This window comes from Haematobia irritans, chromosome 4 (assembly GCF_050003625.1).
Source record: "Haematobia irritans isolate KBUSLIRL chromosome 4, ASM5000362v1, whole genome shotgun sequence".
NCBI classification, from domain to species: domain Eukaryota; kingdom Metazoa; phylum Arthropoda; class Insecta; order Diptera; family Muscidae; genus Haematobia; species Haematobia irritans.
In genome coordinates this window covers 44,033,086-44,177,264 of record NC_134400.1, presented here as the reverse complement: position 1 = coordinate 44,177,264, position 144,179 = coordinate 44,033,086, and the positions used below count along the sequence as shown (strand labels likewise).

Below are 144,179 nucleotides of genomic sequence, written 5' to 3'. Positions count from 1 at the left end.
TAAAGTATATATATTTTGATCAGGGAGAAATTCTAACACGATATAGCCATGTCCGTCTGTCTCTCTGGATGTCTGTTGTAATCAAGCTACAGCCTTCAATAATAAAGTTATCTTGCTTAAATTTTGCACAAACTCGTTTTTTGTCACCAAGCAGATCAAGTTCGAAGATGGGCTATATCGGTCCATGTTTTGGTAGCCCCCATATAAACCGACCCCCCGATTTGGGGCCTTGAGCTTATAAAAATCGTAGTTTCTTTCCAATTTGCATGAAATTGGAAGTCTAGAGGTATTTTAGGACCACAAAGAGGTTTGCCAAAAATGGTGAGTATCGGTTCATGTTTTGGTATAACAGGTTGGCTGATAAGTCCCCGGTTTAACAAAGAAAAACACATTTTTTTTTGTCAAAATTCGTTTTTATTATTCAACATAGTTCCCTTCAAGAGCGATACAACGATTATAACGACCTTCCAATTTTTTGATACCATTTTGGTAGTACTCCTTCGGTTTTGCCTCAAAATATGCCTCAGTTTCGGCGATCACCTCTTCATTGCAGCCAAATTTTTTCCCTACGAGCATCCTTATGAGGTCTGAGAACAAGAAAAAGTCGCTGGGGGCAAGATCTGGTGAATACGGTGGGTGGGGAAGCAATTCGAAGACCAATTCATGAATTTTTGCCATCGTTCTCAATGACTTGTGGCACGGTGCGTTGTCTTGGTGGAACAACACTTTTTATACCCTCCACCATAGGATGGGGGTATATTAACTTTGTCATTCCGTTTGTAACACATCGAAATATTGCTCTAAGACCCCATAAAGTATATATATTCTGGGTCGTGGTGAAATTCTGAGTCGATCTAAGCATGTCCGTCCGTCTGTTCGGCTGTCCGTCCGTCTGTGGAAATCACGCTAACTTCCGAACGAAACTAGCTATCGACTTGAAACTTGGCACAAGTAGTTGTTATTGATGTAGGTCGGATGGTATTGAAAATGGGCCATATCGGCCCACGTTTACGTATAGCCCCCATATAAAGCGATCCCCAAATTTGGCTTGCGGAGCTTTCCGGAGCAGCAAAATTCATCCGATCCGGTTGAAATTTGGTACGTGGTCTAAGTATACGGTCTCTAACAACCATGCAAAAATTGGTCCATATCGGTCCATAATTATATATAGCCCCCATATAAACCGATCCCCAGATTTGACCTCCGGAGCCTCTTGGAGGGGCAAAATTCATCCGATCCGGTTGAAATTTGGTACCTGATGTTAGTATATGGTCTCTAACAACCATGCAAAAATTGGTCCATATCGGTCCATAAATATATATAGCTCCCATATAAACCGATCCCCAGATTTGACCTCCGGAGCCTCTTGGAGGAGCAAACTTCATCCTACCCGATTGAAATTTGGTACGTGGTGTTAGTATATGGTCTCTAACAACCATGCAAAAACTGGTCCATATCGGTCCATAATTATATATAGCTCCCATATAAACCGATCCCCAGATTTGACCTCCGGAGCCTCTTGGAGGGGCAAAATTCATCCGATCCGTTTGAAATTGGGTACCTGATGTTAGTATACGGTCTCTAACAAGCATGCAAAAATTGGTCCATATCGGTCCATAAATATATATAGCTCCCATATAAACCGATCCCCAGATTTTAACTCTGGAGCCTCTTGGATGAGCAAAATTCATCCGATCCAATTGAAATTTAGTGCGTGGTGTTAGTATATGGTCTCTAACAACCATGCAAAAATTGGTCCATATCGGTCCATAATTATATATAGCTTCCATATAAACCGATCCCCAGATTTGACCTCCGGAGCCTCTTGGAGGAGCAAAAGTCATCCGATGCGGTTGAAATTTGGTACATTTCGTTAGTATATGGCCTCTAACAGCCATGTAAAAATTGTCAAATTTTATTACTATAGAAAGTTTTGTCAAAATTTCATTTCTATAGAAAGTTTTGTAAAAAGTTTATTTCTATAGCAATGTTTGTCAACATTTTATTTCCATAGAAAATTTTGTCAAAATTTTATTTCTATAGAAAATTTTGTAAAAAATTTATTTCTGTAGAAAATTTTGTCAACATTTTATTTCTATAGACAATTTTGTCAACATTTTATTTCTATAGAACATTTTGTCAACATTTTATTTCTATAGAAAATTTTGTCAACATTTTATTTCTATAGAAAATTTTGTCAAGTTTTTATTTCTATAGACAATTTTGTCAAAATTTTATTTCTATAGAAAATTTTGTCAAACTGAATTATATACGTATTTAATCGGCCTTTTTTTTTTGTTTAATATATACCCCTTATGGACTAACTTACAATTTAGAAGACAGTGTTAAAAAGTTTTACGATACCTTGCCATCGGCAAGTGTTATCGCAACCCAAGTAATTCGATTGTGGATGACAGCCTTTAGTAGAAGTTCCTACGCAATCCATGGTGGAGGGTACATAAGATTCGGCCTAGCCGAACTTACGGCCGTATATACTTGTTTCTTCTTCATATGGGGCCGTTTTGCCGCGATTTCGACCTTCAAACGCTCCAATAACGCCATATAATAGTCACTGTTGATGGTTTTTCCCTTCTCAAGATAATCGATAAAACTTATTCCATGCCCATCCCAAAAAACAGAGGCCAATACTTTGCCAGCGGACATTTGAGTCTTTCCGCGCTTCGGTTCACCGGTCGCTGTCCACTCAGCCAACTGTCGATTGGACACAGGAGTGTAGTGATGGAGCCATGTTTCATCCATTGTCACATATCGACGGAAAAACTCGGGTGTATTACGAGCTGCAAACACCGCTCAGAATCATCAACACGTTGTTGGTTTTGGTCAAATGTGAGCTCGCGCGGCACCCATTTTGCACAGAGCTTCCGCATATCCAAATATTGATGAATGATATGACCAACACGTTCCTATGATATCTTTAAGGCCTCTGCTATCTCGATCAACTTCATTTTACGGTCATTCAAAATCATTTTGTGGATGTTTTTGATGTTCTCGTCGGTAACCACCTCTTTCGGGCGTCCACTGCGTTCACCGTCCTCCGTGCTCATTTCACCACGCTTGAATTTCACATACCAATCAATTATTGTTGATTTCCCTGGGGCAGAGTCCGGAAACTCATTATCAAGCCAAGTTTTTGCTTCCACCTTATTTTTACCCTTCAGAAAACAGTATTTTATTAAAACACGAAATTCCTTTTTTCCATTTTTTTCACAATAACAAAAGTTACTTCACAAAAGACGCTGTATCTCACAAACTAATTGACTTACAAACGTACTATATAAAAATAATATGCATTTAATACTAGCGACGCCATCTATGTGTCAGACCGGGGACTTATCAGCCAACCTGTTAGCCCCCATATAGACCGATTTCTAGATTTTATTTCTTGGGATTATAGAAACCGTAGTTTCTATCCAATTTGCCAGAAATTGGAAATCTAGAGGTATTTTAGGACCACAAATACTTGTGCCAAAAATGGCGAGTATAGGTCCATGTTTTGGTATAGCCCCCATATAGACCGATCTCCAAATTTTATTTATTGGGATTATAGAAACCGTAGTTTCTATCCAATTTGCCAGAAATTGAAAATCTAGAGGTATTTTAGGACCACAAATACTTGTGCCAAAAATGGCGAGTATCAGACCATGTTTTGATATAGCCCCCATATAGACCGATCTCCCGATTTTATTTCTTGGGCTTATAGAAACCGTAGTTTTTATCCAATTTGCATGAAATTCGAAATCTAGAATTATTTTAGGACCATAAAGAGGTGTACCGAAAATGGCGAGTATCGGTCCATGTTTTAGTATAGCCCCCATAAGACCGATCTCCTGATTTCACTCATTGGGTTTCTGGAAACCGTAGTTTTTATCCGATTTGCGTGAAATTTTAAATATACTGGTATTTTAGACTCTCAAACACGTGTATCGGATTTAGTTTTTATCGTCCATTTAGCAAGGCCTCCATATTGACCGATTTCACTTTTTGAGGGTATAGAAGGCGCACTGATCATGAAAATTGCTTGAAACTCAATGTTAAATTTCCAGATTTTACTTCTCGTAATCATTTAAATAATTGGGGTTAAAATCTAGATTTTAGATTTCAAATCAAGGCGTTATTTTATCATTTTCTTGCACACTTACAAGAGATGTTAATGATTCATCTACAACTCAAACAAAAATGATTCTTATAAATCCAGAATCTGATATAGTCTTCATAGGTAAAATCTTTAAATTTATCTTCGGGAAGTGTACAAGTTGAACTGCCCTGCTTGGGAGAATATCTGTCATCAAACCCCCTGAAATTTCAAAGGAAACTATAATATTTGATTCATGGTGGTGGGTATTTAAGATTTAGCCCGGCCGAACTTACTGCTGTATATAAAGGGTGATTTGTTAAGAGCTTGATAACTTTTTAAAAAAAAAAAACGCCTAAAATTTGCAAAATCTCATCGGTTCTTTATTTGAAACGTTAGATTGGTCCATGACATTTACTTTTTGAAGATAATTTCATTTAAATGTTGACCGCGGCTGCGTCTTAGGTGGTCCATTCGGAAAGTCCAATTTTGGGCAACTTTTTCGAGCATTTCGGCCGGAATAGCCCGAATTTCTTCGGAAATGTTGTCTTCCAAAGCTGGAATAGTTGCTGGCTTATTTCTGTAGACTTTAGACTTGACGTAGCCCCACAAAAAATAGTCTAAAGGCGTCAAATCGCATGATCTTGGTGGCCAACTTACCGGTCCATTTCTTGAGATGAATTGTTCTCCGAAGTTTTCCCTCAAAATGGCCATAGAATCGCGAGCTGTGTGGCATGTAGCGCCATCTTGTTGAAACCACATGTCAACCAAGTTCAGTTCTTCCATTTTTGGCAACCAAAAGTTTGTTAGCATCGAACGATAGCGATCGCCATTCACCGTAACGTTGCGTCCAACAGCATCTTTGAAAAAATACGGTCCAATGATTCCACCAGCGTACAAACCACACCAAACAGTGCATTTTTCGGGATGCATGGGCAGTTCTTGAACGGCTTCTGGTTGCTCTTCACTCCAAATGCGGCAATTTTGCTTATTTACGTAGCCATTCAACCAGAAATGCGCCTCATCGCTGAACAAAATTTGTCGATAAAAAAGCGGATTTTCTGCCAACTTTTCTAGGTAATAAAATTCAATGATTTGCAAGCGTTGCTCGTTAGTAAGTCTATTCATGATGAAATGTCAAAGCATACTGAGCATCTTTCTCTTTGACACCATGTCTGAAATCCCACGTGATCTGTCAAATACTAATGCATGAAAATCCTAACCTCAAAAGAATCACCCTTTACTTGTTACATTTGCGCCTGTCGCAAAATTGTAAACGTCACATACGGGTCGTAAATGTAGAAAAAGTAACAAATGTCAAAATACTTGGACCGCGTCAACACACTTAAAAAAAGTTTACTTGGATCCAAAGATTTTGACCTTCCTTTAAAGATTAATAAGGAATTTTTTTGCGACCTATCTCGCTTTAAATCTAGGATCTATAAAATTAAAATAAGGATACAGATCTCATTTATCAAATTTTCATTCTCTCTTCACGGTTTATAAATAAAGTTACTCACGTACAAACACACGCAGAGAAGGAATATGATCACCTCAAACATGTTTCAAAAGCAAAATGTTATTTTTGTATGGTGACCATGTAACATGTTTGTCACTAAAATGTTATTTTCTCGTCAAATATAACCTGCTTGCCGAAATCAGATACATGATTTCCGAGACAATAACATGGCTGCGAAAACCATGTTATATGATCACCACCCAAAAATAACATTTTGCTCTTAAAACATGTTTGTGGTGATCATATTCCCTCTCTGGGTGCAAATGCCAGTTTAAAAATCCAAATTATAACGGATACTTCCAAGTAAAAAGATATTTTCTTCATTCCAAAAAAACTTTAAACCAAAGATGCTAAATCCTCAAAATAAGTCTTAGTCTATATTGGAAGCGTTTTTATCTTAAATCTAAAGTTTCAATATTTCAGTTAATTTAAGGACAATTTCTTTACATCAAAAATTTGTTTCTTTACTTTAAGCAAAATTAGCCTTAGTTCAAAGACATGCAACTTTAACGGAGGAATGCACAAAAAAATGTTGAAGCAAAGATAAACTTTATCTTAATGAAAATTTAATTATTTTAAAGACATTTGTCCTTAGTAATTTGTAAATTGCGCATCCTAAATTTAAGGTTACGTAATCTTTAATATTGCGTAAATATTTTTTTCAGTGCATCTTTCGTTATCTATCTCCGTCGCCATATTTATATTCTCTCTCGCTCTCTCTGGCATTTCTAAACATATATATCTTTGTACGAAATTTCTAAATGAATATATGTTTGCATAATATGTTCTAACATATTTTAATATGTGATAATATGTTATACTAGTTTATGAACATTATATGCTTGCGCTTAAAAAAATTATGAGCTAAACATTTGAGTTCCAGACATGACTAAGTCACTTAAAAAACAAGACTACGTCCCTCAAAAACAGTGATCGAACATTTTTATAACCTCCACCATAGGATGGGGGTATATTAACTTTGTCATTCCGTTTGTAACACATCGAAATATTGCTCTAAGACCCCATAAAGTATATATATTCTGGGTCGTGGTGAAATTCTGAGTCGATCTGAGCATGTCCGTCCCTCCGTCCGTCTGTTGAAATCACGCTAACTTCCGAACGAAACAAGCTATCGACTTGAAACTTGGCACAAGTAGTTGTTATTGATGTAGGTCGGATGGTATTGAAAATGGGCCATATCGGTCCACTTTTACGTATAGCCCCTATATAAACGGACCCCCAAATTTGGCTTACGATTGCTCTAAGAGAAGCAAATTTCATCCGATCCGGCTGAAATTTGGTACATGGTGTTAGTATATGGTCTCTAACAACCATGCAAAAATTGGTCCATATCGGTCCACTTTTACGTATAGCCCCCATATAAACGGACCCCCAAATTTGGCTTGCGATTGCTCTAAAAGAAGCAAATTTCTTCCGATCAGGCTGAAATTTGGTACATGGTGTCAGTATATGGTCTCTAACAACCATGCAAAAATTGGTCCATATCGGTCCACTTTTACGTATAGCCCCTATATAAACCGACTCCCAAATTTGGCTTGCGATTGCTCTAAGAGAAGCAAATTTCATCCGATCCGGCTGAAATTTGGTACATGATGGTAATATATTGTGGTTTGCGGATCCTCTAAGAGAAGCAAATTTCATCCGATCCGGCTGAAATTTGGTACATGGTATTAGTATATAGTCTCTAAGAACCATTCAAAAATTGGTCCATATCAGTCCATAATTATATATAGCCCCTATATAAACCGATCCCCAGATTTGAACTTCGGAGCCACTTGTACGAGCAAAATTCATCCGATCCGGTTGAAATTTGCAACGTGGTGTTATTATATGGCCGCTAATAACCATGCCAAAATTGGTCCACATCGGTCTATATATAGCCGATCCCCAGTCACACAAAAATTGGTCCATATCGGTTCATAATCATGCTTGCCACTCGAGCAAAAATAATCTAGCAAAATTTTATTTCTATAGAAAATTTTGTCGAATTTTTATTCCTATAGAAAATTTTGTCAAATTTTATTTCTATAGAAAATTTTGGCAAAATTTTATTTTGTCAAAATTTTATTTCTATAGAAAATTTTGGCAAAATTTTATTTCTGTAGAAAATGTTGTCAAAATTTTAATTCTATAGAGAATGTTTGTAAAATTTTAAATCTTTTGAAAATTTTGTAAAAATTTTATTTCTATAGAATATTTTGTCAAAATGTTATTTCTATAGAAAATTTTGTTAAAATCGTATTTCTATAGAAAATTTTGTCCAAATTTTACTTCTATAGAAAATGTTGTCAAAATTTTATTTTGTCAAAATTTTATTTCTATAGAAAATTTTGTCAAACTTACTTATATACGTATTTAATCGGCCATTTTAAGTTTAATATGTACCACGTATGGACTACGTGGTATATATTACGGTATTAGGAAGTTTTAAGATACCTTGTCATCGGCAAAAGTTACAACAACCCAAGTAATTCGATTGTGGATGACAGTCTTCAGTAGAAGTTTCTACGCAATCCACGGTGGAGGGTACATAAGCTTCGGCCTGGCCGAACTTACGGCCGTATATACTTGTTTTTAACTAAATTTATTTTTTAATTAAAAATTTATTTCAAACAATAAATTTTTTAATCAAACTAAAAACACTAAGTCAGTTAAGAAAGTAATTGAAAATAATTGCCTTTTTATTGAAAAAAATTGAGTTTTGCATTCAACATCAATTAAATTTTTAATTAAATCAATTAAATCAATTATGAATCAGATTTTTTTTTTGTGTGTTCTCTACACACAAACAGAAGGTTGGTAGAAACAGAAGGTTAATATGAATCTACCGTATCCTCATGTACGATATTAGTCCTATGGATTCATTAACCTGAATATGATCCAGTTCAGGTGATAAAAGCTTCCAATAGCTCGTTAAAAAAGAAAGGTAGCTTATGGGCTCCGACTTGGATAATAAACATCAACCACATTTAGGAAGTAGGTATCGGTCGAGTAGTTTCCGTTCCCTATTACGAAGATTCAATGCTACTGCCCAAGTTGTAGTCAAATTTTTAGCTTCTCTCGCACTCCTGTTCATTCCAAATTTCGCATCAGACAACCAGTCAGTCATTGGTATATTTATTTTTAAGATTTTAAATAATTTTCATTTCTAAATTATTTTCACTAGAAATTCAATCCATCTTTTCCATATAAATGGCTGTCACATTAGCCCAGAGTGCTGGCAGTATGTCTCTGGGCAATAGTAAAAGCTGTCGATTATGTGTAAATCGATACGAAGGTGAATCTAAAAGCCTCTATGATGAACACGGTCGACCCAATGCTCTCCATGAGATTATCGTCAAATATTTTCATCCTACGGTAAGGAGAATTTCAATGGTGTTAATTAATTGTAGGACAGTGTATATGCACAGAAATGACCACAGCAACGTTAAATAGCTATGTCTTGATTTGTGGGCGGAAATTGGTATAGGATAATAAAAAAAATAATCCATCCAATTGAAAATTTAATTGATTCTATAATAATTTTTTTTTCGAACCTTTTTTAAGTTTTTTTACGAAATTTGGAAGGTGCTTTTTCAAGTTAGATTTTTATTAAACTAACAATTATTTCATCTTCATTTCATTGAAGATGAATACTTCAAATAGACAGTGTATGGGAGTAAACAGCTTTACCTACTATAGAAAAATGTTTTTGCCTATTTTCAGGCGGTATAAATGTCCGCTCAAAAACACAAGCAAAAATTGTTGAAAATACAATATTGAACACATAAATTTGATTATATGTTGAAGCATCCATAAGAAACGGTGATCGAGATCCGGGTTCAAAATTTACAAAGAATATTAGAATACCGAAGACAAATGGTAGCATAAAAATGTAAAATGCATGGTATATGTTGAAAAAAAGTGACACTAAATTCCTACTTCGAGTTATCTGCTAATTACTTGAAATTAAAGTAAAAACATTTTGATTAGAGAAAATTCATAAACACTGCTTTAAATTGTGTTTCATTAGATTTAAGGCACGAATGTGTGAAATTTGCGTCCCTCCGCAAATTTTGCTTAAAGTAACGACAAATATTTTTGCCATAAAGAAATCAAACCATCGACAAAGTCATCACACGGTGCACGAAAGTAACTATGCGGTGTTGTTGCCCATTGCGAAGCGCCGTCTTGAGATGTCAACCTTACTCCCCAAAATGACTAAGGCGCAAAAGTCTAACGAATGATGGCCAATCGAAGGGCTACATTTCTAGCAGACCTCTGTGGCAAGTAAACCCGATCATTTTGTTTGTTCGCAAACTGCTCAACTTGAAATGGCTTCTCATAGGGGGAAACCCAAATCCGGTAACTGTGTTTCCAGTCTAATTATATTTATGTATCACCGAACTTTTGCACATATTGGAACCACGGTTGTCACTCGAGCCAAAAATTATCTACCAAAATTTGGAAAAAAAAATTTCCAAAAAAACTAAAAATCGAAAAAAATCTTTATATTGCAAATATAAAATTTTCTAAAGAAATTTGACATTTTCTATAAGAATAAAACATATAAAATCCCTATATTCTATAGGAATAAAACCTATAGCAAACTGTCAAAATTTTATTTCTCTAGAAAATGTTGTCAAAATTTTATTTCTCTAGGAAATGTTGCCAAAATTTAATTTTTATAGAAAATTTTGCCAGATTTTATTTCTATAGAAAATTTTGACAAAATTTTATTTCTATAGAAAATTTTGGAAAAATTTTATTTCTATAGAAAAGTGTAGCTTAACCAACAGAGGAATGTATGCTTGTCAAATTTATTTGGACAAAGCCCTATAGACTGCAAGATGGTTGGATGGACGCTCGTTTCGGAATTACCACATTCCTCATCAGCGTCCGCTACTTGCAGCAAATCTATCAACCAATTATCAGAATAAATTCGGGTAATTCACTCAACCCAAAGTGAACTACACTTGAACCTCCCGAAAAAAGGTTTGATAGTCGGCTACTGCCTAAACATGGTTTTAAGCTGAAATCAAAAACAAACAAACAAATTATTTCTATAGAAAATTTTTACAAAATTTTATTTCTATAGAAAATTTTGACAAAATTTTATTTCTATAGAACATTTTGAAAAATTTTATTTCTATAAAAAATTTTGACAAAATTTTATTTCTATAGAAAAGTTTGTCAAAATTTTATTTCTATCGAAAATTTTGTCAAAATTTTATTTCTATCGAAAATTTTGTCAAAATTTTATTTCTATCGAAAATTTTTTCAAAATTTTATTTCTATAGAAAATTTTGTCAAAATTTTATTTCTATAGAAAATTTTGTCAAAATTTTATTTCTATAGAAAATTTTGTCAAAATTTTATTTCTATAGAAAATTTTGTCAAAATTTTATTTCTGTAGAAAATTTTGTCAAAATATTATTTGTATAGAAAATTTTGTCAAAATATTATTTGTATAGAAAATTTTGTCAAAATATTATTTGTATAGAAAATTTTGTCAAAATATTATTTGTATAGAAAATTTTGTGAACATTTTTATTTGTTCTGTAGAAAATTTTGTCAAAATTTAATGACCAGTAGAAAAACAGACAGCGGGGAAAATGTAAAGTACAATAGATAGTTTGATTTTATTTTGTGAATTTTGTAATTAAATTTTGTACAATTTTGTAATTTGTAGCCTTGAAAACGGTTCTGACGAAGTCAACCGAACTATCGGAAAATAAAAACAAGAAACCAACAATTTCAAGTTTAATTTATAGACCTATAGCCGAGATTATGAGATAAAAAATCATCAAAATTTTATTTCTATAGAAAATTTTGTCAAAACGTTTAAACTTATAGAATTCCTATATTCTATAGGAATAAAATCTATAGAAAAGTTTGTAAAATTTTATTTCTATAGAAAAATTTCTCAAAATTTTATTTCTACAGAAAATTTTCTCCAAATTTTATTTCTATAGAAAAATTTTGTCAAAATTTTATTTCTATAGAAAATTTTCTTCAAATTTTATTTCTTAGAAAATTTTGTCAAAATTTTATTTCTGTAGAAAATTTTCTCCAAATTTTATTTCTACAGAAAATTTTCTCCAAATTTTATTTCTATAGAAAATTTTGTCAAAATTTTTATTTCTATAGAAAATTTTGTCAAAATTTTATTTCTATAGAAAATTTGTCAAAATTTTTATTTCTATAGAAATTTTATTTTTATAGAAAATTTTCTTCATATTTTATTTCTTAGATAATTTTGTCAAAATTTTATTTCTATAGGAAAATTGGAACTTCAATGGCTTTAGTCCAAGCTCTTTTTTTCACAACGGACTGAATAGTCGTCTACTGTCCACATATGTATTTAGCAATTTTTCCATCAGAATATCTACTATGACCGGAGAGGCTGGTGATCTCATGGATAAACCTTTTTTCTTCCTATATATTTTTCTGAAACTAATACATACAAAAAATGATCTCAAGATTGAATATTAAATTTTCTATTTAATAAAAGAAAGATAGAATAAAATCAAAATTTCTAAAAATGTATTTTAAAGAAGTCGCTTCTTTGGCTCGGAATCAATACCAAAATTCTTAAGGGGGCAGGTCAACATTTTTGGATCTAAGTACACTTTTTTTTGGGCGTGGTCATGATTTAGCGCCAATGATTTTTTTCTTTACTTTTTTCCACAAAACATAATTTTCTCGAATATCCCTGAAGCAACAATGCTATATTTTTCTCGTATCAATGAGTGGAGTTCGTTTTTAACCCTTAAATGCACACTGTATCTCTTAAGATACAACCAGAAAAAAATTCGTAAGTCTTAAAATTTTGACCGAATTCTATGAAATCAAGTTTGTTGCACTTAATATATCATTGCGCTATTTCTGAAAATATGTTTTCCGGAAAATTTGTTGTATTTCTAAAAATCAAATTTTGTACAAAAACTCACAAAACAAAAAAAAAAAAAAAAAAACTACAAATTGGGAGTTAAATAATATTTACCAGAGATGAAAGTAATGTTGTTAAAAAAGATGTGTAGTGTAAACAATCTCTATTTCTATGCTCAAATTGTTTATTTGTAAATTAAAACTTAATTTAATTCGCACCGTATTTCTTAAGATACAAGCACTATTTTTCAAAAAAAAACATAATTTTTTATACCCTCCACCATAGGGGATATATTAACTTTGTCATTCCGTTTGTAACACATCGAAATATTGCTCTGAGACCGCATAAAGTATATACATTCTGGGTCGTGGTGAAATTCTGAGCCGATCTAAGCATGTCTGTCCGTCCGTCTGTTGAAACCACGCTAACTTCCGAACGAAACAAGCTATCGACTTAAAACTTGGCATAAGTAGTTGCTATTGATGTAGGTCGGATGGTATTGCCCCCATATAAACGGACCCAAAGTTTTGGCTTGCGGAGCCTCTACGAGAAGCATATTGCATCATATCTGGCTAAAATTTGGTACATGGTGTTAGTATATGGTCTCTAACAACCATGCAAAAATTGTTCCATATCGGTTCATAATTATATATAGCCCCCATATAAATCGATCCCCAGATTTGACCTCCGGAACCTCTGGGAGGAGCAAAATTCATCACATTCGGTTGAAATTTGATTCATAGCACTAGTATATGGCCACTAACAGTCATGCAACAATTGGTCCATATCGGTCTATAGTTATATATAGCCGATCTCCAATCACACAAAGATTGGTCCATATCGCCAAAAATAATCTACCAAAATTTATTTCTATAGAAAATTTTATCAAAATTATATTTCTATAGAAAACTTTGTCAAACTGAATTATATACGTATTTAATCGGCCTGTTGGTGACGGGGGTATAATAAGTTTGTCATTCCGTTTGTAACACATCGAAATATCGATTTCCGACTATATAAAGTATATATATTCTTGATCAGGGAGAAATTCTAAGACGATATAACGATGTCCGCCTGTCTGTTGTAATCACGCTACAGTCTTCAATAACGAAGCAATCGTGCTGAAATTTTGCACAAACTCGTCTTTTGTCTGCAGGCAGGTCAAGTTCGAAGATGGGCTATATCGGTCCTGGTTTTGATATAGTCCCCATATAAATCAACCTCCCGATTTGGGGTCTTGGCTTATAGAAACCGCAGTTTTTATTCAATTTACTTGAAATTGGAAATCTAGAGGTATTGTAGGACCACAAATACGTGGTCTAAAAATTGTGAGTATCGGTCCATATTTTGGTATAGCCCCCATATAGACCGATCTCCCGATTTTACTTCTTGGGCTTATAGAAATTGGAAATGGAGAGGTACTTTCGAACCGTAAAGAGGTGTGCCAAAAATGGTGAGTATCGGTCCATGTTTTGGTATAGCCCCCATATAGACCGATATCCCGATTTTACTTCTTGGGCTTCTAAATCCGAAGTTTTTATCCAATTTGCCTGAAATTGGAAATCTAGAGGTATTTTCGGGCCATAAAGTTGTGTGACGAAAACGGTGAGTATCGGTCCATATTTTAGTATAGCCCCCATAAGAACGATCTCCCGATTTAACTTCTTGGGTTTCTAGAAACCGTAGTTTTTATCCGATTTGCCTGAAATTGTAAATATTCTGGTATTTTAGGCTCACAAAATCGTGTATCGGATTAAGTTTTTATCAGTCCTTTTGGTAATGCCTCCATATATACCGACTTCACTTCTTGAGGGTATAGAAGGCGCAATGATCATGAAAATTGCATGAAACTCAATGTAAAATTTCCAGATTTTACTTCTCGGGTGAAAATCTACAAATTTAAGTTTTCAAATCAAGACGTTATTTTATACTTTTCTTGCACATTTACAAGAGATGTTAATGATTCCTCTAAAACTCAAACAAAAATGGTTCTTATAAATCCAGAATCTGATATAGTCCTCATAGGTGAAATCTTTAAATTTATCTTCGGGAAGTGTCCTCAAGTCCTCAAGCCCTCCTGAAATTTCAAAGGAAACCCTAATATTCGGTTCATGGTGGTGGGTATTTAAATTTCGGCCCGGCCGAACTTGCTGCTGTATATACTTGTTTTTGTTTAATATATACCCCGTGTGGACTAACTTACAATTTAGAAGACGGTATTAAGAAGTTTTAAGATACCTTGCCATCGGCAAGTGTTACCGACACCCAAGTAATTCTATTGTGGATGACAGTCTTTAGTAGATGTTTCTATGCAATCCATGGTGGAGGGTACATTAGATTCGGCCTGGCCGAACTTACGGCCGTATATACTTGTTTATTTTTAAAATGTGGTATGCATATATTCTTTATTTATCATTTTACATATTATATATTTTTTTTCGGAGGAATCGGATACCTTGTGCATTTAAGGGTTAAGGTCTATACTTCGTATAGACGAATCGTTATGATGTGCCACTTGTTGATATTCTAATAAGCCTCAAATACTTATGAATGTAGTACGAAATACTGAAGAGATTGAGGAAGGGTTTTTGGGTATTTGTCAGTCAGTTTTGAAGAACATTGTAAACTAATAAATGACTTACTTACTTTGGTAAAAACTTAAATTTATTTGAGGCGCCTTTATAATTGTCTACGTGGTTCTTTTCTGTGTTATACACTGTTCTCTCCAAAGAAATAAAGTTCTGAGGTTTTCATTTTTTTTTTCATTTAATACAAAAAATTCATTGATTCAATTTTTATCTTAATCAGGACCTTAATTGAATCATTTGAAATTAAGAAAATAAATGAAAATCTACTTTTGCAATGAATTTATATGTTTTTGCGATTCCTATAAAAAATACTTCAATTTATAGGTTTTGGATATTTACAAATACAAACAATTTACGGGTATATGTCGACCGTGTTGGCGTCATATTTGGAAATTTTGTAATTTTCAAAAATCTGTACATGAGGCCCAACTTCGACTCGATCAGCAGGAATTACAAACTCAAACACCACCATTAGCTACGGAAGAATGTGCAAATACTTCATTTAATGATCTTTTGGTAATAGAGGGCCAGAATAGTTCAGTTTGTATAGCACCAGCAAAGAGAAATGCCCGCAAACAAGTCTTTATGGCAAAAGGAGAATTGTCTCAACTAAATTCGGAGAAAACTTTGGATGAACTAATGGAGGAAGAGTTTATTACCATACTTCCAGTAAAACAGGAAAATTCCGAGTCGGCAAATACGATCATAGTTCCAAGTGACGAGAAAGGTAACAACAATGAAATTGCGAGGAATCCTGTGAATTTTGGTATATCTGGTAGCAATGCTGCAATTGCTATTAAAAGCGAGTGTGGATCAGAGGATGTCGTCCCAAATGAGGTCAGCAATAGCTCCCAAGAATTACCCACAATCTCAGCCGTATATAGTGTTGACCAAGAATTATATTCCGCACAAAACACCCCAGAGGAAAATAGTAATCCCGACGATGAGGAGCCCATCAACTCGACCTCCGATCCAAACCCAATTGTCAGGCAATGTAATGTATGTGACAAATACACGAGAAGCTTAAAAACTCTACAACGCCACCGCATTTTATGTCATTCCAAGGATGTATTTTCCGAACGAGGTGGAGCCACTTGTAAATCATGCCGACAAGTCTTCAAAACCCCGGAGGGCCTTCATAATCATGTTGTTCTAAAACATGGTCTGGTCATGTACAAATTCCACTGTCAAATGTGTGATAAACTTTTCAATGAATCTGATCCCTATGAGCAGCATATGAAACAAATGCATATCAAAAACATTAAGCAAAAGCATAGAAAATCCCAAGATTCTTGGAGTGATGAAATGTCCAGTAAAGCAAAAATTCCCAAGATCGCCAACACCAGTCTGTTTGCTTGTACTCGTTGCCCTGAAACATTTCCTTCTTTGGCAAAACTGGATGAGCATCAAATTAAACATCCACCAGATGAAGATGAACCTATGAATCCATATTTATAAATAATTGATTAAGACACCGTAAAATAGGTTAAAAGCATTGAATAAACTTTTGAAAATGTCAAATCAAATGCTATCATAATACAATGATGTCCGTTATATGGTATAAAGTGTACATTTAACAATAAACTGTTTTTTGTCTTAAAGAAGAAATATATACGAAATCTTCAGAGTTGACTTCATTTATTTTGTTTTGGATTTTATATGGAATGGGAATGTCTCTAACTTGTATCCAGAATCAAAAGGTCGATTTTTATTGTAAAAATAGTTTTTTTAATCGATTTTCCATTATCGATAAAAAATAGGTTAAAATGTAAATGTTCCCCCCATTAAATCGAAAGCTCAAAATGCTTAATATCGATTTCTCGATTAATCAATGTCTTCAGTGGTTTATTTATTTAAAATTGGGGTTTTTATTAATCGATTAATCGATAAATATAAAATGTTTAGAGTTGACACCATGTTTTGCTTGGAATTTTGTTGAATGGGAACTTCTACAACTTGTACCCAGATTCAAAATGTCGATTTTTATTATAGAAATGGTAATTGAACTAATAGTTTTGCCATACATTTTTCTTCGATAAAGAATCGATTTTGCCCTTTTATTTATTGAAAAGCTTAAATGCTTAATAGATACTAGATAATTTTTAGACCATCCGACTTCATGACTAATCAATTTCTTTAGTATATAATTTTTCCATTAATTTTTTTTATCGATAAAAAACTTTACCAAAATATCGATTATTAAATTTTTATACCCTCCACCATAGGATGGGGGTATATTAACTTTGTCATTCCGTTTGTAACACATCGAAATATTGCTCTACGACCCCATAAAGTATATATATTCTGGGTCGTGGTGAAATTCTGAGTCGATCTGAGCATGTCCGTCCGTCTGTTAAAATCACGCTAACTTCCGAACGAAACAAGCTATCGACTTGAAACTTGGCACAAGTAGTTGTTATTGACGTAGGTCGAATGGTATTGCAAATGGGCCATATCGGTCCACTCTTACGTATAGCCCCCATATAAACAGACCCCCAAATTTGGCTTGCGAATCCTCTAAGAGAAGCAAATTTCATCCGATCCGGCTGAAATTTGGTACATGGTGTTAATACACGCAAAGAAAAAAAAAACGTTTGGAAAACGTGTACCCGAAACGTTTTTCTTTTGTTAGAGTTTTTTGAATTGCTTCGAAAAGTATACACTTTTATCACCAAACAAATTCGTTTGTTACAAAATTTTTATTTTTTCAATAAAAAAAGTTATTTTTGAACCAGCAACACAGTTCATTTCGTTTATATCAAACACTGTTCTTTTCTGACTTTAGGTCTTTAATAAGACACATTTTACAGTTCATAGTAAAAATTTAATATAGCAGAATGTAATGTTGAACATTTTTTCGGAATCTGCCGACCATATCTGGAATATATGTAAAAAAAAAAAACTTTGGTCGAAGCAGGGATCGAACCCACGACCCTTGGCATGCAAGTCGGACGTAGCAACCACTGCTCCACGGTGCCCAACTAAATGTATTTTTCTGTTAAATAAACTTTGTTTAATCGGCTCGTGGGCGCCGCAGGCTATGCTATATAAATATAACTTATATGGGTAATTGTCTATTGATGACAATAACGGCTACATAGCTCAGTGGATAGTGTGTTGGCTTACAAATTGCATGGTCCGCGGTTCGATTCTCCATCCAGGCGAAAGGTAAAAAAAAATTTTAAAAATTTATAAAATCGTATAATAAATTAGTTTGTCTAAAATTTCGTTTGGGGCGAAAGAATTATTTTTTTGCGTGTATATAGTTTCTAACAACCATGCAGAAATTGGTCCACATCGGTGCACATCGGTCCATAATTATATATAGCCCCCATATAAACCGATCACCAGATTTGACCTCCGGAGTAGAGGTGTGCGCGTGAGTGAAATTTCATTCATACTCACGCACATTCACGAAGCAAAAAGTTTGTTCACGCACGCTCACGCACGACATGTTTGGTAGCCACTCACACTCACGCACGACATGTTTGGTAGCCACTCACACTCTCGCACGTTCACGAAATGTAAACCGGTACTCACGCACGCTCACGCACGAACTACTTTTAAAGACTCACGCTCACGCACGACTCACGACAATTAACGTGACTCACGACAAATTCACGAGACTCGCGACAAATTCACGAGACTCACGACATTTTCCAACCGGGAAAGAGGAAAGGTAACAAAATTAATAAATAGAATATAGTTTGACAGAATTCAGTTATCATATCAGAAAGAATTAAATCTTGATTTTTTTCGTTAGCGTGATTTTGCAGAAATTTTATTCACGCACATTCACGAACCGATTTTATTTCTCACGCACGCTCACGCACGACATATTATTTTTAGTCCCATTCACGCACATTCACGAAAGTTTCTTCAGATTTTCTTCACAAGTCACGTGATTCGCGCGTGAATCACGCGTGTCACTACAGTTTCGTGTCACGCGCACACCTCTACTCCGGAGCTTTTTGGAAGTTGTAGACGGCTCAATTTTCTTTAATTTGAGTAGTAGTAGGATCAAATAGGTCAAAGAAGACGAAAGATATGCTCAAAAGAAAGATATGCAAAAATTTGTATCTCGAAAACCAATCGACAGAATATGTTTTAAAACTCATTGTCGTGTTTAGTAGGTCAAAATCAATGAGAAAAATTATGCTAGAACCAATTCACAAAACGACTGTTGGCTAGTGTGTTTGACAACCATGCCAAAAGTGGTCCATATCAGTCCATAATCATATATAGCCCCCATATAAACCGATCCCGAGATTTGGTTTTGGAGCCACTTGGAGGAGCAAATTTCATCCGAGTCAGTTGAAATTTGGTACATTGTGCTAGTATATGGCCGTTAACAACCATGCCTAACTAGGTCCATATCGGTCTATAGTTGTATATAGCCCTCAGATAAATCGATCCCCAATCACACAAAATTTGGTCCATATCAAGTTCATAATTGTATATAGCCCTCATATAAGCGACCCCCATATTTCAATTCTGACTCTCTACGCACCGTACAAAAGTCCATATCGATTCGTAATTATTTGTAGACTTACCTATACATACCATTTTTGTCTAATATATACCACGTATGGACTAACTAACAATTTATAAAACGATGTTGAAAAAGTTTTAAGATACCACAACTCAATTAATTCGATTGTGGATGATAGTCTTTCGTAGAAGTTTCTACGCAATCCATGGTGGAGGATACATAAGATTCGGCCTGGCCGAACTTACGGCCGTGTTTACTAGTTTATCATTAAATCTAAAGCTCGAAATGCTTAATAGACCTTTGCTGAATAATAAATTTTCCGATAAGTTAATTTTTAGACCAATCGATTTTTCGACTAGTTAATTTCTTTAGTGTTTTATGTATTGTTTCGAATTTTGTTGAATGGGAAGTGGCGATTTTACAAGGAAAATGTGGGTATTTTGTGCATTTTGCTAAAATCGGAAAAAATATATATGGGAGCTATATCTAAGTCTGAAGAGATTTCAACCAAATTTGGTATGCATAGTTAAAATGTTAAATTTACTCCTTGTTTAAAATTTCACCTATATCGTATACATTTTTGAGCTCTGGGATCAAATGAGTATAAATCGGGCGAAGATATATATGGGAGCTATACCTAAAACTCAACCGATTTCAACCAAATTTGGCTTGAAAATCCAGAAATGAATAATAAATTGTTCGATAAGTTAGTTTTTAGACCAATCGATTTCTCGACTAATCATTTCCTTTAGTGGTTTATTTATTTCAAATCAGGTGTTTAATTAATCGATTCATCGATAAATAAAACAATTGACTGTTTTTATACCCTCCATCATAGGATGGGGGTATATTAACTTTGTCATTCCGTTTGTAACACATCGAAATATTGCTCTAAGACCCCATAAAGTATATATATTCTGGGTCATGGTGAAATTCTGAGTCGATCTAAGCATGTCCGTCCGTCCGTCCGTCTGTTGAAATCACGCTAACTTCCGAACGAAACAAGCTATCGACTTGAAACTTGGCACAAGTAGTTGTTATCGATGTAGGTCGGATGGTATTGAAAATGGGCCATATCGGTCCACTTTTACGTATAGCCCCCATATAAACCGATCCCCAGATTTGGCTTGTGGAGCCTCTAAGAGAAGCATATTTCATCCGATCCGGCTGAAATTTGGTACATGGTGTTGGTATATGGTCTCTAACAATCATGCAAAAATTGGTCCATATCGGTCCATAATTATATATAGCCCCCATATAAACCGATCTCCAGATTTGGCTTGCGAGGCCTCAAAGAGAAGCAAATTGCATCCGATCCGGCTGAAATTTGGTACATGGTATTGGTATATGGTCTCTAGCAACCGTGCAAAATTTGGTCCATATCGGTCCATAATTATATATAGCCCCCATATAAAACGTTCTCCAGATTTGACCTCCGGAGCGTCTTGGAGGAGCAAAATTCATCCGATCCGGTTCAAATTAGGAACGTGGTGTTAGTATATGGTCGCTAACAACCATACCAAAATTGGTCCAATCACACAAAAATTGGGCCATATCTACAGCAAAAAATAATCTACCAAAATTTTATTTCTATAGAAAATTTTGTCAAAATTTTATTTCTAGAGAAAATTTTGTTAAAATTTTATTCGGTTCATAATAAAATTTTCATCATTGTCAAAATTTTATTTCTATAGAAAATTTTGTTCAAATTTTATTCGGTTCATAATCATGGTTGCCACTCGAGCCAAAAATAATCTACCAAGATTTTATTTCTATAGAAAATTTTGTCAAAAGTTTATTTCTATAGAAAATTTTGTTAAAATTTTATTTCTGTAGACATTTTTGTCAAAATTTTCTTTCTATAGAAAATTTTGTGAAAATTTTTATTTCTATAGAAAATTTTGTGAAAATTTTATTTCTATAGAAAATTTTGTTAAAATTTTATTTCTGTAGAAAATTTTGTCAAAATTTTATGTCTACTTTGTCAAACTGAATTATATACGTATTGGATCGATCTTTTTTGATTTAATATATACCACGTATGGACTTACATACAATTTAGAAGATGGTGTTAGGAGGTTTTAAGATACCTTGCCATCGGCAAGCGTTACCGCAACTTAAGTAATTCGATTCTGGATGGCAGTGTTTAGAAGAAGTTTCTACGCAATCCATGATGGATTGCGTAGAAATCCATAATGGCCGAACTTATGGCCGTATATACTTGTTTTTTTTTTTTTAATTTTATTGAATGAGACACCTACAACTTGTATATGGAACCAAAAAGTCGATTATTATTGTATCTGGGTTTTTAACTAATTGATTTTTATTTTTATTTATTTTTTTATTTGCTTTCCCATGCACAAGACCACGGAAGTCTCATATTCCAGCATGGGAACTTTAAGACCATCATGTACAATTAAATAAATATTATGTAATTACAATGTAAGTTTAACTTAATTTATTTAATCAAAATAAATCTATAAGCAAAATAACATTAATATATTAAATTGAAAGAAGTTTAGAATTTGAACAATATAAAAATCACAGACTGAAAAATATTAAGATTTAAATTTGAAGATGGTAAAAAGATGAAAAAAATTTAAACTAAAATTTATAATAACAGTTAAAGGAAAAAAATATTAAAATTTAAATTTTAAAATAATAGCAAATAGAAGAAAAAAAGTTAAAATAAATTTTTTTAATGATGTTATGTTAATTTTATTTATCGACTTTTTGTTTTTTCTCGATTTAATCGAAAAGTAATAGATCGTTGTTGAATAATAAATTCTCCGATGAGGTAATTTCTAGACCAACCGACTTTTTGACTTATCGTGTTCTTTAGTTGTAGATTTATATGAAAGTGGGGTTTTTACTAAACCACACCCAGCTGGTCCCACCAAATACACGGCATAAGCTTTCTTCCATTCCTCGTCAATGTTGAGACATGACTCTGTGGTTAGATTTTTGTTTTTTGCTTGGTGTAGTAGATCCACTTTTCATCACCAATATCGATGCGATCCAATAAAAATATTCTTTAGTTACCTTTCAGTTAGATTTTTCGATTATTATTTCAATCGATTTTTCAGGTTATTGTGTAAAACCAATATGATCAGATGATAATTCGTTTAACAAATGATTTTTCGATAAATCGATTTTCCAACAAACCAACAAATAGATTTTTCCACTAACCGATTTTTCATCTAATCGATTTTTAATCTAATCGATTTCGCAACTAATCGATTTTTCGACTAATTGATTTTACCACTAAGAGATTTTTAAATAAATTGAATGTGTTTTAAGAAATCGACTTTTCAATAAATCGGTGTCGCCTTTTGGAAGAAATATATTATTTATTGATTTTTATACTCACTTGATATTAAAATCTTTTTGAATCCACACTTTTACTACAATACAACTATCAGAATTATTTATTGTTCAACATATTTCTTTCTGGTGCGATACGGATAGGAACTGGGTACTAAAAGTTTGTCTCAGACTGTTTCATAAGCAGTTGTCTATTGGGTAGTCCTACTAAGTTGTTCCAGAACGTGCCCTTTCGGATGAGTCTAAGTCGTGTCTTAAAGTGTAAATTTTCCCAGTCATACCCATGTTAAAGTGACCGGTCCTTTCCATACGCTTGGACCAGAACTGTGACTGATCCATACACACCAGGGACTAACCCTGTACCGGTCCTGGGGTTGATCCATTTCCTGTAGGGTAGTCAAACGACATTCCACTTAGTTGTAAAGTCCTTTCTTTGAGCGCAAATAAACCCTCAGAATCACCTCCTGAGTCGATCTAGCGCTTGGTGTCCGTCCGTCCGTCCGTCCGTCTGTCCATGTATTTGTTGTTCACAGGATTCCGGTCGCAATTATTAACCGATTTTGATGAAATTTGGTACAGAGAGGTTTTTGGGCACAAGGACGAACGCTATTGAATTTGGAAGAAATCGGATCAAATTTAGATATAGCTCCCATATATATGTATCGCCCGATTTCGACAAATGGGGTCACTTTGCGCTTTTTTTCAAACGGATCGTCACCAAATTTGGCAAAAGGTAATCTTTTCCATCGCCCTTCAAGTCTACAACATTTCATTCAAATCTGTTCAGATTTAGATATAGCTCTCATATATATGTATCGCCCGATTTTCCCAAATTTGGCCGCAAAACCTTTATTTATCAACCGATCTTACTCAAAGTTGGCTAAATATAATTTTCTATAGCACTAACTATATGTGCAAAAAATCATCGAAATCGGTTCAGATTTAGCTGTAGCTCCCATATATATGTACCGCCCGATTTTTTTAAATTTGGCCATAAAACCCTTATTTATCAACCGATCTTACCCAAATTTGGCTAAATGTAGTCTTCTATAGCACTAACTATATGTGCAAAAAATCATCGAAATCGGTTCAGATTTATATATAGCTCCCATATATATGTATAGCCCGATTTTCCCAAATTTGGCCATAGAACCCTTATTTATTAACCGATCTTACTAAAAGTTACCTAGATCCAGTCCTCTATAGTACTAACTATATGTGCAAAATTTCATCGAAATCGGTTCAGATGTAGATATAGCTCCCATATATGTATCACCCGATTTTGAAAAATTCGCCCCTAATAACCTTATGTTTGACCATACAGACCTCATTTCTTAACTGATCTTACTCCAATCTTGCACAAGGTAACCTTTTGTGGTATTAATCAAACCCGCAAAATATTATGCAAATTGGTTCAGATTTAGATATAGCTTCCATATATATGCATCGCTCGATTTTCCCAAATTTGGCCATAGTACTCTTATTTATTAACCAATGTTACTCAAATTTCAAATTTTGATGTACTAGCCGATCGTACTTATACCTACTTGTAGCTCTTACATAAGAATATTGCTCGATTTTTACAAATTTGTATTTATTACCCACACTAATTTAACGATTTTCTCTTTTTTAATAATGGGCTCAATATTAGTGGCATACTAACTCCGTAGGTGCAATAGCAACACAGCCAGTGTTGCTAGATGTAGGGGAAATTCCCTATATGTAGGGTTTTTTCTAATATTTAGCGTCTTGTAGGGACGTAGGGCCACAATGTAGGACATTTTCACTCAACACAATTTGTAATAATTTTTCATTTTGGTGGCCCTACAGGAGGAGATTAGAAGCCGGCAAGGCTTGATCTTTAACAATGTGTGGTAAACTTTATTCCTGTAGAAAATTTTGTCAACATTTTATTTCTATAGAACATTTTGTCAAAATTGTATTTCTATAGAAATTGTTGTCAAAATATTATTTCTATAAAAAATTTTCTCAAAATTTTATTTCTATAAAATATATTGTCAAAATTTTATTTCTATAGAAAAATTTCTCACAAAAATTTGTTTATAAAAACTTTTTCCAAAATTTTATTTTTATAGAGATTTAACAAAAAAGATTGCTAATTTGGGTAGAATTCTACCAACTATGGCAACCATGGTGGTAATACAAATTTATATTCTAAGTTATATACGTTGCATATTCATGTTTTCAAATAAAAAAGTACTTAGAACCATTTTGTTAGTAGGGAAAATTGTTTGGGAATGTATGGGATAGTAGGGAACTGTTTTTTCCTTGTAGGGTAAACCGAACATTTTCCCTGGCAACATTGACTACGAGCGGTTTATCTCCCAGACCTATATGTTACCCCACAAATGCTTATGATTTCTAATTCTGTAATGGTGGTTTAGGGTATGATATAGTCGGCCCCGCCCGACTTTCTACTTTACTTACTTGTTATATACATTTTTTATTTACACAATTTTTTAGAACAACGCTAAAATACATGAGGTTGAAGATGTGAAAGTTGTAGTGAAATTATTACTTTTGACTTGCGAAAAACTATATATTAAGCTCCGGAATATACCACATTTCAAAAAAACACTACTTTGCGCGAATAGCTCAAAAATTACTTAACTTTATCACAATGCAGCTTGACAACCCACCAAAAAAGAGCTTCCAAAAAAGTAGTTTGGATCCCCAATCTGTGATCCGGAAGTAGTGCAAACTTGGATCATCTCCAATGAATTTTACATGGGCTTGTCATAGGACGGAAGTACTCCCTTATTGGATCCTTTGCATTGCTTTAGAAGTTGTGCCCTGGAAGTTAATTTGAATGAAGAAATTTAAAAAGCGAAAAACATTTTTTTTTCAACCAATTTCTTTTTTTTACCATATTTTTTATTACACTATTATTTTCCTTACAATTACAATTTGAAAAACTTTTTCGCTCCGTCCAGGGGTTGAACCTGGGTTTGATGGCACCATAACAGAACGTATTAGCACACTCAGCCACAAACGCCATTGAACATAAAGCATCGAAAGGTTAATTCAAATGTTTGTGATATGATCGTAATACGACACCAAGGAATAACATTCTAATTGCTTCTCGAGATGTTCTTTATTAGTATGAACGAAAAAATAAGATACGCAGGTTCAAATCTCACCAGCGGCAATTTTTTTATCAAATATTTTTCTAAAAAAATATTTTTTTATGTTATGCATCGTTTTTATTTTTTATTTTCGGCATATATTTTCGTATAAATATATTTTTTGCTATTAAAAATCAACTAACAAATTACAAATTCTCGTAATTTGCAAAACCTTCTCAAAAGAACTTCCATGGAAGCGAAAAGGTCAAACGGCATAGGTTCAAATCCCAGCGGGGATGCAATTTATTTTTTGTTTATTATTATTTGTTTACTTTTTTATTAATTTTCTATTTTTTTTGCAAAATTTAATTGTTAAATTGTCCACAAGGACTGCAGCGGAAGTAGAAAAAAAGCATTGGGGGATCCCAAGATGCGCCTTAGAAGAAATGTTTGAGGACTTGTCCAAAAGGACTGCATCGGGAGTGGAAAAAAATCATTGGGGGATCCCATGATGCGCTTTAGAAGAAATGTTTGAGGACTTGTCCAAAAGGACTGCATCGGAAGTTGAAAAAAATCGATAGGGGATTCTGGGATGGGCTTTAAAAGAAATGTTTGTGGAACAACTTCAAATTTTTTTTTGCTGGGAAGTAAACAACATATGACTTTGAAATTTTCAGAACTGATGTAGAATTTTATATACTTTAAACGAATACGAAGTATATTTCAAAAAAACAAAATTTCATTTTTCAATTAATCTCCATTTTTCGCGATGGTCAAAACCCGGTTTTCACGATTAACCGAAAATGCCAATTTTTTCATTATCCGGTCTCGGTTTCTGTAACTGAAACCGGTTAATCGGTTATCCGGTGCCAGTTTTGGAGCTATATATAATTATGGACCGATATCGACTAATTTTTGCATATACTAACATAACGTAGCGAATTTCAACCAGATTGTATAAAATTTGCTCTTCCAAGAGGCTCGGTAAGGCAAATCTGGGGATCAGTTTATATGAGGACTATATATACCGATATGGACAATGTTTTGCAAGATTTTTAGAGGATATATATCAGCTACCGATTTTCAACCGGATTGGATGAAATTTGTTTTTCCAGGAGGCTCCCTAAGGCAAATATGCGTAAAAGTGGTCTGATATGTCCCATTTGGAATACCATCCGACCTACATGAATGACAATAACTTGGGGTAAAATTTCAGCCGATATCTTGCTTCGTTCAGATGTTATACCTCCACCATCCTATGTTGGTGGTATAAAAATAATAGATTTTGTCAACTAGTCGATTTTCAATAAATCAATTTTAAAAAAAACGGATTTTATAACAGCGATTTATTGCAAAATCGTTTCAACAAATAAATTTTCAAATTTTCAAAAATTTCCGTCTTTATTAAGATTTTTCTGTTTATTCATTCAATAATTATGAAAGCGTTTTTGGTTACCTTTTTTTGAAGATCGTGAATCGGGTGCTAAGTGTCTCTCATTATCCTTATATCTTCTATAAACCTAAACGATGCCTAGAAAAATTTAACCAAATGATTCTTTCAAATATTGTTTTTTTTTGCTATTCCTCCTTCTTCTTTTTCTTGTGAAGTTCAAAAACTATGAGCCGGGAATCGGGAAAAATATGCCGCATATGCATTGACAAATGCAACGATAGCAAAAGTCTTTATGATGAAAGTGGTCGGACCAATGAATTATATGATCTCATCTGCAATTATTTGCATCCAACGGTAAGTCCATAGACCCATACTAATGGCCCATCTCACCCATTTGGGACTGAATGGAAGTGCAACATGTCATCATTTTGTTTGGAACATTTCAGACGTTGAACCTGCTCGAAGCTAGACATCTAACGGTTATGTGTATGCAATGTTGGCAACACCTTTGGGATTATGATAAATTCCGAGAATCAATACAAAAGGCCCAATTGAAACTCAAGGAGGGAGAAAGTGATGTGGTCGTTCAACTTCAAACAAATGTTTCAATTAAAGAGGAAATAAAAGAGCCGGGAAATGATAAAAACGATCTAAGTCAACCCAAATTGGAAATAATTGATATAGGCGAAGAGGAGGATAGTGATTGCAGTTCAGATGAAGCTGAAGTGTCCTGGGAAAATAATCAACACAGTGTGTCTTCAGATTTGCTGGACAAGGATAATGGCTACGGCCGAAATAAAAGACAATACCAAAAAATCAATGATATTTTGGCCATGGTTATGCCCATTATAAAATGTCCCCTATGCTCGGATACCTTTTTCAAATTGTCTCCGCTGGAATCGCATTTCTCCGAGAAACATCCCAATGAGGAATTTCATATTCTATGCTGTTCTCGAAAGCTAACCAAACGTGTCCATATAAAGGAGCACATGCTGCGTCACAAAGATCCCAACACTTACAAATGCAACTATTGTACCAAGGTCTATGATACGAAGAAAAGCTTGCGTAGACATACGGCCTCTAGGCATCCAGATACTCAAGTTATGAAATATGCTTGTAAACTGTGTGACAAAAGATCAAAGACTAAGGGAGGCATGATCTTGCATTATAGGAGTTTGCATAATGTCCAACCACCATCAGAATTGGAAAATGAAGAGGAGAAAGGTTTGACGCCCAAGGAAATCAGAAAATTGAGACGACGCAAATACTACCTGGAGGTGCAGACAAAAGAGAAAGAATTGAACAGAATGCTGAGAGGAGTTACCGCAACTTGTCCCAATTCTACTACAGTCAACTCAGAAGATCAAAGATCCTTTGATGAAATGTCCGGGAATTTTATATGTCCCGACATGGAAGCTTCGGATCAATGTGACAGATCTATCATTCCTAATACTCAAGTAAAAATTGAAGATGGGACTATGCTACAGCAATCGCAATCGAATATGGAATTGGCAATGCCATCAAATGTTGGAACCTCTGATATGGGCGATACCCCTTTGAAATTATTCCATATAACCGAAATAGATGAGACTCAAAGCGTTAAGCCTGGCCTATCTGCTGTTGTCAAATCTGAGATCGGCTCCTTGTGGGAAGCAACGGATTCCATTAACAATCCCTATGAGCCATCTCCTTCCAGTAGTCTACATCTTTACAATTTAGATGGCTCCAAGGAAACCTATCTACAGCACTGTGACAACTCAAATAATTCCTATGGGACAACAACATCGTCCCAACCCAACCCACAAGATTCGAATGGCGGTGACTATAATGAATCTGACAATTATACCTGTAACGAATGTGGCAAAATTAGCTATACCAAACCAGCCCATAGCTATCATATGTGGTATAAACATCAGGAAGCTCCTAAACACAATTGCCCCCAATGTGGTCGACGCTTTAGACGAACTCGTGATCTAATGGAACACATGGCCTCACATGAGAAAAGGGATCTTTATGCATGTGTCTTTTGTCCATTGACTTTTAGAAAATTGAATAGTGTATGTAAACATCGACGCATTTCTCATCCCCAAGAAAAAAATAAGAATTTCTATACAAAAATTAACAAAGAAAGTCAAAACAGACCGAAAAGGGGACGAAAGGCAGGAAAAGGTAGATAGTGTCTACCAATGAAATAATTTCCGAAGGACTAAAATGGACTATACATATATTTTTCTTTTGAAATTGCAAATGAATGTGTGTTTTTTTTTTTGGTTATTGACATGCAGTTTATTTTTATTTACTTTAATTTTACAAATACGTTAAAATTATTGAAGAAATATCTTTAAATAAATCTTAAAAATTCAATAATTGTTGTGGCAATTCTTTAATAGTTATGCAATGCTGAAGCTTGGATTTTTTGGTCGTAATTGTGAAAATATAGAGAATATATCTGAACAGATACATACATATAATCATTGGTATGTGGGGGTGTTATGTCTTCTCTAGGAATGTGATTTTCAAGCGGTAGTTTGGCCAGGACATGGCTATAAAAAGGAGATCCCTTGCCATTGAGCTCAACATTGGCCAGCACTCATTGATAATGGAGAATTTCACCATTTGTGCCATGAAAATGAACCTAATAGTCTATGTAAGCCCCTATCGAGAAAATTAATGGCATGTAATGCGTTATTTCAGGCCTTCTTAGCCATGCTGAAGACCTTCTTAACACCTTTCATTTTCCTTTCCATTTAACATAGGGTGTTATTGGGAGGTAAGGACTTCGTTTTCATTTCCAAAAATAAGACCTGAAGGATAAATTCCTAAAAAGGCAGTAACACATTTTTACAGATGAATATTAAACAGTACAGCCATCTCAGTAAGATAATATGGATTTCAAGGATTCGGTTATAGGTTTTGCGTTGATGTCCTTTACAACATTCAAGACAACTTGCCACAGCTTTCATTTGTATTTAAGCCTATAATAAACACTAGTGATTACATAATGTTTGTTCGGTACTAAGTTCCAGATGTTTTAAGTAACAAACACTAAACCATCTGCATTTCGGGTCAGGTCATGCTTGGAAAAAGGTTATCAGAGTTGGTTGATTAAATTTTCTTATGAATAAGGGGTTTCGCCTAAGAAATCCAATGGGATTTGTATATCTCGCCATGGTCCTTACTGGTCCAAGGGCTCCTTTTTGGCCAATTTTTAGTTATAAATTTATATTTGATTAAATAGTTCGAAGGCATATTTTATAAAGTCGTAGCTAATAGCAAATTAGCTGTGTAAAGGCTATTTTTAACGATATTCCAAAATAAAAGTGATAGAACTCCTTCGTGGTAAGTTGTGCCCCATATATGCTTGGAAAATGACCATGATTCGCCTGAAATGTGCCTTATTTTTTGTACCGAATGTTTCACAAAATTTACCAAAATTCGCGGAATCTTAATTACTCAACGCATATATTTTAATTTTTCCCATTTTCAACTAACAAAATACAAATCAATTCACCATCACTGTCTTTCGAATCATCAGCTGTCACTTGAGCAGTAGATGTAAAACAAGTATATACGTCCGTATGATCTTACCAGGCCGAAGCTTATGTAAAGGGTGATACGGTCAAAATTTGGTCAATATAAACTTGACGTATTTCTTTCAATTTTGCATTTAAAAAACCTGAACACCCCTCATTTTGAAGGTGTGTGTGTAGAATGTTGCTCCTATTTTGATTTTGGAATTCACTCTTCAGTTGTCAAAATGCCGCCCACGCAAGAAAAGCAACGTATCAAAATTTTGCTCGCGCATCGCGAAAATCCGAGCTACTCGCATGCAAAGCTGGCAAAATCGCTAAAAGTTGCCATATCAACCGTTACAAATGTAATTAAAGTGTTTGGGGAACGTTTGTCGACAGCCAGGAAGTCTGGATCGGGGGGAAATCGAAAACCGGAAGCCGCTGAGACGACAAAGAGAGTTGCCGGTAGTTTCAAGCGAAACCCTAACCTCTCTCTCCGAGATGCCGCAAATAAGCTGGGTGTATCGTCTACAACCGTGCATCGAGCCAAAAACGAGCCGGACTATCGACTTACAAGAAGGTAGTGACTCCAAATCGCGATGATAAACAAAATACGACGGCCAAAGCACGATCCCGGAGGCTGTATACGACGATGCTGACGAAGTTTGACTACGTGGTAATGGACGACGAAACCTACGTCAAAGCCGACTACAATTAGCTTCCGGGACAGGAGTTTTATACGGCAAAAGGAAGGGGAAAGGTAGCAGATATTTTCAAGCACATAAAACTGTCAAAGTTCGCAAAGAAATATCTGGTTTGGCAAGCCATCTGTACCTGTGGCTTGAAAAGCAGCATTTTCATAGCTTCCGGGACTGTCAACCAAGAAATTTACGTGAGATAAACGTCTGCTGCCTTTCCTGAAGAAACACGGTTGTTCCGTACTGTTTTGGCCGGATTTGGCATCTTGCCATTACGGTAAAAAGGCCATGGAGTGGTACGCCGCCAACAACGTGCATGTGGTTCCCAAGGACAAGAACCCTCCCAACACGCCAGGGCTCAGCCCAATTGAGAAATACTGGGCTATTGTCAAGCGGAACCTAAAGAAGACCAAAAAACTGCTAAGGACGAGCAGCAGTTCAAGGCAAACTGGCTTTCTGCGGCGAAGAAGGTGGACAAGGTGGCTGTACAAAATCTGATGGCAGGTGTCAAGCGTGAGGCCCGGCAATTCGGATTTGGAAAAGCGAAAGCCTAACTGAATATTTTTCCTGAATTTTATACTAATTGAACTTGAAAAAGAAATTTAATTTGATTTTTTAAATAAACGATTTCACCGATTTACACGCGTTTTCCCTTGACCAAATTTTGACCGTATCACCCTTTAACCTCCATCATGGATTGCGTAGAAACTTCTACAAAAGACTGTCATCCACAATCGTTGGGTTGCGGTAACACTTGCCGATGGCAAGGTATCTTAAAACTTCCTAACACCGTCTTCTAAATTGGAAGGTAGTCCATACGTAGTATATATTAAACTAAAAAAAGGCCGATTAAATACGTATATATAATTCAGTTTGACAAACTTTTCAATAGAAATAAAATTTTGACAAACTTTTCAATAGAAATAAAATTTTGACAAAATTTTCAATAGAAATAAAATTTTGACAAAATTTTCTATAGCAATAAAATTTCGACAAAGTTTTCTATAGAAATAAAATTTTGACAAAATTTTCTATAGAAATAAAATGATGGCAAAAATTGTTTAGAAATAAAATTTTGACAAAATTTTCTATAGAAATAAAATTTTGAGAGATTATTTTTGGCTCGAGTGGCAACCAATATGGGGCAATTTTTTGTATTTGGGGATCGGCTATATATAATGAATTTTGCTCCAAGAGGATGCGGAGATCAAATCTGGGGATCGGTTTATATGAGGGCTATATATAATTATGGACCGATATGAAGCAATTTTTGTATGGTTGTTAGATACCATATACTAACATCACGTACCAAGTTTCAAGCGAATCGGATGAATTAATTTTGCTCCTCCAAAAGGCTCCGGAGGTCAAAACTAGGTTTCGGTTTATATGGGGGCTATATATAATTATGGACCGATATGGACCAATTTTTGCATGGTTTTTAGAGACCATATACTAACACCACGTACCAAATTTCAACCGGATCCGATGAAATTTGCTTCTCTATGAGGCTCCGCAAACCAAATATAGGAATCGGTTTATATGAGGGCTATACGTAGAAGTGGTCAAATTTGGCCCATTTGCAATACCATCCGACCTACATCAATAGTTGCAAGTCGATAACTTGTTTCGTTCGGAAGTTAGTGTGATTTCAACAGACGGACGGACATACTTAGACCGACTCGGAACTTTACCACGACCCAGAATATACGAGGGCATTTCGGAAACTTCTTAGCCTAGCACAAAAAGCGCGGTATAAACAGAAAAGTGTTTTGGAAACTTCCATCTCTGTTATGAACATATGTTAACTTTTGTTTCGATCTGGCAACTCCTTTATATAGAAACAGATGTTAAAAAAAGACGCATCCGCAACTTTTTTAACAATGGAAAAATTAGAAATGCGTGCTGTCATTAAATATTTACATAAAAAAGGTTTATCGGGACAAGAAATTCATAATGATATGGTGAATGTGTTAGGTGAAAGTGCTCCTTCATATGCAACAGTAAACAATTGGGTTGCTGAATTTAAACGTGGTCGTACAAGCATTGAAATTCTTTCTTGAATTTGTCGAAAAATATTTACTTATTTTTGTGATATCGGCGTGATGTCAGCATTTGTGATACTGTTTAGTTAAAATTTTCTAAAAATATTCAAAATTTTCAAAAACTAACCAAAAGATTTCTTCCTGGTTGGTTCACTGTTTTTTCAGTGTAAGACCGGACAGATATATAACCCCATGTAATAAAGGAAGTGGGTCCTTCTTGAAATTTGTACTTTGCTTTTACACTTTCTATAACAAATTTAATACTATGTGATTGAAGGACATTGTCCCCAGCCAAATCCCCAATTCCCCAAAGTAAAAAAATATATCCCCAATCACGAGAAAAATTCCCCAGTTTTCGGGGGAAAACTCCCTAATCTGACACAGCACTGGGGGCTAATCACGGCATTCGATATCGAGAACTTTTGATCGAAATCTAAATTTTTCGGATCACGCGAGTCGATATCGAGTTTTTTTGATCGACAATTTTTTCGATTGGTAAATTGCAATCGTAAAACATTTTTCACTTGTTTTTTACATTGTTTTCGCCATATAGGAATAGTAAATATATTAGTTTTAGCTCGAATTGTTGCTAGTTTGTAGTAAATTTACATATGTTATAATGAACATATTTTGAATATTTAGGACTAATGCAACTCCAATAAATGTTAAACAAAAATTGGTCATAGTCGAGTTCGGGAGCGAGCATCCTAGCTTGGCGGAGAACCATATGTAAAGTGCATATGCTAGATCGGTATCCAAGAATTTGTGATCAACCAATTACCGTACCTTTCCGTGACAACATAACGCTTCTGGACCACCTTGTAAGAATAGTGAATGATGAAGGCTTCCACTGGAAAAATGCTTTAAGACGGTAGACAATTGTAAAGCGATAGAATTGACGTTGACATGCCACCAAAAATTATTTTCTATTTCGCCTCCTTCGTCAGCCGAAATCGTCCATTGAGCCTGCAAAAAGGTGACATTCTAACAGTGCACACCATTTCAAACCCATGTACTTACACCAATAACAATGTGCCCTTTTATTCCTTATTTGTCGCCGAATTATTTTATATTCATCTCATCCTCCAAGTAGGAAGGAATTCGGAGGAATGTAAAAATATTGGTCCATAAGATATAATGCAATACAATTTACTTTTTACTTTGAAATCTTCAAAAACATGTGTTTTTCTACATTCTATTTTGTGTCGCTAACTTAATTTTGTCATTTCATCTTGTTCTACTTCGTTTTTTGCTGTTGGCAATGCTAGAGAAATTGCATCAAATTTCGATCGAATGCCGTGATCCAAACTTTTAATCGTATCGACAATTTTTTCGATACGATTATGAATTCGATATCGAGTGCCGTGATTAGCCCCCTGCATACAGCCAGAGAAGAAATATGATAACCCCAAACATATTCGGAGAGCATCATGTTATTTTTTCACAGGAAACATGAAAAATTTTTATCGCAAAAATAGTCTTATGTACCCTACACCATGGATTGCGTAGAAAGCTCTGCCAAAGACTGTCATCTACAATCGAATTACTTGGGTTGTCTTGACCCATATGGAGGTAGATTAAATTACCTACATAAAACAATTAAATTCTTTATCAGTTTATATAGAGGATACTACAAATAGTTATGAATTATTATATGAATTATATGAACACAATTTTCGCACGGTTATTAGAGGGCTAAATTTCAATTGGATCGGATGAAATTTGCACCAAATCGGTTTATATGGGACCTATTTATAATTATATATCAAATTTTTGCATGGTTGTTAAAGGCCATTAATAACACCACCAATTTCAGCCGGATCAGATGAAATTTGCTCGTCCCAGAGGCTCCGAAAGTTAAATCTAAGGAATTGATTTATATAGCGGCTATATATAATTCTGGACCGATATGAAACAATTTTTGCGTGGTTGTTAGAGACCCTATACTAACACCACGTACCAAATTTCAACCGGATCGGATGAAATTTACTCTTTCCAGAGGCACCGCAAGCCAAATCTGGGGATCGTTTTATATTTGGGTCTGTATATATAATATATGGGCCACGGTTTGCTTGATTGTTAGCGGTTATATAAAGGGTGATTCTTTTGAGGTTAGGATTTTCATGCATTAGTATTTGACAGATCACGTGGGATTTCAGACATGGTGTCAAAGAGAAAGATGCTCAGTATGCTTTGACATTTCATCATGAATAGACTTACTAACGAGCAACGCTTGCAAATCATTGAATTTTATTACCAAAATCAGTGTTCGGTTCGAAATGTGTTTATCGACAAATTTTGTTCAGCGATGAGGCTCATTTCTGGTTGAATGGCTACGTAAATAAGCAAAATTGCCGCATTTGGAGTGAAGAGCAACCAGAAGCCGTTCAAGAACTGCCCATGCATCCCGAAAAATGCACTGTTTGGTGTGGTTTGTACGCTGGTGGAATCATTGGACCGTATTTTTTCAAAGATGCTGTTGGACGCAACGTTACGGTGAATGCGATCGCTATCGTTCGATGCTAACAAACTTTTTGTTGCCAAAAATGGAAGAACTGAACTTGGTTGACATGTGGTTTCAACAAGATGGCGCTACATGCCACACAGCTCGCGATTCTATGGCCATTTTGAGGGAAAACTTCGGAGAACAATTCATCTCAAGAAATGGACCGGTAAGTTGGCCACCAAGATCATGCGATTTGACGCCTTTAGACTATTTTTTGTGGGGCTACGTCAAGTCTAAAGTCTACAGAAATAAGCCAGCAACTATTCCAGCTTTGGAAGACAACATTTCCGAAGAAATTCGGGCTATTCCGGCCGAAATGCTCGAAAAAGTTGCCCAAAATTGGACTTTCCGAATGGACCACCTAAGACGCAGCCGCGGTCAACATTTAAATGAAATTATCTTCAAAAAGTAAATGTCATGGACCAATCTAACGTTTCAAATAAAGAACCGATGAGATTTTGCAAAGTTTATGCGTTTTTTTTTTTTTTTAAAAGTTATCAAGCTCTTAACAAATCACCCTTTACTAACACCACTTACCAAGTTTCAACCGGATCTGATGAAATTTGCTCCTCCTACATATGGGTGTCGATTTATATGGGGGCTATACGTAAGCGTGGTCGTATATGGCCCATTTGCAATACCATCGTTCGGAAGTTAGAGTGATTCCAACAGACGGACGGACATAGCTAGAAATATGGTAGAGGGTATAAAAATATTTAACAAAATTCAACTAAAATCAAATAATTTTCATACTCTAAAGTAAAATTAAATCGGCTATAGAAATTCCCCTTGACTTTTTTTTTGGAGGTTACACGCAAAAAAATAATTCTTTCCTCCCAAACGAAATTTTAGACAAACAAAGTTCGTTTCTCATTTGCTTTTCGTTGAAAGGAAGTGTATTTGGAAGAAAAGTATATACTTTTTGTGATAAACGTTTATTCTTTTCCAGGATGTAAAAGCAATTTCATAAAGACTAACTCAAAAAATTTTTTTCTGGTTAATTGCATTTTCCCTCACATCTTTCTCACTTCCACAAAGTTTTTTAGTTCTTAACACCTTTTTCTGTAATACAAACAATGTAGAAGAAATTATACGATTTTATAAATTTTTAAATTTATTTTACCTTTCGCCTGGACTGAGAATCGAACCGCGGACCATGCACTTTGTAAGCCAACACACTAACCACTGAGCTACGTAGCTGTTATTGTCATCAATAGCTAATTATCCATATAAGTTATATTAATATAGCATAGCTTGCGGCGCCCACGAGCCGATTAAACAAAGTTTATTTAACAGAAAAATGCATTTAGTTTGGGACCGTGGAGCAGTGGTTGCTACGTCGGACTTGCATGCCAAGGGTCGTGGGTTCGATCCCTGCTTCGACCAAAGTTTTTTTTTTTTTTACATATATTCCAGATATGGTCGGAAGATTCCGAAAAAATTTTCAACATTACATTCTACTATATTAAATTTTTACTATGAACTGTAAAATGTGTCTTATTAAAGACCTAAAGTCAGAAAAGAACAGTGTTTGATATAAACGAAATGGACTGTGTTGTTGTTTCAAAAATAACTCTTTTTATTGAAAAAATAAAAATTGTGTAACAAACGAATTTTTTTGGTGATAAAAGTGTATACTTTTCGAAGCAATTCAAAAAACTCTAACAAAAGAAAAACGTTTTCGGTACACGTTTTCCAAACGTTTTTTTTCTTTGCGTGTAGGTAAAACCTATTCCTTTTGGTCGTACAATAATTTTCTTAAGGACAATAAACACAAAGTTATAGCAACTATAGTAACAGTTGTCGATAATGTGTTCTATTCGCCTTTAAAGAATTTTCTTTGAAACCATAAGGCAATCTCGTATTTGTCGCCCAAAATTTGCGTATTCTTGGCATATCATGAGTAACAATGTTGGCACCCATTCTTTACCAATACATTTAGTTTTATGAATTTTCTTGTCCATATCCCATATCTAAAGTGTTTAACATCAAATTTTATTTCTTCAATTTTGTTTGTTTTTCAAAGTTAAATGCCGCGGCGATGGCTCAGCAAAATCTCTGTCGTTTATGTGTGCAAATTTGCCATGATGGCACAAGTTTCTGTGAAGAAAATGGTGAAGTGAACGAGCTGTACTATATAATAAAAAAATTTTTCCATCCACAGGTAAGGTAGAAATTTCCTGTTTAATAAAGGATGGTCCGGTCCAACCATGATACAATGTTAATTGGGCGAGTCAATTGTTTGGCGCCAAGTTTCCTTTTTTTAAGTTTTTCGCTACTGTTGTCAGTCTCATATGAACTTTGATGAACATTGAACTGTTTAGTCATCTCGTTGAGAGAAATTTGCATTGACCCTGTCAGCAGCTGAAAATGGCAACCCGCGATTATTTTAAATTTGCGAGATGTTACGTCCCGCCTGAGTTAGCAAGACTACACGCTCACAAAACATCGCTTCTGTAACATATACTCCCAAACATATTTTGCTTCAAGCATATACATTTTTGGGTATTGGCCAAACATTTATATGTTTGATCTCTTCCAATATATAATATGTTTGAAAGCATATTGGTCTAAACAATATATGTTTGGGAAGTCTAAGTTCCAAACATTTTGTATTTTTGCATCCAAATTCAATAATGGTGTCTTCCAAAAAACAATATGTTATAATGTGAACATATAATATGTTTGGAAGCATTTTGCACCCAAAAATATTATATGCTTAAAAAAAATTCTCCCAAACAATATTGTGCTCAAAATTTTATTTATTTATTTATATATTTACAATCATAATGAATTATGAAAATAAACAGATAATATAGGTGCTAACAACATAGGTTTTCGACCTGAATGCTCAAAATTTTGTTTCTGCTTAATTGTATATTCCCTCACATCTTTCTCACTTCCACGAGATTTTTTAGTTCTTAGCACATTTTTCTGTAATACAAACATTGTAGAAGAAATTATTCAATTTTATGATTTTTTTTATTTTAATTTTACCTTTTGCCGGACGGGGATTCGAACAGCGGACCACACAGTTTGTAAGGATCAAAGAAGTAGCTGATCAATTGCCCAAGGAAAAATAAAAAAAATGTTAATTTTGTAATAACAAGCAACAACCACCAACTTAATTCAATATCGCTCCCTGTTAAACAGCGCTCCAAGCTACTAAACACATATATGTTTATAGGCTATTTCTAAATTAATATATGTTTGCATCCAAGCATATTATATTTACAAACATTTTATGTCCCAAACATAATATGTTCTAACATATTAACATATATGTCCCAAACATGTTATGCTAGTTTATGAACATTATATGCTTGCACTCAAAAATATTGTGTTTAAAAATTTGTGTTCCAAACATATAATGTTTATAGCCAAGCACATGAAAAACAGTCTTTTTCATCCGTGTAGAAATAATCAAGGGACCGATCGCCCGATTTGACTTCTTGGACTTCTAGAAACTGTAGTTTGTATCCCATTTACCTGAAAATGGATATCTAGATATATTTTAGGACCTCAAATATGTGTGCCGAATATGGTAAGTATTGGTCCATATTTTGGGCTTATACTCATGGGCTTATACACACGGTTGCTACAGTTGGTGGAATTTTACCAAAAATTGTAGATTTCTTATTGTTCGGTAGATTAGTAGAACTTCTGATGATTTGGTAGATTTTGCAAAATATCTCTCTTCAACTAAATGGTACTCCACAAATTTTTATACCCTCCATCATAGGATGGGGGTATATTAACTTTGTCATTCCGTTTGTAACACCTCGAAATATTGCTCTAAGACCCCATAAAGTATATATATTCTGGGTCGTGGTGAAATTCTGAGTCGATCTAAGCATGTCCGTCCGTCCGTCTGTTGAAATCACGCTAACTTCCGAACGAAACAAGCTATCGACTTGAAACTTGGCACAAGTAGTTGTTATCAGGGATCCGGAGCGGTCCATTTTTTTCGCTCCGCTCCGCTCCCGCTCCGGAGAAAAAAAAAACCGCTCCGCTCCGCTCCGCTCCGCTCCGCTCCACGCTCCGCTCCGCTCCGCTCCACGCTCCGCTCCGCTCCACGCTCCGCTCCGCTCCTCTTCGAGAAAATTATAGTACAAACATTGTATTATTTGTTCAATTGAGTTTTATTTTATTTAGAAAAATCGGGCGGTACATATATGGGAGCTATAGCTAAATCTGAACCGATTTCGATGATTTTTTGCACATATAGTTAGTGCTATAGAAGATTACATTTCGCCAACTTTGAGTAAGATCGGTTGATAAATAAGGGTTTTATGACCTAATTTGACAAAATCGGGCGATACATATATATGGGACCTATATCTAAATCTGAACCGATTTCGATGAAATTTTCAGACTTAAAGGGTGATACAGAAGATTATTTTGTGCTAAATTTGACGACGATCGGTTAGTAAAAAAAGTGCAACGTGACCCCATTTGTCGAAATCGGGCAATACATATATATGGGAGCTATATCTAAATTTGATCCGATTTCTTCCAAATTCAATAACGTTCGTCCTTGTGCCCAAAAAAACTCCCTGTACCAAATTTCATCAAAATCGGTTAATAATTGCGACCGAAATCCTGTGGACAACAAATACATGGACACACGGACGGATGGACGGACGGACGCCAAGCGCTAGATCGACTCAGGAGGTGATTCTGAGTCGATCGGTATATATTTTATGGGGTCTAAAATCAATATTTCTTGTAGGCACATTTTTTGACAGATCAAACTTATTATACCCTAACCACTATGTGCTTTAGGGTATAATGACTTTAAAACAATGTGTTGAAATATTTTATTAATTTTGAAGATTTTTTCAGAAATATTAAATCCATTTTGACTTCATTAAAACGAAATTTGCATTCATGTTAGGATACACATTTTTATGTCGAATCACTTAGCTATAAGGACAAACAGACTTCATTGAAAAGTTTAGAGACTTTTAGACAAGGAAAAACTTTCTTTCAGAGAAATACGTCTTCTATTCTAAACAAAATTCGTATTCGTATTTTAAGCATGTGAAATATTTGGCCTCCCGACAATATTCTTTGCGGTGCACCATCTACTATTTAATATGTGATAGAAACCAAATTTATGAAAATGGACCAAAATGGACCAAATTCTGTTTGGTCTGACCATCGGACTAAATTTAAAAATTAGAAATCTTTTGGACCAATTTTGGTCCGATCGGACCAAAACGGCAACGCTGATTTGAATTGAAAGTCTATACACAGAGTATAAGTAACTACTCTCCGAAAGTTTTTTTTTGTTTTGCAACAGACGTAGAGAAGAGGTTTTGTTATATTTGTAATGTGTGTGTGTGATGTTTATGTTTGCAACAACCTCCATCGACATCAGTCCGTGGTATACCTACGAATATTCTTACTCAGATCTAGTGTTACCTAATTTCGCTTTTTTCCCCTTTATTGTATAATAAATGTATATGCGCACATTTTTCAACCAAAATTGAAACTATCCATAATTTTAATTAAATTTTCGAGAACTAATATCAGAAATAAGAGAATGCTAGGTATAGTACAATAGTAAAGCAAATATGAATGTCCTTACACTGAAAAAAAAGCATGCCCGGTTCCAAAGATTTTGTCTTTACTTTAACAGTTTGGGTATTAATTCCGAGCCATAGAAGCGGAGAATACAAGTAAGGATACTTTAAAGACGTAATTCTCTTTTAAATTTGGGGGTTATGTACTTGCTTCTAGGAAGCAAATGTTAATTTTTATTTTTTTTAGATTTTTTTTCGTCAGTTGTTATCAAAATCCTTTAAAAAGGAGTTAACGAGTTATTTTTTTCCATATTAAGACTCGACTTCCAGTAGAAATTATGCTATGTTTCAAGTAAAAAGCGTCTTTAAAATAAAGTGTTGAAAAACATGTCTTATTTTTTAAAGATTTTTTGCTTTGTAGGCAAGATGCAAAAAGGAAACAAATTTAAAGACAATTTTATTAATTTTAAAGAATTTTTCTTAATTATTAAAGTCACGTTGACCTTACCTCAAAAATTTTATCTTTCATGTTATGATACACATTTTTAAGTAAAATCACTTAATTATAAGGACATTACAACTTCATTCAAAAGTTTATTGCCTTTTGGACAAGAAAAAAAACTTTATTTTAGAGAAATGCGTCTTCCATGTTAAGCAAAATTTGCATTCTTATTCTAAGGACATGGAATCTTTGACTTCACGACAATATTTTTTTTTCAGTGTAGAAAACTAAAAATTAAATATAAATAAGATCGTTTAATTGCATTTATTTGACGTTCATTACAAACATCTTTGTAGTAATACGGGATGAAATTGATCGAAAGTACTGTTGTTACTTTTACAACACATACTAGATATATATTTTGACATTTGCCGTTTTTGAAAACAATTACTAAACCAGTAAGGAAAGTCTAAAGTCGGGCGGGGCCGACTATATTATACCCTGCACCACTTTGTAGATCTAAATTTTCGATACCATATCACATCCGTCAAATGTGTTGGGGGCTATATATAAAGGTTTGTCCCAAATACATACATTTAAATATCACTCGATCTGGAAGAATTTGATAGACTTCTACAAAATCTATAGACTCAAAATTTAAGTCGGCTAATGCACTAGGATGGAACACAATGTTAGTAAAAAACCAGTAAGGAAAGTCTAAAGTCGGGCGGGGCCGACTATATTATACCCTGCACCACTTTGTAGATCTAAATTTTCGATACCATATCACATCCGTCAAATGTGTTGGGGGCTATATATAAAGGTTTGTCCCAAATACATACATTTAAATATCACTCGATCTGGAAGAATTTGATAGACTTCTACAAAATCTATAGACTCAAAATTTAAGTCGGCTAATGCACTAGGGTGGAACACAATGTTAGTAAAAAAAAAATATGGGAAACGTTTAAATCTGAAGCAATTTTAAGGAAACTTCGAAAAAGTTTATTTATGATTTATTGCTCGATATATATGTATTAGAAGTTTAGGAAAATTAGAGTCATTTTTAAAACTTTTCGACTAAGCAGTGGCGAGGAAAGGAAAATGTTGGTATATTGACCATTTTTGTCGAAATCAGAAAAACATATATATGGGAGCTATATCTAAATCTGAACCGATTTTAACCAAATTGGGCACGCATAGCTACAATGCTAATTCTACTCCCTGTGCAAAATTTCAACTAAATCGGAGCAAAAAATTGGCCTCTGTGGTCATTTGAGTGTAAATCGGGCGAAAGCTATATATGGGAGCTATATCTAAATATGAACCGATTTCAACCAAATTTGACACGCATAGCTACAATGCTAATTCTACTCCCTGTGCAAAATTTCAACTAAATCGGAGCAAAAAATTGGCCTCTGTGGGCAAATGAGTGTAAATCGGGCGAAAGCTATATATATATCTAAATCTGAACCGATTTCAACCAACTTTGGCACGCATAGCTACAATGCTAATTCTACTCCCTGTGCAAAATTTCAACTAAATCGGAGCAAAAAATTGGCCTCTGTGGTCATATGAGTGTAAATCGGGCGAAAGCTATATATGGGAGCTATATCTAAATCTGAACCGATTTCAACCAAATTGGGCACGCATAGCTACAATGCTAATTCTACTCCCTGTGCAAAATTTCAACTAAATCGGAGCAAAAAATTGGCCTCTGTGGTCATTTGAGTGTAAATCGGGCGAAAGCTATATATGGGAGCTATATCTAAATCTGAACCGATTTCAACCAAATTTGACACGCATAGCTACAATGCTAATTCTACTCCCTGTGCAAAATTTCAACTAAATCGGAGCAAAAAATTGGCCTCTGTGGGCAAATGAGTGTAAATCGGGCGAAAGCTATATATGGGAGCTATATCTAAATCTGAACCGATTTGGCTGATATTTTGCAAGTTTTTCGAGACTCATAAAATATTCGGATGCACGGAATTTGAGGAAGATCGGTTGATATACACGCCAATTATGACCAGATCGGTGAAAAATATATATGGCAGCTATATCTAAATCTGAACCGATTTTTTCCAAAATCAATAGGGATCGTCTTTGGGCCAAAACAGGACCCTATACCAAATTTTAGGACAATCGGACTAAAACTGCGAGCTGTACTTTGCACACAAAAATACATCAACAGACAGACGGACAGACAGACAGACAGACAGACGGACATCGCTAAATCGACTCAGAATTTAATTCTAAGACGATCGGTATACTAAACGATGGGTCTCAGACTTTTCCTTCTTGGCGTTACATACAAATGCACAAACTTATTATACCCTGTACCACAGTAGTGGTGAAGGGTAGAAATATGGGAAACGTTTAAATCTGAAGCAATTTTAAGGAAACTTCGAAAAAGTTTATTTATGATTTATCGCTCGATATATATGTATTAGAAGTTTAGGAAAATTAAAGTTATTTTTACAACTTTTCGACTAAGCAGTGGCGATTTTACAAGGAAAATGTTGGTATTTTGACCATTTTTGTCGAAATCAGAAAAACATATATATGGGAGCTATATCTAAATCTGAACCGATTTCAACCAAATTTGGCACGCATAGCAACAATGCTAATTCAACCCCTTGTGCAAAATTTCAACTAAATCGGAGTTAAAAATTGGCCTCTATGGTCATATGAGTGTAAATCGGGCGAAAGCTATATATGGGAGCTATATCTAAATCTGAACCGATTTCAACCAAATTTGGCACGCATAGCTACAATGCTAATTCTACTCCCTGCGCAAAATTTCAACTAAATCGGAGCAAAAAATTGGCCTCTGTGGGCAAATGAGTGTAAATCGGGCGAAAGCTATATATGGGAGCTATATCTAAATCTGAACCGATTTGGCTGATATTTTGCAAGTTTTTCGAGACTCATAAAATATTCGGATGTACGGAATTTGAGGAAGATCGGTTGATATACACGCCAATTATGACCAGATCGGTGAAAAATATATATGGCAGCTATATCTAAATCTGAACCGATTTTTTCCAAAATCAATAGGGATCGTCTTTGAGCCGAAACAGGACAATATACCAAATTTTAGGACGATCGGACTAAAACTGCGAGCTGTACTTTGCACACAAAAATACATCAACAGACAGACAGACAGACGGACAGACAGACAGACAGACAGACGGACATCGCTAAATCGACTCAGAATTTAATTCTAAGACGATCGGTATACTAAACGATGGGTCTCAGACTTTTCCTTCTTGGCATTACATACAAATGCACAAACTTATTATACCCAGTACCACAGTAGTGGTGAAGGGTATGAATATGGGAAACATTTAAATCTGGAGCAATTTTAAGAAAACTTCGCAAAAGTTTATTTATGATTTATCGCTCGATATATATGCATTAGAAGTTAAGGAAAAATAGAGTCATTTTTACAACTTTTCGACTAAACAGTGGCGATTTTACATGGAAAATGTTGGTATTTTGACCATTTTTGTCGAAATCAGAAAAACATATATATGGGAGCTATATCTAAATCTGAACCGATTTCAACCAAATTTGACACACATAGCTACAATGCTAATTCTACTCCCTGTGTAAAATTTCAACTAAATCGGAGTAAAAAATTGGCCTCTGTGGTCATATGAGTGTAAATCGGGCGAAAGCTATATATGGGAGCTATATCTAAATCTGAACCGATTTCAACCAAATTTGGCACGCATAGCTACAATGCTAATTCTACTCCCTGCGCAAAATTTCAACTAAATCGGAGCAAAAAATTGGCCTCTGTGGGCAAATGAGTGTAAATCGGGCGAAAGCTATATATGGGAGCTATATCTAAATCTGAACCGATTTGGCTGATATTTTGCAAGTTTTTCGAGACTCATAAAATATTCGGATGTACGGAATTTGAGGAAGATCGGTTGATATACACGCCAATTATGACCAGATCGGTGAAAAATATATATGGCAGCTATATCTAAATCTGAACCGATTTTTTCCAAAATCAATAGGGATCGTCTTTGAGCCGAAACAGGACCGTATACCAAATTTTAGGACAATCGGACTAAAACTGCGAGCTGTACTTTGCACACAAAAATACATCAACAGACAGACAGACAGACAGACGGACAGACAGACAGACGGACATCGCTAAATCGACTCAGAATTTAATTCTAAGCCAATCCGTATACTAAAAGGTTGGTCTATGATTACTCCTTCTTGGCGTTACATACAAATGCACAAACTTATTATACCCTGTACCACAGTAGTGGTGAAGGGTATAAAAACACGTTGTGTTTTCCCCAATGTACGTACGTACAAAAATACATATCGCACATTTTAAACGTTTACTCACACTACGCTAAGTACTAGCTAAATTTGAAATTACCTACACAGTGGAATTTCAAAGTTACACATTTCATTCAAGTAATATTTTATTCGGAGCGGAGCGGTTTTTCATTTGGAAACCGCTCCGCTCCCGCTCCGCTCCTGATTTTAAAAATACCGCTCCCGCTCCGCTCCCGCTCCGGCAAAAAAAGGGCTTGCTCCGCTCCGCTCCACGCTCCGCTCCGCTCCGGATCCCTGGTTGTTATCGATGTAGGTCGGATGGTATTGAAAATGGGCCATATCGGTCCACTTTTACGTATAGCCCCCATATAAAGGAACCCTCAGATTTGGCATGTGGAGCCTCTAACAGAAGCATATTTCATCCGATCCGGCTGAAATTTGGTACATGGTGTTGGTATATAGTCTCTAACAACCATGCAAAAATTGGTCCACATCGGTTCATAATTATATATAGCCCCCATATAGACCGATCCCCAGATTTGGTTTGTGGAGCCTCTAAGAGAAGCATATTTCATCCCATCCGGCTGAAATTTGGTACATGGTGTTGGTATATGGTCTCTAACAATCATGCAAAAATTGGTCGACATCGGTCCATAATTATATATAGCCCCCATATAAACCGATCCCCAGATTTGGCTTGCGGAGCCTCAAAGAGAAGCAAATTTCATCCGATCCGGCTGAAATTTGGTACATGATGTTGGTATATGGTCTCTTACAACCATACAAAAATTGGTCCATATCGGTCCATAATTATGTATAGAGCACATATAAACCGATCCCCAGATTTGGGTTGCGGAGCCTCTAAGAGAAGCAAATTTCATCCGATCCGGTTGAAATTTGGTACATGGTATTGGTATATGGTCTCTAGCAACCGTGCAAAAATTGGTCCATATCGGTCCATAATTATATATAGCCCCCATATAAAACGTTCTCCAGATTTGACCGCCGGAGCCTCTTGGAGGAGCAAAATTCATCCAATCCGGTTCAAATTAGGAACGTGGTGTTAGTATATGGTCGCTAACAACCATACCAAAATTGGTCCAATCACACAAAAATTGGTCCATATCGGTTCATAATAATGGTTGCCACTAGCGCCAAAAATAATCTACCAAAATTTTATTTCTATAGAAAATTTTGTTCAAATTTTATTTCTATAGAAAATTTTGTCAAAATTTTATTTCTAGAGACAATTTTGTTAAAATTTTATTCGGTTCATCATTGTCAAAATTTTATTTCTATAGAAAATTTTGATCAAATTTTATTCGGTTCAAGATTTTATTTCTATAGAAAATTTTTTCAAAAGTTTATTTCTACAGAAAATTTTGTTAAAATTTTATTTCTGCAGACATTTTTGTCAAAATTTTCTTTCTATAGAAAATTTTGTGAAAATTTTTATTTCTATAGAAAATTTTGTGAAAATTTTATTTCTATAGAAAATTTTGTTAAAATTTTATTTCTGTAGAAAATTTTGTCAAAATTTTATGTCTACTTTGTCAAACTGAATTATATACGTATTGGATCGATCTTTTTTGATTTAATATATACCACGTATGGACTTACAATTTAGAAGATGGTGTTAGGAGGTTTTAAGATACCTTGCCATCGGCAAGCGTTACCGCAACTTAAGTAATTCGATTGTGGGTGGCAGTGTTTAGAAGAAGTTTCTACGCAATCCATGATGGAGGGTACATAAGCTTCGGCCTGGCCGAACTTACGGCCGTATATACTTGTTTATATCTTTATTTTCCTATAGAAATGAAATTTTGACTAAAGTTTCTATAGAAATAAAATTTTGACAAAATTTTCAATTGAAATAAAATGTTAACAAAATTTTCAATTGAAATAAAATGTTAACAAAATTTTCAATAGAAATAAAATTTTTACAAAATTTTCAATAGAAATAAAATTTTTACAAAATTTTCAATAGAAATAAAATAAAATTTTGACAAAATTTTCCATAAAATAAAATTTTGACAAAATTTTCAATTGAAATAAAATTTTGACAAAATTTTCTATAAAATAAAATTTTGACAAAATTTTCTATAGAAATAAAATTATGACAACATTTTCTATAGAAACAAAATTTTCTATAGAAATAAAATTTTGCAAAACAAGACTTTTTGGTTTGATAGTTATTTTTTTGGTAAAATTTTCTTCACAATTTCGTAGATTATTTTTGACTCGAGTGGTTTAGAGCCACCATATTCGGTACACAGAGAGTGTACCGAATATGGTGTGTATCGGTCCATGGTTTGTTATAGCTCCCATACAAACTGGGCTTCTTGGGCTTCTAAAAACCGTAGTTTTTATATGACTTGCCTGAAATTGAATATATAGAGTTTTTTAGGACCACAAATACCCAGCAAAAAAAGAGCTTCAAAAAAGTTGTTTGGATTCCCAATTTGTAATACGGAAGTGGTGCAAACTTGCATTTTAATTTTTTTTATTTTTTATTGATTAAGACTGACCCAAAATAAATTCATCGGAAGTGAAAAAAATGTATGGGGGGTCCCGGGATGCCCTTAAACCTATAATGCCCCATTTTTTTGAGAGCTGAAAAAATTTCTAAGGTTTATGACACAAAACCAGGAAATGAAACAAAAAAAAATTATACGGTAAAATCCAGTATATGCTGCAAAGTCTTTTGTAGAGTTTTAACTAAGTTTTGTTTTTTATTTTAGCCGTTTTTATTGTCTGTAGGTGTGTTTTACTAAAAGCTTCCCGTTTAAACGAAGACGGCCTAAAGGCGGGTTTGGGCATTAGAGGGTTAAAAAGAAATGTTTGTGGAACAACTTCCAATATTTTTTCTGGGTTTATTAATATGGGGCATAGTCTTTATATTAGCAGAGATATTGGATCTATGGATAAGAGATAAACTTTTTTGAGGATTTTGTATCATTGATTTAAAGTTTTTTTTTTTAACTACAAAAATCATATTTTACCTTGAAGTGTCCACTAAATTTAAAATGAAAAATTCGGTAAAAAGTATCGGTATCCAAATTATAATTTTATCGAACTTAGATAAAAATTGAGTCCAATTTAAAGAAGCCACATCTTTCGCTCGGAATCACTACCAAAATCCCTAAGAGAAGGTCAATATTTTCTTATAGCTTAATTACATTTTTTTACTGAAAAAAATATTGACCTAATATGAAAGATTATTCAATCAAAATTTTAGATTGTATAATCTTTCACAAAAAATAATTTTAATTAAAAGAAAGTTTAAAATTTTTGCTCCAAAAATAGTTTTCATTAAATTTAGAACACGAATCTGGAAGTTTTGCGTCCCTCCGTGAGGGCCGTAAGTCCTCAAACTAAGGAACATTTTCCTGAAAGTAAAGAAAAACATTTTTGATTAAAAGAAATCGTCTTTAAATTAACTGATATATTAAATTTAAGATAAAGACGCTTCAAATTTCGACTAAGACTTATTTTGAAGATATTGCATCTTTGGAATATCATGGAATTACAAAAATTGTTTTGAAGTATCTGTTAAAACCTCCAACGAAATCTTTTATAGCCGATTTAAGTTCATTTTAGTTCAGGAAAATTAGTTGATTTTAGCTCAATTTTGCCAAATGTGAGATTTTTTTATACCCTCCACCATAGGATGGGGGTATATTAACTTTGTCATTCCGTTTGTAACACATCGAAATATTGCTCTCTCTAAGAGAAGCAAATTTCATCCGTTCCGGCTGAAATTTGGTACATGGTATTAGTATGTGGTCTTCAACAACTAAGCAAAAATTGGTCCATATCGGTCCATAATTATATATAGCCCCCTTATAAACTGATTCCTAGATTTGACCTCCGGAGCCTCTTGGAAGAGCAAAATTTATCCGATCCGTTTGAAATTTGGTACGTTGTGTAAGTATATAGTCTCTCATAACCATGCAAAAATTGGTCCATATCGGTCCATAATTATATATAGCCCCATATAAACCGATTCCTAGATTTGACCTCCGGAGCCTCTTGGAGGAGCAAAATTCATCCAATCCGGTTGAAACTTAGTACGTGGTGTTAGTATATGGTCTCTAACAAGTTGTTAGACCAATTCGTGCATGGTTGTTACTAACTAAACCGATTCCCAGATTTGTCCTCCGGAGCTTCTTGGAGGAGCAAAATTCATCCGATCCGGTTGAAATTTGGAACGTGGTGTTAGTATATGGCCGTTAATAACAATGCCAAAATTGGTCCATATCGGTCTATAGTAATATATAGCCGATCCCCAATCACACAAAAATTGGTCCATGTCGGTTCATAATCATGGTTGCCACTCGAGCCCAAAATAATCTACCCAAATTTTATTTTTATAGAAAATTTTGTCAAATTTTTATTTCTATAGAAAATGTCAAAATTTTATTTTCATAGAAAATTTTCTCAAACTTTTATTTCTATAGAAAATTTTGTCCAAATTTTACTTTTATAGAAAATGTTGTCAAAATTTTATTTTGTCAAAATTTTATTTCTATAGAAAATTTTGTCAAACTTAATTATATACGTATTTAATCGGCCTTTTTTAGTTTAAGATATATCCCGTATGGACTACCTCGCAATTTAGAAGATGGTGTTAGGAAGTTTTAAGATACCTTGCCAACGGCAAGTGTTACCGCAACCTAAGTAATTCGATTGTGGATGACAGTATTTTGTAGAAGTTTCTACGCAATCCATGGTGGAGGGTATATAAGCTTCGGCCTGGCCGAACTTACGGCCGTATATATAGTTGTTTCAATATTATTCACTTAAAATTTAATTAATTCGACAATTTTATTAATTAAAACAAAAATCAATCACAAGAATTAATAATATCAATTAATTTTTTAATTGACTTTGGTGATTGATACTATCATTTCTGTGATTGTAGACATCTCAAATAAAAATTAATTGGATTAATTAATTTCGTGATTGAATCCAAAAATTATTTTTTTGTGTGAGGGAAGGTCAAAATTTTTGGATCAAAGTAAACGTTTGTTTGAGTGTACACTGAAAAAAATATGAATGATTATGCAGCGTTAATATTAGATCACGCAATTTACACAATATTAAGGACAAATTTCTTTAAAATAAAGAAATTTTAATTGAAAGATGGTTTATAATCGTTTGGGATACGAATCTTTGAAATTCGCGTCCCTCTGTTAAAGTCGCATGTCTTTGAAGTAAGGCAAATGTTCCTTAAAGTAAAGAAAAACATGATTTTGATTTAAAGAAATCGTCCTTAAATTAACTGAAATATTTAATCTTTGGATTAAAGATAAAAAGCTTCAAATATAGGCTATATAGTTATTTTGAAATTATAAAAACATTTCCGTTATAATTTCGATTTTAAAACTGAAATTTATTTGTATATGAATAACTTTGTTCATATATCGCAAAAAGAAAATGAAAATTCGATAGATCAAATCTGTATAGCCTATATTTAAAGGCAGATAATTCCCTAAAAACTGTCTATTTTAAAGAAGTCCCATATGTGGCTCGGTATCAATACCAAAATCCTTAAAGGAAGGTCAAAATCTTTGGATCCAAGGATCTAAGGATATCCTTGGATCTAAGGATATTCTTTTAAGAGAAATTCTCTGAATATATTGTGGCTGATTTACAATTAACATTGTGTCTTATAGTTGGGGACCATTTCATCGACCCCAGTAGGTATTTATATTGGTTATATTTTCTTTAATTATTTCAATTTGCAGATTGTGGATTTAGATGAGGCTAATTATTTATCCATAGTGTGTTCCGCATGCTTGAATTATATAAAACAGTTTGAAGATTATGTAAATAGCTTACAAAAAGCCCAAGAAAAATTAAGGATAATGATCGACCAGGATTTGGTGGCAGCAAAGGATTGTCACCAAACGAATATCAGTAAAGGTTCACTGCTGGTCAAAAAATTTACACCCAAATTTGGTAATTGGGAAATCTTAAATATCTATTTCAATGATCTAAGCCATGAGATACCGAAAGGATCATTTTTGGTCGATTATAATGAAGAGGGCCAAATATTAAATATACAAGAACCTGAAGAAGATCTCCCAAAAACATCCAGTGAATGGCATACTGAGGAATCCGATCAATATACGCAGATGATTAGCCTTGAAGACAATTCTTCGAATACCTTAGCCATAATGCCGGAGATGGTGGTCGATAGTCAAATAGAAGGTCATGATGATGATGATGTAGTAGACAATCCATCATCTGCTAGGACTATTGCTCTGGAAAAGCCAATCGAATTGAATGTCACAAACTACACTTGGAATAAATTCACCTTGGCCGATCAAAATACGCCGAGGATTAGAAATGAAGACAAGTCTTCGAATACCTTAGCCAAAATGCAGGAGCTGGTTGTCTACAGACCAGTAGAAGCTGAAGATAATGCAGACGATCCATCATCTGCAAGGACTATAGTTCTGGAAAAGCCAATCGAATTGAATGTAACAAACCACTTTTGGAAAAAATTTCCCTTGGCCGATCTATATACGCCGATAATTCGAAATGAAGACAATTCATCGAATACTTTATCCACAATGCCGGAACCGATTGTCGATAGTCCAAAAGAAGAAGATGATGACGGAGTAGACGATCCATCATCTTCAAGGACTATAGTTCTGGAAAAGCCAATCGAATTGAATGTAACAAACCACTTTTGGAAAAAATTCACCTTGAATATGCTCTTGGCGCAATGGATGCCCAACATCCATTGTAGCGAATGCCCAATGACCTTTAGCACTTGGAATGCATTGGAAGACCATTTTGGAATGGAGCATCCTACGGCTATTTTGCAAGTTCATTGTTGTTCACAAACCTTTAACACTCGTACCCAACTAAAAAACCATCTCGTGCTTCATTGTGATCCCCAAGCATACATTTGTAAGATTTGTGGAAAAAATCTTGAAGGACCCACTATGCTTAGGCGACATGAAAACCAGGAGCATGGTGGGTACCAAAGTGCCCCACCATGTCCACACTGTGCGAAAATTTGCCAGAGTGCAAAATGCCGGTGCAGTAATTTGTGTTCTGAACACTCAGAAAAGAGACAGTTTTCTTGTTCCCGTTGTGGCATTGAGCATGTAACTCGTCACTCCTTACTCCAACACATGGCCAACGTTCATTTTAAACGGACTATTTACTCCTGTGCATTCTGTAGTATGACCTATAGGAATTTCTTCTCCCTAGTAAATCACCGTAATGAAAAACATCCCGAAGAGATAGATAACGAAAAATTCTATATAAAAATTAGTAATGATATCGAAGACCCAGAGACGCCCAAAAAGAATCTAGTAAAAAGAGAAAAATCAATATATAAGAAAAAACATCCCAAAGTGATAGATAACGAAAATTTCTCCATAAAAGTTAATAATGATATTGAAGATCCAAAGACGCCCAATAAGGATATGCTAAAAAGAGAAAAATCCGTTTATGAATGCATCACCTGCCTAAAGATCTTTAGGAAAATATCCAGTGTAATACGTCATAATAAGATAGTCCATGAACATCCAAAAATTACCCGTGCTTGTTATCGTAGGGTTTTAGTGAAACCCACGAACCAAAAAGTCCATAAAATTGAATGGAGAAAAAACTCTCCCGAAAAGGATTATGATCACGTTGAAGATGATGCAGCAGAGGATGACAAATATTCGGATAAATGTTTCAAGGACAATCAAACAAACCCTTTGATCAATTCCAAATGCAGCCATTGCAATGAGAATTTCATTTCGTATCCAGAATTAGCGCAACACATTAACGAAGTACATGGCGACATTGCCAAATTTACCTGTGAACATTGTGGTCATTCTGCGGACTCTTCCTTAAGTCTTAGTCGACACCTATTGTATTGTTTCAAAAACTATTCGAAACCCACTTGTTCCCTATGCAATCAGACTTTTAAGTACATTCGAACATTACGTGAACATATGGCAATAAACCATAATGGCCAGGATTTATATATTTGTGCCTATTGCCCGCAGACATTTAAACGTTTGAGTAATGTGAGAGAACACCGACGTATCATGCATCCTTCGACAACGGGAATTGATTATTATAGAGATATTCCATAAGATTAGATGTAAGATATACCAAAAAGATAATAAAAAATTTTACTGATTTAATGACGAAATTAATTGATCCAATTTTCCAATTTTTGGAAATGGCATAACTCGCGAATATGATAATATCTATCATACAATTAATTAGACATTAAAATTTGTTTTTCTTTGAGACTTTTAATTAGTTTTTTAATCGTTTCAATCAAATATTTAATCAATTTTGATCACAAAGTTTAATCAATTTTTTTTTATTGATACAATCAATTTCGTAATTGAATTTTAACTCATTATCATTTTAATTAAGTACATTTTTATTTTTTCGAGACTTTCAATAAATTTTTTAATCGCTTCAATGAAAAATTTAAATAAAGTTTAATCAATTTTTTACGGATGCAATCAATTTTGTAATTGTATTTTAACAGAATTATTTTCTATTGGATAAAAGAAAGATCGAATAAAATCAAAATTTAGAATTATTTTTTCTGATTCAATCACGAAATTAATTGATACAATTAATTTTTTCACAGTTTTATTTGGTCTTCAAAAAAAAATATATTTGATTAAAAAATTAATTGATTTGATTTAAATTAATTAAGAATTTAATTGATGTCGATTGAAAAACTCAATCACTTTTTTAATTGATTAAATTAATTATTTAGTTCAACTTTTCAATTAAATCAGTTCAAGAATTAATTGAGTTTTGAAATCGACATGGATTATTATTTTTAATTAAATTGGTAATTGCTTCAATTAACTGTTTAATAAAAACCGCAAAATTTTCGCTCATGTTCTTAACTAACTTTATGTTGTTAGTTTGGTTAAAAAGTTAATTGTATCAGTTAATTTTTTAATTGAAAAAGTTATCAGCCTCAATTAAGTTTTTAATTGGCAATATTTTGGTGATATTTTTTTCTGTACAAGTACATTTTTTTTGTTAATTCAAATGTATGTTTGGCTAATTAATATTTTATTTGAAAAATAAAAATGGAATTCATATTCTGAAATGATTTTCTTTATTAATTTGATTAAAAAGATATTTGTATCAAATAGTTTTTATACACACCACCATAGATTATTGATCAAGGATGAATTCTAACCCCCATATTCATAGAAGTTAATGTAAACATTAAACCTACTATTGCCATACGAATTCCATCGATAAACTGTCAGTAAATTATTATGAATATGGGCATAAGACGATATAAAGATGTCCGTCTGTCTGTCTGTTGTAATACAGCCTTCAATAACGAAATTGGCACTGATTCGTTTTTTATTTGCACACAGGTCAAGCTCGAAGATGGGCTATATTGATATTGAGGTTTTGATGTAGCCCCATATAAACCGATCTTCCAATTTGATTTCTTGGAAAATCTAGAGAACCCTAACAAAAACTTACCTATATATACTTTTTTTGTCTAATATATACCACGCATGGACTAACATACAATTTAGAAGACGATGTTAAGAAGTTTTAAGATACCTTACCATCGGTAAGTGTTACCACAACCCAAGTCTTTCGTTTCTACGCAATCCATGGTGGAGGGTACATAAGATTCGGCCTGGCCGAACTCACGGCCGTATATACTTGTTTTGTACTAAACAAGTTACTTGGATTTATATATTAATTGGATTTATATTATTAATTAGTGATTGATATTATCCATTCCGTCATTGAAGCAATTAATTAAAAATTGAATCAGTTAATTTCGCCATTGATAAAAAATATATTTTCTGTGTATATAATTTTGATTATGTTATGAAAATATTTTTCAAAACAAAAATAGTAATAAGTTATTACTTTAATCCAGTAAAAATACTAAATTTGATGAAAGTATTTTAAACAAAATATTATTTCCTTAATAAAACAAGTTGTTATATTAAAGTAACATTGCATAGATATAATGATAATATTCATATTTCTTTCATTGATGGCAATTTTATCTCCTTTCTTACTGTATATTATTAACGTACATATTAGATGTAAACATATAAATTACCTAAATTTATGTATGTAGTTAATAAGTTTTGTTAACTGAATAATCATTTCTAATAAATTCAATTAATGACCCAACTTTGTCTATGTGATTCACTTGTACAGGGTGTGGATATAGTTGTGGGCAATTAATAAGTGCAATTAATAAGACTATTAAATTATGTACTAATTAAAAATCATTTTAATTATGATTTATTGGAATTTATTATAAATGTTATGTTTCCCAAAGAGGCTGTAAAAGCCTCTTTACGAAAAATTCGACTTGATATAATTTTTTTATAAAGCGTCCCATAGGTTAGCTTAAGGTATAGTGGCAGCCCGATATTTTGGGTTCACTTAGACTATTCAGTCCATTGTGATACCAGAGTGGTGAACTTCTCTCTTATCACTGAGTGTTGCCCGATTCTATGTTAAGCTCAATGACAAGGAACCTCCTTTTTATAGCCGGCTTTCCACATTGCAGTAAAACCACTTAGAGAAACTTTGAAAAACTCAGAAATGTCACCAGCATTACTGCGGTGGGATAATCCTGAAAAAATTTTTGGTGTTTGGTCGAAACTGGGTTTGAACCCACGACTCTGTGTATGCAGGTGGGTATGCTAACCATTGCTCCAAGGTGGCTCCCTAGAGGTGTCCCATGTCAATTGGTATAATCCTAAATTAGCATTCTGCTATTTAGGAGCTCTAAATTATCTGTGTTTTTATTTGAGGACGGATTATCCCAAAAATTTTGCAGCATTACAGAGAGTATAAACAATAACTGACATTCCTGATTTGTGTTCGTCAAGAAATCTAACCCACATAGTATTGTAATTTTCTCATTCTGTTTGAAAAAACGTTGAAAAGCAATGCACGAGTTTCCTTCCCCTCGTCACTCCGACTGACTTTCCTTCAATGTGCTCTTCATTCCAACAATCCATCCTTCTTTCCATGAAATCGTTTTTCCTTTATTTAGTCCGTACTTCCGTTCGTACATTTCTTCCATTATACTTACCTTAATCGGACCTTCCGTCAGCTTGTTCTTCCTTCTATCAGTTCTTTCTTTGTTCCACAAGTCTATCATTGTTCCCGCCAGTCCATTCGCGGAAGAAACCACTAGTTCCTACTTCCTTTCGACAGGCTGTTCCTTCTTCATTCTTCCGAAGGGGCGTCTTTCTCCTAGGGAAGGACAGCTCTTCTCACTCTCAGTCCGTCCTTCTTTATGTCAATCCTTTCATCTTACTGCCAGGCCGTTCTTCTCTCTGTCAGTTTCTCCTACAATCCAGCAAAAATTTTCCCCTCTCTGTAATGCTGATGACATTTACGAGTATTTCAAAGTTTATTAATGTGAAACGTTGTTCGGACTCCGACTCTATACGAGCCCGGCTGCCACTATACCAAATCTAATCTTCCTTCCGTCAACCCATCTTTCTTTCACTTAGACCAACGTATCTTTCGTACTTCACTTCTGTGTAGTGCATATTTCTCTCGTAAATTCGGTTCCATCATCAATCGTCAGTCAGTCATTCCTATCGTGGGTCCGCTCTTCATATTGTCGGTTCGTCCTTCTTATCATCGGGCTGTCCTTCCTATATTCAGTCGGCCCTTCTTATTTTTGTCCGTCCTTCTTACCATCAGTCCGCCGTTCCTATCGTCAATCCGTCTTCTTTCCTATCGTCAGCCCGTCTTTCCTATCGCAATTCTGTCTTTTCTATAATCATTCCGTCCTTCCTGTCGTTAGTCCATTCAACTTGCCATAGATCCGTCCTGGCTATTGTTTGCCCGTCCTACCTACCATCAGTCCGTCCTTCCTACCACCACACAGTGGTTCTAAATCGCTTTTTTGGAAATAATTCTGTAACTTTTGAACAGATAAAGATATCAACATAATTTTTTCTGTGTGTGAAAGCTGAAGTGGTTTCCTCTAAGTTTCGGTTCAAAATTGCGGAGTTAACAGCTAAAACAAAATTTCATACCCCCGAGGTGACCAACTTTCAACGCCTACAGGTCAACCCGTGGACCCACAAACACTTCAGCTTTCACACACAGAAAAAATTATGTTAATATCTTTATCCGTTTAAAAGTTACAAAATTAGGCATTGTTGTTATTTTTTTTTTCAGCTTAAAACCATACATTGACTAAACTACAAGAGTAGCTTAACCAACAGAGGAAAATAATGTTTGTCAAATTTATTTGGGCAAAGCCCTATAGACTGCAAGATGGTTGGATGGACGCACGTTTCGGAATTACCACATTCCTCATCAGCATCCTCTACTTGCAGCAAAACTATCAACCAATTATCAGAATAAATTCAGGCAGTTTATTAAACCCAACAAAAACCACACTTGAACCCTCCAAAAAAAGGTTTTACATTGATAGCCGGCTTATGCCGAAATAAATTCGAAACAAACATATCTCTTTTCCTATGCCACTGTTACAAAATTAGTTAAAAAATAGCGATTTGGAACCACTATGCACCAGTCCGCCGTTAGTATAGGTCCGCCCTTCCTGTTGTTTCTCCGTCTTTCCTACCATAAGCCTGGTCTTCTTACAGTCAGTCCGTCCATCCTACAGTCAGTCCGTTCTTATAATAAACTCTTCCTTATCATCATCTGTCCGCCGTTCTGATAATAAACTCGTCCTTATCATCAGTCCAACCTTCCTACGTCATTTGGTCCTTCCTGTCGTCAGTCGGTCCATCCTATCATCAGTCCATTCTTCCTATCGTCAGTCCGTCCTTCCTATCGTCAGTCCGTCCTTCCTATCGTCAGTCCGTCCTTCCTATCGTCAGTCCGTCCTTCCTATCGTCAGTCCGTCCTTCTTATCGTCAGTCCGTTCTTCCTATCGTCAGTCCGTTCTTCCTATCGTCAGTCCGTCCTTCCTATCTTCAGTCCGTCCTTCCTATCGTCAGTCCGTCCTTCCTATCGTCAGTCCGTCCTTCCTATCGTAAGCCCGTTCTTCCCATGAGTCCGTTTTTCCTATCACCATTCTGTTCTTCCTATCGTTTGGACTGAATAGTCTAAGTGAGCGTGAAACTTAATCGGGCTGCCATACCATAATTCCTCTTACCTTCAATCCGTTTTTCTACCAATCCGTCGGTTCATCCTATCGTAGACCAATCCTACCATAATTCGCCTTTTTGTGATATCGATAGAAATCGATTTTTAACAACACACAGTCAATATGATCTTTAAATTCGACTTTAACTTTTGTTATTAAGTTTTTGTTGTCTGTTGAAAATTAATAAAAATTAATACATTGAAATTATAACAAATAATCGAAGGTATTTTTATTTTTGTTAGTATAGGAATTTTAATTTTACTTATGTGAGCAGTTTTCAGTTTGATGCTTCATTAAGGCACTTTTTTGTTTGTTTTCTTTTTGTCTTTTTTGTTTCTTTTTTGCAAACTTCGAATATAGTTCTTGCCGTTAGAATTTGCCTGTAACTTTGCCATAGAGTCTCACAATGTCTCAATCCGATCTGTGTCGCTTATGTGTGAAAGCTAGCAAGGACTATAAGAGTCTCTACAATGATAATGGCCTTGGCAATGAATTATACCAAACCATTGTAAAATATTTCCATCCAGTGGTAAGTTTGATGGGGATATTGTGAATGGATTTGGGAAAAATTAAAGAGAATCATTTTTCAAATAGATTTTGGATATGGACAAATGGAAAAATTTACAAAGGATATGCATGGAGTGCTGGAGTTATATAAATAATTTTCAAAATTTTCAAGATACCATACGGGTGGCTCAAGTCCGACTTTTAGATCATGTCGATGCAATTGTAATTAAAACAGAGCCAGGAGGCGAATTGGAAGATACCATAAGACCTTCAACCAGCAGGAAAACATTGAATTCCTCATCCCAACGAGTTGACCAGGAATTTATTTCTCTGCCTGAAATGGATTTAGTGAAGATGACAAAGACTGAAAATATAACAGGTAGTGATTCAACATGCGATATCAGTGATTCGGAGATTCTCTCTAAAAAGGATCCAAATTGGTCTGAAGTTGAATCCAATGATGAAGACGATGATCTTAGCCCAGATTATGAGTTGTCTTCGAAAAATAAGCAAAATTCAAAGGCACGAAGCCACAGTGATGAAATTGTACAGTTTCATCCCAATTATCCTCTACCGGATGATACGGTATTATCGAGTGAATTGGAACTAACCGAAAGTGATTCGGATAATGATGTAAATATGGATAATGATGATCCAACCAGACCTTCTACGAGTGACCTTCAATCTACTCTAGAATCTTCAGAGAAGCGAAAAAGAACTAGAGAACATATGGAACAATTAATGCTGAAGTATCTGCCCATATTGAAATGTATTGCATGTGCCAATTCCTTTACTAATCTCCGGGAATTGCAACATCATTTTCGCCAATTTCATCCCAAAAAGAAATTCTACGTAATGTGCTGTAATCTCAAACTTCCCGTACCCACACGCTTACGGGAGCATTTAATTTTGCACAGTGATCCAGAGGCTTTCAAGTGTAGACTGTGTGGAAAAACCTATTCGCTACGTTCAGGTTTACAAACACACATCGCTTTGCGACATCCCGAAGAGGTGGAGATAAAAATCTACAATTGTCGCAAATGTCACAAATCGTACGATTCTGCCAGGCGCTTGAGTTCCCATGTCAAAGTTGCCCATATGAGAAGAGAAGCTTCACACGAAGAAGAATCAGATCGACCCAAACGTCGTAGGCGCCGTCGCAGATCTTATATACCCCCGGATGGTCCTTGTGCATTTACCTGCGAAGAATGTGGCAAACAATTCGATAAATATCGATCGTTTAATCAACATCAATGGTATAGTCATAGACTGGAACCCAAACACATTTGTGTTACATGTGGCAAAAGCTTCAAACTGAAATATGATCTGCGCAAACATGAGGCCATACACTCGGGCTATGCATGTGCATTTTGTCCCAGAACTTTTACCATTATCGGTGATTTGTATAATCATCGTAATGAGGAACATGCCGATAGGGCAGGAAATTTTGTGAGGAAGTGATTTTTTGGGGATTAAATTAATTTCATATTTTAAGCTCTTGTTTTATTTAAGTGTACTTTAATTTAATTATAATTTTAATTGCAATAAAGTGAGCTATGTTTAAAAATAAAATGTTTGGTTCCCTTAAGGAAATTTACCTTACTTGGTGGGTACACTCAAAAAACAAAAGTTTACTTGGATCAGAGAATGAAGCCGCCGACCATTTTTTGTCGACGTCGCCGCCGAATATATCTACTCATCTCGACTAAAATTTAGATGCCAATTAATCAAAAATATCGTTTTAAATCAGAAAAATGTATTAATAATTGTAGTATTATTTACCTTTCCTCCACAATCAAACAATTTCAAGCTGCTATAATAATTTTGCAAAAATTTAGCTCAGAAAATTTGAATGAAATGTAGGTTATGTTAGATTAGGTTAAAGTGGCAGCCCGATTAAGATTCAGGCTCACTTAGACTATTTAGTCCATTGTGATACCACATTAACTAAAAGTACCTATTACATATGTGCACTTCTAGTTTTAACCGCTGAACCTTCTCGAATATTTTCTTCTGTTGAACCAACCAGATTGTTCCAAAAACATTAGCAGACTGCTTAAGTTAACGTTTTCCAGGTCCGCCAGTAATCTGAAGCTATATGCCCCTAAAATTTGCTTACGCCTTACACAAAATGCAGGACACTCACACAAGAGGTGCTTTATTGATTCCTTTTCCTCCGCATCATGACAGCTCATACAATAGTCATTATACTTCGCGCCAATATTTTTTGCAAAATCCCCTATCAGGCAGCGACCCGTTATAGCAGATATCAGAAGTGATATCTGGCGTCTCGAGAACACTAGCATATCTAGTGTGCGGTTTAAGATTAAATGGGACCATATTTGCTTGGTGTCGTTACAACCCTTGCAATTCTCCCATCGAACATTTGCCATCATGACAGCCTTCTCACGCAGTAAGAGCTTGCAGGTAGCCAGAGGCATACCAACAGATTCTAGTTCCCCTGGAATATGTAAGGTAGTTCCTAGCTTTGCTAGCTCATCTACTTCGCAGTTCCCCTATATGTTCCTATGCCCAGGCACCCATATTAGGTGAATATTGTGCTGCTCAGCCATCTCATTGAGAGACTATTGCCGTTTTGCACGAGTACAAAGCTACCGTTGCTTTTCTCGCCCTTTCTGCAATATTAAGCTTAAAGTTCAGCTTCCTGGCCAAAATAACGCCAAGGTATTTTGCACACTCACCAAAGGGAATTTCAATACCCCCTAAGGAATTAGGCCTAACCGTGGGAGTTTTGCGATCTTTGCAGTACATGACTAATTCTGTCTTTGCAGGATTTACCCCAAGACCATTGAGCTTAACATGGAATCGGGCAGCACTCAGTGATAAGAGAGAAGTTCACCACTGTGGTATCACAATGGACTGAATAGTCTAAGTGAGCCTGATACATCGGGCTGCCACATAACCTAACCTACCCCAAGATCATTGTCTTTCGCCCATTTCTCAGTCATCCTGAGGGCCCTCTGAATAATATCTCTGATTGTGGATGGGAATTTTCCCCTGACTGCCAGAGCCACATCATCTGCGTATGCCACCACTTTTATCCTTTCTTTTTCTAGGGTACCCAGAAGGTTATTTATAGCAACATTCCAAAGAAGAGATGATAGAACTCCTGCTTGAGGAGTGCCTCTGTTCACATACCTTTGTATGTTAGCTTGTCCTAGTGTGGCTGAAATGCGTCTCTTCCTTAGAAGTTCATCTAACAGCCTAAGTATACCTGGATCAACATTCAGATTTGTCAGTCCATTTAATATCGAGCTCGGATGGACGTTATTGAACGCCCCTTCGATGTCTAGCCTAACTTAACCTAACCTACCCATAACCTAACCTAACCTAACCTACCCCAAGACCATTGTCTTTCGCCCATTTCTCAGTCATCCGGAGGGCCCTCTGAATAATATCTCTGATTGTGGATGGGAATTTTCCCCTGACTGCCAGAGCCACATCATCTGCGTATGCCACCACTTTTATCCTTTCTTTTTCTAGGGTACCCAGAAGGTTATGTATAGCAACATTCCAAAGAAGAGATGATAGAACTCCTGCTTGAGGAGTGCCTCTGTTCACATACCTTTGTATGTTAGCTTGTCGTAGTGTGGCTGAAATGCGTCTCTTCCTTAGAAGTTCATCTAACAGCCTAAGTATACCTGGATCAACATTCAGATTTGTCAGTCCATTTAATATCGAGCTCGGATGGACGTTATTGAACGCCCCTTCGATGTCTAGAAACGCCACGATTGTGTATTCTTTAACAGATAGTGAGCTTTCAGTAAAGCTGACTAGTTCATGTAATGCGGTCTAAGTAGACCTGCCCTTCGAGTATGCATGCTGGCGTTTCGAGAGCAAACTTGAATCGACGCTAGTTCTAAGATAAATATATATCATCCTCTCCAGTGTCTTAAGTAGGAATGATGATTAGCTGATTGGTCGGAAATCCTTCGCATTCGAGTGAGAGGCTTTTCACGCTTTAGGTATGAAAACGACTTTTGTTTCCCTCCCCTTTCCTGTAATATATGCTAAGTTGATACATCCTATATATATCGCTAACAACCAGGGGCTAATTCTTTCAGCCACCACTTGTAACTCCGCCGGAGTAATTCCATCAGGTGCGGGGGATTTGAATGGTCCAAAGCTATTTAACGCCCATTTTATTCTAGATTCCGATACAATTTCCTCGAAAGGAAACGACCGCTGAGCCACTGTGGCACCGCCAGTACATAGTTCAACCGTCTGATTTCCGGGAAAATGTGTGTCCATAGTACCTCCAGTGTCTCCTCACTGGATGTTGTCCAATTTCCCTCCGATGTTTTAATGAAACCTGGAGCGGAGTTCGTGGATGCTAGCACCTTCCGTAGTCTGGAAGGCTCGGACGTATTCTTAATGCTGCTGCAGTAATCATTCCATGAGTTATGCTGAGCCTTTCTCAGTTCTCGCTTGTATCCTCTCAGATTCTTCTTGTAAGCGTCCCAATCCACAGGAGCTCTGGGGGACTTTGCTTTGTTAAAGAGCTTCCTGCACGATTTCCTCATATTATCTAGGTTAGGTTAGGTTAGGTTAGGTGGCAGCCCGATGTATCAGGCTCACTTAGACTATTCAGTCCATTGTGATACCACAGTGGTGAACTTCTCTCTTATCACTGAGTGCTGCCCGATTCCATGTTAAGCTCAATGACAAGGGGCCTCCTTTTTATAGCCGAGTCGGAACGGCGTTCCACATTGCAGTGAAACCACTTGGAGAAGCTTTGAAACCCTCAGAAATGTCACCAGCATTACTGAGGTGGGATAATCCACCGCTGAAAAACTTTTTGGTGTTCGGTCGAAGTAGGAATCGAACCCACGACCTTGTGTATGCAAGGCGGGCATGCTAACCATTGCACCACGGTGGCCCTCATATTACCTAACTCAGTAGACCACCATGGTGGTCGATTTTCCCCTGCATGCTTCCCTTTAGGGCATGCAGCTTTCAGTGAAATATTGAAGGCCTTAGTAATCCTCTCCACTGCGTGTTCGATAACTTGCACAGTGCTCATATTTGTCTCTGGTATTTCCGGTATCATCATATTGAACGATTCCCTATTTGGCGGAAATAGGGTCTTGGTGGTATGAACATCAAATTTGAAACTGATGTAGTGATGATCTGAGAAGCTATGTTCACTTAAAACCTGCCAATCATATATCATTTCATTTAGTTCTTGCGAGGCCAAGGAGACGTCCAAAACCTCTTGCCTGTTTCTAGTCACAAAGGTTGGGACATCTCCCTTATTGCAAACTACCAAATTAGTACGCAAAATAAACTCTAGGAGTGACTCTCCTTTTGTATTAATGTCACCACTTCCCCATATACTATGATGTGAATTTGCATCACATCCCATAATGAGTTTTGTCTTTGTTTTCAATGACTCCTCAACTAAGGTGTTAACGGCACATGGAGGCATCTCCCTATCATGTCCTATGTAGACCGAAGATACCCGAAGATATTTGCATTTGGCTATTTCTAAACTGGCAACGACAGTGTCTGTATTGCACATTGAAGGAAGCAGAAACAAGTTGAGCTCGTTTTTAGCAATTATACAGGCTCGATTTACATCATTACCAGTATACTGCAATAGTTTGAACCCCGGAGTACTTAATTCACATATTTTGTTTCTATAAACATATGGTTCTTGAATAAGAACTATATCTATGTCCCCTTTCATCAGGAGAACTTTTAAGGCAGCACATGCAGCCTTACAATGGTGAAGATTTATCTGGAGGATCCGTAGGACCATTGAGATTTTCAACAACCGTCACATCAGCCGTTTCAATGGAGTCATCAAGAATGTCCTCTTCAGAGATTTTGGCGACTCTCGCAATAACCATAGGTTCAACTTTGGTGAGTTTTGAGGCAGTAGAAACCTCCTCTCGCATACGGTGTCTATCCATGCCTGGATCTTTGGTATCTCCCTCAACTTCGTAAGAGGATCCGCTTACTTCTGATTCAGACAGAGGTTTGTCCATTTCTGAATCGCTTTTATATACCTTCATTTGGATACAATGAAAGCCACAACATACACGGCCCTGAGACTTTGCTAGATGTGGCAAAGACTGAGTGTTCAATATAAACACTGTATGCCGTCTTGGTCCATCCACTTCATCTAAACGGCCAACCTTCCAATCAGCTGTTGGAAGATCTGGATTGCAATGCTTCAGTCTATTTAAAATAGATTCAGGGTCAGGAGGGTTTGCAGGTATGAATGAAATGTAAATTTGATTGTAAGATTAGTTGTACAACTAATGTCATTATCATTCGAATAACTTCAAATTTATTTTATAATGGATAATTGTCCGCCGCTGTATCGGCTTAGCCGTCAAGCCACCGCCTTCGGAGGCAAACATTTAGTGTCAGCCGCCGCCGAAAAAAATGGGCCGGCTTCATTCTCTGACTTGGATTCAAAGATTTTGACCTTCTCTTAAGAATTTTGGTATTGATTGCGAGCAAAAGATCCGGCTTCTTTAAAATAAAGACATTTTTGGCGACCTATCTGGCTTTAAATCTAGATTCAATAAAATTAAAATTAGGATACAGATATCATTTATCGATTTTTCATTCTCTTTTCGCTGTATATAAATAAAACTATTCATGTACAAACAAATGTCAATTTAAAAATTTAAATCATTACAGATACAGTAATCCCTCGATTTACGTCGTGCTTGGTTCCGGAATTTGACGACGATAATCGAAACGACGTAAACCGAATTAAAAATTGCTCATACTTACTCCTAAGTCCAAGTCATGTATGTATGTGCCGTGTACGTAATAAAAAACTACAAAAATAAAAGTAATTCAGTAATTTCGGTAAGAATTTCAGAAAAAAATGTTTCGATGTCATCATCGTTGATACTTATTTTACTTCATAAAGTGGACAAAAAAAAAAAATCGACGACGTAAATCGAATGGCGACGTAAATCGAAGTTTCATGGTCGAAAAATTTGACGACGTAAATCGAAGGATTACTGTACTTTAAAGTAAAAAGGCGATTTCTTAATTCCAATCAAAACTTTAAACCAAAGACGCTAAATCCTCAAAATAAGTCTTAGCTTGCATTTGAAGCGTTTTTATTTTAAGTTTAAGAATCAATATTTCACTTAATTTAAGAACAATTTCTTTAAATCAAAAATGTTTTTCTTTACTTTAAGGAAAATTTGTCTTGGTTCAAAGACATGCGACTTTAGCGGAGGTACCCAAATTTCCAAAATCTATGTCCTAAATTTAACGAAAAAAAAAATTGAAACAAAAAGTATAAATTTTATTTTAATTAAAATTTCATTATTTTAAAGAAATTTGTCCTTAATATTTTGTAAATTGCGCATTCTAAAATGTAGGTTATGTAATCTTAAATATCAAGTGAATATATTTTTCAGTGTATTGAATTTTGTCTATGAACACAAACAAAAGTTTACTTGAATTTAAAGATTTTGACCTTTCGTTAAGGATGTTGGTATTGGTTCCGAGCCAAAGATGCGGTTTCTTTAAAATAAAGATATTTTAAATCTAGGCTCTATAAAATTAGGATACAAATCTTATTTACCGAATTATCATTCTCTTTTTATGATTTATTAAAAATTTTAGGGACATAGAGCTTTAGATTACAGGCGGAAAATGTTAACTTAAGCAGTCTGCTAATGTCTGGCTGATTCAACTGAAGGAAATAATAGTGTGGGTCCGAAGTTTTTATGTTCATAACGCTAAAGTTAATATATGAAAATGTGTTGAATTTTGTGCCGAATAAACAGCGACGAAAATTACTATTTATTGTATACCGTGATCTTTTGTACTGCTTCCAAATTTATGGCTAAGTTTTGCAGGGAGGTGACGTCCAAAACTACTTGTTTATTTGGTAATATAAGCAGTTCCAAAACTGATCACGGGGCTCTTGACGAAAATGAATATGTCCACGAGTTTTCTGATGTTCAGTCAATCTTATTAAATAAAACTGTTGAAATATACATATGTGCAACGTGATGTAAATGTAAAAATCCAACCAATTCGATATATTACATTTGTTTGTACAGTAGTCCGAACAATTCAGTAATCCAGACAAAGTTCGAAACTATATCTATTCGATCTAGGGAGGTTGTACCGTATATTTACTTATTTTGTTTTCTGAGTTTTTATACCCTCCACCGTGGTGCAATGGTTAGCATGCCCGCCTTGCATACACAAGGTCGTGGGTTCGATTCCTGCTTCGACCGAACACCAAAAAGTTTTTCAGCGGTGGATTATCCCACCTCAGTAATGCTGGTGACATTTCTGAGGGTTTCAAAGCTTCTCTAAGTGGTTTCACTGCAATGTGGAACGCCGTTCGGACTCGGCTATAAAAAGGAGGTCCCTTGTCATTGAGCTTAACATGGAACCGGGCAGCACTCAATGATAAGAGAGAAGTTCACCAATGTGGTATCACAATGGACTGAATAGTCTAAGTGAGCCTGATACATCGGGCTGCCACCTAACCTAACCTAACCATACCCTCCACCATAGGACGGGGGGTATATTAACTTTGTCATTCCGTTTGTAACACATCGAAATATTGCTCTAAGACCCCATAAAGTATATATATTCTGGGTCGTGGTGAAATTCTGAGTCGATCTGAGCATGTCCGTCCGTCCGTCCGTCTGTTGAAACCACGCTAACTTCCGAAGGAAACAAGCTATCGACTTGAAACTTGGCACAAGTAGTTGTTATTGATGTAGGTCGGATGGTATTGCAAATGGGCCATATCGGTCCACTTTAACGTAGAGCCCCCATATAAACCGATCCCCAGATTTGGCTTCCGGAGCCTCTAAGAGAAGCAAATTTCATCCGATCCGGCTGAAATTTGGTACATGGTATTAGTATATGGCCTCTAACAACCATGCAAAAATTGGTCCATTGGTCCAAACCGAACCCCAAATTTGGCTTCCGTAGCTTCTAAGAGAAGCAAATTTCATCCGATCCGGCTGAAAGTTGGTACGTGGTATTAGTATATGGTCTCTAACAACCATGCCAAAATTGGTCCATATCGGTCCATAATTATATATAGCCCCCATATAAACCGATACCCATATTTGACCTCCGAAGCCTCTTAGAGAAGCAAAATTCATCCGATCCGGTTGAAATTTGGTACGTGGTGTTAGTACATGGTCACTAACAACCATGCAAAAATTGGTAAATATCGGTCCATAATTATATATAGCCCCCATATAAACCGATCCCCAGATTTGACCTCTGGAGCCTCTTGCAGGAGCAAAATTCATCCGATCCCGTTGAAATTTGGTACGTGGTGTAAGTATATGGTCTCAATCAACCATGCACGAATTGGTCCATATCGGTTCATAATTATTATAGCCCCCATATAAACCTATCCCCAGATATGACCTACGGAGCCCCCATATAAACCTATCCCCAGATTTGTCCTCCGGAGCCTCTTGGAAGAGCAAAATTCATCCGATCCGATTGAAATTTGGAACGTAATGTTAGTATGTGGTCTCTAACAAACACGCAAGAAGTGGTCCATATCGGTCCATAATTATATATAGACACCATATAAATCGATCCCCAGATTTGACCTCCGGAACCTCTTGGAGGATCAAAATTCATCCGATACGGTTGAAATTTGGTACGTGGTGTTAGTATATAGTCTCTAATAACCATGCAAAAATTGGTCCATATCGGTCTATAGTTATATATAGCTGATCACACAAAAATTGGTCCATATCGATTCATAATCATGGTTGCCACTCTAGCCAAAAATAATCTATCAAAATTTTATTTCTATAGAAAATTTTGTCAAAATGTTATTTCTATAGAAAATTTAGTCAAAATTTTATTTCTATAGAAAATTTTGTTTTTATTCCTAAAGAAAATATTGTCCAATTTTATTTCTATAGAAAAATTTGTCAAAATTTTATTTCTATAGAAAATGTTCTCAAAATTTTAATTCTACAGAGAATGTTGTAACATTTTAATTCTATTGAAAATTTTGTCAAAATTTTATTTCTATAGAAAACTTTGTCAAAATTTTATTTCTATAGAAAACTTTGTCAAAATTTTATTTCTATAGAAAATTTTGTCAAAATTTTATTTCTATAGAAAATTTTGTCAAAATTTTATTTCTATAGAAAATTTTGTCAAAATTTTATTTTTATAGAAAATGTTGTCCAAATTTTACTTCTATAGAAAATGTTGCCAAGATTTTATTTTGTCAAAATTTTATTTCTATAGAAACTTTTGTCAAAATTTTATTTCAATAGAAAATTTTGTAAAAATTTTATTTCTATAGAAAATTTTGTCAAAATGTTATTTCTACAGAAAATTTTGTCAAACCTAATTATATACGTATTTAATCGGCGTATTTTAGTTTAATATATATCCCGTATGGTCTACCTTGCAATTTAGAAGACGGTGTTAGGAATTTTTAAGATACCTTGCCATCGGCAAGTGTTACCGCATCCCAAGTAATTCGATTGTGGATGACAGTCTTCAGTAACAGGTTGGCTGATAAGTCCCCGGTCTGACACATAGATGGCGTCGCTAGTATTAAATGCATATTATTTTTATATAATACCAACCTTCAAATGATTCGTGTCAAAATTTGGCGTCTGTAAGTCAATTAGTTTGTGAGATAGAGCGTCTTTTGTGAAGCAACTTTTGTTATTGTGAAAAAAATGAAAAAAAAGGAATTTCGTGTTTTGATAAAATACTGTTTTCAGAAGGGAAAAAATACGGTGGTGAAATGAGCACGGAGGACCGACGAAAACATAAAAAAAATCCACAAAATGATTTTGAATGACCGTAAAATGAAGTTGATCGATATAGCAGAGGCCTTAAAGATATCAAAGGAACGTGTTGGTCATATCATTCATCAATATTTGGATATGTGGAAGCTCTGTGCAAAATGGGCGCCGCGCGAGCTCACATTTGACCAAAAACAACAACGTGTTGATGATTCTGAGCGGTGTTTCCCAGCAAAAACTCTGTGCAAAATGGGCGCCGCGCGAGCTCACATTTGACCAAAAACAACAACGTGTTGATGATTCTGAGCGGTGTTTCCCAGCAAAAACTCTGTGCAAAATGGGCGCCGCGCGAGCTCACATTTGACCAAAAACAACAACGTGTTGATGATTCTGAGCGGTGTTTCCCAGCAAAAACTGGGTAAGCACTAGTGATTCTTTCAGTAATACCGGTAATCAAAAAGTTACTACTTGCAGTATTACCTGGGATTTAAAAATAATAACTTCCCTGTGTAGGCAAAAAGTGATTCTTTCTATTAATACCGGTAATCAAAATCATTTCTTGAGGTCCGGGTTCGGCTCTACAGTGGGCACCGTTAATAGTAGCGATAAGTAATGCCAAATTGCATTTCAGAAAAAAATTGCTAATAAAATAACCTTTGTTTTCTAAAGCTGTATAGTATATAATTTATATTACAAAATAACATCATTGAATAGATCCATGTCGTGGAGCGTGGTATAGTGTTTTGGATTACAAAACAACAGGAACAGAGTTCGCACTTTTGGGTATCTTTATGGTAAAGATATTATGTTTGGAGAGCTGGTATGCTTGCGAAGAAGTACTTATTTTTCGACTGCTGGTATGCTTGCACGGAAGTACTTTCCTCCAATGTCATGCCCGTGTAAAAGTATTACTACTGATATATGCACGAGGAAGTTGTTACCAATTTGGCGCAGGCATACTTGTACTCATACTTGGTAATATGAGTTTTTGCTGGGTTGCAGCTGTTAACTCGTAATACACCCGAGCTTTTCCGTCGATATGTGACAATGGATGAAACATGGCTCCATCACTACACTCCTGAGTCCAATAGACAGTCGGCTGAGTGGACAGCGCACGGTGAACCGTCTCCGAAGCGTGGAAAGACTCAAAAGTCCGCTGGCAAAGTAATCTGTTTTTTGGGATGCGCATGGAATAATTTTTATCGATTATCTTGAGAAGGGAAAAACCATCAACAGTGACTATTATATGGCGTTATTGGAGCGTTTGAAGGTCGAAATCGCGGCAAAACGGCCCCATATGAAGAAGAAAAAAGTGTTGTTCCACCAAGACAACGCACCGTGCCACAAGTCATTGAGAACGATGGCAAAAATTCATGAATTGGGCTTCGAATTGCTTCCCCACCCACCGTATTCTCCAGATCTGGTCCCCAGCGAATTTTTCTTGTTCTTAGACCTCAAAAGGATGCTCGCAGGAAAAAAATTTGGCTGCAGTAAAGAGGTGATCGCCGAAACTGAGGACTATTTTGAGGCAAAACCGGAGGAGTACTACCAAAATGGTATCAAAAACTTGGAAGGTCGTTATAATCGTTGTATCGCTCTTAAAGGGAACTATGTTGAATAATAAAAACGAATTTTGACAAAAAAAAATGTGTTTCTTTGTTAGTCCGGGGACTTATCAGCCAACCTGTTAGACGTTTCTATGCAATCCATGGTGGAGGGTACATAAGCTTCGGCCTGGCCGAACTTACGGCCGTATATACTTGTTTTTTATTAGTTTTTAGTTCCGAAATTTACAAGTAACCTCTTACACCACGGTGTGATTTTTTGTTACAATTGCTCAGTTTAAATTATATATTCTCGCGATCTTCTCAAATCAAAAATTCAAATTTGGCTAGTATGTCTCAGCCGGCTAATATTTGCGGTTTGTGTGCGAATATTTGCCAAGATGGTAGAAAAAGTCTTTACGATGATCAGGATCAACCAAATCAGTTATACAAAATCGTTTTGCAGTGTATACCTTCCAAGGTATGTGTACAGATAATACGGATAAAATGCCTTGCAGTACAAATAATTCAATGTTTTTTTTTGTTTTTCCAGATATTGGACTTGAAGAGGTTTCGGCAATTTTCGATAATCTGTAAACAATGTGGTCAATGCGTTGATGATGTTCTTGAATTTCAAAAATTAATAGAGAATGCCCAAGAAAAAATTATCCTGATGTATGATTTAAATAGAGAAATTAAAAGGGATTTAGATAATCGTAAAAGCGTTGTTAAAGTTGAAAAGACAGAGGAAGAAGAGGAATTCATTTCGGAATCTCAGGCATTTATTGCTGATCTAAGTTATGATTGTCATTATCTCAAGGATTCAATATCAAGTGATACTGATGACTACACACAAAAAAGTATCACCGAAATTTTTTCAATTAAACACTTAATTGAATTTGGAAACGGATTCAAGTAATATGTTAATTGATTCAATTAATTATTTAATCAAATCCGATTAAAACCCAATTTAAAAAATGATTAATATTTGTTACGTTTCCAATAAAAATATTAATTGATTCAATTTGTTAATCAATACGGAAATAATTTTCAATTACAAACGTGATTGAAAATTGTTCCGTTTCCAATTAAACATGTGATTGATCCAATCACCTTTGTGATTGAAGTTGAATAATTTTGAGCGATGGGGAGAAGGAGCGAGAAGAGAACAAGAGGATGGGTATTTATTCAACAACGTATGATGGTCTGTGGAAGTAACTCGTAACGAACGGTTGGGTTTTTGTTTTTCGCGTAAATTGAAAAACATCATTGGCGAGGTTCTGTCTGATGCGTTCGAAATGTGTGCATAAACAACAAATCATAGCAAGGGGTTGAAATAAATAAAGTGTGCAACAACAAATGGCCACGTGGTAAAGATTTGAAAAAATATATATTAAATATATATGATATGGCAAAACGCATTTGAAATTACCTGTGTTTGTGGTATTGTAAAAATGGAAAACAATTGAAGGTAAGCAATTGTGAAATGTGAATATCGTTTTCCATTGAAGCCTGTTTACATTAAACGGACTAAAATAATATACGAGGGCAGTTCGGAAACTTCTTAGCCTAGCACAAAAAGCGCGGTATAAACAGAAAAGTGTTTTGGACACTTCCATCTCTGTTATGAACACATGTTAAATTTTGTTTCGATCTGGCAACTCCTTCATATAGAAACAGGTGTTCGAAAAAGACGCATCCGCAATTTTTTTTTACAATGGAAAAATTAGAAATGCGTGCTGTCATTAAATATTTACATAAAAAAGGTTTATCGGGACAAGAAATTCATAATGATGGTGAATGGGTGCTCCTTCATATGCAACAGTAAAAAAATTGGTTGCTGAATTTAAACGTGGTCGTACAAGTATTGAAGATGAACCACGTGCACGTCCAAAAACAGCAACAACAGAAATTTTAGCCAAAATGCATGATATGGTATTAAATGATCGACGAATAAAAGTGCGTCAAATTGCTAATATCATGGGCATCTCAAGTGATCGAGTCCATTTAATTTTGTATGAAGAACTACAGATGAAAAAGCTTTCTGCAAAATGGGTGCCGCCTTTGTTAACAGTCGATGAAAAACGCATAAGAATGAACATTTCTCAAGCTTGTTTGGATCGTTTAAAGCGAAATAAAATGGATTTTAAGCGTCGTTTCATAACTGTTGATGAGTCATGGATCCACCACTATACTCCAGAGACAAAAGATCAATCCAAACAATGTACTGAAGCTGGAGGAAGTGTCCCAAAGAAGGCTGGTAAGGTTATGGCAACGTTTTTTGGGACTTCAAAGGTATCTGCAAAAGGGTAAAACAATAAATTCAGAGTACTATTGCAACCTTTTGGATCAATTAAATGTACAAATTCGAGAAAAACGTCCTGGCTTACAACACAAAAAAATAATTTTTCATCAAGACAACGCACCAGCGACCAAGAGTGTTTTAACAATGGCTAAAATCAACGAATTAAAGTACGAGTTGATTTAGCTCCCAGTGACTTTTACTTGTTTCCAAATCTAAAAAAAATCCTTGCTGGCAAGCGTTTCACCTCAAATGAAGATGCAATTACAGTTGTAAACCACTATTTTGAAGACCTTGAGGAAAACTATTTTAATCAAGGGATAGAATTGCTGGAAAAGCTTTGGACTAAGTGTATTGAAGTTTCAGGAGATTATATTGAAAAATAAACATATTTTTTAAAAACTAACTATTCTCTTTTATTGATAGGCTAAGAAGTTTCCGAACCGCCCTCGTATACATTTTTGATTGAAATTTATTGCCAATATCAATTAATAATTTAATTGAATCAATCAAATTGTTGATTGATTTTTGTCGCGAAGTTAATTAAAATTTTAATTGATTCAATTAAAACTGCTTGAATTTTATGTCAAAAACCAATCACTTTTTTAATTGAATCAATCACACAATTAATTGATTCCGTGACAAAAGTCAATTAAATTTGTAGTTGAAAATTGTGTTGGTTTTCAATCAAACTGGGTGATTGATACTATCATTTTCGTGATTGAAGACATTGCAATTAAAAAAATGATTGAATCCTCGATTTTCGTGATTGAAATCAAAAAAAAAAAAATTTTTTGTGTATATGGAATTGTTGAAGAGAATCAAAATCGAGATGATTCAACGTTAGTGATAGATAATCAAAGTGATGATACCTCAATGACAGAGTTTGAGAGGTTTATAATGAGTATTGTTGAGAAAGATTATGGAGATGAAGAAAAGTGTGGAAATATAGGGAGTTCCTCATTGACACCCAAACAGTATGAGACTGATAATGAAGATAATCGAAATGATTCAACCATTTGGACAAGAATTCGTGATAGATAATCAAAATGTTAATACTTCAAACTCTTATATAAAAAGGTTTGAGGCGTTTGAAGCAGAGAATATGGTTGAGACAGATCATGGAACTGATGAAACCTCATTGACACAAGAGGTGGGATAATCCACCGCTGAGTTTTTCAGCGGTGGATTATCCCTTCTCAGTAATGCTGGTGACATTTCTGAGTGTTTCAAAGCTTCTCTAAGTGGTTTCACTGCAATGTGGAACGCCGTTCGGACTCGGCTATAAAAAGGAGGTCCCTTGTCATTGAGCTTAACATGGAATCGGGCAGCACTCAGTGATAAGAGAGAAGTTCACCAATGTGGTATCACAATGGACTGAATAGTCTAAGTGAGCCTGATACATCGGGCTGCCACCTAACCTAACCTATGGGAATGATGATGAAGATAATCGAAATCAAGATGATTTAAAACCATTTGAACAAGAGTTTCCGATAGATGTTGATTCCTCAAACTCATATATCCAGGCGTTTGAAGAAGAGAGTAATGTAGAGACAGATCATGAAGATGACGAAAACTATGGAAACATAGGGCATTGAAACCCAAAGAGTATGGGACTGATGATGAAGATAATCCAACTATAGTTGCCACAAAATCGTGTCATTCATTTAAACCAATTAGAAGAAAAACAAGTATATACGGCCGTAAGTATATACGGCCGTAAGTTATTTTTGGCTCGAGTGGCAACCATGAACATGAACCGATATGGACCAATTTTTGTGTGATTGGGGATCGGCTATATATAACTATAGACCGATATGGACCAATTTTGGCATGGATATTAGCGGCCTTATACTAACACCACGTAGCAAATTTCAACCGGATCGGATGAATTTTGCTCCTCCAAGAGGCTCCGGAGATCAAATCTGGGGAACGGTTTATATGGGGCTATATATAATTATGGACCGATATGGACCAATTCTTGCGTGTTTGTTAGAGACCACATTCTAACACCATGTTCCAAATTTCAACCGGATCGGATGAATTTTGCTCCTCCAAGAGACTCCGGAGGACAAATCTGGGAATCGATTTATATGGGGGCTATATATAATTATGGACCGATATGGACCAATTTTGCATAGTCATTAGAGAACATATACCAACACCATGTACTAAATTTCAGCCGGATCAGATGAAATTTGCTTCTCTTAGAGGCTCCGCAAGCCAAATCGGGGGATCGGTTTGTATGGGGGCTATATGTAATTATGGACCGATATGGACAAATTTTTGCATGGTCATTAGAGAACATATACCAATACCATGTACCAAATTTCAGCCGGATCAGATGAAATTTGCTTCTCTTAGAGGCTCCGCAAGCCAAATCGGGGGATCGGTTTATATGGGGGCTATATGTAATTATGGACCGATATGGACCAATTTTTGCATGGTTGTTAGAGACCATATACTAACACCATGTACCAAATTTCAGCCGGATCGGATGAAATTTGCTTCTCTTAGAGCAATCGCAAGCCAAATTTGGGGGTCCGTTTATATGGGGGCTAAAAGTGGGCCGATATGGCCCATTTGAAATACCATCCGACCTACATCAATAACAACTACTTGTGCCAAGTTTCAAGTCGATAGCTTGTTTCGTTCGGAAGTTACCGTGATTTCAACAGACGGACGGACGGACATGCTCAGATCGACTCAGAATTTCACCACGACCCAGAATATATATACTTTATGTATATACAATATTTCGATGTGTTACAAACGGAATGACAAAGATAATATACCCCCATCCTATGGTGGAGGGTATAAAAAAATCAAAAAGAAATTAAACCAAAAGGAGCAGATCTACCGCAACCGACCAGTGTATTTAGTAAACACCAATATTTGCAATTTTCTGCACCAATCGGGATTTTGGCCCAAAAATAGCTGTGTCACAGCCCCGCTAGAGGTCTTTGAATCAATCCGTGAAGACTTGGATTGTCAAATATTTGAATTCCTTTGTCATCATAAATTTCTGACTGAGCACCAATCGGGAATTTGGCCCACAAATAGCTGTGTCACCGCTCCACTAGAGGTCATTGAATCAATCCGTGAAGACCTGGATACGAATCAACTATCTATATTGGTTCTATTAGATCATTCTAAAGCTTTGACTCCACCTTACACTCTGACAAAAGCTAGCAAATATGTTTAACTTTTCTGATATTTCTATTAAACTGATGGAGTCATATTTAAGCGGCAGATTTCAATACACTCTTCAAGGTGATCGCTGTTCATCCCGTGTTGCGACAGGAAAGGATATTCCACAGGACTCTATACATATACAATGTAGAAAGACCTCCCACAACAAGTGCAGCATTCCAACATAAGGATGTGTGCATATGATGTCCAACTGTACGTTTCATGCGATTTTAAATCTCTACATGAATTTTGTGGCAAAAATTGCTGACGACCTTTGCAATATACATCGGTGGTCAAAAGGAAATTGACTAAGGGCGTTTTCGTTTCGCAAAAAATATGTTGCCTTGGTGTTAAACTACATTTTCTATCATTGCATTTTCGCCCAAATTATAGTGTCATTCCCAAGTTTTTGTTAATTCATAATAATGTGAGGGATGCAGGATACGAAATCTATGACAGTATCCTTCATATTTAGCAATCAATTTCGAGAATGTTGCACCTTTTTTCCTAATCGAAATCACCATAAGCCTTAACCCAAAAATGTCAAAGCCAATATTAATACACAAGCGTAATGTTAAAATCGGGGAGTTTAATCTTTTCTTGGCAGGGGAGAGTAATTAGTTAATAAAGCAAAAAATCTTAGAAAAAACATTTAAAGGGTTCTTGGATTGGTCAGACCTTATACCATGCGTAGCATGTGGTATGGAATATGGAATACTTCATAATTCATTTACACCATTCAATATTAGAATGCTTTTGGCCAAAACATACCTGATACCGACCCTATTAAATTTGCTGGTTGCAATGCTTCAAGATTCGCCCAGTAGGTATGAAGCACCTCTGATCTGATGATGTTCCGGAATACCTTCTGGGCATCATGTACACTAGAGGGGAGCTCACTGGCGCGGCGATCCCTTAAACCGTCCCAGTTGGCTATCTTTTGGTTGATCCGTCCGTCTGTCGTTCCCTGCCTTTGAAATCGGAGGGTTAGTCAATGGTAAGAATTATGGTCTGATCCCAGTGAGTTCGTTTTGCATATTAGAAAGAGCCTTTAAGAAAACAGGTCTGTTCAGTTCGACAGCTGAATGATATTTCCATATGATTGAACTGCGGACGGAAGTCGATATAAGGTATCGAATTCCCACCGCTATTTTGAGGGAGTGAATTGAAGTCCGTATGGGAAACGTAGTTTGTTTTGTAGAGTACATAGCTTACCTTTAATTACAACAAAAATAAGTTCGGATCTGCCTATGAAATGTGGTCATTTTCATAAGAAACCATCGGGATGGTCTCTTATCGCATATTCACTTTATCTTTAGATCGCTGTGCTGCTGTATGACATCATTTTAAGAAAAGTTTTGGACAACTGAGGTCTATAATCACTTTCTATTTTAACGAAATCAAATAAATAGGCTCTTATTAATTCAGTTTTTACTTTTTATTTCCAGTTAACTTTATAGAACATTGACCAGGCATCTATACATGAGCGATTTCCATGAAACTGAAGCGAGACCATGACTCAGTCGATTCTTTGCCGTTTGTGTGTTAATCAGTGTCAAGAATATGAAACCCTTTACGATGAAAATGGTTTCGGTACCGAATTTTATGAAATCGTCTTTAAATATTTGCATCCCAAGGTAAGATTCATAAGAATAGTTAAATGAAATCTAAACGAAAACAATTTCTTACATCAGATTTTAAACCTGGAGCAATGGCGACATCTTACGGGCGTTTGCGAGAAATGTTCTCGTCACATATGGGACTTTCATAGGTTTGAAAAAATTATTGCCAAGGCTCAGATTAAACTTAGCGAAGAGTGTGATAAGATCGAGACGCCAATTGTCAAGAGAGAAATGGGACAGTTAGACCTACCCAAGGCAGATGAGTTCACAGATCATATGGAAGGCAGTTTTGTCTCCCTCTCAGAAATGGCTGCCTTGGAAGCTGATGGTGAGACCCCTTTGAATGCCCTGGAAGTTCAAACGGCAGTCAGGAGTAATTACCAAAATGATGCAAATAACATTCCTTCAGAATCGCAAGTCTCTGAAAATGACGAAATTTTTAAAAGTGGACCCGCCATAAAACTGGAGAAAGAATTCGAACTGGTGGCGGTACAAGAAGGCTATACGTTCGATGCTGATGAAGAACTTCCCACAACTTCGAATTTCGATTCCGATATTCCAAATTTTGGAGAAGATTCGTCTGCCATATGGCTTAGTGATGACTCGGATGAGGACTTGAATGAAGATTTCATGTATAAATCTGATGATGATGCAGAAGCGCTTACGGGAAGTGATGGACGAAAAAGTAAAGAGACTCGTCAAGAGAGAGAAAGAGAATTGGATGTTCTCTTGGCCAAATTTATGCCAATCATAAAATGTGATCTCTGTGCGGAAACCTATACCACTTGGCCCAGTTTACAGGAACATTTTCGCGATTCCCATCCCTTGGAACCTTGTTACATTCCTTGTTGTGGACGACGTTTGAAGGAACATTGGACCATTAAAGAACACATGCGCTATCACAACGACCCGAACACATTTAAATGTAAACTTTGTGGAAAGCTCAGCACAACACGATGTGCTCTCAAAAGGCATATGGATGCACAACATCCTGGCGTCAATAAACTTAAGTTCGATTGTAAGATCTGTGGCAAGGCATTTACTACCGAGAGCGGTCTGAAATATCATTGTACCACAGTCCATGGAGATTTTTGCCAACCTCTACGACGTACCCAGCCCGATGGTAGTTCTCTGTATGTGTGCAAAGATTGTGGCAAGAAGTTCAATAAAGCCGATACCGCTCGTCAACATATTTGGTATCACCACCGATCTATGGATAGATATAAATGTAATATCTGTGGCAATGGTTACGGACATCCGAGACAATATCGTGAGCATATGGCCTCCCATTCCAAGAAACCACTCTACGCCTGCGCCTATTGTCCCATGAAATTCACATTTTTGAATTCTTTGCAAGGTCACAGGAAAGCTAAACATCCATATAAAAAAGATTTGAATTCCTATATTGAACTGGAGGATGGTAGTAGGCACTGAGCCTATTGAAGACAAAAAAGCACCATTGAATAAAACGAATTCACGTGAAGAATATCTTTGAATATTCGTAAGATTTTAGTATATTACTGTATGTTCTATTTTATACCAAAAATATTCTAATTAAGTTTTCTTTTTTAATAAAAATAAATACAGTTTTCTGGAATACAGAGTGAAACTTTTTCAAAGTGGATATGTTTGCATTTAAAGTTACTACCATTTCGACAAAAAAAATTTCATTCCGCAACCACCGTATTCGTGCGACTTGTCTCCGCGAGACTTCTGGCTATGCCTAAACAATATACCAGGGAATGAGTCGATTCGATTGAGTAGATAAAAATTGAATCGGAGATGGCGATGATGGCTATATTGGTAATGGAAAAAGGTTGTTTTATTGGGAGCGGATTATTTAGAAGGGGATGGAATAGGTTTAAAATAATGAGAAAAAATTCATTTTACAAAAAAATCAAGTATATACGGCCGTAAGTTCGGCGGGCCGAATTTTATGTACCATGGATTGCGTAGAAACTTCAACGAAAGTCTGTCATCAACAATCGAATTACTTGGGATGTGGTAATACTTACCGATGACAAGGTATCTTAAAACTTCTAACATCGTCTTCTAAATTCTAAGTTAATCCATACGTGGTATATATTAGACAAAAAAGGCCGAAAATTTTCTATAGAAATAAATTAAAAAATTAAAATTTTGACAAAATTTTTATAGAAATAACATTTTCGTTTTTGTTTTTTATTGTTGGTTTGTACTTCAATCATACGAGTATTTGTTGTTTTGATCTCAGCTTTAAAGCCCATTTTCCTCTGTTGGTTAAGCTACTCTTGTATTTAGTCAACGCAATGGTTTTAAAGCTGAGATCAAACCAACAAATAAGATTGAAGTACAAACCAACAATAAAAAACAACAAGTATATACGGCAGTAAGTTCGGCCAGGCCGAATCTTATGTACCCTCCACCATGGATTGCGTACACCCAACGAAAAAATACTTTCCTCCGGAACGAAATTTTAGACAAACGAAATTCCCCTTTCTTATCACATATTTTCTTTTAGAGCCGAATTTATGATAAGCGATTCAACGATTGTCTCTCATAGTTTTTATTTGCTTTAAAAGAAAAAATTTAGCGCCAAAAGAAACTTTGCTTGTCTAAAATTTCGTTCCTCAGAAAAAAACTATTCTTTCTGTGTAGAAACTTCTACGAAAGACTGTTGTCATCCACAATCGAATTACTTGGGTTATGGTATCTTAAAACTTCTTAACATCGTTTTCTAAATTGTGATTTAGTCCACACATGGTATATATTAGACAAAAAGTTATGTATAGTGAAGTCTACAAATAATTACGAATCGATATGGACTTTTTGCACGGTACGTAGAGAGCCAGAATTGAAATATAGAGGTCGCTTATATGGGGGTTATATACAATTATAAACTTGATATGGACCAATTTTTGTGTGATTGGGGATCGATTTATCTGAGGGCTATATATAACTATAGACCGATATGGACCTAGTTAGGCATGGTTGTTAACGGTCTTATACTAGCACAATGTACCGAATTTCAACTCACTCGGATGAAATTTGCTCCTCCAAGAGGCTCCAAAACCAAATCTCGGGATCGTTTTATATGGGGGCTATATATGATTATGGATTGATATGGACAACTTTTGGCATGGTTGTTAAATATCATATACTACCACCACGTACCAAATTTCAACCAGATCGGATGAATTTTTCTTCTCCAAAAGACACCGGAGGTCAAATCTGGGGATCGGTTTATATGAGAGCTATATATAATTATGGACTGATAGGAACCAATTCCTGCATGGTTGTTGGATACCATATACTAACATCACGTACCAAATTTCAACCGAATGGGAAGAATTTTGCTCTTCCAAGGGGCTCCGGAGGTCAAATCTGGGGATCGGTTTATATGGGGCCTATATATAATTATGGACCGATATCGACCAATTTTTGCATGGGAGTTTGAGGCCATATATTAACACCACGTACCAAATTTCAACTGAATCAGAGGCTCCGGAGGTCAAATCTGGTGATCGGTTTATATGGGGGCTATATATAATTATGGACCGATGTGGACCAATTTTTGCATGGTTGTTAGGGACCATATACTAACACCATGTACCAAATTTCAGCCGGATCGGATGAAATTTGTTTCTCTTAGAGGCTCCACAAGCCAAATCGGGGGATCGGTTTATATGGGGGCTATATATAATTATGGACCGATATGAACCAATTTTTGCATGGTTGTTAGAGACCATATACTAATACCATGTACCAAATTTCAGTCGGATCGGATGAAATTTGCTTCTCTTAGAGGCTTCGCAAGCGAAATCGAGGGATCGGTTTATATGGGGGCTATATATAATTATGGACCGATGTGGACCAATTTTTGCATGGTTGTTAGAGACCATATACTAACACCATTTCCCAAATTTCAGCCGGATCGGATGAAATTTGCTTCTCTTAGAGGATCTGCAAGCCAAATTTGGGGGTCCATTTATATGGGGGCTATACGTAAAAGTGGACCGATATGGGCCATTTGCAATACCATCCGACCTACATCAATAACAACTACTTGTGCCAAGTTTCTAGTCGATAGCTTGTTTCGTTCGGAAGTTAGCGTGATTTCAACAGACGGACGGACGGACGGACATGCTCAGATCGACTCAGAATTTCACCACCACCCAGAATATATATATATTTTATGGGGACTTAGAGCAATATTTCGATGTGTTACGAACGGAATGACAAAGTTAATATACCTCCCACCCTATGTTGGATGGTATAAAAATTGAATTAAAAGTACTTCCTGTGTAGTTAAACTAAAGGACATCTTTGGGAGGACATTTTTGGAAGTGCTTTTGGAAGTAAAGAACTTCCAAAATTTTTTTGCTGGCTATTTGTGGATCTAAAATACCTCTAGAATTCCCATTTCATTTAGAAATGTAGAGGAATTTTAGGTATCGGTTCATTTTTTGGTATAGCCCTCATATAGACCGATCTCCCGATTTTACTTCTTGGGTTTCTAGAAACCGTAGTTTTTATCCAATATGCCTGAAATTGGAAATCTAAAGGTTCTTTAGAACCATAAATAGGTGTGGCAAATATATTGTGTATCGGTGCAGGTTTTGATATAGCCCCTTTATAAATAGGCCTTCCGATTTGGTGTCTACATTCTGTAGGTTTTTCAGAACAACAATTAGGTATGCTGAAAATTGCGTGTATCGGTCTATGTTTTGGTATAGTCCCCATATACACCGGTTTACTCCTTGGGCTTCCAAAAACCGTAGTTCTTATTCGATTTTCCTGAAATTGTCAAAAACCTCTATCGGATTTAGTTTTTATCCGTCCATTTGGTAAGATCTCCATATATACCGATTTCCTTTCTTAAGGGTATAGAAGGCGGTTTGATCATGAAAAAAAAGTTTTAAATTTCAAATCAAAGCGTTATTTCATCATGTTCTTGCTAAAACCCAAACAAAAATGGTTCCTATAAATCCTCTATCTGATATAGTCTTCATAGGTAGCATTTTTAAAATTATCTTCGGTAAGCGTTCTGATTGAACTGATCTGCTTGGGGGAATATCTGTCATCAAACCCCTGAAATTATTTGACAAGGGAAACTATTATATTTGATTCATGGTGGTAGGAATTTAAGATTCGACCCGGCCGAACTTAAGGCCAAAAATTTATTAATTCAGTTGGGGTGGTTTAGGGTATGATATATTCGGCCCCGTCCGACTTTCTACATTACTCACTTATTGACTTCACAAAAAAATGTACTGGTTGCTTAAAAGAATGACTTCTAGCCTGGGACAAGCCCGAGTAAAATTCGTTGATTTTGTTCCTATTTAGCTCAACTTCCGGATCCAAAATGACCGTTTTCATACCTTGTTTCGTTCTGGAGGAAAGTATTTTTTCATTGGGTGTACCATGACGCTTAAACCTTTTGACTGTTTATTCTGTTAAGAAATATTTAAGCTTTACATTACCACTCATAAAATTTCCAAGAGTATTTCAACCTAGAATAATGCATGGTAATGGCCCAATGACTTTAACCATCTGTTAGTCAGTTCTTCCAAATTGTGGTCAGTGGTTATTGTTAAGCCTGTAGCTGACGTATTTGTGATGTATGATCTTGTATACTTTTATAGCGCTGCTATTAAGGGTCCCATGATGACAATAGTGGTCACCATAGTGCTAGTGCTGACGGGAATTGTGATGATGATAAACTGGTCAATAGTGTTATTAATGAGTGTAGCTGCTGTCGTTCTGTTTTTTTTTTTCAAAAATAAAATTTATTACTTTATTTGTGTCATTATATTGGTATCTAAAAGTTGAACTAATTACATTAGTTTAGCATGGTGCATTGTGTATGCGAGTGTGTGTGTATTAGAGGGAATGATATCACATCAGATTTCGAAACCATACCCAGAGAAAAGGAATATGATCAGCTGATACTTGTTTCATAAGCATAAAGTTACTTTTTCACTCGGAATGCGATAGATAGAATCATAAATGAATGTCAGTGTGGAAAGCAAAATCAACCATAACAAGTATATACGGCCGTAAGTTCAGCCAGGCCGAAGCTTATGTACCCTCCACCATGGATTGCGTAGAAACTTCTTCTAAACACTGCCATCCACAATCGAATTACTTAAGTTGCGGTAACGCTTGCCGTTGGCAATGTATCTTAAAACCTCCTAACAAAGTCTTCTAAATTATATGTAAGTCCATACATGGTATATATTAAATCCAAAAAGATCGATTAAATACGTATATAATTCAGTTTGACAAAATTGTCTATTGAAATAAAATTTTAACAAAATTTTCTATAGAAATAAAATTTTCACAAAATTTTCTATAGAAATAAAATTTTAACAAAATTTTCTATAGAAATAAAATTTTCACAAAATTTTCTATAGAAATTAAATTTTAACAAAATTTTCTATAGCAATAAAATTTTGACAAAATTTTCTATAGAAATAAAATTTTAACAAAATTTTCTATAGAAATTAAATTTTAACAACATTTTCTATAGAAATAAAATTTTAACAAAATTTTCTATAGAAATTAAATTTTAACAAAATTTTCTATAGAAATTAAATTTTAACAAAATTTTCTATAGAAATAAAATTTTAACAAAATTTTCTATAGAAATAAAATTTTGACAAAATTTTCTCTAGAAATAAAATTTTGCCAAAATTTTCTATAGAAATAAAGTTTTGGCAAATTATTTTTGGCTCGAGTGGCAACTATGATTATGAACCGATATGGACCAATTTTTGTGTGATTGGAGATCGGCTATATATAACTATAGACCGATATGGACCAATTTTGGTATGGTTATTAGCGGCCATATACTAACACCACGTTCCAAATTTGAACCGGATAGGGTGAATTTTGCTCCTCCAAAAGACTCCGGAGGTCAAATCTGGAGAACGGTTTATATGGGGGCTATATATAATTATGGACCGATATGGACCAATTCTGGCACGGTTGTTAAAGACCATATACCAAAATCATGTACCAAATTTCAGCCCGATCGTATAAAATTTGCTTCTCTTTGAGACTCCGCAAGCCAAATCTGGGGATCGGTTTATATGGGGGCTATATAAAATTATGGACCGATGTGGACCAATTTTTACATAGTTATTAGAGACCATATACTAACACCATGTACCAAATTTCAGTGGATCGGATGAAATTTGCTTCTTTTAGAGGATCCGCAAGCCAAATCCGGGGGTCCGTTTATATGGGGGCTATACGTAAAAGTGGACCGATATGGCCCATTTGCAATACCATCCGACCTACATCAATAACAACTACATATGCCAAGTTTCAAGTCGATAGCTTGTTTCGTTCGGAAGTTAGTGTGATTTCAACAGACGGACGGACATGCTCAGATCGACTCAGAATTTCACCACGACCCAGAATATATATACTTTATGGGGTCTTAGAGCAATATTTCGATGTGTTACAAACGGAATGACAAAGTTAATATACCCCCATCCCATGGTGGAGGGTATAAAAAGATCGATTGAATACGTATATAATTCAGTTTGACAAAATTGTCTATAGAAATAAAATTTTGACAAAATTTTCTATAGAAATAAAATTTTAACAAAATTTCCTATAGAAATAAAATTTTGACAAAATTGTCTATAGAAATAAAATTTTAACAACATTTTCTATAGAAATAAAATGTTCACAAAATTTTCTATAGAAACAAAATTTTAACAAAATTTTCTATAGAAATAAAATTTCGAGAAAATTTTCTATAGAAATAAAATTTTAACAAAATTTTCTATAGCAATAAAATTTTAACAAAATTTTCTATAGAAATAAAATTTTGACAAAATTTTCTATAGAAATAAAATTTTAACAAAATTTTCTATAGAAATAAAATTTTAACAAAATTTTCTATAGAAATAAAATTTTGACAACATTTTTCTAGAAATAAAATTTTGACAAAATTTTCTGTGGAAATAAAATTTTGGCAGATTATTTTTGGCTCGAGTGGCAACTATGATTATGAACCGATATGGACCAATTTTTGTGTGATTGGAGATCGGCTATATATAACTATAGACCGATATGGACCAATTTTGGTATGGTTGTTAGCGGCCATATACATCACGTTCCAAATTTGAACCGGATCGGATGAATTTTGCTCCTCCAAAAGGCTCCGGAGGTCAAATCCGGAGAACGGTTTATATGGGGGCTATATATAATTGTGGACCGATACGGACCAATTTTGGCACGGTTGTTAAAGACCATATAAATACTAACACCACGTTCTATATTTGAACCGGATCGGATGAATTTTGCTCCTCCAAGAGGTCAAATCTGGAGAACGGTTTATATGGGGGCGATATATAATTATGGCCCGATATGGACCAATTCTGGCACGATTGTTAAAGATCATATACTAACACCTTGTTCCAAATTTCAACCGGATTAGATGAAATTTGCTTCTCTATGAGACTCCGCAAGCCAAATCTGGGGATCGGTTTATATGGGGGCTATATATAATTGGACCAATTTTTGCATGGTTATTAGAGACCATATACCAACATCATGTACCAAATTTCAGCCGGATCGTATGAAATTTGCTTCTCTTTGAGGCTGCGCAAGCCATCCTATTGTGAAGGGTATAACAAATTTATTACTATGTAAAAAATTTTATTACTTTTCCGACTGAGCCAGAGCATTCTTTAAAAAGGGGCGTGGCGCCTCCCTATTCCACCTTGGATGTAATTCATACTGTACTGTTCATGAGATATATCCGTTCCAAGTTTGATTGGGCGGCGCTACGCCCAATCATAATCACGTATAGCCAAGGATTATTAGGAGGCCTACAGTGGTTATGAGAGGGAGATCCACGCCCAATTATAACCAAGTATAGCCAAGGATTATTACCAGACCAACAGTACAACTTTGGGAAAGTTTCATGACAATCGGTTCATTACTATGGCCGCTAGAGCTATTTTTAATAGTGGGGAGTGGCACCACCTAGTTTTCCAAAAGATGTGTAGCCTATGTCACTCAGTGATAATGTAGCAGAATAATAGTGAAAGAATTTTTAAAATCGGATAAGTAGTTTAATTAATCTTCATTTTTTGCGATTTCACCCCTCTATGCGGCGTTTCACATTTCGGCGAAACCACTTAGAGAAGCTTTGCAGTACTCAAAAATGACACCAGAAGTACTGAAAGGGGGGGGGGGGGGGGGGGTAGTCCATCTCTGAAAAACTTTTTAGTGTTTGGTCGAAAATTTAATTGGACCCATGGACGTCTGTATGCCAGACGGGCATGGTAGCCATTGCGCTACGTTGGAACCCCTATTGATGGAAGATGGTTAACATGACAATCTCCCTCCACTTTCCATCAACTGGTTTTACTCAAAACTTCGGGGTATGGATGTTTCTTTGTGAAAAAAAAAACAAATTTAGTTTACAATATAATACAAGATTTCCATAGGGAAAAACGTTTTCTTAATTAACAAAAAAAAATTGGGTTTAGTTTGAAGTTTTTTTCTTTAGTCCAAAGATTTACTAACTCTGTTAATTTAAATATTTAGAATATTTATTTCAAAGACGTATGATTTTAAAACTGAAAATGTAGATTACAGACGTTTATTTAATTTGTTTTAAGAAATTTTTCCTCAATATTGTGTAAATTTAGTGAAAAATTCAAGTTGCATAATATTCAGTCAATATATCTTATAAGCATTTGTACTTTTTTGAGCCATTTTGTTATTGATTTGTTTTTTTTTTCATAATTGTGTAAATTTAGTATTCTAAGCTTTAAGATGCATACTTTTCCATATTAGGTCAATGTTTTTTCGGTGCAGTTGCAATTTTCTTTACCCTAAAACAAATGAAATGGAAAATATAAAAGAACACTTTTTTGTTTATCATGGAGCACAGTAGCACAGCATGAGAGGTCGAGACCACCCTCTGGGACGAGTTTTTTTTCTATCCAGCTAGAATTTCAGATTTCCCAGGCCACCCATACTCAAATAGCCCGCACTCCATGACAACTAAATCAAATAGATTTCAAATAATTGACTGAAAAGAAAAACAAGAATAAATATTTGTTGGTCTTTGATGGGAACCGTTAGCCCACAACCCATCCCAAATAAAGAGGAAGCTTTTTCCAATTTCAATTTTTTAACCTACATGGGGGTATTTTTTGATTTCTATACAAAGAGAAGAATATTACGCCTTTTAATAAAAAAAATCATACGAAAGGAACATCCTCCACTTAGAGTTGTCTAATGAGTGACATACGTTCATCATCGACAGGGTGGATTGCGTTATAATTGAGTTATCCTCGTTTAATTGATAAACCTTGTTTTCCCACCCTATGTGGAAATTAAAAAAAAACAGCAAGTTTTCATATGAGGGTATAGCAGATAAAATAGATTTGAGTTTAGACTTACAATTCATACCAAAAAAAAAAGACAAAAAAGAAACAAAAATTAAATTCACACAGTAGAATAAAACAAACCTTAGTTTCTTGGGCGCTAGGGACACCTACGAGTATATGGCCCACCCTTGTGTGAATATTGATAGGAATACACCAAACACGTTAGGTTAAAGTGGCAGCCCGATTAAGATTCAGGCTCACTTAGACTATTCAGTCCATTGTGATACCACATTAACTAAAAGTACCTATTACATATGGGCACTTCTAGTTTTAACCGCTGAACCTTCTTGATTATTTTTCTTTGTTGAACCAACCAGATTGTTCCAAAAACATTAGCAGACTGCTTAAGTTAACGTTTTCCAGATTCGCCAGTAATCTGAAGCTATATGCTCCTAAAAGTTGCTTGCGCTTTACACAAAATGCAGGACACTCACACAAGAGGTGTTTTATTGATTCCTTTTCCTCCGCATCATGACAGCTCATACAATAGTCATTATACTTCGCGCCTATAGTTTTTGCAAAATCGCCTATCAGGCAGCCATCCTTTATAGCAGATATCAGGAGTGATATCTGACGTCTCGAGATCACTAGCATATCTAGTGTGCGGTTTAAGTTTAAATGGGGCCATATTTGCTTGGTGTCGTTACAGCCCTTGCAATCGCAGCAAAAAAATTTGGAAGTTCTTCCAAAGGCACAACTTTAAAAGCGCTTGCAGACGATGCACTCCCAATGATGTTCTTTAGTTTAACTACCCAGGAAGTTCTTTTAATTCAATTTTTTATAACTTGGGGTTTTCATACTTTTAATGGGTAATTTTAACTTTTTTGTTTCAAATACGTTAAAAACGGAATAAGAATTCAGAAATTGGTAAAAATCATTTAAATTTTGTCTTAAAAAATGCTAAATCCAAACTGAAAAAATGGTGAATTTTTGAAAATATTTGAGGTCACACGTTTCCGACAAGCGTTAGAATCCATTAAAAATTATAAAAAATTATAAAAAATATTTATTTGACAAAATATCACACGAATTTTTATACCCTTCACCACTACTGTGGTATAGGGTATAATAAGTTTGTGCATTTGTATGTAACGCCAAGAAGGAGTAATCATAGACCAACCTTTTAGTATACGGATCGGCTTAGAATTAAATTCTGAGTCGATTTAGCGATGTCCGTCTGTCTGACTGTCTGTCTGTCTGTCCGTCTGTCTGTCTGTTGATGTATTTTTGTGTGCAAAGTACAGCTCGCAGTTTTAGTCCGATTGTCCTAAAATTTGGTATAGGGTCCTGTAGAATTAGCATAATAACTTTGCGTGCTAAATTTGGTTAAAATCGGTTCAGATTTGGATATATCTCCCATATATAGCTTTCGCCCGATTTACACTCATATGACCACAGAGGCCAATTTTTAACTCCGATTTAGTTGAAATTTTGCACAGGGAGTAGAACTAGCCACATTTGGTTGACATCGGTTCAGATTTAGATATAGCTCCCATATATATGTTTTTCTGATTTCGACAAAAATGGTCAAAATACCAACATTTTCCTTGTAAAATCGCCACTGCTTTGTCGAAAAGTTGTAAAAATTACTCTAATTTTCCTAAACTTCTAATACATATATACCGAGCGATAAATCACAAATAAAATTTTGCGAAGTTTCCTTAAAATTGCTTCAGATTTAAATGTTTCCCCTATTTATACCCCTCAGTTTGTTTGTTTTTTACTAACATTGTGTTCCACCCTAGTGCATTAGCCGACTTAAATTTTGAGTCTATAGATTTTGTAGAGGTCTATCAAATTCTGCCCAAATCGAGTGATATTTAAATGTATGTATTTGGGACAAACCTTTATATATAGCCCCCAACACATTTGACGGATGTGATATGGTATCGAAAATTTAGATCTACAAAGTGGTGCAGGGTATAATATAGTCGTCCCCGCCCGACTTTAGACTTTCCTTACTTGTTCAATTTACATCCAAAATATTGAATTCTGATCACACCTAAAGAAGTGATGCAAATTCAGTGCAATGGCCGTATAAATGGAGGACTTCCGTCCTATGACAAGCCCATGTTAAATTCATCGCTTCTGCGTCAATTTTGCACCACTTCCGGATCCAAAAAGAACATTTTCATAATTTTTTTGGCGACGTTTTTTTGCTGGGATTCTCCCATCGAACATTTGCCATCATAACAGCCTTCTCACGCAGCATAAGCTTGCAGGTAGCCAGGGGCATACCAACAGATTCTAGTTCCCCTGGAATATGTAAGGTAGTCCCTAGCCTTGCCAACTCATCCGCTTCGCAGTTCACCGGTATGTTCCTATGGTCACGCACCCATATTAGGTGAATATTGTACTGCTCAGCCATCTGATTGAGAGATTTGCGGCAGTCGATGGCCGTTTTCGAGTTGAGGAACACAGAGTCCAAGGATTTTATTGCAGGTTGACTGTCTGAGTATATATTAATGCCAATATTTGTTCTCAGCCAATTCACCACCTCTCTTATTGCCAATAGTTCAGCTTGAAAAACACTACAGTGATTACACGCACAGAAAAACCATGTTTGGACATGGTTGCCGCATCCATTTAATACTTATCTAGAGCATGTAATTGCGCGAAACCCATGTATTTTGTCTTTGTAAAAATAGTTTTCGAGCGGAGAAAAATGTATGGTGGCAATAAGCATCTGAATGGTTCTCAAATACCGCAAACATGTTCTATCACTTAAATGATAGAATTTGAGACCATTAAATGGTCGGAAAATCATGTACCTGACCATTCAATTTTTTTTACTTTCTTACAGGGAAAAAAGTATTTTTATAGGTTAAGTATAGACATGTCTAGAACCATTATGTGGCCATAAAGACCATTTACATTTTTTTAGTGACCATTTAATTTTTTAACTTGTTTGCAGCGAAAAAAATTTTATAGAAACATTGAGCAGGTACACACGATTTTCATTTTGCGCGTCAGTCGTGTGTTGATTGTTTCTTGGAATGGACGGAGAATACGGACTTACTGTGTTATGTGTTAATTTATTTATTCAGAAGTGGCACGTGGTTTTATGTGAACACAAAAAAGGAAAGTGTAATTGAAAAAATGTACCTGGTTTTTTGTTCTGCATTTTGCTATATGGTATCATTTATTTTTATTTGCAGTTATATGATGTCTGCGTTTGTACATTTGATGGGCACGATGTAAATATGGAATAATTGCTTATTGTTGAAATTGAAATAAAATAGAGTGTGTAAAAATATATGATGTTTGCTTGAACGGCATTATAAATACAAATAAACAATGAATTAGTTTATAAATAAATAAAAACAAACAAATAAAGTTAATTTTGTGTTTTCTTTTCTCAAGTGGCGTCCTTTTTTCGACGATGAAAAAAGTTTATTCATAAAGATCAAAACATTTTAGGTTGTGACCATATTCTTTTAACTAGGAGAAAAACATTTTTAATGAATACCATAACATTTTAAATCGTGACCATTGTCTTTTCATTCAAACAAAATTTTTTTTATCAATATAATAACATTTTAGATGAGGACAATTACATTTTTCTTAGAACCATGTTCACTGAGCCAACATGGTTGCAGGTTAAAATGTTAGATGGTCGCCGCAAAACTAGTCCTATCATATTATTTTGCTCTTCAAATATGATTGTGACAATCATGTTTCTTCTCTGCATGTACTATTTCCGCCGTGTGCTTTGGATCGTTGTCCTGTTGGAACCAAAACGTGTTGGCTAGACTCAGGTCTTCCGCACTTTTTTTAAATTTTTTTTTTTAAATGTCGTCGTCGATTCAATAAATTCGAGCTGACCCACACCAGAAGCCGCCCTGTATCCCCACACCATAACTCCTCCTCCATGTTTCACGGTGCCAACAAGATTTTGTTTTTCAAGCGCAGTGCCCACTTTTCTCCAAACAATTTGACGGCCTTTATTGCCAAATGTACAGAATTTGCTTCCGTCCGAAAAAATTACTTGTTTCCAAAACTCTGGCGGTTTATTTATATAGTTATGAGCAAACTCAATACGCTTTCGTCTGTTTGTAAGAGATACGTATGGTTTTCGTCTAGCCACTCTACCATGACACCCAGCTTTTCGCAATACTTTCCTGGCGGTTTCCGCACAAATATTCTTTTTAAATGCCTCTCTTACATTCTCAACAATTTTTGATGATGTTACACGAGGATTAACCTTCACAACATTAATTACCTTTCGCTCCACACGCTGCGATAATATTTTTGAACGACCAGGCCTCGGCTTCGATGTTAAAATTCCTGTTTCTTGGAAATTATTTACAACTCGTTGCACAGATGAATATGCTCTCCCAACTGTTTTGCCAATTTTTCTAAAACTATTTCCTTCTTTCCATAATTTTATAATTATTTTTCGTTCATCAACGCTAATTTCTTTACCCTTTCTTTCCATTTTTAGTATTATTACGAACTACACTAAAAAATGTGCATAGGAACTTGTTAGCGATCTAATGTAATAAGAATGACTATAAAATGGCAGTAATAATGTAAAAAGTCTCAAAATGAAACGGTACTGTCGCAGCAGAAAGAGTGAACGCAGACTTTTTGTTTCCTTCATTCGCTTCGTGCAACTCTTTTGTCACGCCATCTTTAAACAAAGAGAGAGTGTTGAGTGTTTTTTTCTTTTGTTTTGAACTATAGTACGTAAACAATACATTTATAAACAAATTTTTTCTCTACAACACATATTTCGCATTTTTATTTGAGCATTTATAAAAATGTATAATGTGAACGCAGACTTTATGGGCTAAGTGTATATTCTGGGTCGTGGTGAAATGCTGAGTCGATCTGAGCATGTCCGTCCGTCCGTCCGTCCGTCCGTCTGTTGAAATCACGCTAACTTCCGAACGAAACAAGCTATCGACTTGAAACTTGGTACAAGTGGTTGTTATTGATGTAGGTCGGATGTTATTGCAAATGGGCCATATCGGTCCACTTTTCCGTATAGCCCCCATATAAACGGACCCCCAAATTTGGCTTGCGATTGCTCTAAGAGAAGCAAATTTCATCCGATCCGGCTGAAATTTGGTACATGGTGTTAGTATATGGTATCTAACAACCATGCAAAAGTTGGTCCATATCGGTCCATAATTACATATAGCCCCCTTATAAACCGATCACCCGATTTGGCTTGCGGAGCCTCTAGGAGAACCAAATTTCATCCGATCCGGCTGAAATTTGGTACATGGTGTTAGTATATGGTCTCTAACAACCATGCAAAAATTGATCCACATCAGTCCATAATTATATATAGCCCCCATATAAACCGATCCCCCGATTTGGCTTGCGGAGCCTCTAAGAAACGAAAATTTCATTCGATCCGGCTGAAATTTGGTACATGGTGTTGGTATATGTTCTCTAATGACCATGCAAAAATTGGTCCATATCGGTCGATAATTATATATAGCCCCCATATAAATCGATTCCCAGATTTGTCCTCCGGAGCCTCTTGGATGAGCAAAATTCATCCGATTCGGTTGAAATTTGGAACATGGTGTTAGAATGTGGTCTCTAACAAACACGCAAGAATTGGTCCATATCGGTCCATAATTATACATAGCCGATCCCCAATCACACAAAAATTGGTCCATATAGGTTCATATTCATGGTTGCCACTCGAGCCAAAAATAATCTACCAAAATTTTATTTTTATGGAAAACATTGTCAAAATGTTATTTCTATAGAAATTTTGCCAAATTTTATTTCTATAGAAAATTTTGTAAAAATTTTATTTCTGTAGAAAATTTTGAAAAAAAAATTATTTCTATAGAAAATTTTGTCAAAATTTTATTTCTATAGAAAATTTTGTCGAAATTTTATTCCTATAGAAAATTTTTTCCAAATTTTATTTTGTCAAAATTTTATTTCTATAGAAACTTTAAACTTAATTATAAACGTATTTAATCGGCCTTTTTATACCCTTCACCACTACTGTGGTACAGGGTATAATAAGTTTGTGCATTTGTATGTAACGCCAAGAAGGAAAAGTCTGAGACCCATCGTTTAGTATACCGATCGTCTTAGAAGTGAATTCTGAGTCGATTTAGCGATGTCCGTCTGTCTGTCTGTCTGTCTGTCTGTCCGTCTGTCTGTCTGTCCGTCTGTCAGTCTGTCTGTCTGTTGGTGTATTTTTGTGTGCAAAGTACAGCTCGCAGTTTTAGTCCGATTGTCCTAAAATTTGTTATAGGGTCCTGTTTCGACTCAAAGACGATCCCTATTGATTTTGGAAAAAATCGGTTCAGATTTAGATATAGCTGCCATATATATTTTTCATCGATCTGGTCAATTTGGCGTGTATATCAACCGATCTTCCTCAAATTACGTACATCCGAATAGTTTATGAGTCTCGAATATCATCCAAAATATCAGCCAAATCAGTTAAGATTTAGATATAGCTCCCATATATAGCTTTCGCCCGATTTAAACTCATATGACCACAGAGGCCAATTTTTAACATCTATTTAGTTGAAATTTTGCACAGGGAGTAGAATTAGCATTATGGCTATGCGTGCCAAATTTGGTTGAAATCGGTTCAGATTTAGATATAGCTCCCATATATATGTTTTTCGCCACTGCTCAGTCGAAAAGTTGTTAAAATGACTCTAATTTTCCTAATTTTCCTAAACTTCTAATACATATATATCGAGCGATAAATCATAAATAAACTTTTGCGAAGTTTCCTTAAAATTGCTTCAGATTTAAATGTTTCCCATAGTTTTTTTTACTAACATTGTGTTCTACCCTAGTGCATTAGCGAACTTAAATTTTGTGTCGATAGATTTTGTAAAAGTCTATCAAATTCTGTCCAAATCGAGTGATATTTAAATGTATGTATTTGGGACAAACCTTTATATGTAGTCCCCAACACATTTGACGGATGTGATATGGTATCGAAAATTTAGATCTACAAAGTGGTGCAGGGTATAATATAGTCGGCCCCGCCCGACTTTAGACTTTCCTTACTTGTTAACATTGTGTTCCACCCTAGTGCATTAGCCGACTTAAATTTTGAGTCTATAGATTTTGTAGAAGTCTATCAAATTCTGTCCAGATCGAGTGATATTTAAATGTATGTATATAGCCCCCAACACATTTGACGGATGTGATATGGTATCGAAAATTTAGATCTACAAAGTGGTGCAGGGTATAATATGGTCGGCCCCACCCGACTTTAGACTTTCCTTACTTGTTTAGTTTAATATATACTACGTATGGACTACCTTGTAATTTAAAAGACGGTGTTAGGAAGTTTTAAGATAACTTGCCATCGGCAAGTGTTACCGCAACCCAAGTAATTCGACTGTGGATGACAGTTTTCAGTAGAAGTTTCTACGCATTCCATGGTGGAGGGTACATAAGCTTCGGCCTGACCGAACTTACGGCCGTATATACTTGTTTTTTTTTTTTTTTGATTTGGGCAAATATGGCCAAAATACACACATCTAACTTGAAAAATTGCCATTGCTAAGTCAACAACTTGTAAAAATTACCCAAATTTGCTATACTCTAATACATCACGTACTTTGTTGTTGTTTCCATTTCGGTGATGAAGGCTATAGCTCTAAGAACTTTGTTAACTGTTTATTCCCTTCCTGCGTAATTTTTTTTGTGTAATCTCCTTCTTTTAGCCTCTTTGGTTTCCTTTGTTGTGTACTCTTTGATATAAACCGCCTACCTGTTGTCTCAAAAAACAACAGAAGTGTGGCTAATTAGTTTATCCTTTTTTTGGTAACAAGTATCCTCTTATCTGTCGGCAAATGGTAAGGCCAGCCCACAGATGTCCTAAACGCTGATTGCGGTTTGTTCACACAAATGTCTGGAGTGATCTGGTCACATTGTGCTGTGTGTACGCATCCAGTCATCATCCATATGGTGATTATTTGGGCCATGATTAGTTACCAACATGTCATCTATTGTTTCCAATTCTAATTGACCTCTGAGAGAGAATAAGGTCCAAAACAAATAAATTTGATAAGGTTATCAAATGTTTGTTCTAGGCGGGCCTAATGTCATGAAACTAGGGAAGAAAGAAAACGGAGAAAATCGTTTTGTTGTAGCTAAGGAAGAGAAGAATCTTTTGATTTTTCTCATTTATAAAAAAAAAAAACAAATAAGGTCAGAAAGCGGAAATAGTTTTGTTTTTTTTTTGTTATCTGGGGAAAAACTGTTTTGTAACAAATTTCTATTTCCGATAGATAATGCCACTTTTTATTTTTTCAAAATGAACAAATTCGATGCCGTCAAATCTTAGGTAACATCTACCGTGGAAATTCTCCCAAAAGACAATAGAATACAACTGCATCACTTCTTGGGTGTTATGAGGATCCTTTAATTCCCATTTGTACACAGAAAATTTTTTCTAATGCAATCGCAAAATTTATTTATTTAATTAATTTTTTGTAGAAATTGCTTCAAATGATAGTATTAATCACAGAATTAATTAAAAATAAACAAGTATATACGGCCGTAAGTTCGGCCAGGCCGAATCTTACACGCAAAAAAATAATTCTTTCTCCCCAAACGAAATTTTAGACAAACTAAGTTCGTTTCTCATTTGCTTTTCGTTGAAAGGAAGTGTATTTGGAAGAAAAGTATATACTTTTTGTGATAAACGTTTATTATTTTCCGGGATGTAAAAACAATTTCATAAAGACTAACTCAAAAAAATTTTTTTGTGGCTAATTGCATTTTCCCTCACATCTTTCTCACTTCCACGAAGTTTTTTAGTTCTTAGCACCTTTTTCTGTAATACAAACAATGTAGAAGAAATTATACGATATTATAAATTTTTAAAATTTTTTTTTACCTTTCGCCTGGATGGAGAATCGAACCGCGGACCATGCAATTTGTAAGCCAACACACTATCCACTGAGCTATGTAGCCGTTATTGTCATCAATAGACAATTACCCATATAAGTTATATTTATATAGCATAGCCTGCGGCGCCCACGAGCCGATTAAACAAAGTTTATTTAACAGAAAAATACATTTAGTTGGGCACCGTGGAGCAGTGGTTGCTACGTCCGACTTGCATGCCAAGGGTCGTGGGTTCGATCCCTGCTTCGACCAAAGTTTTTTTTTTTTTACATATATTCCAGATATGGTCGGCAGATTCCGAAAAAATGTTCAACATTACATTCTGCTATATTAAATTTTGAACTGTAAAATGTGTCTTATTAAAGACCTAAAGTCAGAAAAGAACAGTGTTTGATATAAACGAAATGAACTGTGTTGCTGGTTCAAAAATAACTTTTTTTATTGAAAAAATAAAAATTTTGTAACAAACGAATTTTTTTGGTGATAAAAGTGTATACTTTTCGAAGCAATTCAAAAAACTCTAACAAAAGAAAAACGTTTCGGGTACACGTTTTTCAAACGTTTTTTTTTCTTTGCGTGTATGTACCCTCTACCATAGATTGCATAGAAACTTGTACTAAAGACTGTCATCCAAAATCGAATTACTTAGGTTGCGGTAACACTTGCTGATGGCAAGGTACCATAAAACTTCTTAACACCATACGGGGTATATATTAAACAACAAAAGGCCGATTAAATACGTATATAATTCAGTTTGACACAATTTTCTATAGTAATAAAGTTTTGACAAAATTTTCTATAGTAATAAAATTTTGACAAAATTTTGTATAATAATTTTCTATAGAAATAAAATTTTCACAAAATTTTGTATAGTAATAAAATGTTGACAAAATTTTCTATAGCAATCAAATCTTGACAAAATTTTGTATAATAATAAAATCTTTACAAGATTTTGTATAGTAATAAAATTTTGACAAAATTTTTTATTGTAATAAAATTTTGAAAAAATTTTCTATGGAAATAAAATTTTGGTAGATTATTTTTGGGGTTCGGCTATATATAACTATGGACCTATATGGACCAATTTTGGCATGGTTGTTAGCGGCCGTATACTAGCGCAATGTACCAAATTTCACCACGCACCAAATTTCAACCGGATAGGATGAATTTTGCTCCTCCAAGAGCTCCGGAGGTCAAATCTGATGATCGGTTTATATGGGGGCTATATATAATTATGGACCGATATATTCCAGATATGGTCGGCAGATTCCGAAAAAATGTTCAACATTACATTCTGCTATATTAAATTTTGAACTGTAAAATGTGTCTTATTAAAGACCTAAAGTCAGAAAAGAACAGTGTTTGATATAAACGAAATGAACTGTGTTGCTGGTTCAAAAATAACTTTTTTTATTGAAAAAATAAAAATTTTGTAACAAACGAATTTTTTTGGTGATAAAAGTGTATACTTTTCGAAGCAATTCAAAAAACTCTAACAAAAGAAAAACGTTTCGGGTACACGTTTTTCAAACGTTTTTTTTTCTTTGCGTGTATGTACCCTCTACCATAGATTGCATAGAAACTTGTACTAAAGACTGTCATCCAAAATCGAATTACTTAGGTTGCGGTAACACTTGCTGATGGCAAGGTACCATAAAACTTCTTAACACCATACGGGGTATATATTAAACAACAAAAGGCCGATTAAATACGTATATAATTCAGTTTGACACAATTTTCTATAGTAATAAAGTTTTGACAAAATTTTCTATAGTAATAAAATTTTGACAAAATTTTGTATAATAATTTTCTATAGAAATAAAATTTTCACAAAATTTTGTATAGTAATAAAATGTTGACAAAATTTTCTATAGCAATCAAATCTTGACAAAATTTTGTATAATAATAAAATCTTTACAAGATTTTGTATAGTAATAAAATTTTGACAAAATTTTTTATTGTAATAAAATTTTGAAAAAATTTTCTATGGAAATAAAATTTTGGTAGATTATTTTTGGGGTTCGGCTATATATAACTATGGACCTATATGGACCAATTTTGGCATGGTTGTTAGCGGCCGTATACTAGCGCAATGTACCAAATTTCACCACGCACCAAATTTCAACCGGATAGGATGAATTTTGCTCCTCCAAGAGCTCCGGAGGTCAAATCTGATGATCGGTTTATATGGGGGCTATATATAATTATGGACCGATGTGGACCAATTTTTGCATGGTTGTTAGAGACCATATAAAGGGTGGTTAAATTGTAAGGGCCGATGTTGAATGTGAACCACACCTAAACGCAAAGTTTTTTTCAGAATTTTATTTGACATTTCTCTATTTCAGACTTACTCAAGTCGAACCATGGAGAGATACACAATCCAACAACGTGTTAAATGGTTCCAAGAAATGGCAACAGTGGATGAACAATTTTCGAAGAAAATCATCTTCAGTGATGAGGCACATTTTCACTTCTGTGGATTCGTCAATAAACAGAATTGCCGCATTTGGGCGAATGAGAATCCAAGAGTGATTGTCGAAAAACCAATGCACCCACAAAGACTGAATGTTTGTTGCGGTTTATGGGCTGGCGGCATCATCGGGCCGTATTTTTTCCAAAATGAGGCCGGTCAGGCAGTTACTGTGAATGGTGTTCGCTATCGCGAGATGATAACGAACTTTTTATGGCCCGAATTGGAAGATATGGATGTGGACGATATGTGGTTTCAGCAAGACGGTGCCACTTGCCACACAGCTAACGAAACAATGGCTCTTTTGCGCAACAAATTCAATGGCCGTGTTATCTCACGTAATGGCGATGTCAATTGGCCGCCAAGATCATGTGATTTGACACCGTTGGACTTTTTTCTTTGGGGTTATTTGAAAGAAAAGGTGTACGTCGATAAGCCAGCAACAATTCAAGAGCTAAAGGATGAGATAATTCGGCACATTACCGGCATAGAACCTCCATTATGCCTCAGAGTCATCGAAAATTTGGACCATCGGATGAAGGTGTGCCACCGAGGTCGCGGCGCCCATTTGTCCGATATTTTGTTCCATACATAATTGAGTAATACCAATATATCATAATAAAATAAAATTACAATAATTTCCTAAATAGTTTGTGTTTTATTCAAAATCAACATCGGCCTTTGAAATTTTAACCACCCTTTACTTAATCCCCTGTATCAAATTTCAGGCGGATCGGATTAAATTTGCTTCTCTTAGAGGCTCCGCAAGCCAAATGTGGGGATCGGTTTATATGGGGGTTATATATAATTAAGACCGGTATGGACCAATTTTTGCATGGTTGTTAGAGACCATATACTAACACCATTTACCAAATATCAACCGGATCGGATGAAGTTTGCTCCTCCAAGAGGCTCCGCAAGCCAAATCTGAGCGTCGGTTTATATGGGGGCTATACGTAAAAATAGTCCGATATGGCCCATTTGCAATATGGCCCATTTGCATCAATAACAACTATTTGTGCCAAGTTTCAACACGATAGCTTGTTTCGTTCGGTAGTTAGCGTGATTTCAACAGACGGACGGACATGCTTAGATCGAGTCAGAATTTCACCAGAACCTAGAATATATGTTATATACTTTATGAGGTTTTAGAGCAATATTTCGATGTGTTACAAACGGAATGACAAAGTTAATTTACCCCCCCAACCTATGGTGGAGGGTATAACAAGACCCCCATATGCAAAAAAATTAAAGAAAACTTCTAGCCTACATTTACCACAAAAATTCCTTCGATAAACTGTCAATAAATTATTTTGCATATGAGCATGAAAATTTGGTTTATAACGTAGAAAAATAAATTCAGTAAATATATATACATTATTCGCCAAACGAATCCAAAAATGTCTAAATCTTCTGCAGTTGCAGTGTACAAATTTTGGAAGTACATAATGAAAAAAATCTTACCCGATTTTAAAGACTTTGTCTTTACACTAATGATTTTGGTATTAATTCCAAGCCAAAGAAGCAGATAATTGAAGTAAGGATACATAATTCTCTTTTAAATTTGTACTATTAAAGTACTATGAAAGTCCTTCAAAAACCAATTAACGACAACTTAAATTTCCAAATTCAGACTAGTCTTCAAGTAGAAATTAGCCATGTTTCAAGTAAAAAACGTCTTTGAAATGAAGTAGTGAAAAACATATCGTTTTTTTTTTTGCTTTGTAGTGAAGATACAAAATGTCATCAAACTTAAAGACGATTTCATAAATTTTCAAGAATTTTTCAGAATTATTAAAGCTAAACGAAATTTTCTTTCATGTTAAGATACTCATTTTAAGGATATAACGACTTCAATAAGGAAAAACAAGTACACTGAAAAAAAAAAGCATACTCGGTTCCAAAGATTTTGTCTTTACTTTAAATTAAAATTTAAATTTGGTATTGATTCCGAGCCAAAGAAGCGGGGAATACAAGTAAGGATACTTTTAAGACACAATTCTCTTTTAAATTTAGGTTTTGTGTACTTGCTTCTAGGAAGCAAATTTTAATTTTTCGCTTTCTCAGCTTTTTTTCTTCATATGCTATAAAAGTCCTTTAAAAACGAGTTAACGGCAACTTTATTTTCCAAATTAGGACTCGACTTCCAGTAGAAATTATGCTATGTTTGAAGTAAAAAACTTCTTTAAAATAAAGTTTTGAAAAACATGTCCTATATTTGAACGATTTTTTGATTTGTAGTCAAGATGCAAAAAGACAACAAATTTAAAGACAATTTCATTAAATTTAAAGAATTTTTCTGAATTATTAAAGTCAATTTGACCTTAGCCTATAAATTTTTTCTTTCATGTTAAGATACCCATTTTTAAGTCAAATCACTTAATTATAAGGACAATACGACTTCATTGAAAAGTTTATCGACTTTTGGACAAGGAAAATAACTTTATTTTAGAGAAATGCGTCTTCTACGCTAAGCAAAATTTGTATTCGTATTTGAAAGACATGAAATCTTTGACCTCACGACAATATTTTTTTCAGTGTAAGGAAAGTCTAAAGTCGGGCGCGGCCGACTATATTATACCCTGCACCACTTTGTAAATCCACATTTTCAAATCCGTCAAATGTGTTGGATGCTATATATAAAGGTTTTTGTCCCAAATACATACATTTAAATCTGACTCCATCTGAACAAAATTTATAATATATAGACTTAAAATTTAAGTCGGCTAATGCTCTGGGATGGTACACTAGTTAGTAAAAAATATGGGAAACATATTAATCTGAACCAATTTTGAAGCAATTTCGCAAAAGTGTATTTATGATTTATCGGTCAATAGATATGTATTAGAAATAAAGGACACTTTGAGTCACTTTTACAAGTTTTCGACTTAGCAGTGGCGATTTTGTAAGAAAATGTGGGTATTTTGTCCATTTTTGCTCAAATCAACCAAATTTGGCATGTATACTTAGTATTTTAATTCTACTCCCGGTGCAAAATTTCACGTAAATCGGACCACAACTTTGAACTCTGTGGTCATATGACGGAAAATCGGGCGAAAGATATATATGGGAGCTATATCTAAATCTGAATCGATTTCAATCAAATTTGGCTCACCTGACTATAGTACTTATTGTTCTCCTGGTGCAAAATTTCAACCAAATTGGGGTAAAACTCTGGCTTCTGGGGCCATATAAGTCCATATCGGGCGAAAGATATATATGGGAGCTATATCTAAATATGAACCGATTTCAATTAAATTTTGCACACTCACCAACGGGAATTTCGATACCACCTAAGAAAATAGGCTTGACCACGGGAAAACTTTCACAAATTTCTGCAGAAACTCACAGCGAATGCTGTCAAACTAAATTAAAAAATGTTCAGGATTTCTTCTATGCAAAATTTGGTTTTCTACAGTAGGTTTACGACTTTTGAGACATACGTATTATACCGTCGCAAATGTATGTCGCAAAAATCACAGTTTGTGACAGGCCAACCCTGATCCACAATCGAATTAATTGGGTTGTGGTATCTTAAAACTTCTTAACATCGTTTTCTAAATTGTGAGTTAGTCCATACGTGGTATATATTAGACAAAAAAGGCATCTATAGGTAAGTCTACAAATAATTACGAATCGATATGGACTTTTGCACGGTACGTACAGAGCCAGAACTGAAATATGGGGGTCGCTTATATGTGGGCTATATACAATTATGAACTTGATATGGACCAATTTTTGTGTGATTGGGGATCTATTTATCTGAGGGCTATATATAACTATAGACCGATATGGACCTAGTTATGCATGGTTGTTAACGGCCATATACTAACATAATGTACCAAATTTCAACTGACTCGAATGAAATTTGCTCCTCCAGGAGGCTCCAAAACTAAATCTCGGGATCGGTTTATATGGGGGCTATATATGATTATGGATTGATATGGAGCACTTTTGGCATGGTTGTTAAATATCATATACTACCACCACGTACCAAATTTCAACCAGATCGGATGAATTTTGCTCCTCCAAAAGGCACCGGAGGTCAAATCTGGGGATCGGTTTATATGGGAGCTATATATACTTATGGACTGATATGAACTAATTCCTGCATGGTTGTTGGATACCACATACTAACATCACGTACCAAATTTCAACCGAATCGGATGAATTTTGCTCTTCCAATTGGCTCCGGAGGTCAAATCTGGAGATCGGTTTATATGGGGCCTATATATAATTATGGACCGATTTCGACCAATTTTTGCATGGGTGTTTGAGGCCATATATTAAAACCATGTACCAAATTTTAACTGAATCAGATGAATTTTGGTCTTCCAAGAGGGTCCGGAGGTCAAATCTGGTGATCGGTTTATATGGTGGCTATATATAATTATGGACCGATGTGGACCAATTTTTGCATGGTTGTTCGAGACCATATACCAACACCGTATACCAAATTTCAACCGAATCGGATGAATTTTGCTCTTCCAAGGGGCTCCGGAGGTCAAATCTGGGGATCGGTTTATATGGGGACTATATATAATTATGCTCTAAGATCCCATAAAGTATATATTCTGGGTCGTGGTGAAATTCTGAGTCGATCTGAGCATGTCCGTCCGTCCGTCTGTTGAAATCAGGCTAACTTCCGAACGAAACAAGCTATCGACTTGAAACTTGGTACAAGTAGTTGTTATTTATGTAGGTCGGATGGTATTGCAAATGGGCCATATCGGTCCACTTTTACGTATAGCCCCCATATAAACGGACCCCCAAATTTGGCTTGTGATTGCTCTAAGAGAAGCAAATTTCATCCGATCCGGCTGAAATTTGGTACATGGTGTTAGTATATGGTCTCTAACAACCATGCCAAAATTGGTCCATATCGGTCCATAATTATATATAGCCCCCATATAAACCGATCCCCAGATTTGGCTTGCGGAGCCTCTTAGAGGAGCAAAAGTCATCCGATTCGATTGAAATTTGGTACATAGTGTTAGTATATTATTTCTAACAACCATGCCAAAATTGGTCCATATCGGTCCATAAATATATATAGCCCCCATATAAGCCGATCCCCAGATTTGACCTCCGGAGCCTCTTAGAGGAGCAAAATTCATCCGATCCGGTTGAAATTTGGAACATGGTGTTAGAATGTGGTCTCTAACAAACACGCAAGAATTGATCCATATCGGTCCTTAATTATATATAGCCCCCATATAAAACCGTTCCCCAGATTTGATCTCCGGAGCCTCTTGGAGGAGCAAAATTCATCCGATCCGGTTCAAATTTGCAACGTGGTGTTAGTATAAGGCCGCTAATAACCATGCCAAAATTGGTCCATATCGGTCTATAGTTATATATATCCGATCCCCAATCACACAAAAATTGGTCCATATCGGTTCATAATCATGGTTGCCACTCGAGCCAAAAATTATCTACCAAAATTTTATTTTTATAGAAAACATTGTCAAAATGTTATTTCTATAGACAATTTTGTCAAAATTTCATTTCTATAGAAATTTTGTCAAAATTTTATTTCCATAGAAAATTTTGTCAAAATTTTATTTTTATAGAAAATTTTATCAAAATTTTATTTCTATAGAAAATGTTGTCAAAATTTTATTTTGTCAAAATTTTATTTTTTAAACTTAATTATATACGTATTTAATCGGCCATTAGTTTAATATATACCACGTATGGACTATGTGGTATATATACGTTGTTAGGAAGTTTTAAGATACCTTGCCATCGGCAAGTGTTACCGCAACCCAAGTAATTCGATTGTGGATGACAGTCTTCAGTAGAAGTTTCTACGCAATCCATGGTGTACATAAGCTTCGGCCTGGCCGAACTTACGGCCGTATATACTTGTTTATAGCTCGTTTTGTCATATTTTAATGAGTATTTTTTTTTTAAATAGGTTAAAAAGAATTAATAAAATGGTACAAATTATTCAAATGCCGAAGAATGCTAGATTGCCGGAAGAATGCTAGAAGAATCGATAATTTTTGAAAATATTCCAGGGCAAACTTTTCAGACAAGCATTGGAATGCATTAAAAATTATAAAAATTATTTTTTGCGGAAAATATCACAAATTTTTTTAATTCACATTCAAAACATTTTTTTAATTCACATTCAAAACACACCTTAAGAAATTATGAAATTTTTCTAGGGGGTCTAAGCCCCCTCCCCAGAAGCTTTCCTACGCTTATGACTCTAAGCAAAATTCGCATTCCTATTTTAAGGACATGAAATCTTTGACCAGACGACAATATTTTTTCAGTGTAGGTGTATGACATAATTACGACATTTATTATTTGAGGAATATCTATTTATCTGATTTCAGCTTTTAAAGTTAACATACGATTTATTAATGCCCTTTCAACAGAAGCATTTAAAATGGGTAGCGGAAGTAATGCTAATGCATACTTGCTTTTTTAGGAACTTGGATTGACCATCCCACCAAACATGAAAAAACCCCAACTTTGGGAGAAAACCTCTAACCTGACGACACTGAGCCGCATCTCTGACTTGGAGTCAACAGCACAATTCTTAAGTGAAAGTCAAAATCTGTGAATCCAAATTAATGAGTTTTGAGTGAATTGTAGTTTTATTTTTCATCCAAAAAAAGTTTTTCTCAATCATGTTCCCGAAAATTGTTCTTGTCATCACAATCTTGTTTGCTGGTCAGATTTAGATCTAGGTACAGTTGTTGATCTACTAATTGTGGGTAATTGTTGTAGAAACAAAGTTTGGGATTTCTTATTTTTGAGAAGAATGCATGGGAGGAAAAAGTTAAATAACCCCAGTCATCATGTGGAAGTCATCATAGAGGTAATTATGTTGCAAGTCAATCATAAAAACAACTAAAAAATTCTAGTTGGCATGTCCATCAAATTTTAAGCCAAAAAGGTAGCGTCTTATTTTTTTATCTTTTTTTGGTAATCCCCTAAAAATTCTCTTGGTTTTATTACCTTTTTCAACCGAAAATAGGAAGGGGGCCAAAAAGGTATACTCAACGGCTGTAAAAACAAATCAATTTGGTATTGAAGAAATTATTTTTCCCTCAACATAACCACATTATAGCAGGGTGAGTGTAATACAGTCTTCACAGACCTCTATTTGGTTTTCTAGACATTTTTCTGTTTTTTCTTCTTCTGTATTTTGTGAACATTTGTGTTCTGGGAAAAAGGTATATTGGGTAATTATGAAATTATAGGGTTAACCTTTGTATGACTTATTAACCTCATTATTTACCGTTTTTCTGGTAGCATTTGTTTTGCCCCAATGAAATTGAAATAACCATTTTACCCTGCAAGATAATATCTAGCCAAATATGCTTGCAGGAAAAATGGAAAATTTTAAAATATAAACTCAGCTGAATTACAAGTAGGAGTGGTATTTGATTTGGATGATTTATAAGATAATCGCTTAAACTTGCCATTGACAAATGTGGTGATTTTTCATGACTGAAAGAGATCATTTATTTTCCCAAAAAAATTGTGTATGAAGCCGAAAGTATGGCCGAGCCGAATTCTAATTTTTCCTTAACGCTCACTGCAAAAAAATTTTTGTCGTAAGGTCAAAGATTTCATGTCCTTAAATGCAAATTTTGCTTAGCATAGAAGACGTATTTCTCTAATATAAAGTTTTTTTCCTCGTCCAAACTTTTCAATGAAGTCGTATTATTATATTTCATGTTAGCCTGATACCGAAACAGGCAATTGACGTCCAAATTCATTATATCTAATTATACAATTATTTTTCTAGCTTTATGGACAGATATAAAGGGTGATACGGTCAAAATTTGGTCAATATAAACTTGACGTATTTCTTTCAATTTTGCATTTAAAAAACCTGAACACCCCTCATTTTGAAGGTGTGTGTGTGTAGAATGTTGCTCCTATTTTGATTTTGGAATTCACTCTTCAGTTGTCAAAATGCCGTCCAAGCAAGAAGAGCAGCGTATCAAAATCCGAGCTACGAAAATCCGAGCTACTCGCACGCAAAGCTGGCAAAATCGCTAAAAGTTGCCAAATCAACCGTTACAAATGTAATTAAAGTGTTTGGGGAACGTTTGACGACAGCCAGGAAGTCTGGATCGGGGGGAAATCGAAAACCGGAAGCCGCTGAGACGACAAAGAGAGTTGCCGGTAGTTTCAAGCGAAACCCTAACCTCTCTCTCCGAGATGCCGCAAATAAGCTGGGTCTACAACCGTGCATCGAGCCAAAAACCGAGCCGGACTATCGACTTACAAGAAGGTAGTGACTCCAAATCGCGATGATAAACAAAATACGACGGCCAAAGCCCGATCCCGGAGGCTGTACACGACGATGCTGACGAAGTTTGACTGCGTGCTAATGGACGACGAAACCTACGTCAAAGCCGACTACAAGCAGCTTCCGGGACAGGAGTTTTATACGGCAAAAGGAAGGGGAAAGGTAGCAGATATTTTCAAGCACATAAAACTGTCAAAGTTCGCAAAGAAATATCTGGTTTGGCAAGCCATCTGTACCTGTGGCTTGAAAAGCAGCATTTTCATAGCTTCCGGGACTGTCAACCAAGAAATTTACGTGAAAGAGTGTTTGAATAAACGTCTGCTGCCTTTCCTGAAGAAACACGTTTGTTCCGTACTGTTTTGGCCGGATTTGGCATCTTGCCATTACGGTAAAAAGGCCATGGGGTGGTACGCCGCCAACAACGTGCAGGTGGTTCCCAAGGGCAAGAACCCTCCCAACACGCCAGAGCTCCGCCCAATTGAGAAATACTGGGCTATTGTCAAGCGGAACCTAAAGAAGACCAAAAAAACTGCTAAGGACGAGCAGCAGTTCAAGGCAAACTGGCTTTCTGCGGCGAAGAAGGTGGACAAGGTGGCTGTACAAAATCTGATGGTAGGTGTCAAGCGTGAGGCCCGGCAATTCGGATTTGGAAAAGCGAAAGCCTAACTGAATATTTTTCCTGAATTTTATACTAATTGAACTTGAAAAAGAAATTTAATTTGATTTTTTTAAATAAACGATTTCATCGATTTACACGCGTTTTTCCGTGACCAAATTTTGACCGTATCACCCTTTAGATTAAGGAACATGGTTAATAGAGCCATTGAAAAGAAAACGCCAGATACAAATCTATACACGCCTGGACTGTACATGTTTCGGTTCGGGCGAATGAACCTTTCCACAGCCTTTAGTATAGATTTGGCTGGGAGAGATAATTCAATTTTGGGCCCTTTATGCTAACTCCTTATGGAGAAAACTTTTGGGAATATAATTAAGTGATTTCACTTAAAAATGGATATCATAACATGAAAGAAAAAATCTTTGGGCTAAGGTCAACTTGACGTTAATAATTCAGAAAAATTCTTTAAATTTAATTAAATTGTCTTTAAATTTGTTGTCTTTTTGCATCTTGACTACAAAGCAAAAAATCGTTCAAATATAGGACATGTTTTTCAACACTTTATTTTAAAGACGTTTTTACTTGAAACATTGCATAATTTCTATTGGAAGTCGAGTTTTAATTTGGAAAATAAAGTTGTCGTTAACTCGTTTTAAAGGACTTTGATGGCATATGAAGAAAAAAAAGCTGAAAAAGCGAAAAATTAAAATTTGCTTCCTAGAAGCAAGTACACAAAACCCAAACTTAAAAGAGAATTGTGTCTTAAAAGTAAAGTGTAAAGAAAATTTTGCAAACATTTATTTTTATAGACAAATTTATCAAAATTGTATTTCAATAGAAAATTTTGTCAAAGTTTTATTTCTATAGAAAATTTTGTCAACATTTTATTTCCATAGAAAGTTTTGCCAAAAAATGTTTTTATACCCTAAACCACATAGTGGTCAGGGTATAATAAGTTTGATCTGCCAAAAAATGTGCCTACCAGAAATATTGATTTTAGACCCCATAAAATATATACCGATCGACTCAGAATCACCTCCTGAGTCGATCTAGCGCTTGGTGTCCGTCCGTCCGTCCGCCTGTCCATGTATTTGTTGTTAAACAGGATTCCGGTCGCAATTATTAACCGATTTTGATGAAATTTGGTACAGGGAGTTTTTTGGGCACAAGGACGAACGGATCAAATTTAGATATAGCTTCCATATATATGTATCGCCCGATTTCGACAAATGGGTCACGTTGTGCTTTTTTTCAAACGGATCGTCACCAAATTTGGCAAGAGGTAATCTTTTCCATCGTCCTTCAAGTCTGCAAAATTTCATCAAAATCGGTTCAGATTTAGATATAGCTCTCATATATATGTATCGCCCGATTTTCCCAAATTTGGCCACAAAACCTTTATTTATCAACCGATCTTACTCAAAGTTGGCTAAATATAATCTTCTATAGCACTAACTATATGTGCAAAAAATCATCTAAATCGGTTCAGATTTAGCTATAGCTCCCATATATATGTACCACCCGTTTTTTCTAAATTTGGCCATAAAACCCTTATTTATCAACTGATCTTACTCAAATTTGGCTAAATGTAATCTTTTATAGCACTAACTATATGTGCAAAAAATCATCGAAATCGGTTCAGATGTAGATATAGCTCCCATATATTATGTATCGCCCGATTTTGAAAAATTCGCCCCTAATGACTTTATGTTTGACCATACAGGCCTCATTTCTTAACTGATCTTACTCAAATCTTGCACAAGGTAACCTTTTGTGGTATTAATCAAACCCGCAAAATATTATGCAAATTGGTTCAGATTTAGATATAGCTTCCATATATATGCATCGCTCGATTTTCCCAAATTTGCGCCCATAGTACTCTTATTTATTAACCAATGTTACTCAAATTTCAAATTTTGATATACTAGCCGATCGTATTTATACGTACTTGTAGTTCTTACATAAGAATATTGCTCGATTTTTACAAATTTGGATTTATTACCCACACTAATTGAACGATTTTCTCTTTTTTAATAATGGGCTCAATATTAGTGGCATACTAACTCCGTAGGTGCAATATCAACTACATCCAGTGTTGCCAGAAGTAGGGGAAATTCCCTATATGTAGGGTTTTTCTAATATTTAGCGTCTTGTAGGACGTAGGGCCACAATGTAGGGACATCATAGGGAGCCACCGTGGTGCAATGGTTAGCATGCCCGCCTTGCATACACAAGGTCGTGGGGTCGATTCCTGTTTCGACCGAACACCAAAAAAGGTTTTCAGCGGTGGATTATCCCACCTCAGTAATGCTGGTGACATTTCTGAGGGTTTCAAAGCTTCTCTAAGTGGTTTCACTGCAATGTGGAACGCCGTTCGGACTCGGCTACAAAAAGGAGGTCCCTTGTCATTGAGCTTAACATGGAATCGGGCAGCACTCAGTGATAAGAGAGAAGTTCACCAATGTGGTATCACAATGGACTGAATAGTCTAAGTGAGCCTGATACATCAGGCTGCCACCTAACCTAACCTAGGGACATTTTCGCTCAACACAATTTGCAATAATTTTTATATTTTGGTAGCTCTAGATGAGAAAATTAGAAGCCGGCAAGGTTTGATCTTTAACAATGTGTGGTAACAACAGTCACCACTCGTGCTAAAAAAAAATCTAACAAAATTTGAAGATTACCACAAATTACCACAAATCTACCAAACAAATATTTCTAAAGAAATTTTTGTCAAAACTTTATTCCTGTAGAAAATTTTGTCAACATTTTATTTCTACAGAAAATTTTGTCAAAATTGTATTTCTATAGCAATTTTTTTCAAAACATTATTTCTATAAAAATTTTCTCAAAATTTCATTTCTATAGAATTTATTGTCAAAATTTTATTTCTATAGAAAAATTTCTCACAAAAATTTGTTTATAGAAACTTTTTCCAAAATTTTATTTTTATAGAGATTTAACAAAAAAAAAAAAAAAATACTATTGTGGGTAGAATTCTACCAACTATGGCAACCGTGGTAGTAAGACAAATTTATATTCTAACCCCCATTTTCATGAAGCTCCGTTAGTGCTACGTTAGCTAACGAACTTTTAAACCGTGATAAATATCTACATATCTGTCATCTTGCGTATGTATTCCATATGCCAGTTAAAAAATTAACTGCCGAAAATTTTTCAGTTAAAGTTAACCGAAGAAAAGTTATTATTTCTGTTAACTGACAGTTAAAGCCTAACGGAGCTACATGAAAATGGCCGTAAGTGATATACGTTGCATATTCATGTTTTAAGATAATAAAGTATATACAACCATTTTTGTTTTGTAAAATTTGTTTAAATTTAACGAAAAATATTGTAGGGAACATTGTTTGGGAATGTATGGGAAAGTAGGGAACTTTTTTTTGTCGTTGTAGGGTAAACTGAACATTTTCCCCTGGCAACACTGACTATGAGCTATAGTCAGATTGGTACAAAGCACCCATAAACATGTACCCCTTAATTTTCTTAAATATGCAACTGCGGTTTATCTCCCATACACGCAAAAAAAAAAAACGTTTGGAAAACGTGTACCGAAAACGTTTTTCTTTTGTTAGAGTTTTTTGAATTGCTTCGAAAATTTTAAACTTTTATCACCAAAAAAATTCGTTTGTTACAAAATTTTTATTTTTTCAATAAAAAGTGTTATTTTTGAAACAACAACACAGTCCATTTCGTTTATATCAAACACTGTTCTTTTCTGACTTTAGGTCTTTAATAACACACATTTTACAGTTCAAAATTTAATATACTACAATGTAATATTGAACATTTTTTCGGAATATTCCGAACATATCTGGAATATATGTAAACAAAAACAAAAAAACTTTGGTCGAACCAGGGATCGAACCCACGACCCTTGGCATGCAAGTCGGACGTAGCAACCACTGCTCCACGGTGCCAAACTAAACTTTTGTTTCTGTTAAATAAACTTTGTTTATTCGGTTCGTGGGCGCCGCAAGCTATGCTATATAAATATAACTTAAATGGATATTTATCTATTGATGACCATAACAGGTACATAGCTCAGTGGTTAGTGTGTTGGCTTAAAAAGTGCATGGTCCGCGGTTCGATTCTCCGTCCAGGCGAAAGGTAAAAAAATTTGAAAAATTTATAAAATCGTATAATTTCTTCTACATTGTTGGTATTACAGGAAAAGGAGTTAAGAACTAAACAACCTCGTGGATGTGAGAGAGATGTGAGGGAAAATGCAATTAGCAAGAAAATAATGTTTTTTTTTTTTTTGAGTTTGTCTTTATGAAATTGTTTTTACATCCTGGAAAAGAATAAACGTTTATCACAAAAAGTATATACTTTTCTTCCAAATACACTTCCATACAGCGAAAAGCAAATGAGAAACGAACTTTGTTTGTCTAAAATTTCGTTTGGGAGGAAAGAATTATTTTTTTGCGTGTACCTATATCAATGTTACCCCACAAATGCCTATGTTTACTAATTCAGTAAGTGTGATTTAGGGTATGATATAACTAGGCGGCCCCGCCCGACTTTCTACTTTACTTACTTGTTTATAAACAATTTGGTCAACATTGTATATCAATAGAAAATTGTGTCAAAATTTATTTTTATAGAAAAATTTGTCAAAATTGTATTTCAATAGAAATTTTTGTCAACATTTTATTTCTGTAGGAAATTTTGTCAAAATTTTATTTTTATAGATAATTTTTGCAAAATTATATTTTTATAGAAAATGTTGTCAAAATTTTATTTCTATAGAAAATTTTGTCAAAAGTGTTATTGCTATAGAAAATTTAGTAAAAATTTTATTTGTCTAGAAAATATTGTCAACATTTTATTTCTATTGAAAATTTGTCAAAATTTTATTTCTATTGAAAATTTTGTCAAAATTTTATTTCTATTGAAAATTTTATTTCTTTTGAAAATTTTGTCAAAATTTTATTTCTATAGAAAATTTTATTCCTATAGAAAATTTTGTCCAAATTTTATTTCTTTTGAAAATTTTGTCAAAAATTTCGGGTTTTCCTTTTATATAGCAACACCCCCCCCCCCCCCACATATTTAATCATCTCCAGATTTGGCTTCTGGAGCCTTCTGGAGATGAGCATTGCATTGAAAATTGCTCGATCGTTCCATAATTGCCTGTTTCACCCATATAAACCGATCCCCAGATTTGACTTCTAATGCCTTATGGAGGAGCAAATTTAATCCAATCAGCTTGAAATTTGGTCCTCTAATTTCCATGTCAAAAGTAATTCATATCGGTTATAATCATTTATATAACCCTAATATAAAATATAAACTGATCAAGAACTAAAGTGGTTTTTATGGATATTTAATTTAGATTTTTTTTATCTTACAAAGGAGGGTTATACTATACGCCAAACTTTCGGGCGTTTAGCTTTTTATTTTATAGACACTCGAGTTAAAGCTAGATAACTCTTTATTTTAAAGCAGCCGTATCTTTTGCTGATAATCCATAGCAAAATCTTTGGATCCACCTTTAGGGGTACTTTTCAAATATAGGGCCATTAGTACCAGTATGATTTACTTTTATTTCCTTTACTTCGCTACAGTCATCTATGCATCAATGGTGGCAGGGGGTTGCTTACTTCATCCACAGCCCCAATTCAATTCAATTCAATTGGCATTCTTCGCAAGACGACACACTCGCACACAATCACTTAAAATACAGTCAAGCCGAAATGTTCCATTTTAATTTTTATTCATTATTATTATTGCCTTGCATCGTTATTTTTCAAAACAATTATGAAATGTTTTATTAAATAATTGATTTTGATTTGTTGGTAATTGTTAGCATACGTCCATACATTCGATATACCATACATCGTTAAAACGATGGTGGTGGTGATGGGGGCGGGGGATGCGAGGTTAGGAATTTTAAATTTTCAAATTTTAAACGGAAGTTCATTGCTTGTATTGTTTACTAATTGTTCATTTAATTTTGAAAGAAGTGTTTTTTTTTATTTGTGGGGATGAATGAATCAGTTGTGGGTGCAAGCACCAATGGTTGAAAATCTCGTTCTTAAATTGGAAGGATTTATGGTTATTAAATTATTAGAAATTCAATTCAAATTTTGAACAAAATTATGAAATTTTTTTTTGTGTTCGTTATGAATGTCACGTTCCATATATTGAACTCTGGTCATGCTTCTATTATTTGGAATTCCTTGTAATGAGGGTTTTTACATAACCATAAATGATAGTGATCAAGAAATCTTCTATTATCTATTGAATTCTTATTACATCCTAAAACCACTATGTGATCAGCATATAAAAACTAAGAAATGTTTGAGATGGATTCTAGGACCCACAATGTATATGTACACTCAGTCAGTCTGTCTGTTCATTTATTTGCTTTCGCAAATAAATATAAACAAGTATATACGGCCGTAAGTTCGGCCAGGCCGAATCTTATGTACCCTCCACCATGGATTGCGTAGGAACTTCTACTAAAGGCTGTCATCCACAATCGAATTTCTTGGGTTGCGATAACACTTGCCGATGGCAAGGTATTGTAAAACTTTTTAACACTGTCTTCTAAATTGTAAGTTAGCCCATACGGGGTATATATTAAACAAAAAAGGCCGATTAAATACGTATATAATCTAGTTTGACAAAATTTTCTATAGAAATAAAATTTTGACAAAATTTTCTATAGAAATGAAACCTTGACAAAATTTTCTATAGAAATAAAATTTTGACAAAATTTTCTATAGAAATAAAAATTTGACAAAATTTTCTATAGAAATAAAAACTTGACAAAATTTTCTATAGAAATAAAATGTTGACAAAATTTTCTATGGAAGTAAAATGTTGACAAAATTTTCTATAGCAATACAATTTTGACAAAAATTTCTATAGAAATAAAATGTTGACAAAATTTTGTATAGAAATGAAATTTTGACAAAACTTAGTATAGAAATAAAATGTTGACAAAATTTTCTACAGAAATAATTTTTTTACAAAATTTTCTATAGAAATAAAATTTTGACAAACATTTCTATAGAATAAACTTTTGACAAAACTTTCTATAGAAATGAAATTTTAACAAAACTTTCTATAGTAATAAAATTTGACAAAATTTTCTATGGAAATAAAGTTTTGGTAGATTACAAAATTTTCTATAGAAATAAAATTTTGACAAAATTTTCTATGGAAATAAAATTTTGACAAACATTTGTATAGAAATAAACTTTTGACAAAACTTTCTATAGAAATGAAATTTTGACAAAACTTTCTACAGTAATAAAATTTGACAAAATTTTCTATGGAAATAAAGTTTTGGTAGATTATTTTTGGCGATATGGACCAATTTTTGTGCAATAAGTCATCGGATATATATAACTAAAGACCGATATGGAACAATTTTTACATGGCTGTTAGAGGCCATATATTGACAAAATGTACCAAATTTCAACCGTATCGGATGACTTTTGCTCCTCCAAGAGGTTCCGGACGTCAAATCTGGGGACGGTTTATATGGGAACTATATATAATTATGGACCGATATGGACCAATTTTTGCATGGTTGTTAGAGACCATATACTAACACCATGTACCAAATTTCAACTGGATCGGATGAATTTTGCTCTTCCAAGAGGCTCCGGAGGTCAAATCTGGGGATCGGTTTATATGGGGGCTATATATAATTATGGACTGATATGAACCAATTTTTGCATGGTTGTTAGAGGCCGTATACTAACATCAAGTACCAAATTTCAACCGGATTGGATGAATTTTGCCCCTCCAAAAGTCTCCGGAGGTCAAATCTGGGGATCGGTTTATATGGGGGCTATATATAATTATGGACCGATATGGACCAATTTTTGCATGGTTGTTAGAGACCATATACTAACATTAGGTACCAAATTTCAATCGGATCGGATGAATTTTGCCCCTCCAAGAGGCTCCGGAGGTCAAATCTGGGGATCGGTTTATATGGGGCCTATATAAAATTATGGACCGATATGGACCAATTTTTGCATGGTTGTTAGAGACCGTATACTTAGACCACGTACCAAATTTCAACCGGATCGGATTAAATTTGCTGCTCCGGGAGGCTCCCCAAGCCAAATTTGGGGATCGGTTTATATGGGGGCTATACGTAAACGTGGTCCGATATGGCCCATTTTCAATACCATCCGACCTACATCAATAACAACTACTTGTGCCAAGTTTCAAGTCGATAGCTTGTTTCGTTCGGAAGTTAGCGTGATTTCCACAGACGGACGGACAGCCGGACGGACGGACAGACGGACGGACGGACGGACATGCTTAGATCGACTCAGAATTTCACCACGACCCAGAATATATATACTTTATGGGGTCAATAGCAATATTTCGATGTGTTACAAACGGAATGACAAAGTTAATATACCCCCATCCTATGGTGGAGGGTATAAAAATTGTTATCTTATATATATATACATATAAAAAATCATCGGAGGGCCATTGGGCAACGTCCAGTGAGGAGACGTCGGGAAATCAGACGGCTTTAAAATCTTCTCTCAGAACCACAGAGGTTGAACGGTCATCGGTCCTATCGGGGAAATTGTATGTAAATCTAGTATAATTTGGGCTTTAAATAGTTTTGGACCATTCAAATCCCCCGGTCCTGATGGAATTACTCAGACAGAATTACAAGCAGTTACTGACCGAATTATCCTTGGTTGGCGATATTTAAAGATTGTATTAGTATTTAATTTTTATACCCACCACCATAGAATGGTGATGGGGGTATAATAAGTTTGTCATTCCGTTTGTAACACATCGAAATATCGATTTCCGACTATATAAAGTATATATATTCTTGATCAGGGAGAAATTCTAAGACGATATAACGATGTCCGTCTGTCCGTCTGTCCGTCTGTCTGTCTGTCTGTCTGTCTGTCTGTCTGGCTGTTGTAATCACGCTACAGTCTTCAATAATGAAGCAATCGTGCTGAAATTTTGCACAAACTCGTCTTTTGTCTGCAGGCAGGTCAAGTTCGAAGATGGGCTATATCGGTCCAGGTTTTGATATAGCCCCCATATAAACCGACCTCCCGATTTGGGGTCTTGGGCTTATAGAAATCGTAGTTTTTATCCAATTTGCCTGAAATTTGAAATCTAGAGGTATTTTATGACCATAAAGAGGTGTGCCAAAAATGGTGAGTATCGGTCCATGTTTTGGTATAGCCCCCATATAGACCGATCTCCCGATTTTACTTCTTGGGCTTATAGAAACCGCAGTTTTTCTTCAATTTACCTGAAATTGAAAATCTAGATGTATTGTAGGACCACAAATACGTGTGCCAAAAATTGTGAGTATCGGTCCATGTTTTGGTATGGTCCCCATATAAAACGACCTCCCGATTTGGGGTCTTGGGCTTATAGAAACCGTAGTTTTTATTCCATTTATCTGAAATTGGAAATCTAGAGGTATTGTAGGACCACAAATACGTGTGCCGAAAATGGTGAGTATCGGTCCATATTTTGGTATAGCCCCCATATAGACTGATTTCCCGATTTTACTTCTTGAGCTTCTAGAATCCGAAGTTTTTATCCTATTTGCCTGAAATTGGAAATCTAGAGGTATTTTCGGGTCAAAAAGGGGTGTGCCGAAAACGGTGAGTATCGGTCCATATTTTAGTATAGCCCCCATAAGAACGATCTCCCGATTTAACTCCTTGGGTTTCTAGAAACCGTAGTTTTTATCTGATTTGCCTGAAATTGTAAATATTCTGGTATTTAGGCTCACAAAAACGTGTATCGTATTAAGTTTTTATCGGTCCATTTGGTAATGCCTCCATATAGACCGACTTTACTTCTTGAGGGTGTAGAAGGCGCACTGATCGTGAAAATTGCTTGAAACTCAATGTAAAATTTCCAGATTTTACTTCTACAGATTTAAGATTTCAAATCAAGACGTTATTTTATAATTTTCTTGCACACTTACAAGAGATGTTAATGATTCCTCTAAAACTCAAACAAAAATGGTTCTTATAAATCCAGAATCTGATATAGTTCTCATAGGTGAAATCTTTAAATTTATCTTCGGGAAGTGTCCTCAAGTCCTCAAGCCCTCCTGAAATTTCAAAGGAAACCCTAATATTTGCTTCATGGTGGTGGGTATTTAAGATTCGGCCCGGCCGAACTTAGTGCCGTATATACTTGTTTTTAGTATTTTTATTTATTTATGACATGTACAACAAGAATATTAGATTCTTATAATTACAGTACAGGTTACAGTTATCCATTTAATATAAAATATTAACATTATAATACCTAAGAGTAAAAGTTTTGATAACATTTGATATTGTGAATCCAAAGTTACACGAAGAAAAGGTTGAACATATATAAAAATGGAAAAGAAAAAAATTGAAAGAAAATATATAAAATAAGTATTAGTTAAATTAAAACAAAACAAGTAAGGAAAGTCTAAAGTCGGGCGGGGCCGACTATATACCCTGCACCACTTTGTATATCTAAATTTTCGATACCATATCATATCCGTCAAATGTGTTGGGGGCTTTATATAAAGGTTTGTCCCAAATACATACATTTACATATCACTCGATCTGGACAGAATTTGATAGACTTCTACAAAATCTATAGACTCAAAATTTAAGTCGGTAATGCACTAGGGTGGAACACAATGATAGTAAAGAAGTATATACAGCACTAAGTTCGGCCGGGCCGAATCTTAAATACCCACCACCATGAACCAAATATTAGGGTTTCCTTTGAAATTTCAGGAGGGCTTGAGAACTTGAGGACACTTCCCGAAGATAAATTTAAAGATTTCACCTATGAGGACTATATCAGATTCTGGATTTACAAGAACCGTTTTTGTTTGAGTTTTAGAGGAATCATTAACATCTCTTGTAAGTGTGCAAGAAAATTATAAAATAACGTCTTGATTTGAAATCTTAAATCTGTAGAAGTAAAATCTGGAAATTATACATTGAGTTTCAAGCAATTTTCATGATCAGTGCGCATTCTACACCCTAAAGAAGTGAAGTCGGTCTATATAGAGGCATTACCAAATGGACCGATAAAAACTTAATCCGATACACGTTTTTGTGAGCCAGTATATTTACAATTTCAGGCGAATCAGATAAAAACTACGGTTTCTAGTAACCCAAGGAGTTAAATCGGGAGATCGTTCTTATGGGGGCTATACTAAAATATGGACCGATACTCACCGTTTTCGGCACACCTCTTTATGACCCGAAAATACCTGTAGATTTCCAATTTCAGGCAAGTAGGACAAAAACTTCGGATTCTTGAAGCCCAAGAAGTAAAATCGGGAAATCGGTCTATATGGGGGCTATACCAAAATATGGACCGATACTCATCATTTTCGGCACACCTCTTTATGGTCCTAAAATACCTCTAGATTTCCAATTTTAGACAAATTGGATAAAAACTTCGATTTCTATAAGCCCAAGACCCCAAATCGGGAGGTCGTTTTATATGGAGACCATACCAAAACATGGACCGATACTCACAATTTTTGGCACACGTATTTGTGGTCCTACAATACCTCTAGATTTCCAATTTCAGATAAATGGAATAAAAACTGCGGTTTCTATAAGCCCAAGAAGTAAAATCGGGAGATCGGTCTATATGGGGGCTATACCAAAACATGGACCGATACTCACCATTTTTGGCACACCTCTTTATGGTCATAAAATACCTCTAGATTTCAAATTTCAGGCAAATTGGATAAAAACTACGATTTCTATAAGCCAAAGACCCCAAATCGGGAGGTCGGTTTATATGGGGGCTATATCAAAACCTGGACCGATATAGCCCATCTTCGAACTTGACCTGCCTGCAGACAAAAGACGAGTTTGTGCAAAATTTCAGCACGATTGCTTCATTATTGAAGACTGTAGCGTGATTACAACAGACAGACAGACAGACAGACGGACAGACGGACATCGTTATATAGTCTTAGAATTTCTCCCTGATCAAGAATATATATACTTTATATAGTCGGAAATCGATATTTCGATGTGTTACAAACGGAATGACAAACTTATTATACCCCCGTCACCATTCTATGGTGGTGGGTATAAAAATATACGATTCAAGTTAAATTGATACAAAAATATATATTATAAATAAAATTGAATGGTGTATAAAATACGGTAAAACAAAAAATAACCAAGTTAAATATGTAATATAGAAAATAAAATAAATAAACAAAAAAATATATATAATAAACAAGTAAGTAAAGTCTAAATTCGTTGCGGAGCCGACTATATTATACCCTTCACCACTATGTCGACAAACACTTGTGCTACCATCTCAACATACTTAAAATTTGCTGGGAGCTATATAAAGGTTTGCATTTCCAGATACAAATACTTTTAATGGAAACAATTTTTTGTACTTTACAAAAACTCTAGAATTAAAATTTAAATCGGCTAACGCCCTGGGATGAAACACAATGTTAGTAAAAACAAGTAAGTAAAGTCTAAAGTCGGGCGGAGCCGACTATATTATACCCTTCACCACTATGTAGATCAACATTTGTGTTACCATCTCAACTACTTTGCTGGGAGCTATATAAAGGTTTGCATTTCCAGATACAAATACTTTTAATGGAAACAATTTTTTGTACTTTACAAAAACTTTAGAATTAAAATTTGGATCGGCTAACGCCCTGGGATGAAACACAATGTTAGTAGAAAAATGTGGGAAATATGAAGCGAGAGAAATTTTAATGCAATTGTACAAAAAAGATTTATGATTTATTAGGCGATACATATGTATTCGAGATATAGGACAATTAGAGTAATATTTACAATTTTTGCTACTCAGCAGTGGCGATTTTACAAGGATATTGGTTAGATCCCGCCAAGATATGTGGTCAAGTCGGGCGACTTGGAGCCTTATTTAAAACTCAACCGTTCTGTGGAAATTCTGGCATTACAGTGTGTAGGATATGACTAAGATATGGGGAAATCATCACAGAATTTTTTGTAAAGTGTGGTAATTTTGGCCATATTTGTATAAACCGGAAAAACGAATATATGGAGGCTTTATCTAAATCTGAACCAAATTAGATAAAACTTGACACACTTAAATATCATATTAAATATATTCTCTGTGGAAACTATCCAGTCAATTGAAGGAAAATCCCATTGAAAATGGGTCTAAAATATGAAACAGTCTCCAACTCTGGTGTACGTATATATGGGAGCTATATATAATTTGAACCGATCATGACTAAATTTGACATGCATAGTTAGAATAATAATTCTGCAATCTCTACAAAATTTCACGTAAATGGAGTATAACTATAGCCTCCGTGATCATATGAGTGTAAATCGGGCGAAAGATATATATGGGAGCTATATCTAAATCTGAACCGATTTCAACCAAATTTGTCACACTTACCGATACTACTAAACGTACTCCTTGTGCAATATTTGAAGCAAGTCAGGGCAAAACTCTGGCTTTTGAGGCCATATAAGTCCAAATCGGACGAAAGATATATATGGGGCTATATCTAAATCTGAACCGATTTTAACCAAATTTGGCACACATAACGACACCGGTAAACGTGTGCAAAATTTTAAGCAAATGCACAAACTTATTATACGCTGTACCACAGTAGTGGTGAAGGGTATAAAAATAAACAAATATAAAAAAATGCGAATAAGTATGCCGGAACTTCCGAGTGTACTATCTTGTGTAAAAATCCTAATTGACATTAGTTCCTCAAGCGAAAGTCCATATATCGTTCGGGAGAATTGTGTTAAAGAGTCGCGTCGCCTCAATCCATAAACATAACGCGTAACGTTATTAAAGAATACATTCAATCTGCGCTTACTAACCGAATCGCAGCTTGCAAAAAGTTCAACGTTATATAAAATTCCCGGTGTTACATAACATTTAGCCAAGAGACACCTTCCCCTAAGAGGAGTGTAACAGTGAGTCGACCAAAGTGTCCGCAGCTTCGAATAACCCTGTCCGATTGCAGCGCTTATGTGATTGGTCCAAGTGAGGGTATTGTTAAACACAATGCCAAGATTCCTAGCAGTCGTAACATTTGAAATGCGTTCATTATTTATCCCAACATCCAAGGAAGGTATTGAACTAGAGAGCCTCCTACCAATCGTGATGCATTTCGATTTCGAAGGATTGAGGCAAAATCCGTTTGCCATCGCCCAGGTGTATATTTGAGATAAGTCAAGGTTCAGTTTGCAAATACAATCATCTAGTTCCGTAACTGGGCTCGAAATATACAACTGGACGCCATCCGCATACAAGTGTACCCTACTGAATGAAAGTTAGCACGGTAAATCATTGGTGTACATGGAGAAAAGTAGTGGACCCAAAATTGACCCCTGTGGAACCCCTTTATTTATGGACAACACCTCTGAAACCATCCCATTGCTACAGATAGATTGCGTTCTATTACATAAATAAGACCAAATAAACCGTGTCGCAGAAGACGAAAACTTTGTGATCAACTGAGTCAAATGCTTTAGAGTGATCAAGCAATACCAGGATCGTCACCTCATCTTTCTCCATGTTACATCTTATGTCCTCTGAGACATCAGTCAAAACAGTTATGCAGCTATGATTGGGCCGAGATTGCTTCTCAAAGAGCAATGAATTGTCAGATAGATAATCAGATACTTGCTTATACATAATCTTTTCAAGTACTTTGGAAAGAAAACTTAATCTATATATATAAAATTCAATCTATGTTTGTTTATTTGTTTGTTTGTTTGTTTGTATGTTCCGAGTTGGCTCCGAAACGGCTAAACCGATTTACTTGAAACTTTCAGAGATCGTAGGGGGCGTTCATGTGGTGAAAATAGGGTACCTCATTTTTTGACACCTGGTAGCGGAGGGGGACCTCCCCTTTGTCGGACTTTTTGAAAATTGGACCAAAGTTGACCGATTTGCTTGAAATTTTCATTGAAGGTTGGGTTTGGTATCTAGACAAAGATCCGCTACTTTATATTTCGATATTTAGTGGCGGAGGGGGACCTCCCCTTTGTTCGACTTTTTTTAAAGTACAGTGAAAAAACTAAAATTCTCTAAATTATCTGAGATTTACAGAGAACGTGCGGTGAGGTTATGGAATTAATATGGGGTACCTGATGGTTTCATATGTGGACGGGGAGGGGGACCTCCCCCTTGCCCTACTCTTTTAAACTTGGAACTAAATTATGCGATTTGCTTGAAATTTTCATTGAATGTTGGGGTTGGCATCTAGACAAAAATCCGCTACATTATTTTTCGATATTTGGTCGGGGAGGGGGACCACCCATTTGCCCGACTTTTTTTTTAAGTACAGTGAAAACAAAACTAAACTCCCCCGAATGAAAATGAGTGAGGTTATGATATTTATATCAGGTTCCTAATTTTTTAATAAAAATAAAAGGACATAGGGAGACATCCGCTTCTCTTGAGTAACTACATACAGAGAAACAATTAAACTTTACCGAGTTACTTGAAATTTACAGAGGACTGGGGAGAGGTTACGATATTAATAGTTGATTTTGTGATATTTGGACGGAAGAGAGGCCGCCCCTTTAGGCTTATAATTTGCTTGACATTTTCTGGGACGTTTACAAAAGATACGCTACATCACTCTTCGATATTTGGTCGGGGAGTAGGTCCTCCTCTAAAACTGCAAAAAAAAACAAAAATTCTTAAGTTTTCTTGAAATTTACAAAGGCAGTGGAGGAAGGTTATGAACGAAGGGAAGTTTCAAGAATTTACAGGGAAGGTTAGGGGTGCTATTCACTACGGTGTTTGTCGATATTGTGTCGGGGAAAGTGACGTCCCTTTAAAACAATAAGCAAAATTTAAACATCTCTGATGTACTTGAAATTTACAGGGAACGTGGGAGGAGGTGATTAAATTTATACATGATTTTTAAATTAGTATACGATTTTTCGATATCTGGTTGGAGAAGGGGAAAATTGAAATAAACTTTGTCGATTTACTTCGATTGAATTTATAGAGACCATTGAGTAGTTATGAAATTATGTTAATATATTGTACGTGATAGTCCGATATCAGGTCAGAGTGGAGCGAAGGTGGGAAGAGGGTTCCCTTTTGTCCGTTTTTTCTTTTTTCTTAAACTGAAAGTAGAGGGTTGTCCGTAAATGGGAATTTTATGATTTTTGCACAGGCTTCTGCCAGACTTATTTTTAGTAAAGAACTTAAATTTTCATGAAATTGGCAGAGGGTGCATCATTTTCCAACATTTTAGCAAATGTTAATGTGGTAAAATTGTTTACTACTTTTGCTTTTTCCGATTTATTAGATGGGAAACAGTAATTCTTTGTATGTTATTATAATATAGTGCTTAATTTTCAGATATGTTGAGGAGAAGGATACCTTTCATTGACAAACCACACTTAAAATTCACAAGAAATGTAGAAGTTTGTCCAACTACTTGAATACAGAACATTTTTTAAGACGAACCATTTTACATATGCATATCCGCCGTATTTGTACCTATAAACGAAAGAGCAAGTAGTCCGATTTGTTTGAAAGAATTCAAATCTTTTCGAATTTGTTTTCAGCACGAAGAATATGGTTGACTAAGTTAACGCAAAATGTTCCTACAAATACGCTTCGGAAGGCGCAGCGAAGCGGGCCGGGTTACGCTAGTATAGATATAAGTTTGCTATATATGGTAATAAGATCGGTAATAACATTTTCAGAAACCGAGGGTCAATACCATCGTAACTCACAGCACTCGATTTCACAAGAGTGAACTAAAGCGTGATACGGTCAACATTTGGTCAAGGGAAAACGCGTGTAAATCGGTGAAATCGTTTATTTAAAAAATCAAATTAAATTTTTTTTTCAAGTTCAATTAGTATAAATTTCAGGAAAAATATTCAGTTAGGCTTTCGCTTTTCCAAATCCGAATTGCCGGGCCTCACGCTTGACACCTGCCATCAGATTTTGTACAGCCACCTTGTCCACCTTCTTCGCCGCAGAAAGCCAGTTTGCCTTGAACTGCTTCTCGTCCTTAGCAGTTTTTTGGTCTTCTTTAGGTTCCGCTTGACAATAGCCTAGTATTTCTCAATTGGGCGGAGCTCTGGCGTGTTGGGAGGGTTCTTGTCCTTGGGAACCACCTGCAAGTTATTGGCGGCGTGCCACTCCATGGCCTTTTTACCGTAATGGCAAGGTGCCAAATCCGGCCAAAACAGTACGGATCAACCGTGTTTCTTCAGGAAAGGCAGCAGGAAAGGCAGAAGAGTATTCAAACACTCTTTCACGTAAATTTCTTGGTTGACAGTCCCGGATGCTATGAGAATGCTGCTTTTCAAGCCACAGGTTCAGATGGCTTGCCAAACCAGATATTTCTTTGCGAACTTTGACAGTTTTATGTGCTTGAAAATATCTGCTACCTTTCCCCTTCCTTTTGCCGTATAAAACTCCTGTCCCGGAAGCTGCTTGTAGTCGGCTTTGACGTAGGTTTCGTCGTCCATTACCACGCAGTCAAACTTCGTCAGCATCGTCGTGTACAGCCTCCGGGATCGCGCTTTGGCCGTCGTATTTTGTTTATCATCGCGATTTGGAGTCACTACCTTCTTGTAAGTCGATAGTCCGGCTCGTTTTTTGGCTCGATGTACGGTTGTAGACGATACACCCAGCTTATTTGCGGCATCTCGGAGAGAGAGGTTAGGGTTTCGCTTGAAACTACCGGCTCTCTTTGTCGTCTCAGCGGCTTCCGGTTTTCGATTTCCCCCCAATCCAGACTTCCTGGCTGTCGACAAACGTTCCCCAAACACTTTAATTACATTTGTAACGGTTGATTTGGCAACTTTTAGCGATTTTGCCAGCTTTGCGTGCGAGTAGCTCGGATTTTCGCGATGCGCGAGCAAAATTTTGATACGCTACTCTTCTTGCTTGGACGGCATTTTGACAACTGAAGAGTGAATTCCAAAATCAAAATAGGAGCAACATTCTACACACACACACCTTCAAAATGAGGGGTGTTCAGGTTTTTTAAATGCAAAATTGAAAGAATACGTCAAGTTTATATTGACCAAATTTTGACCGTATCACCCCTTATGCACAACATCACTTGAATCAATACAAGAAAATTCAAATCCGCTATCATTCGCACCAAAATCCAATGTGTCAATATCGAAATCATTAAAATCGCGCCCGATTGGAATGTTCGGAATGTCAATAAATTTACGATTAAGTTCATTGACGTTAACAACGTCATCGCTTCCTGAGTCCTTGCCTATTCCAATCTCCCGTATTATCCTCCATGTATGTTTCGACCCCAAAGCCGAGGAGAATCTGTCATAAAAATAACGTGTCTTAGCTCGTTTTATCATGACATTCGTTCGTTTCCTAAGGACACGAAATTCATCCCGCAAAGAAGACGTTCTAAACCGTTTCCATCTCGAAAAGACTAAGTCTCGTTCCCTTATCGCTAACCGGTCCTCACCGTGTAACCATGGCTTTGAATTCGTAGAGACCCTCTTTATCTTCAAAGGCAATACCGTGTCCTGAAGACATTTAACATTAACCTGCAGAAAAACGAGTTGGTCATCCATGGATACCATACCGTTCATTAAATCCCAATTTACCGACGAAGCCAAGGCTTCTAAATGGATATAATCAACATTCCTAAAATCCCTAAAGGTGAGTACTATGTTCGGTTTTTTCACCAAAATACGAAATTAAAAGTACAAATATATTTATGAAGACGATTATAATGGATATAATAATGGATGGAAAAGATCCAAGGAATTGATTGCAAATAATTTTATATTTCTAAATTAGTTAATTAAAAAAAGTAACCGTGAAAACAAGCTGGTTTTCAGCTTGAAAACTGAACATAGTACTCAGCTTAAAGGTATACGTTGTCTGTTTCCTACGGACCTGAAAACGATATGACATAAAAATCAAATCGTACTTCGAAAAACACGTGACAGAAATCTGATCGCAAAGCAAAACTTTGGTGGGCTCGCTAATGAAAAAAATATCTATGAGTGAGCTGTTAGTATTAGTATAGTGAGTAGGATTAGATGAGTTCGTTGGTACTAGTCCTAAAGTCAACATAGTTGCCGTAATGTTACTATCGAGAGTTAAAATCGCCAGAGATTACTATATCACTGTAAGGAATTACTATACTATCCAGCATATCAAAGAAAAACGTCATATCTATGGAGTTGCAAATATTCCAAGAAAGTGGAGGAAAACAAAAGTCGTTTTCATACCTTTAGCGGGAAAATCTTTTCACTTGAGTGCGAAGGATTTACGACTTATCCTCATTCCTTCTTCCTTCTTAAGACTCTGGAGAGGCTGATAGATATTTATCTTAGAACTAAGATCGATTCAAGATTGCTTTCGAAACGACAACATGCTCACTCGAAGAGCAGGATTACTGAGACCATATTGCCTGAATTATTAAGTTTTATTGAAAACTCACTGTCTGCAAATACACAATTGAGGCTTTTCTAGACATCTCGAACGGGCATTCAATAACGTTCATCCGAGTTCGATATTAAATGGATTGACAACTCTGAATGTTGACCAAGGAATACTTGGGCTGTTAGACGAACTTCTAAAGAAGAGACGTATTTCAGCTACACTAGGACAAGCAAACATACCAAGGTATATGAACAGAGGCACTCCCCAAGGAGAAGTTCTATCACCTCTTCTTTGGAATGTTGCTATAAACAACATTCTGGTTTCCCTAGAAAAAGAAAGAATAAAAGTGGTGGCATATGCAGATGATGTGGCTCCAGCAGTCAGGGGAAAATTCCCATCGACAATTAGAGATATTATACAAGGAGCCCTCCGGATGACTGAGAAATGGGCGAAGAAAAATGATCCAGTGGTAAATTCTGCAAAGACAGAACTAGTCATGTACTTCAAAGATTGCAAAATTAAGCCCATCTCCTTAGGTGATATTGAAATTCGCTTTGGGGTTATATTGGACTGAAGACAGAACTTTAAGCTCAATACTGAAGAAAGTGCGAGAAAAGCCACGATAGCTTTGTACTCGTGCAAAAAGGTAATAGGGAAAAAGTGGGGACTAAAACCGAAAATTGTGCATTGGCTATACACGGCAGTGGTTAGACCTATAATGCTGTATGGTGTTGTAGTCTGGTGGCCGGCACTTCAGCAGCCTACAAGTATCTCAGGCGCATTCTGTAAGACAGGAATAGATTCCCTTAATGTCATGCTACATCTAAATATTGCCTTTAGCTGTATTTGGCCAAAAAGTCAGCTACAACAACGGCTGAAAGGTTGCGCGAGCTATCGCTGTGGTCGCAACAAATGCATGGTCACAGTTCGGTCCATAAAATAATGCCAGATGTGCCAAACGTAGTGGATTACACTCTGGCGAAACCCCTATGGTGCCCGCTTAGACTATATTGGCCCGTGGAGTAATGTCTTGTTTGTTTTCACTTTGCCAACTTATTACTTCGAAAAATTGAATTAAGAAGATAATTACACTGTTAGAAAAATATGTTTTTCATATGTTCCGATATAAACAAAATGTGTTTCGGGCACAATTTTTAAACACAATATATTTAAGTGCCAACATGTAATGTTCCTAAACTAACACTAAATGTTTGGGACACATATGTTAAAATGTTAAAATATATTATGTTTGGGGTATGAATGTTTCATAAAAATAATATGTGTGAATGTAAACATATATAAATTTACAAATTTCGAGCAAACATATATATGTTTACAATTTCTGTGAAACGGTTGTATGTTGTTTCGGAAAACTGCTTTATGATAAGGACAAATATTTTATATGCTTAAGTCTAAATATTATTTAATTTGAATATTAGAATGAGTATTCGGAGTAAAGAGAATAGACATTCGGAACCAAGAGCATAGAGATTTGAAAAAAAAAACAGCATGTGTTTTCGCCTTGAGAGGAGAATTTTATGTATGTGGGGACTGTAAATTTTTAATAACCCACATTTCGAAGTTTCATTATAAAAATTTAATATAGTATAAATGTCTAAATTGCAAAAAAAATTGGTTCGGTCGAAGCAGGAATTGAACCCACGACCCTTTGCATGCAAGGCAGACATGCTAACCACTGCTCCACGTGGCCAACAAATGTAAATGTTTCTTTTAAATAATGTTATGTTTGCATGGCCTCGTGGGCGCTGCAAAGTATGCTATATAAATGTAACTTGTAACGATAATTGTCTACTGGTGACTATAACTACTACGTAGCCCAGTGGATAGTGTGTTGGCTTACAAACTGTATGGGCCTCGGTTCGATTCTCCGCCCAGGCGAAAGGTAAAATTAAAAAAAAATTATAAAATTGAATAATTTCTTCAACATTATTTGTATTACAGAAAAAGGTGCCAAGAACTAAAAATTTCGTGGAAGTGAAAATTATGTGAGGGAATGATCACAATCTTCTTTGGGGAAAATTCTTCCAAGCATATAATATTTTTGGGCTCAAAATGCTTCCAAACATATAATATGTTCACAAAAAACAAACATATTAATATTTCGGCAGTATCCAATAATATATGTGCTTCCTGCAAAATATGTTTGGAACATATGTTAAAGAAGCGATTTTTTTTGAGGGTGTATCTACACCGCTTTTCGACAAAAAGTATGAAACTCGAATTCCCAGCAGTGAGGCGTGGTGCACACAGATCCCAGAAAATAAACGTTATTTAGATTTCTACACCGATGGCTCCAACTTGGATGGGAGCCACCGTGGTGCAATGGTTAGCATGCCCGCCTTGCATACACAAGGTCGTGGGTTCGATTCCTGCTTCGACCGAACACCAAAAAGTTTTTCAGCGGTGGATTATTCCACCCCAGTAATGCTGGTGACATTTCTGATGGTTTCAATGTGGTTTCACTGCAATGTGGAACGCCGTTCGGACTCGGATATAAAAAGTAGGTCCCTTGTCATTGAACTTAACATGGAACTCAGTGATAAGAGAGAAGTTCACCACTATGGTATCACAATGGACTGAATAGATACATCGGGCTGCCACCTAACCTAACTTGGATTGACAAGTGGGTTTCAGAGTAGCAGTTTTTGGTATTCGGTCTATTTGGTATGCCAGGCGGGCATGCTAACCCTTGCACCACGGTGGCTCCCAAGTACCATAAAAGCTCAACGACCATTTACTACCGGGGATATTGTATTGGAATCTAGAATAAATAGGTTTGAACTGTTTAAATCCTCCGGACCTAATGGAATTATCTCGACATAGCTCTGTGGTATATTGAGCCAATCCCCGGCGAAGTGCCTTCTTGAAATGATCGACACTTTGGTATTTTTTAGTGCCAACCTTACATTCCAAACGGCTCCAGGCGCAAGATACCAACGGATTGAGATTCGGAGACTTTGGTGGGCATTTGTTGTGAATCCAGTTGGAATGTTCATGATCTGCGAAATGGCTGTCTGCCCAGGGCTTCAATACTGGTTTTAGGACATTTCCGATAATATTCGATATTTATTTTTACCCCACGGTCGATGAATACGAGCGACCAGCGTCCCGCACTAATAGCATCGGCGGCGATTGAGTAAATTTTCAGATGACCTAAACCCAATAATTTTGTTTGTTCACAAACTGCTTCATTTGGAATGGCTTTTTATTGGAGAAAACCTAATTCGGTAACAGAACACTTTCATACAAGCGAAGGAATTTCTTGGCTTTCTCCACTCTACACTGAAAAAAATATTGTCGTGAGGTCAAAGATTTCATGTCTTTAAAATACGAATGCAAATTTTTCTTAGCATAGAAGACGCATTTATCTAATATAAAGTTTTTTCCTTGTCCAAAAGTCGATAAACTTTTCAATGAAGTCGTTTTGTCCTTATAATTAAGTGATTTCACTTAAAAATGGCTATCATAACATGAAAGAAAAAATTTTTGAGCTAAGGTCAACTTGACTTTAATAATTCAGAAAAAATCTTTAAATTTAATGAAATTGTCTTAAAATTTGTTGTCTTTTTGCATCTTGACTACAAAGCAAAAAATCGTTCAAATATAGGACATGTTTTTCAACACTTTATTTTAAAGATGTTTTTACTTGAAACATAGCATAATTACTACTGGAAGTCGGGTCTTAATTTGGAAAATAAAGTTGTCGTTAACTCGTTTTTAAAGGACTTTGATAGCATATGAAGAAAAATAGCTGAAAAAGCGAAAAATTAAAATTTGCTTCCTAGAAGCAATTACACAAAACCCAAATTTAAAAGAGAATTGTGTCTTAAAAGTATCCTTACTTGTATTCTCCGCTTCTTTGGCTCGGAATCAATACCAAATTTTTTAAAGTAAAGACAAAATCTTTGGAACCGGACATGCTTTTTTTTCAGTGTAACTATTTGTCCATCGGTGAGATCTTGCAATTTTTGAAACTCCAATGGCTTTAGACCAAGCTCATTTTTAAACATGTGTGGCATTCGGTCTCACGATATGTTTAGCTCACGAATAACTTTTCTACCATTGCGGGGTGGATATCGATCAAATTTTACCTTCACTTTTCGGATAATTTCTTTTGTTGTTACCGTTTTTTCATGCACTTTGTGTATGCGATGTAATGCTGGCAGTATCACGGTAACGAACACTTTGTGTATGCGATGTAATGCTGGCAGTATCACGGTAACGAACAAGAGACGTCGTTAGAGTTGGAGGGCTCTATCTATAGTCACATGTGGTCTTGCAGCCATATATAAAAGAATCACAATATCACACTTGAATTGGATCACGAACCTTTATTTCTGCACTGGAAAAAACATGCTCGGCTCCAAAGATTTTGTCTTTACGCTATTGAGATCGATATTGATTCGGAGCCAAAGATGCGGGGAATTGAAGCAAGGATACTTTTAAGCTTTTTTCTTCAGGTGCTATTAAAAAGTATTTTAAAAGACTTTAAATTTCCAAATTAAGCCTTGCCTTCAAGTAGAAATTATGCTATGTTTCAAGTAAAAAACGTCTCTGAAATAAAGTATTGAAAAACATATCCTATTTTTGAACGTTTTTTGCTTTGTAGTCATGATACACAAAATCAACAAACTTAAAGACGATTTCATTGTTTTAAAGAATTTTTCCGAATTACTAAAGCCAAGTTGACCTTAGTCAAACAAAAATTTCTTTAATGTAGGGATAACCTTTATTAAGTCGAATAACTTAACAATAAGGGCAAACGACTTCATCAAAATATGTTATCGACTTTTCGACAATGAAACAACTTTATGTCAGAGAAATGCTTCTTCTGAAATTCTCATTCGTATTTTAAGGACATTAAATCTTTGGCCTAACGATTTCAGTGTGCATGCAGATTCAAGTAAATACATTTTCAATTTTTTCAATAAACATATTAAAAAAATGTTTTAATTTTCCATAGTCGCTTCCCTCGTCTGCCAGGAAAAAACACGCCTTTGAACCTAATTTTGTAAATAAGGTCATTTTGGCCATAAAATTTCTATAACTTAAGTCATTTCCAAAATCAAAAACAAACAAACAAAAACTAACCAAATACTAAATATGCCATTAGGTAAAATTAAAATTTGTTTTCTAAACGAAAAGCAACAAGGAAAACAAAAAAAAAACTTAGCCACCTTCCAAAAAATCACCTACGATACAAATCACTTAAACTTTAATGAAGAGCCACCTCCCATGTTAGGAAAACTAAGAAACGTGTCAAACAAAATTATTCCCCAAAACGTTAAAAGCAGAATATCCAAACCATCAATGGAATGGAGAAAATCTTTAAACAAAAACCATTCATTCCATTTTGATACAATAAACTAAATATAACTATCCTACAACGTCCTGCTGATCCCAGCTCAAGCCCCTCCCCCACCCAAAAAAAAAACAAACGTTCATTCATCCAAAGCCAATTGACTAGGTTAACTAACTTAGGTTGATTAGCAAAGAAAGGGAAACTCTGTTATAATTCGTTATAGAGGGAAAGAGTGACTGAGAGAGAGAGAGAGAGAGAGAGAAATGGAGAAATTCTTTTATTTTGGTTGTTAGTGTCTTTATTTTTGTATAGGTATGCCAATATATGAGTGTGCTGTGCTGTGCTTTAAGTCGGAAGTGCGTGCTCAACAACGGTTATACGCTTAAACACTCTCACACTACACACCCACATAAACGAAATGTTACACACTTCGAAGTCAGTTGATATAATTTAGACTCGTTAGAGTAATGTTTGTTTTGTTGTTTTCCACGTGATACGTGTTTAGTTCAAATGCTTTCAACTGAGGCAATTCTATTCATTCGCTCGCATATGAGCAACCGTCAATTATAAAGCACAGTGTTTTCGAAATTCTAATCATCATCCCACAAATTTGAAGCATCTACAGTGGATAACGGATATAAGGAAGTCAGAAAAAATCATTCTTTTCTTTTATGCGTCTTTTTATATCCTCTACCATAGGGTATATTAACTTTGTCATTCCGTTTGTGACACATCGAAATATTGCTCTCAGACCCCTTATTCTGGGTCGTGGTGAAATTCTAAGTCGATCTAAGCATGTCCGTCCGTCTGTTGAAATCACGCTAACTTCCGAAAGAAACAAGCTATCGACTTGAAACTTGTCACAAGTAGTTGTTATTGATGTAGGTCGGATGGTATTGCAAATGGGCCATATTGGATCACTTTTACGTATAGCCCCCATATAAACGGACCCCCAGATTTGGCTTGCGGGGACTCTAAGAGAAGCAAATTTCATCCGATCCGGCTGAAATTTGGTACATGGTGTTAGTATATGGTCCCTAATAACCATGCAAAAATTGGTCCACATCGGTTCACTTTTACGTATAGCCCCCATATAAAAGGACCCCCAAATTTGGCTTGCGAATCCTCTAAGAGAAGCAAATTTCATCCGATCCGGCTGAAATTTGGTACATGGTGTTAGTATATGGTCTCTAACAACCATGCACACACATCGGCTCATAATTATATATAGCCCCCATATAAACCGATCCCCCGATTTGGCTTGCGGAGCCTCTAAGAGAAGCAAATTTCATCTGATCCGGCTGAAATTTGGTACATGGTGTTAGTATATTGTCTCTAACAACCATGCAAAAATTGGTTCACATCGGTCCATAATTATATATAGCCCCCATATAAACCGATCCCCCGATTTGGCCTGCGGAGCCTCTAAGAGAAGCAAATTTCATCTGATCCGGCTGAAATTTGGTACATGGTGTTAGTATATGGTATCTAACAACCATGCAAACATTGGTTCACATCGGTCCATAATTATATATAGCCCCCATATAAACCGATCCCCCGATTTGGCCTGCGGAGCCTCTAAGAGAAGCAAATTTTATCCGATCCGGCTGAAATTTGGGACATGGTGTTAGTATATGGTCTCTAATAACCATGCAAACATTGGTTCACATCGGTCCATAATTATATATAGCCCCCATATAAACCGATCCCCCGATTTGGCCTGCGGAGCCTCTAAGAGAAGCAAATTTTATCCGATCCGGCTGAAATTTGGTACATGGTGTTAGTATATGGTCTCTAATAACCATGCAAACATTGGTTCACATCGGTCCATAATTATATATAGCCCCCATATAAACCGATCCCCAGATTTGGTTTGCGGAGTCTCTAAGAGCCAAAAAATAATTTACCAAAATGTTATTGCCATAAAAAATTTTGCCAAAATTTTATATTTCTATAGAAAATTTTGTCAAAATTTTATTGCCATAGAAAATTTTGCCAAAATTTTATATCTTTATGAAATTTTGTCAAAATATAATTTCTATACAAAATTTTGTCAACAATTTATTTCTATAGAAAATTTTGTCAAAAATTTACTTCTATAGAAAATTTTTTCAGAATTTTATTTCTGTAGAAACTTTTGTCAAATGTTATTTCTATAGAAAATTTATGAAGCATTTCATAGTTGGAGAGGAATATTTTGCAAAATCTTCCAAAACATCAAGAATCCTACCAATCTACCAAACAGTAAAAAATCTGCCGTTTTTGGTAGACTCGTGTTCATAATTGTATATAGCCGCCATATGAAGAGACCCCATATTTCAATTCTGGCTCCATAAATACCGCACAAAATTAATATCGATTCGTAATTATTTCTTCCCTATATACTGAATATATACGTATTGAATCGACCTTTCTTTTGTCTACTATATATCCCGGATGAACTAACTTACAATTTATTTTCATTTTCAAGTAATTTAATTGTGGATGACCGTCATTAGTAGAAGTTTCTACGCAATCCATGGTGGAGGGTACTTAAGATTCGGTCTGGCCGAACTTACGGCCGTATATACAATTATTTATTATATTTATTTATATTATTATTATTTTTTAAAGATTCTTATCAGCATACCTATGGCCATATATGGCCATTAAAAAATTCCCCCATGAAAATATTGATGAAAATTATAAAATCTCGTTTTATAGTTTAAAAAATTAAAAAAAAAATGGAAATATAATAACTTCATTCTGTATTAAAATAAAAGTAAAATAAACAAAAAATATAATAAACTAAAAAAATTTTGTTGTTTTTTTTTATTTCAGCTTAAAACCATACATTGACTAAACTACAAGTGTAGCTTAACCAACAGAGGAAAATAATGTTTGTCAAATTTATTTGGACAAAGCCCTATAGACTGCAAGATGGTTGGATGGACGCACGTTTCGGAATTACCACATTCCTCATCAGCATCCTTGCGATTAGACAATAAAATCTTTAAAACCGAACAAGACTTTTTATACCCTCCACCATAGGATGGAGGTATATTAACTTTGTCATTCCGTTTGTAACACATCGAATTATTGCTCTAAGGCCCCATAGAGTATATATATTCTGGGTCGTGGTGAAATTCTGAGTTGATCTGAGCATGTCTGTCCGTCCGTCTGTTGAAATCACGCTAACTTCGACTTGAAATATCATCCGATCCGGCTGAAATTTGACTTTGTAGACTTACCTATACATAACTTTTTTGTCTAATATATACCACGTATGGACTAACTCACAATTTAGAAAACGATGTTAAGAAGTTTTAAGATACCACAACCCAAGTAATTCGATTGTGGATGACAGTCTTTCGTAGAAGTTTCTACGCAATCCATGTTGGAGGGTACATAAGATTCGGCCTGGCCGAACTTACGGCCGTATATACTTGTTTTTAGTCTAGAAAGAGCCCGGGAGTTGCTTCACTTGCCAGTTACCGAATTTGACGTTCTTCGACTAGTTTACTAGGCAAAGAGGTCAGCTGAAAATGTACATCTACAGCTACCAGAATGGCGATGGTAACGAGCGATGGCGCTCGTATACATCGACAGAGGGTTGACCCCTGAACATTATTGAGAAAATTTCATTAAGACATTTTGTAACTCTGGGCAGACAAGGGACTCAGGACAACAGGAACTCAGCACCATCAATGCCGAAAAAAGGAGGTTCATTTCTACCACAGAATGGCCACCAATATCTCCGGGGTCGAAGTTTTATTTTTATAGATTTTTATACCCTTCACCACTACTGTGGTACAGGGTATAATAAGTTTGTGCATTTGTATGTAATGCCAAGAAGGAAAAGTCTCATCGTTTAGTATACCGATCGTCTTAGAATTAAATTTTGAGTTGATTTAGCGATGTCCGTCTGTCTGTCTGTCTGTCTGTCCGTCTGTCTGTCTGTCTGTCTGTCTGTCTGTCTGTTGAGGTATTTTTGTGTGCAAAGTACAGCTCGCAGTTTTAGTCCGTTTGCCCTAAAATTTGGTATGGGGTCCTGTTTCGGCTCAAAGACGATCCCTATTGATTTTGGAAAAAATCGGTTCAGATTTAGATATAGCTGCCATATATATTTTTCACCGATCTGGTCATAATTGGCGTGTATATCAACCGATCTTCCTCAAATTCCGAACATCCCAATATTTTATGAGTCTCGAAAAACTTGCAAAATATCATCCAAATCGGTTCAGATTTAGATATAGCTCCCATATATAGCTTTCGCCCGATTTACACTCCTTTGTCCACAGAGGCCAATTTTTTGCTCCGATTTAGTTGAAATTTTGCACAGGGAGTAGAATTAGCATTATAGCTATGCGTGTCAAATTTGGTGGAAATCGGTTCAGATTTAGATATAGCTCCCATATATAGCTTTCGCCCGATTTACACTCATATGACCACAGAGGCCAATCTTTTACTCCGATTTAATTGAAATTTTGCACAGGGAGTAGAATGAGCATTGTAGCTATGCGTGCCAAATTTGGTTGAAATCGGTTCAGATTTAGATATAGCTGCCATATATATGTTTTTCTGATTTCGACAAAAATGGTCAAAATACCAACATTTTCCTTGTAAAATCGCCACTGCTTAGTCGAATAGTTGAAAAAATGACTCTAATTTTCTTAAACTTCTAATACATACATATCGAGCGATAAATCATAAATAGACTTTTGCGAAGTTTCCTTAAGATTGCTTCAGATTTAAATGTTTCCCATATTTATACCCTTCACCACTACTGTGGTACAGGGTATAATAAGTTTGTGCATTTGTATGTAACGCCAAGAAGGAGTAATCATAGACCAACCTTTTAGTATACGGATCGGCTTAGAATTAAATTCTGAGTCGATTTAGCGATGTCCGTCTGTCTGTCTGTCCGTCTGTCTGTCCGTCTGTCTGTCTGTTGATGTATTTTTGTGTGCAAAGTACAGCTCGCAGTTTTAGTCCGATTGTCCTAAAATTTGGTATAGGGTCCTGTTTCGGCTCAAAGACGATCCCTATTGATTTTGGAAAAAATCGGTTCAGATTTAGATATAGCTGCCATATATATTTTTCACCGATCTGGTCATAATTGGCGTGTATATCAACCGATCTTCCTCAAATTCCGTACATCCGAATATTTTATGAGTCTCGAAAAACTTGCAAAATATCAGCAAAATCGGTTCAGATTTGGATATAGCTCCCATATATAGCTTTCGCCCGATTTACACTCATATGACCACAGAGGCCAATTTTTAACTCCGATTTAGTTGAAATTTTGCACAGGGAGTAGAACTAGCATTGTAGCCATGCGTGCCAAATTTGGTTGAAATCGGTTCAGATTTGGATATATCTCCCATATATAGCTTTCGCCCGATTTACACTAATATGACCACAGAGGCCAATTTTTAACTCCGATTTAGTTGAAATTTTGCACAGGGAGTAGAATTAGCATAGTAGCTATGCGTGCCAAATTTGGTTGAAATCGGTTCAGATTTAGATATATCTCCCATATATAGCTTTCGCCCGATTTACACTCATATGTCCACAGAGGCCAATTTTTAACTCCGATTTAGTTGAAATTTTGTACAGGGAGTAGAATTAGCATTGTTGCTATGCGTGCCAAATTTGGTTGAAATCGGTTCAGATTTAGATATATCTCACATATATAGCTTTCGCCCGATTTACACTCATATGTCCACAGAGGCCAATTTTTAACTCCGATTTAGTTGAAATTTTGCACAGGGAGGAGAATAAGCATTGTTGCTATGCGTGCCAAATTTGGTTGAAATCGGTTCAGATTTAGATATAGATTCCATATATATGTTTTTCTGATTTCGACAAAAATGGTCAAAATACCAACATTTTCCTTGTAAAATCGCCACTGCTAAGTCGAAAGGTAGTAAAAATGACTCTAATTTTCCTAAACTTCTAATACATATATATCGAGCGATAAATCATAAATAAACTTTTTTGACGTTTCCTTAAAATTGCTTCAGATTTAAACACTTTCCATATTTTTATACCCTCCATCATAGGATGGGGGTATATTAACTTTGTCATTCCGTTTGTAACACATCGAAATATTGCTCTAAGACCCCATAAAGCATATATATTCTGGGTCGTGGTGAAATTCTGAGTCGATCTAAGCATGTCCGTCCGTCCGTCCGTCCGAACGAACGAAACAAGCTATCGACTTGAATCTTGGCACAAGTAGTTGTTATCGATGTAGGTCAGATGGTATTGAAAATGGGACATATCGGTTCACTTTTACGTATAGCCCCCATATAAAGGGACCCTCAGATTTGGCTTGTGGAGCCTCTAACAGAAGCATATTTCATCCGATCCGGCTGAAATTTGGTACATGATGTTGGTATATGGTCTCTAACAACCATGCAAAAATTGGTCCATATCGGTCCTTAATTATATATAGCCCCCATATAAACCGACCCCCAGATTTGGCTTGTGGAGCCTCTAAGAGAAGCATATTTCATCCGATCCGGCTGAAATTTGGTACATGGTGTCGGTATATGGTCTCTAACAATCACGCAAAAATTGGTCCACATCGGTCCATAATTATATATAGCCCCCATATAAACCGATCCCCAGATTTGGCTTGCGGAGCCTAAAAGGGAGGTAAATTTCATCCGATCCGGCTGAAATTTGGTACATGATGTTGGTATATGGTCTCTAACAACCATGCAAAAATTGGTCCACATCGGTCCATAATTATATATAGACCCCATATAAACCGATCTCCAGAGTTGGCTCTCGAAGCCCCAAAAAGAAGCAAATTGCATCCGATCCGGCTGAAATTTGGTACATGGTATTGGAATATGGTCTCTAACAACCGTGCAAAAATTGGTCCACATCGGTCCATAATTATATATAGCGCCCATATAAACCGATCCTCAGATTTGGGTTGCGGAGCCTCAAAGAGAAGCAAATTTCATCCGATCCGCCTGAAATTTGGTACATGATATTGGTATATGGTCTCTAACAACCATGCAAAAATTGGTCCACATCGGTTCATAATTATATATAGCCCCCATATAAACCGATCCCCAGATTTGGCTGGCGAAGTCTCCAAGAGAAGCAAATTTCATCCAATCCGGTTGTAATTTGGAACATGGTGTTAGTATATGATCTTTAACAACCGTGCCAGAATTGGTCCATATCGGTCCATAATTATATATAGCCCCCATATAAAACGTTCTCCAGATTTGACCTCCGGAGCCTCTTGGAGGAGCAAAATTCATCCGATCCGATTCAAATTAGGAACGTGGTGTTAGTATATGGTCGCTAACAACCATACCAAAATGGTTGCCACTAGAGCCAAAAATAATCTACCAAAATTTTATTTGTATAGAAAATTTTGTCAAAAATTTTATTTCTATAGAAAATTTTGTCAAAATTTTATTTCTAGAGAAAATTTTGTTAACATTTTATTCGGTTCATCATAAAATTTTCATCATTGTCAAAATTTTATTTCTATAGAAAATTTTGTCAAAATTTTATTTCTATAGAAAATTTTGTTCAAATTTTATTCGGTTCATAATCATGGTTGCCACTCGAGCCAAAAATAATCTACCAAGATTTTATTTCTATAGAATATTTTGTCAAAAGTCTATTTCTATAGAAAATTTTGTTTAAATTTTAGTTCTGTAGAAATGTTTGTCAACATTTTCTTTCCATAGAAAATTTAGTCAAAATTTTTATTTCTATAGAAAATTTTGTTAAAATTTTATTTCTGTAGAAAATTTTGTCAAAATTTTATGTCTACTTTGTCAAACTGAATTATATACGTATTGGATCGATCTTTTTTGATTTAATATAAACCACGTATGGACCAAGATTTTATTTCTATAGAATATTTTGTCAAAAGTTTATTTCTATAGAAAATTTTGTTAAAATTTTAGTTCTGTAGAAATGTTTGTCAACATTTTCTTTCCATAGAAAATTTTGTCAAAATTTTTTTTCTATAGAAAATTTTGTTAAAATTTTATTTCTGTAGAAAATTTTGTCAAAATTTTATGTCTACTTTGTCAAACTGAATTATATACGTATTGGATCGATCTTTTTTGATTTAATATATACCACGTATGGACTTACATACAATTTAGAAAATGGTGTTAGGAGGTTTTAAGATACCTTGCAAGCGTTACCGCAACTTAAGTAATTCGATTGTGGATGGCAGTGTATAGAAGAAGTTTCTACGCAATCCATGATGGAGGGTACATAAGCTTCGGCCTGGCCGAACTTACGGCCGTATATACTTGTTTTTACTAACATTGTGTTCCACCAAAGTCCATTAGCCGACTTAAATTTTGAGTCTATAGATTTTGTAAAAGTCTATCAAATTCTGTCCAAATCGAGCGATATTTAAATGTATGTATTTGGGACAAACCTTTATATATAGCACCCAATACATTTGACAGATGTGATATGGTATCGAAATTTTAGATCTATAAAGTGGTGCAGGGTATAATATAGTCGGCCCCGCCCGACTTTAGACTTTCCTTACTTGTTTTTTTTAATTTTATTTCTATAGAAATTTTTTTCTATAGAAAATTTTATCAAAATTTTATTTCTATAGATTTTTTTTTTAAATTTTATTTCAATAGAAATTTTTGTCAATATTTTATTTCCATAGAAAATTTTGTCAAAAATTTATTTTTCCTCTTTGCAAAATCTACTAAAACATAAAGAATTCCTCCAATCTACCAAACAGTAAAAAAAATACACCATTTTTGGTAGAATTCTACAAACTGCGGCAACCGTGTCCTCAAGCCAAATCTAGGGGTCGATTTATATGGGGGGTATACCTAAAAGAGGTATACTGTTTGACCTACATCAGTAACAACTTGTGCCAAGTTTAAAGCCAATAGCTTGTTTCGGTCGGAAGTTTGCGGACGGACACTAGATCAACTCAGATGTTAGATCGACTAAAAATTTCACCACGACCCTGAACATATATGATTTAATAACGCCGATGTGTTACAAACGGAATGACAACGTTAATACTCCACCGTTCTATTCCTCTGTGCACTGTGCTGCCATAATTTTACACTTCGTTAATCAAACACTTCAAATTATAGTGAAAATGCCAATAAGAAAATTTCTAAATACAAAAAACGAAGAAAAACTAAAATAAAAATGAACTTATCGACTCTTAAATCTCTAATAAAGAATGTGCATGATGATGTGAAAGTGCCGCATTCAACTCTAAATGGAACTAAAGCATTTGCGTGTCCCAGTAAACGGATACGGGCCAGACACGTTCTCATGGAAGATGATCTTAAAAAGCGAAAACTCTG

The 144,179-nt window shown here is 35.4% G+C and overlaps 2 protein-coding genes across 2 annotated transcripts; one reads left to right on the top strand and one right to left on the bottom strand.

Moving 5' to 3' along the window:
* Nucleotides 1-38,171: 38,171 nt before the first annotated feature.
* Nucleotides 38,172-81,085, top strand: LOC142236791 (uncharacterized). The gene is made up of 3 exons (XM_075308084.1): nucleotides 38,172-38,309; nucleotides 79,315-79,503; nucleotides 79,561-81,085. The coding sequence occupies exons 2-3, from the start codon at nucleotides 79,381-79,383 to the stop codon at nucleotides 80,920-80,922; spliced, it is 1,485 nt and encodes a 494-aa protein (XP_075164199.1). The 5' UTR covers nucleotides 38,172-38,309; nucleotides 79,315-79,380; the 3' UTR covers nucleotides 80,923-81,085.
* A 4,021-nt stretch (nucleotides 81,086-85,106) lies between these two features.
* Nucleotides 85,107-94,329, bottom strand: LOC142235379 (uncharacterized). The gene is made up of 3 exons (XM_075306634.1): nucleotides 94,317-94,329; nucleotides 93,926-94,262; nucleotides 85,107-85,230 (listed from the first exon to the last, which is right to left on the bottom strand). Exons 1-3 carry the CDS (start codon nucleotides 94,327-94,329, stop codon nucleotides 85,107-85,109), a joined length of 474 nt encoding a protein of 157 aa, XP_075162749.1.
* Between the last annotated feature and the right edge of the window lie 49,850 nt (nucleotides 94,330-144,179).

Bases quoted from the DNA above. Each gene is read 5' to 3' on its own strand.
- LOC142236791 (XM_075308084.1), top strand. From the start codon at position 79,381: ATGACTCAGTCGATTCTTTGCCGTTTGTGTGTTAATCAGTGTCAAGAA. The intron at 79,504-79,560 runs GTAAGATTCATA...TTCTTACATCAG, and splicing joins TTAAATATTTGCATCCCAAG to ATTTTAAACCTGGAGCAATG.
- LOC142235379 (XM_075306634.1), bottom strand. The intron at 85,231-93,925 runs GTTTGCTCATAA...AAAAAAAAACAG, and splicing joins AACAGACGAAAGCGTATTGA to AACGACAGCAGCTACACTCA.